The sequence below is a fragment of the Vipera berus genome, assembly GCF_964194415.1.
Source record: "Vipera berus genome assembly, chromosome: 3".
Taxonomy (NCBI): domain Eukaryota; kingdom Metazoa; phylum Chordata; class Lepidosauria; order Squamata; family Viperidae; genus Vipera; species Vipera berus.
In genome coordinates, this window is record NC_138204.1 from 80748276 (window position 1) to 80892454 (window position 144179).

A 144179-nucleotide genomic window follows, 5' to 3' on the forward strand; every position below is an offset into this window, starting at 1 on the left:
TTTGTTTCGCAAGCCTACAACTGTTTTTACAAGTGATGTTCTGCAATCTTATCAGTGGATGATAAGGTTAGTTCCAAAAAATAATTTAAAGCAGGCACAGGGAAACAACTCCCTAGGGGCCATGCTGGTTGTGAATATTAGCAACCAACTTGTCTTGTGTCATAGGCTCCTGTTTCCAATATACTGTGAAGGCTTTTAAATGAAATGTTTATTTTTAGTTACAAACCTTACACACATGGGAAATAAGTATAGCCTAAAATGATTGTGGCTTATATGTAAATCTTAACATTAAGTAGAATAATTCTGTTAAGGATTGCTCCGACATGCTTAAAATAATTAGGGGTGTTTTTTTGGCATATTAAAAAGGGAAGAACAGATAGATCTTCTTGGATTGTGTTTGTCTCCAAGGATTCTAAAAGTTGCCATTTAATTAATTTGTTATTGTTATTCTTATTTTTGTTCAGGAGCTCAAAGCAGAATATGCAGTGCTCCATCCTCCCATTTCCCCCCCCCCCACAACAAAAACTCTTTGAGGTATGTTAAAAAAGAATGAGTAGCTCAAAGTCAGCCACCTAGTTAGCATCCTTGGTGGAATATACACTAGAACAGGGGTAGGCAACCTTGGCTCTTTTCTGGGACTTCAACTCCCAGAATTCCTGAGTCAGCGCTAAAACCTGCATCTTCCTTATGTTAGTTCAGCACCTTGTAATTGTTAATGCGGCAGAATATTTCTTTACATAGAATTTTGGCAAGCTAGCACTGGGAAATGGTAGTAGTTTGGGAAGGAATAGTGAAAATGAAGGAGTTTTGTCAATGGTGGAATTTGAGAATGTTAAATTTAACACCGTGTGCTCTTTTAGTGAAGAGTGGATGAGCTGTTGGGAGGGAAAAGGACGGGGGAAGAACAGAAGGCATGAAATGGAGGAAAAGGTGTATGGGAATGCCAGTAGGAGTCATTGTATTAACAGATTTGCTGGGTTAAAGAACATTGCCTACAAGAGAACGAGCGATTTGGGAAAGCCAGTTAGGAGAGCATTAGATGCTTTGGGCAACGTTGTGCTGCAGTAGGACAGTATAGACAGTGGGACTGGGATCACACATTAGGTTTAGCTTTGCCTCCTGAGTGAGCCTCATGACTGGCATAGCTGCCATTTGATTGCTTGTGACTTTCCAGGGAAAAAAGGGAGAGCAAGAAGATGGCCATTCCGAGGTCTGTTCTGGGAAAAAGAACTCCATCTAATGAAGAACCGATATTGGAAGCATGGTGGAGAACGTTCCAAGGACTGTTCCAAGGGAGTCAAGCTATTCTCCAAAGCACCTGAAAGCAGGACAAGAAGCAACGGATGGAAACTAGTCAAGGAGAGAAGCAGCCTAGAACTAAGGAGAAACTTCCTGACAGTTAGAACAATTAACCAGTGGAACAACCTGCCTCCAGAGGTGGTGAATGCTCCAACACTGGAGGTTTTTAAGAAGAGACTGGACAGCCATTTCCCTGAAATGGTATAAGGTTTCCTGCCTGAGCAGGGGGTTGCACTAGATGACCTCCAAGGTCCCTTCCAACATCATCATCATCATCATCATCATCATCATCATCATTATTATTATTATTATTATTATTATTATTATTATTATTATTATTATTATTATTATTATTATTATTATTATTATTATTATTATTATTATTACTGTTGGTGGGTTCCAAATTGCCTGAAGACAATGGGAAGAAAAGTTGTGTTTTTCTGAGGAAACAGAAGAGTTGAAATGAGGTTTTGAGAAGAATGAACTTGGTAGCGATAAGGAGAAAGAGGGACGTCTTTCTCCAGGTAAAAAAGTGGATCAGCTGAACAGAGTTCCTGGAGGGAGGGACCAGGTAGATACAGATGAGAGTGGGGTTTGGTGGAGCACAGCTGGGGGATTGGGGGAACATGTCAGGTAATCTGGAAGGAGTTTGAGCCTATTGGTCCCGAGAAAGTAGACAGGATTCTTGTTGTTGTTCTCCAATTGACCACATAACACCCACTTCAAAATGGGTCCAATGAAGCTAGGATTTCAATAAACAATCTTAAGCCACAGATGTTCCAAGAATTCTTTTTGGAATGAGAGGAATCAGTCAGTTCTGGAGAAAACGGATGTTGGCTTGCCTTAGTACTTCTTTAAAATATCATTTTGTGTCATTGTGATGTTATATGTTTCTAATTTGTATCCTCTGCCTTGGAATTCTAGTGAAACCAAATTTAGTTGTTGTCTTGACTTCATTTACTTTTGGGATTGTGATCCCATATGCGTCATTCAAAGCTCAAGTGCTGTTTTGTCCTGAGAAAAAATTATATAAGTTCCTTGCCTTAAAGATTAACCCTTGCATAAAATCTAGGGAAGTTATGCTAAGATACCTTTCTCCTTTTAAATCACTGCTAAATCTTGGCTTGCCACTAGATGTCTCTGCAGTTGTGTATATGAAGATTTTTTTTCCCTCCAGGCCCCTTTTCAAGTTATTCCTACAACTGTGAAGATTTTCAGATTAAAATAATGAGCATGGGCACACAAGTGGCAGCTATTTCTCCTGGAAAACCACATTTGGTTTAAGTGGTTGCCAACAGTGCTATTTGCATATTTAATTCTAATAGTAATGTTTTCTTCTAATTCAGGGGTGTCAAACTCGCAACATCATGTGACGTGCTGCAACGTACGGTGACGCCGCCAATGGGGTGTGCACGGTTTCGCTATGATGCATCCGGCCTGCGGGCCAGCAGTTTCACACCCCTGTTCTAATTGTAGTATACCATAGTTTACTACTTTTAGTTACTGAATTTTTAACATAAGGTTAAAGAACTTTTGAGATACAAATAAGGGGAAAAATTTGTGAGAAAGACGAATCACTTAAAGCGCATTTTATAATTTAAAAGATATATTCATCTCGATTCCTGGTACAGTCTTACAGTTTTCTTGGCAGCAGGATGGAAATAATTTCCTATTATCACCTTGTGGGAAGATTATTGACCCACCCAATTGGCTCATAATCCTCTTGATACCAGATATAAGTTATATAATGCTTGAAACAGTAGCTTAAGTTGGAGATGGATAATGTTTTATTTTTGGATAAAAGTAATATATCAGATACATAAAGCTCATATATAAATGGTACAAAGATTGGATATGCATGAAACTCCATTATTATTTGCCACAATATATTCTGTTTATTTAAGCATAGCTGCCTGCATTTTAAGCACTAGACTTTGGCCTTTCTATATAGAAATTGGCACTTCCAGACTGGCAACACTCTGCAACATTTACTTAATGTTCTGTTTCTTGGGCAGCTGAACTGACCTGGTCATTTTCCCACTAAGGTGCTTCTGCTTTTTAGTTTAAAAGAGCAAACTGGTGCTTTTTGCAGCCAAGAAGATTTATTTTTTTTAAACCAATGAGGCATGAATGGGAAAGGGGAACATTGGCCATTTTTCCCTTTTATCATTTTTGCAGACATATCCAGTTCTAAATAATAATAATATTGTAATAATTTAAATCAGCATATTAAATTTAATTATTAAACAACTGCAACACCAATATAGCATTAAGAAGAAAAAGATGAGGAAGAGTTGAAAAAATAACCCAGAAACAGAAAAGTTTAAACAGTTGTTTAAAATGAATATTTTAAACAACTATAGTCAATATTTCTGTGCAAAATAGAACTGTACACAAGAACAATCCATTAGAAAAGATACTGTTAAAATAGCTAATCAGTTGTGATCAAATTTGATGAAATATATTCCCCTTGAATAGCTTTCTGTTAAGTTTTCAGCCCAAACAATTTTTTTTGGTGCTTTTAGATGCTTATTGATCCATGCCTGTTATAGTTCGGTTTTCCACTATTTTGCACTAACAACTGAGTAGCTACCAACACGGCCCAAATCAATTTCTTATGCGGCAACAATTTGTATGCATTGTAAAACAGACCCTATGCCAGTTTCAGGATTCATTGTGAACATTGTCATGGGGTTTTCCCCCTCTCTTGTTTAATAGCTTTTAACCAAAGCTATCAACCAAGTGAATATTGCCAGTAAAGATGGTCCCTGTTCCAGTATGTTTATATTCCTACTAACACAGTCTGCCATTGGTGGAGTGCAGTTTTAGCAGAAGGCTGATTTCTGCGCTCTCTCGAAGTTTTATTGGAAGAAATGCAGTTTGGCTGTGGCCATTCCCACAATGGCTAGGATGAAGACAGAGTGACCACTTACACAGACAGCTCAGAAAGTTTCAGGTCTGGGTGTCTCAAAGATCCCTTTTAAAAGGCAACTGGACTTCCTTTGTTTTTTTCTTTAAAGATGTTTTGCTTCTCATCCAAGAAGCTTCTTCAGTAAATATGCTACATAGTCATCCATGACCTGGATGACTAAGAATCTCCATAGACTTTCAAGTTTGGGAAAATGCCTAATGTATCTGGAGTCACTCCTTTAGGATTTTCACTCCTAGTTCCAATGTATACATGGTCACTTATGCTTGCTAGTATTTGCTATCCAAATGGAAATCCAAACACATGACCAGGTCAGAAATAGGTAGAAAACAGGTCCTGATCTATAATTCGTAGTAGGTTCAATAATAGTGAGAACAAAATTACCTTTTCTATATAAATTAGCCTGGCAAAGTGAAGAAAGTTTATCCTAGGATAGCTACAAATAGACGTGCGTGTGTGAAAACATTGTTTAGGTAAGTTCTGCTTCTGAAAATAAATTTTTAGATTCAGTGATCTCTTACTTCATAATTCCTAGATTAGTGGGCACTTGTGGGGGAAAAAAGATGCAATAGATTTTTCTTCTCCCAATAATGTTAGGAGTTTACAGCCTTGGGAGATTGGGCTACACATTGAGAGTTTTAAGAAGATGCTGGAGGCACTCCGCAGTATCTCAAAAAAGATGCCTTGCGACACACAGCCAGTTACAAAGTATTGATTTAATACAAGGCTACCTACTATCCCCTCCAGTCAGTCACCTCCCTGTCATGTCCCTGGGATCATGCTTCCAAGTAAAGCACTAACTGTAGTCATCTGTTTTTTTGTCTAAGAAAACTTATGGGGTGAGACCCAAAGGCATACTTGGAGGGTAAAAATGAGCCTGAGAGGTGATGCATTACTTTCCAGCATGCCAGTTTTCTATTTTTAAAATCAAAAAGGTTAAGTTTTTAAAGGACGTCAAATGGAGCTGGGTTTTATAAATGAAGCAATAATGATGCTCATTGTGTATTGGTTCCCAAAGGATGCAATTATTTTAATAATAATAGAATTCATTCCTCACTGCCTATGAGATATTCTACTTTTATATCTTTCCCAAAGCTTCATCTATACACTCTCAGACGTGATGCTTTTCAGTAGAAATTGTTAAGATACTTAAGCATAATGAGCCAAACTCTTTTGCAATGAAGAAAATATGTTGGACTCCAAGCATGCAAGATGTTTTAGTATTGTGCCTGGCTATAGTTAGGAGTACAAAATCGGAGTTTCTTATTCATGGGTATAATGGCAATTTTTCTGGTTTACCTTTTAACACACCACCAGAGTCACCTCAGTGAGATGGGTGGCTGCATGATTGGTATATATGTATGTATGTATAAATACATACATACATACATACATAAAACTATGTAGCACTTGAATGAGTCCTGACTCTCCCCCACCCTTGGTCTAAACTTAAGAATGATTTGAATTTTCCACTAATATTAATGCTGAGAGTAATTCCTATACTGAATTGTTCATCATGAGTACTCTATGAGTGTATGTATGAGTGACATATCCATGAACTGCTCTTCACTGTACTTTTCTTCACATTTTCCCTGGAGGTTCAAAGGTTTATTTCCATGGCATTAAAGTAACTTGGCTGCTTCTGGAAAAAGCCATACTTTCAATTCATCTTGTCACTTGGGAATACAGTATAGGCAAGAGACTTAAGGAAAAACTACATCGTGGATGCAAATGTCTGTCTAAAGTTCACATTTTTGACCTTTATCTGTTCTGCCAAAGATATTTTCTTGGAAATGTGGTAATAGCTTTCATCTCTGCGAATGTCATTTCTGCCGCATTAAATTTGACTCTGCATCATAAACGAACCATCTGTTTTTTATTTCCTCTCTGATGCAAAACTCATATTTGTACAATATGACCAACTCAGTAACATACCCTTTTACAGCCATATATCCAAAATGGAAATGCAGAAAGTGAATCCATAAGTGCAACTTTCCTCAGTTGATTTACTGCTTTCATCAGATCCTAGTTAGCTCACCAAATATAGAGCTTCTTGGCATCCCGTTTTACTTTTGAGGTGTTACTGAATATTTAGTGGAGATCTTCCACAAGTTGCAAACTAACTATTGTATTAAACCCAGTTTAAGTGTAGTTCAGAGAAATGAAGTTTAGGGTACTAAGTTTATTATGTGGCAGAATAGATGACGCAGGACAGGAAAGATCCAAGACCACATTTGCTGCGGTGACCGTAGCTTCCTTTTTAACTTTAAATGTTATTATCTTCTTAGAAACTCCTGTATCCAAACTATTTAGAACTTACCTTCTGAAACAAATAACATTATTTTAATATACATTCCATCTTTTGCCAAATAATAAAGGTAAAGGTAGAGGTCCCCCCACACGTGTGCTAGTCGTTTCCAGCTCTAGGGGCCGGTGCTCATCTCCATTTCAAAGCCGAAGAGCCAGCGCTTGTCCGAGGACGTCTCCGTGGTCATGTGGCCGGCATGACTAGACGCCAAAGGCGCACGGAACGCTGTTACCTTCCCACCGTAGTGGTCCCTATTTTTCTACTTGCATTTTTTACGTGCTTTCGAACTGCTAGGTTGGCAGAAGCTGGGACGAGTAACAGGCGCTCACTCTGCTACGCGGCACTCGGGATTCGACCCGCCAAACTGTCAACCTTCTGATCGACAAGCTCAGTGTCCTAACCCACTGAGCCACTTATTATGTTAGGTAATCTACTATAAATCTGACACATCAGAATGTGGAATGCTAGCAAGAGAACAACTAAGAACAGCTATACTTTCTTGGTAGTGAAAGGACATTTAATACGATTGGGAAAACATTACTATGCACACAGGTCTAAAACAGAGCTGGCTTTATGAATGTCTCCTGAATGCAATTTCTGTAATGGTGAACCTGTGGCAAATAAGTATTTATAGTGCCTGCAGATCAAAATTTCATGTATTCTTAGCAGGGGTTCCTGCATAGACCTTAGTCAGACATTTCCTTGGGAGTGTGCATTCACCAGCACAGATGGTGTTTGGTTACAGAGACTAAAGTAAGAAGCAGTACCTTAACACAGTTGCAAGAATACATTGGGAGCCAAAGTAAAGGGGCCAAACTCAATAAAATTCCTAGCCATAAATATGCATCACAAGAAAAACACATTCGGGGTCAGTTAAAGAAGTTCTCGTTAACTTGTCATCCGGATGTCCATTACAGGATGTGGAGAAATTGAGCTGAAGTTTCTTAAGACTTTCCCCCTATAAACAGCCCTTCAAAGTCAGTACCATTTATATGACCCACCATCACCCCTCATCCCCCTACGCCCAAATCAGTACTAGGCAAAAGGCAACCATTAATGTCTCCAGCTTTCCCTTTGGTTTATATGCTGCCGCCCACTCCTATGTATTCAGGACCATATTCAGAACCGGAGTGTAGAGTAAAACTGAATATAAATCTGGATGTCACTGGCAATCTTCAGAAGGATCAATTGAATACTTATCACTTTCCATACAAAGCAAATAATTCAGTCAGAAAAGCCACCCAGAATTTCTTCCCAATGTGATGCAATGTGATGGAAGCCAGCAAAACAAAGCTTTTTGCACATTTACGATCAAAGATAATAAACACTTGGCTTAGGTGAATGCATTCTTTCCGTACCATTGGTGTGTTCTTTCCTTACCATGCCTGTGCGGGAACACAGTATGCCTCTCATACTTCAATATTGCAAATTTTGAAATTTTCAGAAGACAGTTACTTAGAGCGTTGCTTTCCCAGCATAGTTTTGTATTTAAATTTTTCTAGCCAATCACATTTTTATTGGTACAATCTGTTGGAAGCCAATTATTTTTAGCAGCTATATCCAATTATAATTTATTGTGCAATCGTAATTTGGTACTCTTACAAGAATCCTCCCTTCCTTATATTTTTCACCATTATGTAAGTGGTTTTAATTTCTTCATTCTAAACCTTCTAAAAAGCACATGTTTACCTTGGCTACTTGTGTTTTGTTAATTAAAAAAATAAGAGAGTACGGCTAATGTGTATATGCTAATGCTGAGAAAGGAAGTACATACATATCAATCGTGCTGTCTTTCCGGAATAAACAAAGTTCAGATTGTGAGTAGGAAATAGCATGACAAATAAATTAATAAATTAACAGTACGCCAATAATTAATAAGAAAAAGGAAAGGAAAGAAATGAAACAAATTCACGCCAATAGTATTTGTTGTGATTTTCCATAATTTTTTATCCTTGCAAACCATCCTTGCTTTCACTACATCCAGTTAAGAATCTTTTGTTCTTTAAACTTCTTCCTTCTCTTCTTAAGGATCCCATCAGCTCCATCCAACCAGTTTTATCTGCCTTTTTCTTTGTATCAACTCATTCTCTCTTCCTGATAGTTGATCAGTTTTGAAGCTTAATCTTAGCGCATTTTCTCTATATGACTTTAAGTTAATTTCTGTTGAATTAGTGTTGAAATGCACTAAGATTAAGCTCCAAACCTAAAATGTAGATATTTATTATATTATACTGGTCAATTCCATTCTCATTCAGTGAAGTTTGTTTGTTTGTTCGTATCCTGCCTTTATTACGTTTACAAATAACTCAAGGCAGGGAACATAATCCAGCACACCTTCCTCCTCCCATTTTCCCCACAACAATAATCCTGTAAGGTGGGTTGGGGTGAGAAGCAATGATCAGCCCAAAGCCACCCAGCTGGCTTTCATGGTTTAGCTAGGACTTAAACTCATGCGCTTCCTCTTTCTAGCTTGGTGCTTTAACCACTACACCAAACAGACTCTCTAGCAGTAACATGTAACTACCACCAACTCATAGGTTCCTACAACCCAGCTAAACACCAGGACATAGTTTCTGAAGTATATTTAAGCTCTTTCATTCATAATTAAAGGTAATTAAAGTTGAAGTTTGAAGTTTATTCTTATTCCACTGGTTTAGACCATTTTCATTTCGATCGCATTTGACTTTTTTCTTTTAATTTTACAGATACAAAACGTATCTATTTTTTCTTCCTTTTTTATGCATGTTTTTAATTATTCCTTCAACATTAAAAGTCACAGTCTTTCAGAAACCATGTTCACCAGCATACATAACGGTGACCATAGTTATTGACTTCTGCCCGTGACTTTGGTCAACTGAGATTTTATTGGACACTTTTTATTAATTTAGAAAAACTATGGAGCAGGTTACCAACCTCAACAATGTAGAAAAACATAGTTGCTTGATGGTTTAATTGTACTTGCACGTCTTACTTGGATTCCCCATTGAAAAAATAATTAGCCAATTTCTGATTCATGAGGCCCACAGAAGTCAACTTGTTTCCCACTTTTAAAGAAATGGATTTGTACTAATACATGCTTCCAGTATTATCTCACGTTCCCCCTAATTGGTGAGTTTTAGACAGTAGTACAGTGTGTAGTTCCTGGATTAGAGATTCTAGGTTGCCACAAAAGCATGAATATGCTGGAGTAAAGCTAGACCAATTATACTTGTGGATTACTAGCCAAAATGTGCCCAAACTGGTATTGTCCTTGCATAGGGAATAGTGTATATGGCACAAGAAAACACAGCAAAAATGCCAGCCATAATTTATAGTAGCATTGCTTGTAATGATAATATTTACATCAGTGATCACTAGATGGCAACAGATTGTTACCACAAACATATCTTTCAAACATATTGTGTTATTTTTCATATTTTAGCAGTATTGCTCTTTTTGTCCTCCTACCACAAAGTTAAGTACCGTATATACTTGAGTATAAGCCGAATTTTTCAGCCCACTTTTTGGGCTGAAAAATTCCACTTCGGCTTATACTCCAGTCAACAAAAAAACTTACTGAGGACTTGTGCGCGGCCGAGGCTTTGGAGCTTCCGGGATCGCGCTCACCTCTCCCAAGCCACCGCCGTCCGGAGACCTGCCGAAGTTTGGGGAGGTTTGGGGAGGTGCGCGCGCACCTCCCCAAAAGTCCCCAAACGAAGCCGGGTCTCCGTTCCTCCGCCCCCTGCCTCCCTGCTTCTTTCTGCTGTGGAAAGAAGCAGGCAGGCAGGGCACAGAGGAACGGAGACCCGGCGACGTTTGGGGATATTTGGAGAGGCGCCCAAACCTCCCCAAACGTCGCCGGGTCTCCGTTCCTCCGCCCCCTGCCTCCCTGCTTCTTTCTGCTGTGGAAAGAAGCAGGCAGGCAGGGCACAGAGGAACGGAGACCCGGCGACGTTTGGGGATATTTGGAGAGGCGCCCAAACCTCCCCAAACGTCGCCGGGTCTCCGTTCCTCCGCCCCCTGCCTCCCTGCTTCTTTCTGCTGTGGAAAGAAGCAGGCAGGCAGGGCACAGAGGAACGGAGACCCGGCGACGTTTGGGGATATTTGGAGAGGCGCCCAAACCTCCCCAAACGTCGCCGGGTCTCCGTTCCTCCGCCCCCTGCCTCCCTGCTTCTTTCTGCTGTGGAAAGAAGCAGGCAGGCAGGGCACAGAGGAACGGAGACCCGGCGACGTTTGGGGATATTTGGAGAGGCGCCCAAACCTCCCCAAACGTCGCCGGGTCTCCGTTCCTCCGCCCCCTGCCTCCCTGCTTCTTTCTGCTGTGGAAAGAAGCAGGCAGGCAGGGCACAGAGGAACGGAGACCCGGCGACGTTTGGGGATATTTGGAGAGGCGCCCAAACCTCCCCAAACGTCACCGGGTCTCCGTTCCTCCGCCCCCTGCCTCCCTGCTTCTTTCCGCTGTGGAAAGAAGCAGGCAGGCAGGGCACAGAGGAACGGAGACCCGGCGACGTTTGGGGATATTTGGAGAGGCGCCCAAACCTCCCCAAACGTCGCCGGGTCTCCGTTCCTCCGCCCCCTGCCTCCCTGCTTCTTTCTGCTGTGGAAAGAAGCAGGCAGGCAGGGCACAGAGGAACGGAGACCCGGCGACGTTTGGGGATATTTGGAGAGGCGCCCAAACCTCCCCAAACGTCGCCGGGTCTCCGTTCCTCCGCCCCCTGCCTCCCTGCTTCTTTCTGCTGTGGAAAGAAGCAGGCAGGCAGGGCACAGAGGAACGGAGACCCGGCGACGTTTGGGGATATTTGGAGAGGCGCCCAAACCTCCCCAAACGTCGCCGGGTCTCCGTTCCTCCGCCCCCTGCCTGCCTGCTTCTTTCCGCTGTGGAAAGAAGCAGGCAGGCAGGGCACAGAGGAACGGAGACCCGGCGACGTTTGGGGATATTTGGAGAGGCGCCCAAACCTCCCCAAACGTCGCCGGGTCTCCGTTCCTCCGCCCCCTGCCTCCCTGCTTCTTTCTGCTGTGGAAAGAAGCAGGCAGGCAGGGCACAGAGGAACGGAGACCCGGCGACGTTTGGGGATATTTGGAGAGGCGCCCAAACCTCCCCAAACGTCGCCGGGTCTCCGTTCCTCCGCCCCCTGCCTCCCTGCTTCTTTCTGCTGTGGAAAGAAGCAGGCAGGCAGGGCACAGAGGAACGGAGACCCGGCGACGTTTGGGGATATTTGGAGAGGCGCCCAAACCTCCCCAAACGTCGCCGGGTCTCCGTTCCTCCGCCCCCTGCCTGCCTGCTTCTTTCCGCTGTGGAACGAAGCAGCCTGAACGAAGCAGGCTGCTTCTTTCCACTGCGGAACGAAGCAGCCTGCCTGCTTCTTTCCGCTGTGGAACGAAGCAGCCGGCGGCGGAGGCTTGCAGAACGGCGGATCGGCTTATACTCAAGTCACCAACTTTTTCCAGTTTTTGGGGGTGAAATTGGGGGTCTCGGCTTATACTCGAGTCGGCTTATACTCAAGTATATACGGTAAATTTCACTACACTTTGTGAGATTTCACTCCACATACACATATTACTGGACTTGATTTTAAAGCTGCAGGGGCATATATACTTAAGTAAATGAAAATTCTCTCTTCCAAGTATATCAATGCAGAGTTGCACACATAAAAGCAAATGCTCATAAAATGCAATAGTTTGATAAGTTTAAAACATAAATGAAATAAATTCATCTATGTTTCAATTTAGGTACATGTAGTTTTTGACGTATGACTGGTCCAATTAGTAAACATTCCAAGTTATGATGGATTGTCTGAAAGATACTTAGGACTGAGTTCTGAAGTTCTGAGTCTCTCTTGTGGTCAATTATGGTTATTGGCAGTGTCTTGCAGTCAGATGATGGCAATTTATGTTTTTGCCTGAAACCATTGTTTTCTTCTGGTTTCTGGCAATGACACCCCAGTAAGTCCAATGGGTTTAAGAACCCGTGAATTCAATTAACAATTGCGATAATTTACCTGTGTTGCAAAACAAGTCATAAAATGGGCTTAGTCATGTCTACGCAACCATAACAATTTATGATCATAATGGACGGGCTCCATTATGGTCATAAATTGTGATGGTTGTATACACAGGCTCCATTAAAATTGAGGACTACCTGTATATTTTATGAATATGACCATAAACTACCTTGCAAAAACATATTTTTAAAAGGTAACAATAAAGATTCTTATGTAAATAAATACATTATATATATGTAGTATGTCCTTATGTTTCTTTTTATGCATACCCTTAGAATTTTTCTCAACAATCCCAAATAACCATCTTTCTTTCTATTTTAAGTCCCTTTGTTTCTCAAAAGCTCTATTTGCACTGGAAAATGCTTGGTGATGGCTGAGAATATGGGAGCAGATTTACCTTTAAAGAGAAAGCTTCTTTGAATTTAAAGGCAATAGCAGCTCATCATAATCTTATAACTGACTTTAATTTATTATAATTTGTTGTTTTTAAACTTTTTCGGGATCACAAAATATTAGCAACTAAATTGCACTAAATGGGAAGGTCCAGAATGAAACCATAGTGAAGTTGTTCAAATGTGCATCTTTGATAAAGTCCTTTTAATCCAATCTTTCCCTACTGAAATAAGAAGTCTGCAAAGCACCAATAAAGGCTGCAGGCAGTAAGTCTCTGTGTTAGAGATGTTTACTTATAATTTACTGTCGTTGCTATGTTCCAAGGTGATAGTTTAGCCCTCGTCATTTGGAGATGGAGGATCAAATGAAACAATTTCATCATGGTGTTAGTTTTAATCTTGAGTTTGATGAACAATTCATAATACATATAGGTATACTTACAACAATTCGTTTAGTGACCGTTCGAAGTTACAACAACAGCACTGAAAAAAGTGACCGATGACCATTTTTCACACTTACGACTGTTGCAGCCTCTCCACAGTCACGTGTTCGAAAATTAGGCACTTAGTAACTGACTCATATTTATGACGGTTGCAGCGTCCCAAAGTCTTGTGACCATCTTTTGTGACTTGATCGAGCAAAGTCAATGGGGAAGCCAGATTCAATTAACAACTGTGTTATTAACTTAACAACTGCAGTGGCTCACTTAATTATTGTGGCAAGGAAGGTCATACAATGGGGCAAAACTCACTTTAACAACTGCCTTGCTTAGCAACAGCAGTGTTGTGTTCAGATGTGGTTGTAAGTTGAAGACTACCTGTATAAATAAAGCATAAAATTGCAAGAGATATGATTGAAGGTATTTCATAAGTCTTTGAAACAGCAGCCATGGAGCCCGATTAGATTTAAAACCACATATTCCGGAAAGAGTTTAAAACCTTTGCTCTACATGCAGCAGTAGTTTTGTTCTTTGTCCCAATAGGTTTCTACCTGGAGCAGTTATCCAACCTTTGGAGTACCAGGGACTGGTTCTGTGGAGAGAGGTTTTTCTGCGGACCGGAGGGGGTGTGGTTTCATGTACTGCCTGCATCCCACGGATGGGGCTTTGCTTGTTTGCACGGACCGGTTTCTGGCATGCCGCAGCCCGGTGCTAGTCCACGGACTGGGGGTTGGGGACCCCTTATCTGGAGAGTTTCATGTGTCTGGGGAGGGGAGAGGGGCTGAGATCAATTTTTGTTTGATCAATTACGTGAAAAAAAATCCTGCTATTTTGATTCCAGTCCAACTTGTTTCCCACCTGCCGTGTATATGAAGTGCATTCACACTTTTATCACTTATCAGTGGCCCATCGGTACATTTCTGATTTGAAATTCATCTTCAGCATTTATAAAAACGACCTTTGGAAGGTCCGTCACCACCACCCTTATCTCAGACAACGTGGAAAAAATAATGAATTTTATTGTTTTTGCAGGCTGGCCAATGGCTGTAGTAAAATATGTTTGTTGGAGAGAATATTGATTTCCTATTGGAATTCCTATTTCCTATTTGGATAGGAAGTTTGTAAGGAATGCCTTGAGATAATAAATATGAGCCATTATGAAATTTCCACAAGTTGCACACTTAATATGCTACTCATATTAACTTGCATTATTTAAAATAGTTTGGGAGTTGGAACTATTAAGCGACATTGATTCTTTTAATCATGGATTGAGACCAGATGGGCAGAGCAGTCTTACCCTTCCTGAACTGCTATTAGACGGAAGTAAAAACAGAATGAAAGAGTCCTGAGGCCAGAAGACAGAAATCCTCCTACCATGAGAGCAGGATGTCCCCAGTAGATGTATGGAAAATTCTGTGGCACTGAAGAATCACTATCCCAGGGAGGAGATAGGAAAGTGGATCTCAAGTCTAAAAGGATCTAAAGCTGATAAGTGGATTCAGTAAGTAAGAAAATCATAAAGACCGTTATAATTTTTTTTTTACCTGAGATAGCCAGTGGACCTTTGGTAGTAATGGCTTTTTTAGGTGGTTCAGTAAATTAGCAGCTTCTGCTTCCCATCACATAATTGATTTTTTGGGGGGTGGGGGGGTTTCTAAGCGCACCTCGCTAGACAGATAACTATGAGCAGGCAATGCTTTAGCAGTCACACTGAGCAGGCTTGAATGGACAAAACCACAGCCATTTGCCTGAAATGGTATAAGGTTTCCTGCCTGAGCAGGGGGTTGGACTAGATGACCTCCAAGGTCCCTTCCAACTTTATTATTATTATTATTATTATTATTATTATTATTATTATTATTATTATTATTATTATTATTATTATTATTATTATTATTATCAGTCCACCCTATCCTGGCCTGCAGTCACGCTTTCCTGTTTCAGAGTAGTGTTTTCTGACGTATATTGGTTTCTCTGCTGGGCTTCAGTTTGATCCAAATATCTGTGCTCCTGTCGAGGGTTGTACAGAAATGCCAGCACTTCCCTTCCCTTCTGGTCACCGGGTAGACTTTCCACAGCCATTTTGGGGGATATCTACATCAAAGGACAGCAATGTGCCGATTGTAAAACTTGAAATCCTTCCCTGTTTTGAAGCAGGTTTCAGGCATTACGTGGGTTCCTTTCATAACTCTTGATACATAGTGCTCAGAAAAATCAGTTCACTTGTACTCAGTGCTTTTTTTGTGTAAGAAAAAGGTGCCGGAACTCACACGTCATACAACCCGCCTTGCCTACCCTACAAGGTTCCATCCAAAAAAGGTGCTGGAACTCCGTTCTGAGCGTTCTGTGAGAAAAAAAGCCCTGCTTGTACTTATCTGCATGTGCGCCTTGTGAACCAGCACCTGGGCAAGGGACAGCTGGTTAAAGAGAATCATCATCACTTGGTTGTTTAAGGTTAATTAGACAATCAGTGAAATAGTGGTGAGGTGAGGGTATTTCTTTTCCTTTTTTAACAGATGAAATTGACAAGTTTCCCCTAATGAAATACGAGTAAAACTAAGGGTTTTTCCCCCACCAGTCCACTGGTAATTATGCTAGACAGGAAGTCAAATTTGATGGACACTCAACAAAAAGCTACAAAAGGTCTATCAGGGGAAACCATGGTCTCCAAACCTACTCATGGAAAGTGTCTAGTACTTGCTTTCTTAGCAGAGAACATGGTGGAGGATAAGGCTTAGGAAATTCCCCAAAGGCCACAGTAGCCACTATGTGGATAGAACACCTGAGTAACAATATGGTCAAAGCTCACAAATGGATTGAATCTGGATTAAGCCAGCTTAATTTCCAAGCTATTTTACCATGTGAGACAAGTAATTTAGAGTTGCCGTGCAGAAAAGCCTTTGTCTAAATCCATTTCTTTTAAAAGCAGCAGCAGTAGCAATCATGTTTCATTTCTAAAAATATGGTACGGTGAAAAAAATTGATCAATGAAGCAAAATGTATGAGAAATAAGATGCTTGAAGTCTTATTCTAAATATTCATATAGTTTAGCTTCAGCTGACACTTTATTCGATAGTGATGGGTGTACATAATGTTGGAAATGCACAACACAAAATTAAGTAAAATAAACATCACTTTTTCCAGTGTTAACAATTTATGGGATTAGGCAAAAATTCTGACACACAAAGTAGTAGTTGGATATATTAAAGATAACACATTTGAATTCTGTGGTTAGTAGCTGCACGTTGCAAAACAAGGCTAGATACATTTCATATGTGACTTGAAACTACATCCTACATCACACATTTACAAGAAGCCTTTCTGGGAGTTCAAGTGAGGTGCCTCATATTTTGTTCCTAGCCACCTTGCAGATGAAAAATGCTCCTTAAGAACTGCCTCTCATCATTAATGGATATGTACCACCAGCTCCTTAGAAACATTTGATTCAGATTAATTCTGCCCTTAAGTTTCAATAAGCAAGAGTTAACAGGTTTTGTTGTTGTTGTTAAGGGAGAAGAGAGAGGCATTTTGGACAGTTCTGCACCTAGCTGAACATGGTGTTCTACAGGAGTTGTGATCAAATCTCACAGAGACTAAGTATGTTCCATATGTCCTCAAAATCCACACTATACTTCTAAAACACGGCATCTGTGAAAGACTGAACTATGTGTATACTTGGCTGTGTGGGAGGGAGTGGAAGGATGCCAAGTATAGCAATATAAGGTACAGCATGTATAAACACTTCTCATTGGCACATGGAAAAGAACCTTAGCTGACACTGATTACATTTTGTCCAACAAGGAAACCCACATATTGCATCATTTTGTTCACACATACACACCCCGTAAAAAATCAAAACAATCTAAACAGCTAGGGATCAAATAGGGGTATCTACCTCTGGCTTCCAACTTTTAAGCTTCCGGATCAAAAGAACTGTAGATTTGTAGAATACATCAGTGAGAGAGTTTTCCCTAGTGATCTTTAGTTAGATATTTTAAGTTATGGAATTGGAGAACATAAAGGAACATAAGATGTTAGTAAAATCAGGAGCGGTCTATGCAGCCGCAGAAGTGCTATTGTGAATTAATGTTTTTGAACACTTCCTTATTCCCCATTCTCTGCACACTGAAGAACATATTGTATTTTGCAGGAAGGACAAGTTAATCTCACCTGATGATATGCTATTTTTAAATACAGAGTCACTGCACTACTGAGGTAGTATTAGAAAAGGCTTTACAACTTCATTGAACTGATCTTAAAACTTGCCTTTGGTGTCCATGCTAATAAAAATTTAAGCATTATTTAGACAGCGGCTCAGTATCTAAGGCTGAAATATGATTAGATTTGGGGCATTACTCTTAAGCTTCTTTTTTCATGCCCAAACCACACTAAAAACACCTAAGGATACTTAATTTGATGGAATTTCTTTTTAATTTTACGGTCTTCCAGATAAGAGCAGGGCTACTTTAAAATAAGTCTGCATTTTCAGTTGTATAGTTCCAACCCAATACAGAATTTTGCTATGCTGAATCTGAATTGTAAATATTAATTCAGAAGTACAGACTGCATGAGAACATAACAGAAAGGGTCACTTTGAAACTTAATAAAAGATTCACTAACTATATAAATGTATTATGTACATCAGTACAATAACAGTGATTTTTCCAGATCACTGTGACAAACATCAGGAAAACTAGAAACATAATAGGCACTGCAGATATTTTATGCATACATATAAACTATAAACTATCCTAGATATTTAGAATAGTATAGAATCCATTAGCACATAAAATTAACCAAAAGATTGTCTGATACAGCAAGCAGTGTATGCACTAACAGATGACACAATTTACAATATTTCAGGTAGAAATACAGTATGCTTGGTATGGATCTACTGACAATGCAGTTGTCACAGCAGACACAAAAAAAGCAAAATGTAAACCATTTTTACCAAGTATTTTCTGGCTTTGTTTCGTTAAAAGATGGCCAACTGAAATTTGTTTAACGTTACTGATGGCAAGTATTAATGAAGTAAAAACAAAGCAGAACATGTATTCTTTGGGCTGTAACATTAGCTAAAAGAAATGAGCAACTACTGAAGACTTAAGTTCACACAACCATTATTGTTATTTTGCAAGGCTTTTCACAATATCTCTAAAATATTTCTATTATTTTCTGTTATGAATTGAAATTCACATGGAAACAAAAACCTCATTTTCCAGTTAAATCCCTACTGCATTTTTAAATATTTACAAACTATCCATTAAGAATACGCAGCTTTCCTTCCATTATGCAAATTTTGTATAAATTCATTATGCAAATGAATTTATTGACAAGAAAATAAGTAATTTTTCATTCTAGGAGAAAATATTATTATTGAAGGAAAGGAAAGGTCAGAAGAATAATTAGAGTTTTTAAGTATAATTAATTCAGCTAAAATATAATCAAATGCTACATATGCCATTCCCCGTGTTGCATTTCCTGGATTCCATATGTTTCTCTGTTTCTTACATATAAATAATTTCAACCATAGTTTTAATGTAATTGGTTACTTGAACTTTGTGATGTTGTACATTAGCCAGTTACCAGAAGTAGTGTCCCAAAATGAAGCATTAACGGGAAAATGATAAAGGCAATGTTAAGCCTTGACGAAAATTTACTTTTTTAATTTCATCATTGTTAAAATGACTGAGTAGATTTCCCGAGAATTCTACTTTAAATTCTCGTTATATATACAAAGGTTGAAAATTTGACATCTGATTGCTTCAGTATGTTGCAGAATTTGCCAAAATAAACATTTCTTTCAACTGAATTACAGTTTAAATAAAGATATCCATTTCCAGGCACAACTTGAATCCTTAGACATAATAGTAATGGGAGTCTCTTGGAAGACACGGATATATACTACAGGAAAACAACAGGAGCCAAGAATGCTACCAAAGTACATTCTGTCAGTCTATCTTTTCTTAGTTTTTTCCCCTCAGAAATAAAATAAATATACCGTATTTTCCGGCGTATAAGACTGGGCGTATAAGACGACCCCCTACATTTCCTGTTAAATTATAGGGTTTGGGCTATACTCGCCGTATAAGACTACCCCTCTTCCAATGCACACCAAATAAAAATTAAAAAACATTAGATTTGATTTTCATATGGTAATTTTAATCCAAATGCTTATGACATGCAGGTACTTAGTAGGAAAACTGTCACTTATAAACATAAGGCTGTTTGTCATCAAACATGTAAACATAAAACAGTGCAAGTGGATTAAACTTTTCCTAATTCACTCTAAAGCTTTCCCTGCCCAGACCAAATGGGAGATCCGCTCCAGGTTTTCCAGCCAGCCCTGTCCCTAAATTTTTAGCACCCGGCGTATAAGACGATCCCTGACTTTTGAGAAGATTTTCATGGGTTAAAGTCATCTTATACGCCAGAAAATACGGTAATTAGCAGCAGGAATACATAGGAGAATTACAAGTGAAAGACAAAATCATCAGGATCCTTCTGCCTCACACGAAATTTTATATCCAAGACAAGAGTGTTGCACAATAGAATATCTGGAAGAATCTACAACCCCCTGCCATGTCTTGTTTACTATTTATGTTTTTCAGAAAGTTCAGCATTGAAGGAAAAGAACTCTCCTGATCAAATGAATATTTAAAACCATAACAACAAGTACTTGCATGAAAGTACGGTAAGGTATGAGAGGTGTCAGTAAAATAAAGTGTTTTATTCATTTGTTAAAACTTTGTGAATCAAAACTTCAGTAAAAGTTTTAACTTGTGAACCACCTGAATATCTACTGAATTTTTTTTAAAAATGTGCAAATAAATAAACCAGCATTTTGGACACACAATTGCCTTAAACCCTCACAGTAATCCACCTATATTTTGTAATTAATTTCATTCACAGTTTTCTTCCAAGGCACTAAAAGGAAAATAATTTTCTAGGATAATTATAATTTGTTTTTCACTATGGTTGTTACTAAAGGAATACTTACTGAATGTCCTTTTGGTTATTTTTTAACTTGAAACTCTCAGATAGAGCTCTTTGTCCCCTTGTCAAAAAAGCAGAATGCATAACTGAAGAGAAAGGTCACCAAAAGTCAGAGTAGATTAAAACTGGGCCAATTCCAGTATTATTTCTAAAATCCTTCAGTATTCTGTAAGACATTTTTGGATCCGTGTTAAGCTACTTTCAACAACATTTTCCTATGAGGCTGTTCTGTTTAAACACATACCTAATTTTTGTTAAAGAAACATATATAAAATATGGGCATTATTCTGTCCAGTGCATGTTTCCCTCTCATGTTCTGATTACAATAAACTTCCCCAAAGCAAGGTAAAGAAATTACTTGAGCTGACATAAAAATAAGTGTATGAAGATGTGTGTCTCTGAGCCCTTATCTTCCTAATAGCCCATATCTGAAGACTAACTACTGTGGTATTGTACGCACATGTAATTTTCCACTTTTACACCTTTTGCAGTTGGTAAATATTTGATGACTTATCAATGTCAGTCCTGGAACTTAAGCAGAGCAGTGGAAAAGGAGCATAATAAAGTTCCTATGACAAAATCACTAGCAATATAAAAACAAGTGTTTTACTCTTTACATTGGGGTAGAAAGAATTTGATGATGACAAATTCATAAAATGGATTGTGAGGAAGTCCAATATTACATTTTGTATGGCATTTTGCCATATGTCTTCAATGACTTGCTTTCAAACTCAAGTCCTTAAACTAAGTGATAGTAACGTTCAGCATAGTAGATATGCATCGGGTTGTTGTTGTGCCCCAGTCAAAAGTGATGCTAGAAGTGGCCCCTACTTCCACTTTGTCCGCTTCTGAGATCATTTTACATCCACTACATAAACCATTGATTTTCATAACATATTTTTGGGAAATCCAGACAAACATGCTTCAAATCTTTATATGTCAGGAAAAAGCATTATACACGAACCTTAATTACGAGTGAAGGGGCACCATTGTAAACAAAGGTCAGTAGCACAGTGGTACAGTAGATTGTCAAGAAAACCAATACAAGTGAAATACAGATTCATTTGCCTTTCATGTACATTATTGCCATATACAAGGAAGGAAATCTGTAAACTCATAATTGTGAAGATTTATTAATAAGGACCGAACAACAAGTGAGTGCTCCATCTACTTTTTCTAGCTCGGTGTTCGCTATAGGGATCAACATGTGGTCCTTCAGTTTTTCAAATACCTATTAGGAAAGGAAATGAGAAGTTATGAATCTTTTTTTGCTGAATCTTTATCATTGGTTTAGAAATCTTCAGTCAGAATTGTTTATATCTTAGTAGAAAACTCTCAGCAAACAGTGGCATCTGACTGACCTTCGTGCTTGGAAACTAGCAAGACTAGGTCTGAACAGTGTTTGAATGTAATGGCACCAGGGAATCCCAAGGCTGTCAGCCCGACTAAGAAACTATAAAAATATCCTAGAATAAGGCCATGGGAAACCACTTCTATTCTGTTGCTAAGTCGACTATATGAACATATCCATGCAATCAGTAGGAGTCAAAATCAACTTGAAAGGAATCTTTTTTTTTTACCTTAATAAAACAGTTCAGCTTCAAATTGGATACTCTGGATCAAAACTGGAACACTTGGCATTCAAGTTAGCATATTAATACACTTTAGGAGAAGGGGGAGCAAAAGACTGATAAATGTGCTATTGTGTCATATTTTAGTTCATTTGATATGTCATTGATATGTCATATGGCAAGAGTAATGCTGACTTTTATTTCTAAAGTTATGGGGAATTTGTGACAAACCAGTCTCATGATTTAAAGTCTAATAACAGCCCACATAAAGTTTATCCCCTGCTTACTTACTTAAGATATTATTAGTGGAGTTGGGGAACAGAGTGTTTTATGTGGTCACACCCCAACTCTGTACTCTGTGAGTTGCAGCATTGCTTCAGACCCAACATGTTAGACAATAAAAATTGTCAAACATAATGTTGCATTTTCAGTAATATCAAGATTAAATAAGCAATAAAGACCTGTGGATATGCACCTTTGAAGTAAACTGTGAGTTAGCCCAAATTATAAAGCCAAAGTTCAGGTGAGGTGTCACAGATTTATATTTATCATGTTTGTTGGGGAGTGTCAGTAAGGCAGGGGTTCCCAACCCATTACCGGGCCATGGCCTATTTGGAACTGGGCCACACGAGTGGTAGGTCAGTGTGCATGCATGTGCGCACAACTCAACTCATGCTAGTTAAGCTGTATGTACGCATAAGTGCACCGGCCTGCCACTCATGCAGTCCAGTTTCCCCCCTCTCATCTAAGTCTGTACAATTTATTCAGCTATCCAAAAAATCTTCCCTAGAAACTGACATAATATGACATAAGATCAAATGCTTCACTTGGGCCCAAGTCACTTCCAAGCATATTACCAATAACACTCAGTGATAAGAAAAATGGCCATGTACAGCTTAAAATTATGTTCTGATCTATCTGAAATAATATACTTAAAACTCAAAGAATGACCCCCTCTGATTTGCAACAACATCACTGCCACACCAATAGAAGACTGGGGTGCACAGCATTCCTATGCTAAGAATAGCACAAGTGTACACACACATTTCTATATGGCATAATTTGTTGAATGTCTAGGAAAACCTTTTTCATTTCAAGAAACTCAAAACCTAAACAACAAAATGAGAAAATAATATGGGAAGCCAAAGAGTCAGAGGCCAGGTTCTGAACAAAGAATAAAAGGGTTTCCCTGTCAGTCATGTCTGACTCTAGGGCACGGTGCTTATCTCCATTTCTTGGTCGAGGGAGCCAGCATTATCCAAAGACAATTTCTGTGGTCATGAGGCCAGCATGGCTATACGCCAAAAGCACACAGAACACTGTAACCTTTCTGCCAAAGTGGTACCTATTAATCTACTTGCATTTGCATGCTTTCACAATGCTAGGTGAGCAGGAGCTGGGGCAACTAAGGGCAGCTCACCCCATTGGGTGGAGCTCGGGTATCAAACCCAAGCTGTCAGCTCAACTGAGAAGCTCAGCATCTTTCCTAGCAGTACTTCTGGGGGGAACAAAATGGTGAAGGGGCAAAAAAGGCAAGATGGTGGAAGCTTGCCCCATTTTTTAGTGCATTGTAGCACTTCTACCATCTAACCTTTTTTTTTGCCATTGCGATCACCTGCCAGTGCTGGATTCTATTTATTACATTCTGTTTAATACCATATGTCCTCAAACTCCACCAGTATTTTTTTTTGCTATTTTCCTTATTTCAGTGGAAGCAGTGTTGTTGTTGTTGTTTTTGCAGGAGGGAAGGATAGTCCTTGAAGACAGAATTACAGATGCTTCTCTCCCAAGCAATCTGAACTTGCAACTGATCAGCATTTTATAAGAACGGGCCTAGTCTTTTTGCCATTACCTTTGCACTTTCTGGATACTCCTCAGGGGCTCGATGCAACAAAACATCACCTTTGCCAGGAATGTTTAAATAAACACAGTTTGCTGCTGCATCATCAGGAACTGTAAGTTTGTCATAACGATGGTCGCTCATCTGCTGCATAGTCTGTTATAAAAAGATAAGTCAGGATTATATAAAATAGGGCTTTGTTACTCTTCAGAAATTAAGGAGGGAAATTGCTTTATTTTTAAAAAATCGTATCAAAAACTGTTGTAGTGCAATGTGACAGTTCCCAACAAGAAATTCACCTTATACAAGTTATATAGGAATATATACAGAAGGGTTTCTTAACACAAATTCCAAATGTTCAACATTTCTGAAAGGCATGCATGTTACTATCTGGAATATATTAAGCTGTATCCAAACTCGGATTTGCCACAATTAATATAAATTTGTGCATCCTTTACCTAAACAATTAAGGTACATAAGATTAGCCATTGTGAGTAATTCGTACTGTTCTGCTTTATTTAGCCAGACTTGCTATTAGTATCAAATAGTTCTACAAACAAACTCAACTTTTCATTTGTGAAAGGCATCATATTTGTTCCTAGTAAACAATTTTGTTTTTGTCCTATTTTGTTCTTTGGGGAGAAACATTTCAAAGTATCCTACATTTGTCATACTTAAGATTTCAAGAATACATCTCCTAAGGAAAAAGTTGGGCATGGAATAAAGGAATTCATAAAATTTATTCTAGTTTTACTTCCTAATTGAAGTTTTGAAGAATATACAGCACTACTGAAAAAATATTAGCCTGAAATTTTGGCTCAAGTTAGTTTTCATTAAAATTAAATACCAAAGCTACCTAGCCACCTTGATTTTATGTCATCATGAAAGACAGGCATAGATTTAGATTTCAGATGTTATGCCTCATTAGTTCAGCACTAGATTTCACTTGATCTTGAGGCAGCTTGGTTAAAACTAAAGCAACAGGCCCTTGACAATGATATTCAGTATGACTTAAGAACAATCCTACATTTTGAACAAATCAGTCCTATTTGGAAGACCACATCTCTCACAACAAATATTTAGCGGATATTCTTTACCCAATGGACAGGAGAGCTCTTACACACAACCTAAGATTTTTTTTCTACCCTTGCTGTTGGAAGATTTAACAACACTCTCATGCAACAGTAAATTTACACTGCCCATTGCAAGAAACAAAATCAGCTTCCTTCATGCTTGCCCACTGCCTTTTACATATATTTTGGTGAAGGGGAGAATGCTCTTTCTTCTCTCAGCTGGCAGGTTATCTTAGATATCAAGCTCTCTTCTTTTTCCTCAATTTCTATTGCTAGTCAAAATTTAGTAATTCTGTTGATTGTACAAAAGGTGTTGTATTTTTAGTGCATTAGCTTAGAGTACAGTGTTTTGGCTAAGTGTAGGTTTGTTTTTCTTGGTTTATACTTTATTTTTAACCATAAAAAAAGCAAAAACTTCTAAACCTGCAGTGTCTTTCCAAAGGGAAAGACAAACAATACATGTCAAGAATTCAGGCAAAAGGAAAAAAAAATACCAGAAAGACTTGCAGTACCATGGACAGATCCTTAGGTGCAATAGATTTGGTGCAGTTCATACAGTGCCAAAAAACCCTTCCCATTTCATATTCCATTTATAGAGAATGGATGTTTAAGTGCAGAAGATATTTTCAGAGACAATTATTACAACTAATGACAATATTTATTATTTGAGGTAGGTGCCTCACTCTACTAAATGGTAAGACTAAATCTACTTGTATTTCTTTGTATTTCTTCTTCAATATACAAATCTATTTATGTGTATATATTGCACAATAGGCCTTTGGAAATATCTGTACTTGAATGAAAAATGGCACGTAATCTTTTAACAATTGCATGGAATTTCTAAATAGAAGAGTCTTATTAGCCAGATTGGAGATTGAATCATAAATATCCTATGATGAATCTTAAGCAATGTCTTACTTTCTGAGGAAATGTCATCATTGTAATAGAATTTCATGTTTCTTCACTAGCTAAAATGTTTGTGTGGTTTTCCTACCATTGAATTTTGACAATATCTATCTTATATAATGTAAATATGAAAATTATAATTCTTTCTTTTATAATGATTTCCCAAAACTGCATATCCTGGAAACCTCAGATTGTCCATATCTGTTAAGATTAAACATATAAATGACATAGTCAGAAAAATCTTAAAAATCTTAAAAAGAGGAGATAATTTTTCCAGTACAATATGCATGCATTTCTTTACAGTGTATCAATTCTGAAGATAAGTAATTGCTGGTACAATGCTATCATTAAAAAAAGAGCAGGCTTTCAGCTGCAATAGCCCTGTGCTCTTTTTCACATTTAGATAAAACAAACAAGCATCATCTTTTTTCAGATTTTTCTTCTTGCAATTCTACTCTTCAGCTAAAGCTTTAAAGATATTTGATCTTTCAGATGGGGAACAAAGGAAGAAGGCTAGTCAAACAAACAAAAAAATTGCAGACAAGCATTTATCACTCAAATATTGCCTCTAATTCTCTGCATTAGAAAAGCAGTAATTAAGTTTTCCAGTCTTGAGGTTGGTGACAAAGTTGGTTTTCAGTACTGAAGAAGAAAAAAGGCACAACAAAGACAATGTGTATTGCAGCAGTCTTTGCCCTGTTGTGCACTTTGTTTTGTTAGAAATGAAAAGGTAATTGAAATGAAAAATGATCAGTGTGTGATATTATGTACATTGACTGGAATACATTCAACTGAAATCATGGAACTTTGCTTTGGAATATGCTTATATAAGGTAAAAATGCAAGTTCTGATAATACATACCCTTCAAATTTCATGTTTCTATATGTTCTGACATTTAAACTAGCGAAGCAGATAAATCCAATAATCATGCAACTAGGATGATAAATTATGCAAAGTTTGCAAATATATGGAAATTAATTTCTTCACACAATACAGGAACCAATCTGAATCGGTCACTGTGACCACAGGTTTAGTCTTCTGAGCTTTTAGACCAGGGGTGTCAAACTGCCGGCCCAGATGCGTCACGTGGAAGCTGTGCCCACCCCATTGCTGACAATGGCAAAACTGTCCTGATACGTCACATGATGTCATGTGACATCGCAAGTTTGACATGTCTGTTTTAGACTCATGCTGGAGCCCATCTTCAGGGAACTTCTCTCTACTGCAGCCTGGCAGGGTGGGGAAAGGGAATGGTTCCATGTGAATGGCAGACATGCGTGCAAACTCACGCAACTCCATTTACACTCATTTAAATAGAGCTGTGTGCTCGCACACACTTGCCCACCACTTGTGCAGCCTGGTAGTGGACTGCAGCTCAGGAGTTGGGGGCCCTGCTCTACTGGAATGTTCACATTATGTATAAAAATATTCCAAATTTTGATTCCTAAGAGCAAAATGTGAATTGGCTTACTTAAGAATTCATAAAGGACTATATTAGCTCTGTCCATAACTCCATCCATCCTAGCGTAATACTGATAGTAGCGTAATACTGATGTATCAATTCATAAAAAATAAAACTGAATTTGATTTGAACCAATAGGCTGTCTTTATTGCAAATGAAAATAATAATAAATACAATAAATAAATACGTAATCCACAATTGATTTTTTAATGAACATTTTATGAAAACATTTAGGTATGTGTTTTTATTCAGCCAGCTTGGTCATTTAAACAGAAGGCACAAAAAATAAAATACATTTGCCCAGTGCTTTTTTTGTAAAAGGAAAAGGTGCCGGAACTCACACATGTCATACAAACCACCTTGCCTACCCTACAAGGTTCCATCCAAAAAAGGTGCCGGAACTCCGTTCTGAGCGTTGTATGAGAAAAAAAGCCCTGCATTTGCCTTTGTTTTCCATATACAGCCCTTTAGAAAAGTCATCTTCTCTTGACAACAGTTTCTGCGGTTGATACATAAACTTTCTTAAATGCAGCAGCAAATTAAATCAAAATTGGACAATGGAATAGTCATTTACTTATGCAAGTCGATTATGGGATTAGTTGGGTGAAAATGTAGTTCTGCAAACAAGTAAGACTTCTTTTTAGAACTATTATGGTACATGATAGCTTTTGCCATTGTGGGCACAAACTAATTTTCCTAATAATGCTCCCAAAAAATCTCAACAGGAAATGCAAATCCATCTCTTCCCAAATCTTTCTATCAATTAGTAACTAAAGAACAGTTGTAACAGATTGGAATAATGTTACAGAAGTACCTTGGAATGCAAATATCAACAGAAGAAAAATAATGAACATTCATTTTGCCAGGTCATGCTATTTGTAAGCAGAAGTTTGTGGACAATTTCCTTGTTTGTAAAGATTATAAGAATCACAAATTCATTTTATGTGAGTCTGATTTCCTGCCCAGAAAGATTTTTGCATGGTGGGTTATACTAGCATTTCCTGCATTTTGATTCTTTCTGGGAATTTTCTCTCTCTATAAAGAATCATTTTGCTGCATATTCCCTAAACCTGAGTCATGCTTTTCTGATGTCTACCAAATTAATCTGCAAACTTCCCAATCTAATTTTCCCCAATTGTGTTTTGCAAAGTACATTTTGCCATGAAAGGTCTTGATTAACAAGTAAATGCATTAAAATGTGATTAGGTAAGTTCCTAAAATAAGCATCATATTCTTCTATCAGTTTGTCATCCTGGCTTTCATTGTGAGTTGAGACCCATTTCAATAAGATTACTGAACAATATTTTAATTGAGAAATGAAATACAACCACAAAAGATCTTACTTAAGCTATTATTTTCCCCAACAAAAGGAGGAACACATATGAACAATTTGCTATCTGAAAAATATAGGAAAATTTTACAACTTGATAAGGCTCCAAGCTTGGGCAGATAAATTAAATAATCTTTTCATTAATACAAAAGATTAAAATCAAACCTGTATTGCTTTGGACATATCTGTATTACAAAAAAAGTTAAAATGATTTTTTTTAAATCAACCACTAAATGTCAACTAAATGACCGACCTGCACCAAAAATAAAAAAAAATCATCACTGGGTTTTAAAAATTGACAGATATCAGCATAAAATGAACCACATCACAAAATACAAAACAATGAAAAGCTGACATAACAAACCAGGTGCGTTAAAATGCAAATCATATGAAACCAGGAAAAGCCAAAACACTTGTTCTGATGCTCAGAAGGATTTATCTGTTTCCTCTTCTCAATTACTATTCAATCTTGGGCACCAAGCACCAAATACAGGTAGTCCTCAACGTACAACAATTGAGCCCAAAATTCCTGTTGCTGAGACATTTGTTAAATGAATTTTGCCCCATTTTACAACCTTTCTTGCCACACTTGCTTAGTGAATCACTGCAGTTGTTAAATTAGTAACACAGTTGTTAAGTGAATCTGGATTTTCCCATTGATTTTGCTCATCAGGGTAACAAAAGGTGATCGCATGACCCCAGGATACCTCAACCGTCATAAGTATGAATCAGTTGTCAAACGTCTGAATTTTGATCACGTGGCCATGGGGAGGCTGCAACAGTTGTCAATGTGATAAATGGTTGTAAGACACTTTTTTCAATGATGTTGTAACTTTGAATGGTCACTAAATGAACTGTTGTAAGTCGAGGATTGCCTGTACTTTATTGTCTCATTTGTAGGCAAGACTACTTATTAATTTTCCTTTCCTGGAGTAGCCAATTCCAGAATGTGAAGCAGGGAGATTACTACTCAGTCCAGACTACCTTAAATTTGAGTCAGCCAGGATCGAACTCCTGGTTGTGGGTAGAGTTAGCCTGCAATACTTGCATTCTAACCATGCGCCACCACAGCTCAGTGTTCAGTACTGTTCGAGACACTTCTTATACTGGCTCAGTTTCTGCTCATTAAAATAAGTCTCTATTTCTTCATCTCTCCTACCAAAAACCCAGACACAGGACTGATGATAAATGGAAGACAATGTTAGCTAAATCCTGCACAAAGGTCTATAAAGGAGGTAAGAAAAACTCCTGTGGAATATGCCCTATGTAATATATTCTCTGTTATAATAGTTACATTTTTAATGTATTTATTTTGTTGCACACTGCCTAGAGATGTTTGATGAGGTGGCAAAAATATGGAAAGTAAGTAAAGTAATATAGAAGAACAATTCAATAGTGGAAAACGTAATGATCCACACCAGCCAAGCATTTCAGGTGTAAAATGTATCACTATTTCAGTTCTCATAATAGCCGCTGATGAACTAGAAGATGTCTGCTAGAAAGTATTCTAGCAAAGAGGCATGAAAATATTAATTTTATTTGCTGGCATATAAATATATAGAAGTAGTTAAGTACTTTAAATTTGGGGCCTGCATCTTCACTTTCTGAGATTTGCTTGAATGGCAGGAGACAGGAGCAGGCGTGAAGGCAGTTTCACATGATGGTTGGCACCCTGTCCCACATCCAAAGCCAACTGGTGACCACTTAGCTCAGGAGTGTCAACCTCGCAATGTCACGTGACATGTCACGACATATCGTGACTTTTTTTTGCCATTGCCGGCAATGGAGTGAGCGTAGTTTCACTATGATGCATCCAGCCCGTGGGTCGGCAGTTTGACATCCCTGCCTTAGCTCATATTTCCTTCTTTATATTAGACACCTCTGAATAATATTTAAATAATTTTATTAGGCCCTGAATTTAGGAAAAGGTTTCCCCCCCCCAAAACAGACATCAGGCTGTCTGGCTTTAACTTCCACCAGTATAATAGATATTGCTGGTTGTTTTTATGATCTGAAGCTGCAAGTATATATTTCCAAAATGAAGACTTCTCAACACACTTTTGTGCTCTTTGCCTAGATCATCTCTTCAGACAGAGTATTAACAAGTCTACTATATCTTTTTTAAACTTATACGCCTCTCATCTCCTTCCTTGCCTCCTTAGACATTTTTCTGGTGATTCATTAATTCTGCGGTACTCTTAATGTGCCATGAACTGTTTTGCCAAGGTCACAATTCAGCATTAACCACTCCATAAGAAGTCCTGCAAAAAGAAAAGGCCTATCCAGGAAAAGGCTCAAGGAAATGGCTAAAATTGTTGTTGTGCTGACAAATTTTTGAGAATGAACATCCTGTTTCTTGGAACATGCACAAGGGAAGAAATAGGAAACTGATCCTCAGAAAAGCAAAGGAAAATGAACAAGAGAAACAAAGTTCCTATTTACGTAAGCCAAGTTGACAGCTACCTCCGCTTTAGATGCTTAAAGATGCGTAACCTAAGAGGGTTCCTGAATTCCTTACATTCCCACAATACTTTGGAATGGAAGAATGCCTTTATCAAACCAAATCTGTATTACGGTCATAGTTCAGCAGTAGGAAAGTGGGGTACATTCATTAAAAACAAAAAGGATAAGTCAACAATAAAAGAAAAATAAAAAGCTAGAAGATATAAAACATATAAATGAAAAACTGCAAGTATACAAAGTGAGAATCTAAAAGAAGGGATAGGAATATTACACATGTGTAGGGAATTATAAAAAGGTTAGACTGTGGAAGGCTATCAAATTATGAAACATTCTAATATTCTGTAGCATCCTAGGTGCTCATTAAATCTTGTATATAAAGTTGAGTCCCAAGCACAGGTCATAATCCAATGAATAGGATGCCTACATCAATTACCACATTTGGAGTATTGGTTTACAATTCTATAATAAGGCAAGGAAAATGCTTGTTAACTCAATGATTGAATTAAATGTGTTATGTTAACACAGCTACTATTTATCTTACTCATTACTTGAGCCTAAAGTTTATTAGAATTCTAGATGGCTGCTTAAGACCGCAATCCCAATATCTATAAAGATATGTCCAAGAATATAGACATTTTGATTATGCCACATAATATATTTAGCTTTCCTACATTATACCATGAATTGTCTATGCTTCCATAACTTTCACAAAATCAGATATAAGCTTAATTTTTCAGTTGAGATAATTCATGTATGTAGCTGACCAAATGTTTCTCTGGAACATAAACCATGTCCATATTCCTGGAATTTAGCAACTTTGCATCAAAATAATATGAATTGCACTGTTGGATCAAGTTTCACTTACGCATTGTAGACTTACACTTTTCCCACTATTGTCCCTGCACAACTGGGTGTGTGCTGTCCTCAGCTCAGAGGTAACCCTGAGTCATCAAGACCCATATCCCTTGTTCCCCACACACTGTTTACTTTTATCAAGCTTTATTCTATAAAATAATTTGCAAACAAGACTGAGTCCAATTAAAGAACAATGGCTTTAGTACAGAGCAATTAACGTGTTGAATCAAAACAATACTTCTGAAAAAGAATTCAGGAAGAGGAGAAAGAAACAGCAGCTGCATGGAAAACTCCTATTCAAAAGTAATTAGTCACGTCTTTTACACTTTTACCTCATTCTTCATAATTACATATTAGGAGAAGTTAGTAATTTCCTGCACTTTCTGTTTATTTCCTATTTATTGTTCCTTTTACCTCGATAATATAGTAGCTATGTAACACCACCACAAGCTCCATGGCATTTTAAACTACATTTCACAACTTGGGCAAGGTCTGAGAAGAATCTCAATAATTTATTAAGGATTATGAATTCCTATTAGCAATTAGACAAAATTCTATTGTGACAATAAAAAGAGGGAAAAGGACTATCAGATAGATAGATAGATTTGTTGTTGTTAGTTGCGAAGTCGTGTCCGACCCATCGCGACCCTATGGACAATGTTCCTCCAGGCCTTCCTGTCCTCTACCATCTTCTGGAGTCCATTTAAGCTCACGCCTACTGCTTCAGTGACTCCATCCAGCCACCTCATTCTCTGTCGTCCCCTTCTTCTCTTGCCCTCAATCTTTCCCAGCATTAGGCTCTTCTCCAGTGAGTCCTTCCTTCTCATTAGGTGGCCAAAGTACTTGAGTTTTAGCTTCAGAATCTGGCCTTCTAAAGAGCAGTCAGGGTTGATCTCCTCTAGGACTGACCGGTTTGATCGCCTTGCAGTCCAAGGGACTCGCAGGAGTCTTCTCCAGCACCACAGTTCAAAGGCCTCAATTCTTTGGCGCTCAGCCTTTCTTATGGTCCAACTTTCACTGCCATACATTGCAACTGGGAAGACCATAGCCTTGACTATACGCACTTTAGATAGATAGATAGATAGATAGATAGATAGATAGATAGATAGATGATAGATAGATAGAAAATAGATAATTCTCTTGAATGACATTATGTTATGGATAGCTCCATGGTAGCATAATGTACATACACTGTGTACATTTTTTAACAGACACTTGCATATATATTGTGTTTTATAAGGATAAATAATGAGAAGAACAGTTCAGATCCACTTGGAGACGTACATTTCAAAAAAGCAACACATCTTAACTATAGTTCTAAGATTTGCAACTTAAAATTATGCCTCATTAGCAGTTTCACTCTAGTCATGGATGGAATTGTCCATGATACTTTTTGTTTATTTGGTGTTTGCATGTCTTATTTATGTCCATACTTCACATAGCCATCTTATTACCCTACTGTAAATATGCCCTATGAAAAATTATGGTTCCTACAAATTTAGAAATAGTATTACTGAAATTAGCATCTTCGGTAACAGATTGTTTGGGACATACCAAAACAGCAGTAATCAACACCTACCATGCTGAAATATGCTACAAAATTTATATGGCAACATTATGGATAAATATCTTACATACCTCCCTAATAAGCTTGTCAAGCCCTTTTAGCTAATGCCATTTATTATTTTGTATTATATTACTTTAATATCCCATCTTATAAGGAGATTTACCTTTATTCCAATAACAAATCTATCAGGCAGAGCTCAGAGATTGCAACCAGCACTGATTTGTCCATGTGCTAAGAAGGACTTGAACCTGAACTCCATTTTGCCAGGCACAACACCTGGCAACTAGGTTTAAGCAGCTTCAAGGAGGGCTATTGTACAATCTACTCAGATGTTTCCGGATCATGTCATCCATCTTTATCCTATCCTACTTGTACTAGCAATAGCAGTAACACTTAGACTTATACACACACAGCTCTATAATGCTTTACACCACTCTCTGAGCGGTTTGCAAATGGCAGCATATTGCCCCTAACAATCTGGGACCTTATTTTACCAACCTTGGAAGCATGGAAAGCTAAATCAACCTTGAGTCAGTCAGGATCGAACTCCTGGTTGTGGGTAGAGTTAGACTGCAATACTGCATTCTAACCATGCGCCACCACAGCTCAGTGTTCAGTACTGTTCAAGACACTTCTTATACTGGCTTAGTTTCTGCTCATTAAAACAAGTCTCTATTTCTTCATCTCTCCTACCAAATACCCAGACACAGGACTGATGATAAATGGAAGACAATGTTAGCTGAATCCTGCACAAAGGTCTATACAGGAGGTAAGAAAAACTCCTGTGGAATAATATGCTCTATGTAATATATTCTCTATTACAATAGTTTTATTTTTAACTATTTATTTTGTTGCACACTGACTAGAGATGTTTGATGAGGTGGCAAAAATATGGAAAGTAAGTAAAGTAATATAATATAGAAGAATAGTTCAGTAGCAGAAAACCTAATGATCTATACCAGCCAAGCGTTTCAGGTGTAAAATGTATCACTATTTCAGTTCTCACAATAGCAGTTGATGAACTGGAAGATGTCTGCTAGAAAGTATTCTAGCAAAGAGGCATAAAAATATTATTTTTATTTGCTGGCATATAAATATATAGTAGAACTTAAGTCTTACTGGGAATGTAGATTACCATACACACAACCCTAAGTGTTTGAAATGACAGGTGGGTTGCAGCAAAAGGGATTTGTTCATTAGCATCTTTTCAACTATTGCTTCAGCGGCACTCTACAAACTGCTAAAAATGACTCTAGGAACAAAAGACAGGATAGTGTGACCAGGTTACGCAAAGCATAAGGCTGATGCAGAGACGTACTGAGTAGCATGAAATCTATGTTTTGATACGTTAGAGATAGTGAGGATGGTTCACTGTTGGTATGCAAAAAAGAGCAGTATGAAGAGAATTAGTCCCACCATAATGCTAGGTGTTCTGGAGTAAAAAAAAAAGGTTGTTTACTCCTGACCTACTCAAACAAAAGAATGCAAGTTACTTCATTTTTTTCACTATATCAATACAACAGATGCAGTCAGGGCACAATCATTGATCTGGGATTAAAATATCTCCTTATACAGTCTGTATATTGACATCTACTAGATCAGTCATGTCAAATTCGCGATGTCACGTGATGTGCAACGTATCAGGACAGTTTTGCCATTGCCGGCAATGGGGTGGGCGCGGCTTCTTCATGATGCATCCGGCCCGCAGGCTGGCAGTTTGACACCTCTGGACTAGATGATCATCCTTTTTCTCTCTGTGCTCTTTCTTCCTTAACTAAAAATGGTATGCGCAATTGTCTCAGTTCACAACTGGGCAACCATGAAGGCCGAGTATTCAATGATGCTAAGACATTTTTAAGAATTCTTCTACATGCTTCTCCAACCTAGCACTCTCTGTCTGTGGGTGGAGCCACAGCTTCCAAAACAGCCAACTAAGGGCCAACCTGTCTCCTGCAGTCCAAGTTAAATTCTGAACATTTCAACTTTGGGACTGCAGTTATAAGTCATATTTTAAAGTTCTGTGCTACACAGTAATACTGTTCTAGAATACAGGTAGTCCTCAACTTACAACAGTTTGTTTAGTCAGCAGGGGTAGGCAACCTTGGCTCTTTTATGACTCATGGACTTCAACTCCCAGAATGGTTGGCTGGCTCAGGAATTCTGGGAGTTGAAGTCCACGAGTCACAAAAGAGCCAAGGTTGCCTACCCCTGGTTTAGTGACTCGTGACTATTTTTCACATGACCATTGCAGCATCTCCTTGATCACTTGATCAAAATTCAGACCATTGGTAACTGACTCATATTTGCGCCAGTTGCAGTGTCCTGGGATCATGTGATCACCTTCTGTGTCCTTCTGACAAGCAAAGTCAATGGGGAAGCCAGATTCACTTAACAACCGTGTTGCTAACTTAACAACTGCAGTGATTCACTTAACAACCGTCTCGCTTAGCAACAGAAATTTGGGACTCAGTTTTAGTCATAAGTCGAGAACCTTATCTGTACCACATCAAGGAATAAACATATGAAATTATGGAATATTACATTGGTATAAGCTGAAGGGCAAAGCAAATGTTTGTGGGCATCTGTGAAAAAGTCAATAGACAGAAGATCTCCCAATCAGCCCTTCCTGTGTAAGAGCATTTGTTCAACTTAGGAGAAAAACCCTTTCAAAACCAGCTATGGGATACTCCACCCTGGTCAGTCACTAGATGGAGCCATCTATATTTAGTTCTTATTCTTGTGAAATCTGAATGCATCTTTGCATTCTTGGATCTAAATTCTTTTCAGTCAAAGAGGGCATTATTCAGACCTTATGACATTGTTCCTTGCCACACAATTTGTTTCCACATTTTATGGATCATCACTATCATCACCACCACAGGGCAATGTATTTAACTGTATATACCCTTAACAAACAATAAAATGCTGGTGCCAAGCCTGATTTCTTTAGAAAGGTATTTTAAATTGGGATGTTGCTTCAGGGAACAGTCCTCTACTATTTTGTGGACAAAAATATTACTTCTGTTTCATCTGTTACATGGGGAAGGCTTTCATCCCCCATACAGATAAATGCAGGCTGATTGTAGAGGGTGCATTATTTCAAATATTTCAATTCCAAGCCACTTAGAGCTCTAGAAATGAGCATCTTGAAATGGCCTTTTTGCTGAACTGGCAGCCAATGAAATTCTTTCAGAACTGATAAAACAGGACTCCAAAACTATATTAGGCTAGCTAATTTCCTATACTTGATACACTTCTAAAGCCATTTTTAAGACATCTTGCAAAATACACATTACAGTAATCTAATTTAGAGATTTTTCCAGGAAATACTGATGTTGACAACCTAATGGCACTGAGATCATTAGAAATTCTAGTCATAATGCAGAATGAAGGAGTACAACTGTTCCTTCAGAGTGCAATGCCACCCAGAACAGATAGCAGACCAACTTCTTGAAAACAGTTATTGCCAATAACACAATGCTTTCATTGTGACAAAATAATAGGGATGGGAAGGGACCTTGGAGGTCTTCTAGTCCATCCTGTGCTAAGTATGTAATCCTCATATAATTCTGAACTAAGAGCTACCCAGTCTTTTCTTGAACATCTCCAGTGATGGAGCATCCACAACTTCAGGCAGCTTAACAGCTCTCACACTCATGAAATTCCTCCTTAGTTCAGGTTTAGATCTCTTACTATAAAGATTCTACTCACTGGTTTTTGTCTTACCCTTAATTTGAGCGAAAATAAATCCGCTCCCTGTAACATGTGTCAGAAGACTGTCATGTTGTCTCCCATTGGACTTCTTTTCTTGAGCTAAACATATCAAGTTCCTTTCACTGTTCATGACAGGATTCAGCCTTTGTGACCTTTACAATCTTGTTTCACTTCTCTGCACTCTTATAGGTGCAGAGTTCTGGGTACACTCATCCTAGTTCTGAGTACATTAATCCCTCACACCATCAGAATGTGGGGAACAGGCAGATGAACACAGATTCTGCAGTACAAAATGTAATATTTCACTTATCACTTCCGATACTTAATTTCTGCTCCAGTATATCCACAAATAGGATATACAATATTTTGTTGCAATGAGAAGGCAACCATGTCATTCCCTTCTCCTGCTTTTTTTGTTGCATGACTGAGCCTAATAGGGTGGCTTGCACCTCTGAAACAATGCCTTCTGGTGAGACCTAGTAGGTATGGCTTTTCTATGGTGGAGCCTTCAGAAAGGTGTAAAAAACTGACTTTTTTCTTGGGCTTCGGGCCTGGGATGAATGGAAGGATATGAACAGAGTGATGTGAAAGCAATTTTCTGGTTCAGCTATTGATGCTTTGGATTTAACTGAACTCACCCAATTTGCAATGTGTTCAAGTTGGGCAGCTAATACATTTTCTAAGTAAATAAGTAAATCAGCAGTCCATTGATTTTACTCCTAGAGCAATACTGTAATGTCAGAATTTTTCTTCTTCTCATGACTGCAACCAGGGAGATTAATTTTCCATGCTTGCTGCTATTCTAATAATGAACAACTCTCTGCCCCCCCATTTTGTGATTTTATTTATAACTTTAGAAACCTGCATATTAATATAGCATGCATTGAACCACATCAGGCTGAATTTGGCCCTTCGTTTCAAATTTGTGGAGACCAGATTTTTTTTTATATACTTGCAACCTATACGTACTGTTGCTTTTTTAACAGAAAATGCTGTTTAGAAACAATACACAGGCAATGTTCATAATGTTTACCTTGAGGGCTTTCTGTGCAACTTCACTTGAACCAATAGCAATGAGGTTTGGTCCAGCCATGCTGCAAAAACTTTTCAAATGCAAGGAGTCAGCAACAGGGACTGTAGAAACAGCATAATCCTGTATATAAATGAGGTATTTGCAAAAGAATTGTTTAGATTAATTGCATTATAAATTAAGCCAATTACATAGGTAGTCCTTGATTTACAACCATTCAATGGCCATGCAAAATTACAACAACGTTGAAAATAATGACCTAAGACTGATCCTTGCATGACCATCACATCACCCCCATGATCATGTGATCAAAATGGCTTATGGCCATGTGTGTTAATATGTTTAATACACCCCAGTTGATTAAAATAAATTACATGATGGTCTGGTGTTGGAGAGAAACCATCCCAGTCAGGAGGCAGACTCAAGTGAGGAACTGTACAAATTCCCATACCTTGCACCGGTATTTTTATCCCCAGAAAGAACATCTGTAAATCTGCTAACCTTAAAGGTGTCTGCCAGAATTTCTGCACCACGATGATTGGTCCGCTTTGAAAGACCCACAAAAAATTCCCGACCTTAAAAGCAGAAAAATACATTTTTCTTTAAAGCAGCATCCAAAAAGTACCAAAAGTGTGTTATAATGGGGCTATTGCAAACATTTTTTCGTTATCCTTTTATCACTTTCCTAATCAGGCTATGATTTTACTTACACTTTCCTGTTCAGGCTATAAACTTTACACTTTTTAAACATTTTACATTTTATTATTTTGTCTTTTCCCTGCTTGTAATAAACTATATAAGACCATTAAGAGCTAAATGTTACCAATATTGTACAAAGAAAACTATCTGTAATTTACAATATATGTTACAACTAAGGTCAATGTCAGAAGAAATCTTTTTTTTAATCTTTCATAATACATAACACGTATCACATGACATAATGCCAATAATACTTATTATATTTTTTCTCCTTCACTTGCTATTATACAAGGGCGAATTTTATCTTAGAAAAAGATTTGCTGTATCGAAAGTCAATGATAGGAAAGCAAATTTTCTAATTTAATGTTGTGTTTGGAGAATTTTCACATACTGTGATAAGTCAAAATGCTATAATCAACCTGTCTGCGGAATTCAAACATTAAAAAGATTTTTAACCTTACTATACCTGTAAATAAAACATCTCCTCCATCTAAGGTTGCCTGATCATCTGTCATCTCTACAATATTCAGACTAAGACTGTTAAGTGCTGTCTTCATTGCTTCAACCTGTTTGAAAAAATGAAACAAAATTTAGAATCTATTTTAGTGATGCCAACTTAAAATATCTGCACATTTCTGGACTTCTGGGCTTCTAGTCTAACTGAACCACACTTCTTTTAATAAGTCAGCTTTATTAAACTTTAAAATGAGTACAAAAAACATTTTTTTAAAAAAAATCACAATTCACTGTAAAACTTACAATGACTTTGTCTGACTTGGAATGCTATCTTGAAGAATAATGATCATAGCATATTTTGATGAAATAATTTCCCTGCATTTCTGTTATATACAGCTTGGTAATTTAAACCTCTGGAGAAAATGTAAAACATATCCAGTACAATTTCTTTGATGGCCACATTAAAGTACTGCAGGTATTTTGATTCAGTTATATATTTGCCCCAGTTTTGAACTAGAATATTTCTAGGCCAAGTCATCTTTGAACTTGCTGTTAAAAAATGTCAACTATGTTAATGTATGGAGATATAAAAAAAGCAGTGCATGTAATAAGTAACTAAGTATTCCAAGCTGCACACTTATCAATAAATACAGAACTGCTTTGCTATAATTTTTGTATCAAGTCTTGCAAATTATTTCTTGAACTACAATTAGATATTTAATATGGTCAATCTTAGATGCTTTGGTGTTACAACAGTAAAACAATATTTGTTACTTGACAAAGAATAAATGGTTTTCAACTGTGCCATATTCTTCAGTGATCATGGATGTTATTGCAGCTATAATTATGCACTATAGATTTCTACCACGCTCACAGTTTGTATAAACTGAAAGGTAACATACGTGGTTTCCAAATTCTGTGTTTTTGATAGGATTGTATACACACTGGATTGCATTCAGGATACTAAACTCACAATCTTAGAAATAGTCATCAGACTAATATAAGATGGATGAAAGCGTGGGATATAAATGGAATTAAAATAAAAAATAAATAAATAAAAAAATAAAATTAGAGACACATTTTTGGAAATATCAACACTTATGCTGGTACATAGACTGCAATGTCTTCTAATGGAAAGCAATACCAAGAGAACTCTGCAAGGCTGAGAGCATGCTAGTTTGTTCTCTTAATACTGAAAAAAGCAGACAAAAGAAATAAGAAGATAAATGGCATTCTTTTTTTAAAAAAAGGAATTTCCTAATGCTATCAAAATTCAAATATGGAGCCATTTTTAATATTATAAATTAATGCTGTTTGTAAGTATGATACTATATTAGCTAAGTAAATGGGGTAAAAAGGATTAAATTTATATTAAAGACAATGATCAAATTATCAGTCTGAGGTCTATCAACAATATCTTAGATGTTCTATACACATTTCAAGCTTTTGTCTTTTATCTTTTGCTGGGCTAAACTAGATGTAGTATCATACAGACGTGCTACTTAATTTATTTGATGTATTTTTATCTACCTTTTACTTTTATTAATTATAGGTTTATGTATTTTTATTGTGCTGTTCTTTGATCTAAAGGTGTTAATAAAGGCTTTGGTTTGATTTGACATCATCAGATCTAGTAATCTCTTTCCTAAAAGTAGGCAACAATAGTGGGATGCAACATTGGTAAAAAGGATTAAACTTTTCCCCACCAACACTGATCTCTGATCAAAATAATCATTTCCAGTAATGCTTGTTTGCTTCAGTTTAGGTGTTTGCTTAATTCCAAAATGACTCTGGGCAGTTCGCCATATAATAAACCATAAAACCGCAACACAAAGCAAAATAAGATGGGGTTTGGTCACGTCACAACCAGGTCTTGAGGCCTTACAGAATGCCAATACAGTGTCAAATCACACAGCATTCAGATGGGATCTCATTCCAGAAGGCAGGTACTGCAACAAACGAAGGGGCTTTGGAGTATGCCAGATCTGCCAGCTGCTACTAGATGGGTAGAAAATACGGGAGATGGATGGTCCATCAAATAACCTGACCCCATGTCATGTAGGGCATTATAGATGATGACCATTGCCTTAAATTTCTCCAGAAAAATACAGGCAGCTGGTGTAGTTTGTAAAACAGTGGTGTCACATGGGCATACTGAGGCATGCCCACCACTAGCTGCACCAATGCATTCTGGACTAGATGAAAATTCTGAGTGGTTTTCATGGGCAACCCATTATAGAGTGCTTTGCCATAGTTGAGTCTTCAGTGACCAGGGCATGAGTCCATGAAGAGCCAGCCAACCCAGGAAGGGGCATTACTATGGGATTAATTCAATCCTTATTTTTTTCATTAACTCTAGACCACATAAACATATATTGTCCCATCCAGAAGAATAAGAACACAAGGAATAAGTGAGGAAGACTGATATTAAGCACCGAGCAGACATCTTAATACTGAAGCTAAGTCCATGATATGCCTAAGCGCAGCTCCTTCAAGACTGAAATCCACAAGCCTAAGTGCACCCATCCATCCCCAAAACAATGTATTTAGAAATCTATTTAGAAATCACACACAGTGATGATATGCCAGGCCTATAAAATATAAAATGGTTTAATTAAATAATTTAATTTACCGGTAATTTAATTAATAAATAATAAATATCCTGTAGAGATTAGGGAACTTAAACTTTTAGATGTGTTGTAGTTGAAATATCCTGTAGAGATCAGGGAACTTAAACTTTTAGATATGTTGTAGTTGGGGCATGTCTTTATTTCTTGGAATCTCAACAAGTGATTGAGATTGTGTACTGTATTGTGATGTTGGCCTCTACTGGTGGAGTGTACCTTGGCAAAACGATGCAGAAAAGGGGGTGGTAGGATAGGTTGGCTCATCACTTTTACATCCTCAATTCAATTCTGCTTCAGTTTCAGGTATTTTTAAGGAAACCTAATTATTTATCTCCAAATCTAATTTTGAAACTATTCCTTCTCAGATGTTGTTGCACAAAAATGAATTGCCACTCATTGTTTAGGCTTCTAAACAATATTATGAGACATGTAGTTGCCATTTTTGATTAATTTTCATCTATACTGTTTTACATGATAAGAAATGCTGAACAATGAAATGTTAAAACAAATTCCTTTTTTTTAATTTTAACAAAACTTTACATAAGCAAGACAATGGAATGATGCTGTGACAGAAAGCAGTTCTGTGTGATCTGTTATCAATGGAATCGATGGTTACTTTCATAGGATGATCTCTTTATACACTGTAGGTATCCAGGATAAAATGCATTCTTTATGCAGTTTCTTGTGTTTAAAACCTATCCTTTGGTAGTGTAAAATTTGACTTTTGATTTGCAAAATATAAGCTACCAATGTCTATATTTGACTGAAGATAAATTACAGTTTGGATGCAAACTCTGCCATTGATTAAAAGGAATCAGTGAGACTTCAGTTGTGAATAACATGTTCCACTGATTCCAGTAACTTGATTCTATGTTTTATTAAGTATGGATGAGTGTATAACATTGCAGCTTTCAAAAAAAACCCAGATGATTTTCACTTGGTGGATTTTTTCCACTGGAATATCATCAGGTGGAACCCCCACATCTTTTTAAGGTCCTACTTTAGAAATAAAAGGGACATGGTGGCTCAGTGGGTTATGACGCTGAGCTTGTTGATCAGAAGGTCGGCAGTTTGGCGGGTCGAATCCCGAGTGCCGCGTAGCAGAGTGAGCGCCTGTTACTCGTCCCAGCTTCTGCCAACCTAGCAGTTCGAAAGCACGTAAAAATGCAAGTAGGAAAATAGGGACCACTACGGTGGGAAGGTAACAGCGTTCCGTGAGCCTTTGGCATCTAGTCATGCCGGCCACATGACCACGGAGACGTCCTCGGACAAGCGCTGGCTCTTCGGCTTTGAAATGGAGATGAGCACCGGCCCCTAGAGTCGGAAATGACTAGCATGCATGTGCGGGGGAACCTTTACTTTTACCTTTTTACTTTAGAAATAAAAATGCACATTTATAAGAGTAGAGAAACTGTGTCTATCATTCTCTAAACGGTGCATCTGTACGTAGCCTTTATATACATCTGCATATAGTTTCAACTTAAGATAAAATACTAATACTTTATAATAAGAATTTCCCACTGGTATATTAAGCACTTGAATGGTTAAGCCTTCATTGCTTTGTTCCCCATTTTTCCTCCTTCCTAATAAGCACATTCCTGTTGTGAGATGGAATGTATCTAATCCGTAATAAGTCTGGTTGAGAGACTCTGGGTTTAGGCCAACTGAACTTTGTTTGAAGGGAAAGAATATTAAATCTATTTGATGGCATTTGTAAGAATCTGGTTTCCTCAACCCCTGGACCTTAAAATGGAGATCATTACTCAATGCACAGATGCCGTTCATCAGGGTTTTTTTTAACTGCTGCATGTAAAATACCTGTCTCCTCTATATTTGTGCCAACATATTTTAAATGCAAGACATGATTTAGAAATTATTTCCCGGTGCTCAGTTATCACAGCTCTGGCAACTAAACAAATGGTTTTCAACTGAGAGGAAATATGACAGGTTGATAAGCAGAAGAAGGAGAAGAAAATTAATCCTTCATTGCAAGCAATTTACAAAACAGGCTTGTGACTAGTAATGATTATAAATATGTTTATGCAAACATGGATCTACAATCGAGATGCTCTACTTTACTTTGCATGCATTCTTTGAAAGTGCCAGTGCAACAACTCTATTGTAACCTAAACTCATACAAAAATCCAAAATGCCATTTAAAGGCCAATAAATTTTCCAGCGCATAACTGCTTTGTCTGATACTTACTGCTGCACTAGTCAGAATTGGGAAAAGTGAGTGAATATCATCCTCAGTCCCCAAACCATTCTCAAAGAAGTGACAGTACAAGCTAGCCTATTAGCAACAAACAACAGCAATAACCATAACAATAAAAGGCAGGTTTGCTTGGAATAAAGGGCAGCTTTATTTGGAGCAGTTTACTTGATGAGAGGATACATTTGCCTTCCCCAGGTCCTTGGAAAGGACTTGATAGGTAGACCAAACATGCCAGATCCAGTCTGAAGATCCGGCTGACTGTGCGACTAATAATAACAATAACAATAATAGAAAACTGGTAAAGCAAACAGATATATAAGCTTTAAAAGACATTTTTTTATTTTTTTCATCATTAAATTCTAAAATTTTTATCACTATCCCCAAACGTGCTCCTTCCTCTAATTCAAACTGATATCAGAACAGATCTATAGGTTATGCATTTAAACTTTTTGGTGTTCTGAATCTTCTCATTTATAACTAAAAATTATGTTTATGTATTTATGCACATATATTCATGCACAAACATGGATCTGAATATTACCCAGATGTGCTGTCTCGTTTAAATTATCACACAATACACCGTGCAGCACTCTAGATACAAAAAAATTGTTTCAGAGTGTGCCCTTTCTGGAATCAAACCTAAAGTGCTGCATGGGCCTATTACAGACTGTGCATTTTCCAAGAAGCCAATATTTACAAATGAAACTGTGCCACCTGGCTCAGTCAGAAGGCATAACATACATGCCCAATCAGTCTTCCCAGAGCTACATTTCTACATACTAATACATTTTTTTCATCACCTACTGGTTTTAGGAATGTCCTAGTATAGCAGGCTTCAGCGTTGCAGAACAATTAGTCCTTACTTAACTACCCTAATTGGGACCAGGAACTCCATCATTAAGCAAAATGGCCATTAAGCAAAATATCACACGACCATCCTGCTTAGTGATATGCGGTCGTTAAGTGAATCATTCATAGTCATAAACTAGATGGGAAGCTCTCAAATGGCAATCACATGACTGCAAGATGCTGTGACTGTCATAAATGCATGACAGTTGCTAACAGCCCAAACCATGATCCTGTGACTGCTGTAAATGCGAGAACCAATCAGGTCACCTTTTTCAGCACTTGGAACTGTCATTAAAAGGTTGATCTAGACTACCTATATTATCATTCTTACTGCTGTGAATCATTTCAAGGCCTCGCAGTACCAAAAAGTGAAAAAGGAATGTCTCCCTCTCTGTTTGAAGGGATGAAGCAGCATCAAAGAGGAATGCATAATTATTAAGAAGGGGAAAAAATGATAGTGTTTACTTGAAAATTCGCATTCAAAACTGTAATGACATAAAAGAACAAGTAAGTTAGAACTCCAGAGAGTATCTGTGTAAGTTATGGAGATAAATTATGGAAGTATAGAAACACTTAATTAGTTAATTACCATGCTGCAAAAACATCAATTAAAAATTGATTGAATAAAGATGATGGAAATAACCCCTCCAAAATTAAGCCAGAGTCATGTATGCTGACAAAGCAGTATTTTGAATACTTTTCTTTGCACAAAGTAACAATTGGCTATTTTGCAAGACGTCGAACTAAAGAGGCTTAATCTATTCTGCCTGGACATGCACGGCAGGCCAAGAATGCACCTGCATAAGCCAAGCATTCATTATCTTTCAGACACCTAATATCCCATGATACTAGAGTGACTGCTAATTCCAACTGTACCATTGACCACATGCCATGTGCCTCCCCCTTTTGAAGGCAATGAAAAGTATTTAAAATTCATGAAGCTTGCTGAAAGCTCAGCTATCACATTCTACTCATTCCAAAGTGCATGGGAAAGAGATAGCATAATGGACATTTCAACTAGAGCTATTATTGTCCATGAATAACCAATATTCTATTAAATTGCTAATAGACCTGCTGAGAATGTTGATAACAATCAAACCATATAAGAACATTCCTTTTTCCTAACAATGAGATGTTCTCCAATTCTGTGTTTGTTTGTTTGTTCAGAGCTTGACACAAAATATTCAGAATACTTACTCCATTTCAGAGAACACTAGCGATTCTATTTTAACTGCCTGCTATTTCCTGCTCCTAGAAACTCTTCATATTGAGTCCTCCCTTTTAGTTATCATTCTTATTTAGAAAAGAAACTTTATAAAATAAATAATAAATAAGAATTCTTATGTGTAAAACCAAACAGTAAGCATCTAGCATGGCCATTTATTAAGAGGAAAACATTTTCTGAGATTAGCAAAAAAATAAAAAAATAAAATAAAAAAAATCAATGTTTTGCCAGAGTATGGGGTTAAAATTATAGAACGAAGAATATTGGAATCTTAAAGATTTAAAAGTGCTCTATTTCATATCCAAGTTATGATTTATAGGAATGCATAACACTATCCAATACTGAATGAGTTCCCTGTCTAGATTAAGCAGCAATTTACTCTTAACATTGGAGTACTGCCTGAGGTCATGAAAATAATTCACCGTGACTGATCAAGCGATAATTAATAGTCTTCAAAGACCAAAAAGGAAAATCTCCTAATATTAAATAACTCTTCCACTTCAATGACAATTGAACAGAATTTTTGGTAACAAAAACTACCAAGTTGGCAGCTATATATATTTGAACTGGATGTGGAACATACTGTGGTAAATATACTAAGACAGCCTTCCCTAATAAATTATCCTCCAGATGCATATACTGGACTACAGTTCCCAATGACTTCAGAATACATATAAATGGAAGATACGGTTACGTGTTAGGCTTGCTTTTCCAGAATCAGCATACATTTACAGTATAAATATATGGTAAATATAGTATCATGTGGTTGACTCTCTAAATGGGCCTGAAATACCAGAGTACCAAAATATTTTTGTAGCATCATGACGAATGACACTGGTCTGATTAAAAGAAACACATTTCTGATCTTATCCACATTTGCCTTACATTTCTATTTAAAAATCAGCTAGTTGAGACTCTCGAACATGCATAAGACTGATTCAGGAAGGTATTCTAAACGGATATTTATTTATTTATTTTTAATATAGAGCATATAATGAATCCAATGGATTTTTAGAAGGGGAAATAGATGAATGGTAAGTGAGCACCTGTCCAGCCTAGACGAGTTCAAATCACCAGGACCACATGGATTACACCCCAAGGTTCTGAAGGAACTGGCAGATGTGATCTCAGAACCACTGAACTATATCCTTATTTTTTATATAAATTTTTATCGATTTTAATTGTATGTGATGTATTTAACTTTTAATTTTCCCTGTAAACCGCCCTGAGTCCTACGGGAATAGGGCGGTATATAAATGTAAATAAATAAATAAATTTTCTATTTTTTACAAATCATAGGTGCTTAGTACACCTGGGTACATTTTTTACTTAACAATACATAATAAAATTATTTTATGTCTTTTTTTTTATTCTTCAACATTGCTCTATGAGTTTCTAGACATTCTGGTACTTTCTTAATCGTCTCTTCTTCAAATAATGTTTCTTCAATTTTCAAACGCTAAACAAGATGCAATTCCTACTGCTATTAATACATACCACATACAGAAGTATATGGTTCTTCATCATATTTTTCTAATATTATATCTCCTAAAAAAAGTTCCAATTTATAACATCTTTTCTATCCAGCTCATATCTCAATTAGATTTGCAGTTAAGGTCACCTTATTTTGTCAATACCCTGTTTTCCCAACTCTTATTTCAATTTTGTTTTCCCTTCAGTTTTCAAAATATCTTTATGGGTTACGATTTTCTCCAAATTAATTACATTAAGGTGAGTAAAAACTTCCCTTATTAAGAGCCATCCTGTTATGTTTATGTTTCCCATCTCATACAAAAGTGTACCATCCTAAGTATAAATCATATCTTTCTGAGTATGGTAATCTTTTAGTATCTAAGGGTGATCTGTTTCTTTTAACCGTATTCAAATTCTTGTTTGTTAATATAAGGCCCCATTCAATAGATCAAGTCCTCTATTTTCTTTAGTCTAATTCTAGCTTTCTTTCTTTGACAGATAGGTTTCAAAATCTGTGTATTTAAGTTGTCAAAGAATTTTTTCTCTTTTTTTATAGGTTCTCTTTGTAGTAGGGAAGGCCATTTAGGTAAGCTATTTCTGAAGGGGAATTCAACCCATTCACATTCATTGAAAAACTCCAAAATTCCTCCTCCCTCAGCTTCTCTTTTCATTTCTTGTTTCATTTCTTGCCTGCAGCTATTTTTCTCTACTTTGATGCACATACCGTAAGTCATTCAAACTTCATTTTTCTTCTTCTACAGTTTGGTGGATTTGCAACAGCCGTCTACCCTATATTCTTCTTGGCAGGTACAACCGGTCGATGTCACTTCATGGATGTAGAGCGTGGTGCATATTCAAAAGTTTACACGTTTTCCAGTCTAGGTTCTCCAGTTCAGCCAAAGTCCAGTTGATAATTCCAGCTGGGTAGCGTATCACTGGGACTGCCCATGTATTAATGGCTTTAATTATGTTTCCAGCATTCAGCTTTGATTTTAATATTTTGTGGACTCTCCTGGTGTATTCCTTTTGCGTTGACTCTTTGACTTTTCCATTCAAGACGTTATCTGCTTCCAATATGCCTAGGTATTTGTAACCGTCATCCTTTGCTAGTGCTTTCACAATACTTCCATTTCCCAGTCCTATTCCTTCTATTTTTCCCATTTTTCCTCGTTGCATGGATAATATAGCACATTTACCAAATCCAAAGTCCATTCTGATGTTGCTGCTAAACAGTTGAACTGTGTTGAGTATTGACTCAAGTTCAGTGTGGCTTTTCGCATACAGTTTTAAGTCATCCATGTATAGTAGATGGTTTATCTTGCCATGCTGGCTTGAGATGTGGTATCCCAGTTTTGTGTTTCGTAAGATTACTGTCAATGGAATTAATGCGATGTTGAACAGTAGTGGTGAAAGTGAGTCCCCTTGGAAGTTTCCTCGTCTGATGTTGATTTCACCAATGTTCTCCCCATTTGCTGTTAGAACTGTTTTCCATTTTTGCATATTTGCTTTCAAAAATGTACAGATGTTTTTGCTGATTCCAAAGTTTTCCAAACACGCATTAATCCAGCTAAGGGGTAATGAGTCAAATGCCTTCTTGTACTCAATCCACACCATATTTAAGTTCATTTTCTGTCATTTTGCACTTTTAAGTACCATTTTGTCAATGAGCAGATTTATTATTATTATTATTATTATTATTATTATTATTATTATTATTATTATTATTATAGAATCTAGACAAATGAGAAAGAAATATGATATAAAACATACTATGGCTCAGTTAAAGTACTATGCATTCATTCTTAAGTCAGCAGAATACTACACTGGCGTAACATGTTGGGTACCCACTGACAATCCTTATTCTGCCTCCATAGCCTCTTTTCTGGCCTGCCATCAAGTGAAGGAGTCCTCATTTGGGGTATGCATGCAGGGCATGTTATGCAACCATTCATTAAGACCTCTGGTCTTATTATACTTCCCACTTCAGGAATAACCAGCTGGTGGGAAAGAACCCCCTAATCAAAGCAGTACTGTGACTAGAAATGATTTTGAAATATAAGTAGACCTGCAGGTGTAAACATCTGTCAAATTCATTTCTCCTTTGCTCAGAGAAAGGAAAGCAAATGTAGATTTTAAATTTGTGTCCCCTTAGTTTTAAAGCTAAGTCTATGTTACACCAGGAAATGCAAGTATAGCCATCTTGTCTGGCTGGAGGTGTCAGCCTTGTGAGGTAGTCCAGACAAGAAGCACATTCAGAAGTACTAGCTCTACTTTATTGTAAGGTTACATAAACAGAATCTTGCAAGTCTGAAAGTGCATTTCTTGCCTCTCACCTTTTCAACCTGAGAAATTAGGGAGTCTCCTCTGAGACATTTGACACACCCATATTCCTTCTGCAGGCTAAGCTGCCTCTTATCCAGCCATTGCCCTGGCTATGGCTCTTGCCTCATCTTCCAAAGTCATTTACACGTATCATTACAGAGGAAAGAAAATTTGCGCCCCACCCCAGTGGTGGGATTCAGCCATTTTGCACCACTTCGGCAGAACCGGTAGTTAATTTTTTTGTTGCCCAGGCCCAGAATGGACTTCCAGAAGCGGCATCCATATAGAGAACCGGTTGTTTACATATTTGAATCCCACCACTGTTCCCCCTTTGTCCATGGATCCAAAGGGAGATATTGCAAATAACTAAAACTATCTTTCCCCTTTGTCTGAGCAGGCATGGATCTGTCAAATCTTGTCTTCCATTTGTTTGCACAGAACAACACAAGTTGAGTTATCCGAATTTGCTTCTCTTTGCCTGCTCAGTACCTCATCTGTTGGGTGGGTTGTGAGCTGTCAAGAAAACAAACAACCCCTTCTACTTTATTGTGTAGCTCCCCTACCCAATGGAACAGCTGCAGTTTGGGGAAGAAGGGATGACAAAAGAATATTAGAGCTAATTAAGACGCTATGGTGGATTTATTTCTCCCCCCCGCCACACTAAGTACAGTAGTTAAGATTAATATTATTTAATATTTATAAAGACAGTATTTCCACCGAATCTTTTAAATTCACTGAATCATACAAATTAGTGGAATGAAATATTCTGAAGTTTGCTTGGAATGCTGAATCCTTAATTCAGCACAGATCAAAACCAATGCAAAATCCAACATAGTGTATAGCATATATAGAAAAAGACAGAAAGAGAATCATTTGGCGTCCGGTGGCATAAAGTGTAATAAACTATTATGGTGATGGATATATTTCCTAGTAATATATTTCAAAAACTTGTTGAGTTGTAGAATTTGATCACATTAGAAAGTAGATCTTGCTACCATATGTAAATCTCAAAGAAGGGAATTTTTCTCTAGGATTCTGGTGACCCTCCTGATTTTAATTAATGAAAGCCAAGTTCAACTTCAAATAGCTTCTATCTAGTTTAAACATGTTAGAACACCAAGACTGCCCAAATGCAGCTCAGGATAGGAAGGAAGGAGAAACAGCATGGAGTCAAGCATTTTTTCTTTCAGGCGATATAAGTGCAAAGCACCTTATTTCTTTTAACCTTGATTAAAGAAAGTAGGGCACATTATATAGACTATAGAATTTAACTTCTGACTGCAATTCTTTTTTATTGCTTTTAGAAATATTTATGCTTTAATGTTTTACAGCTTTTAATGTTGTAAGTCACCTCAATGCAAATAAATGTGCTTGCCACCTAAATAAATCAAATAAATAATTTGTTTCTGTTAGCAGATAGAAGAGGGGTCTTCAAACTTGGGCCTTTTATGACTTGTGGACTTCAACTCCCAGAATTCCTCAGCCAGCGTGCCTGGCTGAGGAATTCTGGGAGTTGAAGTCCACAAGTCATAACAGGGCCAAGTTTGAAGACCCCTGAGATAGAAGTTTAAATACTGTAGTGCAATTCTACACGTTTATTCTACAGTAAATTTTACTAAATTAAATGAAACATGTCTAGTAGTGTGATTAGGATTATAAATGATTTTTCCATGTGTATGTGTTACTACAAAGGATTTTAATAATTATTATAAAATTATCTAATTAATAAAGTTACACATACTTTCGTCTTATTATTTTCAGAAAGTAATTTTTTTCTTTTTTAAGTAACAAGGTGGAAGAGTTATTTGGAACAGGTTAGGGCAGGGGTAGGCAACCTTGGCTCTTTTATGATTTGTGAACTTCAACTTCAACTGTGGGTTAGGGTAAATATTGTCATGATCCTCACTACAGGCAGTCCTCAATTTCTGTTGCTAAGCAAGACAGCTGTTAAGAGAGTTGCACCCGATTTTATGACCTTTCTTGCCACAATTGTTAAATGAATCGCTGCAGTCATTAAGTGAATCATACAGTCACTCAGCAAATCTGGCTTCCCCCCTTTGACTGCTTGTTGGAAGCTCCCCGGGAAGTCGCAAATGGCGATCACATGAGCCCAGGATGTTACAAACTTTGTAAATATGTGCAAGTTGCCAAACAGTCAAATTTTGATCACGTGACTGTGGGGGATGTTGTGATGGTCATCACCATGAGGACTGGTCATAAGTCACTTTTTAGTGCCATTGTAACTTTGAACTGTTGCTAAATGAATGGTGGTAAGTTGAGGACTATCTGTATACATTTATAGAACACCTGTCTATGGGTACTTCAACTGCACCACTGTTGTTTTCAAATCCTCAAACCCTCCTAAGTATTATAAAGTTGGCTATGGAATCATCTTGACCTCATTCAAAGACTTAGCAATAGATAGTGAAGATTATGAATCAAATCCAACCAAGCAATATTGTTATCAGCTCTTTATAACCTTATGCTGGTTATCTCACCAGAACTGTCAGTAACTTTTATTTAAATTCTTTTAAGCACATGCTTGTGTAACCAGTCACGGTATATCGTCACTTTTTCTTCTGTTCGACACCTTTTTCTTTTTTCTTAACAACTATGTTATTAAATTATTTATTTTCCACAAATACAGATATTAAAAAACCTAATGCAAATGAAACAAAATATAAAAAGAAAAAAAGGAAAGGAAAAAGGGAAAAAAGAAAAGGAAAAGGTTCTGTTTTTATTTCTATGTTTCTATAACATATATAAAATATGACTCCCCCCCATAGACAAGCATACATAATTTATATTCTCTAAAACAGGGGGTTTCCAACCTTTCTGGATTGGTGGCCTGGTGGGAGAGGGAGAGGGGCAGGCATCTTACACGCTCATGCACAAATGTGAATGAGGCCACATATGCACCCGTGTTCACAAACAAGCCATGCGCATGTGCACTGCACTAACAGTGCTGCAAATATGCATGCAAGGCTCTCAGTGATGCGAGCACGTGTCTGAGGCTTGTGGTGCCACTGCCAGGCTCGTGGTGATGCTAGCACTGGCACAAGGATCACACCACCGCCCCACGTGAGGCTCGCACCGTGGCCCGCCTGTTGCCCGCCTTTTCCTGGGCTGCTGCCACCTGCATAAGGTACTTGGCAATGCCGCCACCTGTGTGTGGTGTGCCACTGCCTACCTGCCACTCAGTGCTTCCACTGCCCATGCAAGGTTCATGGCAATGCCGCTGCCACTGCCCGCACAACAACGTTGGCACGAGGGGGTGAGCATGTGCACACATGCGTGTGCACTGCCCAGCTACTTACGCAGCCCGGTGGCCAAGAGGCCACAGCCCAGTAGTGGGCTGTGCAACGCAGCCCATAAGTTGGGGACCTCTGCTCTAAAATTTTAATTAAAAACCCCTCTTCTTTCCATATCTCATCACTTATCAATAAGCAAATTGCAAAAATACATTATTCAGTCCTTGTAAGCAAAAGTCTATTAAGAGCAATTAGAAATATTAGCATACTTATTTTAATCTTAATGAAAACATTCAATTTTCTAATCCCAATGTATCACTTTCTCTAAAAAATAAAGCAAAAAGCATCTTTCCTGCTTATTAAACAAATCTTTAAAGATTGGTCATTCAGTCCTGGTCAAAAGGAAATCCCATTAACAACTGCCATAAACCACAACATACACATTTTAATCCCAATCAAAGAGATTCACTTTACAAGCCTTAAGTTTTATTTTTAAAAAGCTTGATCTTTAGTCCCATCAAGCAGTGTCTCACATGTTGATTTCTTATCATTTATTCTTTGTCTCTTTTCGGGAACAGCTTGGGTAATTCCTCTTTATCTCCTCCCACAAAGAGTTTCCTTGGTTTCACACATTCTTTTTGTAAATCTAAGAAGGCTTTCCAAGTCAGTCTTCTGATTTATTACTTATAGGTAAAGGTAATGTGCTTTAAGATGGCGGACGTGCAGGCGGATCTGTTAGGGTGAGCTCTGCAAGTCTCAGAAAATAGGCGTCCTAGGAGCCCCCCAGGGGTGTTTACACCCTCTGGGTTGGGGGGATAGTGAGGGCAATGATTTGGCAGCTGAAGGGTGAAGGTTGCTGGACTGCTGTTTTGCTGCCGGCTCTGCTGCTTTCTCGGACTGGATGTTTGCGGCGCCTTCCCGCTGCCTCGGGCGTTTTCTGGGCCGTTTTCGCGGTACCTGGCAGTTTCGGCAGCCGGCGGTTTCGGCAGCGGCGTCCTCGGCGGTGGCGGAGCCGGCGTCCTCGGATGGTCCCTGGCTGCTAGCGGTCTCGGCGGAGGCGCTTCGGGCCATTTCGGGCCGCTTCTGTGGTCGGCTTGGTCTCCCTCGGCTGTGGCGGCGGCGGCGTTCTTGGCTCGTTCCGATGGCGACGGTGACGGCGGTGGCGGCGGCGTTGCTCCAGGGCCGCTCTAGGCCTTCCTTTTCATCGACTGTTTGCTGGGTTGTCTGCCTGACCGTTTGCCCGTTCCCGCCTGAGCCTTTTTGGCCCGTTTTCAACCGGCGGCGGGAAGGGCTGGATTATTCTCGGTTCCATCAGCGTCCTGGCGGCGGCAGCAATGGCGGCGGCGTCTGCAGCAGCGCTCCGGTGGTGGCAGCGGCCCTGGCGGCTCAGCGGCGAAGCTGCACTCAACTTGTCTCTTCTTCCGCTTGCTTTACTCTTTCTAGATGGCCTGGTACTTTTACTGCTGTTGGTGGCCTCGAAGGTTCCTGGGCTAGCCGGTTAATTCCGGTGGATCCCAGTGGAGCCCAGTGGTCCCTTGAAAGACCTATGCTTTCCGTGGCACCAGTTGTGACTTTGGTTGGTGCCATTGGATTTGTGGACCTAAAAGAATTAGATAATTTGGAAGACCCCAATGACTGCAGAACTGGCCATGATCAATCTTCTCGAAGGGCAGAGCAGCGGAGGATTTGGCCATTTAGTAGTGCAGACTTTGATGGTGTAATATACTATCTCATCCCTGCCTTCGGACTGTTGTTTATTGCCATTCACATATCGTCCCCAAAGGATTCAGAGTTCCCTGGGTACTGGCCACAGTGAGAGGGTGGCTTGAACTTACATCTGCTGCCCCTAGAGGTGAGAGCTCTAGGGGACATGCTGTACCCAGGATGGATGTTTCGGACCATTCCCCCAGGAATAGGCTCTCCAACTGTCGTGAGAGGACGGTGGTTGGCCTGTCCTGGGGTGGCACCCAGCTGAGTGGCAGTGGCTGGGTGGAGGCTCGGGACACCTATTTGCTCTCTGTTTGGTCCCTCCTTAAATTAATTGACCATGGACTACCTATATCTGGACTGCTCTTATGCCTTGTCTTAGGTACTCCTCTACGGACTTGCTCGCCCTCAGGGGTGCTCCCCCTTCCTGGAGGCGGCCCGCCTTTCCAGCCGAGTACAATCTCGAGGAAGGGCCCATTTATTGGGATCCTGAGAGATGGCTGGGCACGGTTATGGGCCTCCGACGTAAACCTAATAAGAGGTCCTTGGTTTGCTTTTTGTCAAAAAATTTTTGGGGGTTAGGGAGGAGGGAGGGTTCTTTTCTTGGTTGTTTGGACGAGGGGGGCAGTCCAACTACCTCTGTTCAGGCTAGTGCTGAGGCGGATCGCGGGGGGGAGGAGCGGGGGTCGGCTGCTTCTGGGGCTCCAGGGCCAGTCGTGGGACTATCCATCCCCACGACGATAGGGAATGGCAGCAGGTGTAGGAACAGAGGGCCGTATCGGTCTCAGGGAAGGCCTCTCCGCTGCTTACAAGCGGTGAGGCACTCCGACCCTCTGGTTCCGCCCCGAGGTCCCGGGAGTGAGGACGTGCAGCCTCCTGAGCTCCGGCTGGTGTACTTGAATGCCAGGTCGGTCGCTAACAAGGCTCCTCTCGTCCGTGACTTGGTCGAGGGTGAGCAGGCGGACCTGGCTTGCATCACGGAAACTTGGTTGGGCCCAGAGGGCGGCATTCCTCTGGTTGATCTTTGCCCACCAGGTTTCCGGGTGCTGCACCGGCCTCGGGCTCAGGGTAGGGGTGGGGGAGTGGCTGTTGTTATGAGGGAGACCTTGTGTCCACGGGAGGCCACCGTTCCCCAGATAGTCGGGTGTGAGTCTCTCTTTTTGAGATGCGGCCCTGGTGCGCAGTTGGGCTTGCTGCTGGTGTATCTTTCGCCTAGTCACGCAGCAGCAGCCCTGCCTGAGCTGCTCGATGTCCTCTCTGGGCTGGTGGTTGAGTTCCCGAAACTTATAGTTTTGGGGGACTTCAACCTACCATCGCTGGGAGGATCATCTGAGTTGGCTCGGGAGTTCATGGCTTCCATGACGGCCATGGACCTGACGCAAGTAATTTTGGGACCGACTCATGAAGGAGGCCACACCCTTGACCTAGTTTTCTTGTCTGGACGGTGGTTAGATGATCTTGGTGGGGGCTCTCCAATTATTATGCCCCTGTCATGGACCGATCATCATCTCCTGCGGCTGGTCTTCCGTTTTGCCACCCCCCGCCGTGGGTGTTTGGAACCAATTAAATGGTACCGCCCCAGACGCTTAATGGATCCCCAGAGGTTCCAGGCGGCGCTGGGGTCCCCACCTGCCTCCCTTGCTCACAGCTCGGCAGATGCCTTAGTGGAAGCCTGGGAAAGGACGGCCACTGAGGCTCTTGACCGAGTTGTACCCCTGCGGCCCCTGACACGGTGCAGATCCCGTCGAGCTCCATGGTTCTCTGCGGAGCTCCGGGAGATGAAGCGTCGGAGACGGGGCCTAGAGAGCGGTTGGAGGTCCAGCCGATCCGAATCCGACCGATTGCGACTAAGAGCCTACATTAGGTCTTATCTCGCTGCGATAAGGGAGGCGAGGTCTAACCACTTCGCCACCCTTATCGCGTCCGCAGATAATCGCCCGGCCGCCCTGTTTAGGGTGACTCGCTCCCTCCTAAATCAGGAGGTGAGGGAGGATCCCTTGCAGGGTCGTGCCGAGGAGTTTAACCAACATCTGTCGGACAAAATCGCTCGGATTCGGACCGGTCTGGACTCTGACTGGGCAGAGTCTGACGATCAGGACGCGGGCGGTCTTGTCGATATCACCTGGGAGGAGTTTGATTCTGTGACTCCGGAGGAAGTGGACAGGATCATGGGGAGGCTGAGCACCACCACATGTTTATTGGACCCGTGCCCTTCCTGGCTGGTCTATGCAGCCCGGGAGAGGACACGCAGCTGGTTCCAGGCAGTTATATCGGCTTCTCTGAGTGAGGGTATCTTCCCCGCCGTCTTGAAGGAGGCGGTGGTGAGGCCTCTCCTCAAGAAGCCTGCCTTGGACCCAGCTGTATTGAACAACTTTCGTCCTGTCTCCAACCTTCGCTTTCTTGCGAAGGTTGTTGAGAGTGTGGTGGCGCATCAGCTCCCTCTGGTCCTGGATGAAGCGGATTATCTAGACCCGTACCAATCGGGTTTCAGGCCCGGGCACAGCACGGAGACGGCATTGGTCGCGCTGGTGAATGATCTCTGGAGGGCTCGGGACAGGGGGTATTCCTCTGTTCTAGTCCTATTAGACCTCTCGGCGGCTTTCGATACCATCGACCATGGTATCTTGCTGCGGCGTCTCAGGGGACTGGGAGTGGGAGGCACAGTTTTACAGTGGTTCTCCTCCTATCTCCAGGGACGTTCGCAGTCGGTGTTGACAGGGGGTCAGAGGTCGACCGCGAGGTCTCTCATTTGTGGAGTTCCTCAGGGGTCGGTCCTCTCGCCTCTCCTGTTCAACATCTACATGAAACCGCTGGGTGAGATCATTCGTGGCTTTGGAGTTGGGTATCATCAGTACGCTGATGATACCCAACTTTTCTTTTCGACCCCAAACCACCCCAGTGATGCCCTCAACGTGATGTCCCGTTGCCTGGAGGCGGTTCGGGTCTGGATGGGGAGGAACAGACTTCAACTCAACCCCGACAAGACTGAGTGGCTTTGCATACCTTCATCCCGGGTCTATTCGGACATTCCACCTCTGGCTATGGGGGGTGAACTATTACCCCCCGTAGATAGGGCTCGCAACTTGGGAGTCCTCCTAGATTCACGGCTCACCTTGGAAGACCATATAGGAGCTGTGACTAGGGGGGCCTTCGCCCAGGTTCGCCTGGTGCGCCAGTTGCGGCCCTATCTTAGCCGGGATGATTTGTGCACGGTCACTCATGCGCTCGTGTCCTCTCGTCTGGACTACTGCAACGCTCTCTACATGGGGCTGCCCTTGAGGACCACCCGGAAGCCCCAACTGGTACAGAATGCAGCCGCGAGAGTTGTGTTGGGAGTCTCCCGATACTCCCACGTTACACCTCTGCTCCGTGAGCTGCATTGGTTGCCAGTTGTCTTCCGGGTGAGATTCAAGGTACTGGTAACGGTGTTTAAAGCCCTCCATGGCATGGGGCCGGAGTACCTTAGGGAACATCTGCTGCCGGCATCAAGCTCCCTGCGCCCTGTGCGTTCCCAGAGAGGGCCTCCTCAGGGTGCCACCGATCAGAGAATGTCGATTGGTGGCCCCCAGGGGGAGATCCTTCTCTGTGGGCGCTCCGGAGCTGTGGAATCAGCTACCGGTAGAGCTCCGGATGGCGCCCGATCTTCGCTCCTTTCGTCGCGATCTCAAGACGTTTTTGTTTGTACAAGCTGGCCTAGCCTGATGGGGATCGGTGGGGTTGTTTTATCTTTGGTCTCTTAATTTTATCTTGGGGTTTTTAGAATTGTACTTCTATTGTTTTAACTAGGGCAACTGTTTAATCTTTTTTTAATGTTTGTATTTGGTATTTTATTCTGCCCTGTGAACCGCCCTGAGTCCTCAGGGAGAAGGGCGGTATATAAATGTTATTAAATTAAATTAAATTAAAAGGTTCCCCCGCACATGCGTGCTAGTCGTTTCCAACTCTAGGGGCCGGTGCTCATCTCCATTTCAAAGCTGAAGAGCCAGCGCTTGGGTGAGGACGTCTCCGTGGTCATGTGGCCAGCATGACTAGACGCCAAAGGCACACGGAACGCTGTTACCTTCCCACCGTAGTGGTCCCTATTTTTCTACTTGCATTTTTATGTGCTTTCGAACTGCTAGATTGGCAGAAGCTGGGATGAGTAACAGGCGCTCACTCTGTTACGCGGCACTGGGGACTCGACCTGCCAAACTGCCGACCATCTGATCCACAAGCTCAGGGTCCTAACCCACTGAGCCACCGCGTCCCTATATTGCTTATATGTCCCTATTATTACTTATATGTCCCTTTTAATTATTAAGACAAGTGGTTTCTTGGAGTAACAACCATCCCTTATGCTTACTGAAGTTATGACAGTGCTGAAAAAATTACTTACCAGCGCTGCAGCCTCTCCACAGTCACATCAAAATCTGGGAGCTTGGCAACTGGCATGCATTTACAACAGTTGCAGTATCCTAGGGGATCATATGATCACCATTTAGAACCTTCCGGGGGGGGGCTTTAAAATGGAGGAATTTGGATTTGCTTGATGGAGATGGATTTGCTTAATGACCACGTGATTTACATATCACTTAACATCTGTGGCAAAAAAAGTCATAAAATCAAGTCAAATTCACTGAATGACTGGCTCACTTAGTGACAGAAGTTACAGTTCCAATTGCGGTTGTAAGTTGAGGACTACCTATAGTGTGCAGCAGGAAAAGTACACTGATAGTTCCCTTAAGCCTACAGCAGTGATGGTGAACCTTTTAGAATCCAAGTGCCCAAAGTGCAACCCAAAACCCACTTATGTATCATTGGCTGCCGGGTCGGTGTGGCCCATTGCGTGGCTGCGGTAGTAACAGCAGACTGGGTGGGACTAAAAAGTTCAATCAAGCAATTCCAACTTTGCAAGATCTTTTTTCCCCCCGCAAGAAGTTGAAATTGATTGATTGAACCTTTTTTTTTCCCCCACACAGTGGCGGAGGCCTAAAGTGAAAAGGTTTTATAAAAGCCAGCTGAAGGCCCAGGATTGGGGCGACGGCACGCATGCCCACAGAGAGGGCTCTGCATGCCACCTATGGCATGCCATAGGTTCGCCAACATGGGCCTGCAGGCTGGGAGATATGATGTAGCAAGACTCCAAGCATGCTGCTTATATAAACAGAAGAACCAAGTTCAGCTGTTTTTATTTTTAACAGAGATTGTGACATTTGTGAAAGACTGACTAGAAGAATTAGGATTGGCTTCAAAGCAAGATTGCCTGTGGCAGGGGTAGGCAACCTCGGCTCTTTTATGACTTATGGACTTCAACTCCCAGAATTCCTGAGTCAGCATAGCTGACTCAGAAATTCTGGGAATTGAAGTCCATGAGTCATAAAAGAGCCGAGGTTGCCTACCCCTGGCCTGTGGCATCTCCAAGTTCAGATGGCAGAAGATGCAATGAGGTAAGAGCCTTAATGAAAGGGGAAAGTCCCTACTCCCAAGTCCTATGGACCTCCAGCATTCCAGACTGAAACATCAAACTGATGGGAGAGGAGATGAATTGCTTTAAAATGTGATTAGGCTTATCTTCTGATGGTAAATGACATCCTGGGGACAGAGCCTGTTGGCTTTAAGGAGGTAATCTTTTCAAGATGTTTTTTAGTAGCACATTAAAGAAACTTTTAAAAATTCCACATTTTCCTATTTCTTTTCTTCTGGAATAAATGGAATACCCAAATGTTTTCCTGTAGAACAGCAGTATCGGGCCATCTTTCTACGGAAAATCTAACTCAGGTGCAGATTTTCAGAACCAAAGTGCAATTTCTTCCCAGTATCTTCCCAATTTCGTCCCTTGCTCTTTATCTCAAAAGTCTGTCTCCTTCTTGCTGGGTAGAAAAACTCTCATATAAGGAACTGGGTTAAAGCCATACCCCTTTTACTTACTTTAAGAAAAGGTCTTGGAGACATTTTTTATATTAAAAAAAAATGCTAGCAGCTGGTTTTTATATGCCATATGTCAGCTTCATTATTTATATTTATATATTTATATTTATATAAATATATACTGTGTTTATATAAATTTATATAAATATAGATATATATTCAATTCAGGTTGATGGTATCACTGGAAATACCCATAGGCATCCTTACCTATTCCAATAAAACTCCCCTTTTACAACCCTGTAATCCCTATTCAGGGACGCGGTGGCTCAGTGGGTTAGGACACTGAGCTTGTCGATCTGAAGGTCGGCAGTTCGGCGGGTCGAATCCCGAGTGCCGCATAACAGAGTGAGCGCCTGTTACTCGTCCCAGCTTCTGCCAACCTAGCAGTTCGAAAGCACGTAAAAATGCAAGTAGAAAAATAGGGACTACTGCGGTGGGAAGGTAACAGCGTTCCGTGCGCCTTTGGTGTCTAGTCATGCCGGCCACATGACCACGGAGACGTCCTCGGACAAGCGCTGGCTCTTTGGCTTTGAAACGGAGATGAGCACCGGCCCCTAGAGTTGGAAACGACTAGCACGCATGTGCGGGGGAACCTTTACCTTTTAATCCCTATTCACAGTAGAGTTGGGGCGACTGGATGGAGCTGAGCATTTACTGGCCAGATGCCCTTCCTAATGCCTATGTGGAGTTTGCAGCAGATATTTTTTAATTACACCCTAGAAGAGAAACATTTTCTACCTAGGATTGTACAGTACTCCCAACCTTCAGAGTAGAAGGCAAGTGTCTTCACCACTAGGCTATTACGCTGCTCGGTCTTACCTATTTCAATAGGAAACTGGAGGGAAAAGTGCTGTCCTAAATGGAGTAATTGTTTTTAGTTGTATTTCTTTATAATATGATTTGTGGTGATTTGTCCCTACTGGTGGTCAAGGTCAGCTCCAGGCTGTTTGCATGCAACTAAAATATTGCTGAATTTGTTTTCTCCATAAGAAATTAACACCATAAAATGACACATCAATCCCGTTTGTCTATTTAATCATTAATTCCTTTCTCGGAAGTTTATCTTGCAACCAAAAGGTCATTCTTTGTATAAAAAAAAAACACATGACATGTTTCAAATTAATTTTTTTCTTCTCAAGCAGGGCAGAATTAAGACTTCTTTGAATATTTTACAATGTCTTAGCAATTAGAATGGAGCCAAGTGACAATGCATGATTTATAATTTTGCTTAAAATGCACAGAATCCTCTGCCAAATGAGCTTGATGAACCCAGATTGCTACACATTACAGTAATATGTACCCTTGGTTCCTTTAAACACTTATGTAAGAGGGGGGGAAACCCCATCAATTATAAATACTTTAACAACTCAGTCAATGCCAGAAAATACGATTCATCATGAAATTCTGACTTTATGCATTTCTATTATTTTGAATAACTGCACCTCTATCTCAGAATATCTCGGAACTACTCTGCAAATTCTGAAGAAAGGAGAAATTTTGAAAATAGATTACAAGTAAATTGATTCAATAGAGGCAGTTTTACATAGCTCTAAATCATAACTCTAAATCATGAGGAAGACAAAGCCACAGTAAACATAAAATGAGATTGCCAAGATTGCCGAGACCAAATGTAAACTCAACACTCTTCTCTTTTGCAAGCCATTGTAAGCATGTGTGAAAGTAGATCTCGAAGCAACATTGAGAAAGCAGAACCTTGCCTTCCCAACACAACCTCTGTGCTTGGGATCTGCATCTATAAGGACACAAAATGGGTTGGTACACTTTAAGAAGGCTGTCCCAAAGATGCTTTTTCACGAGGCAACTGGACTTTCTTTTTTCTCTTTGAAGACGTTTCGATTCTCATCCAAGAAGCTTCTTGCATGAGAAGTGAAACATCTTCAAAGAGAAAAAAGAAAGTCCAGTTGCCTTGTGAAAAAGCACCTTTGGGACAACTATGACCTGGATGACTGAGAATCTCCATAGACATTTAAGAAGACTGTAAATCCAAAACAAATGTCACAAATGGGCTATCACATCAGATCTCAAGATGTATCCTCCCTAAATACGTATGATCTTGTTGGAATTCATGGAGATGCATATTTTCAAATCAGCAATAAGTCATTATTGTTCATGTATAACAAAACAGAGACAGGGAATTTACGGTCTACTAGATATTGTTGAACTCTACGTCAGACTGCACCTTATACCATTTATGCAAAATGCAGTAATCTTTTCTAAAAATTAATAGAGGAAATGTAAGCAGGGGGAGTAAATCTTGTGGTACTTTTATAGATTTGTGTTCGCCATATTTAGCAGTCAAACAGGAAACTAAAGCACCTTGTAACAACATGATAAAAGATCTAAAATCAGTTAAACTATTTGACCACCTGTTTTGATTGGGGACAATATTAACAGAATAAGAGAGTTAGAAGGTACCTGGGAGGTCTTCTAGTCCAAACCACCGCTTAAGCAGGAGATCCTACACCTTTTCAGACTGGTGGTTGTTCAATATCTTTTTGAAAACCTCCAGTGATGGAGCACCCACAACCTCTGAAGGCAAATCCTTGACTAACTACTTTTTTTCCTTGTTTACCCAAGTCTCCTTTGGGTAGACTTTCCTTTCTATGAATGTTTCTACCTAGCCATGAGCCTTGCCCTCAAACTCTTTGCAGTATTTTCAGCTGCTGTGTCACTGTCTACGTTGCTGTACTTCGTTTTCCCATGGAATTCAATGGCTCCTCCAACTGGCCAATGAGAAGGCAGCAAAGTCAGTCAATGCTCCTCCCTAATACCTTTCTCACTGTGTCTCATTATGGACAGATGGGAGGGGGGATCCTATGAAGTGGCTCTGGAGTTATTCAGGTAGATAGCAGTAATGATGATAAAAAAATCATGACGCTTCTGGTAGAGAGGGAATTCCAGGACATGGAAGACAAGATGAAGCAGAAGTTCTTGCAAAAAGAAAGCTACCTGCCCCACAGGAGAAAAAGTAACTAAGGCTCTTTCCCAGTGACTATATGCTAACAGGATATGGATAGAGAGAAACAGACTAATCTTTGCAATGCCAAACAGCTAGTAGATACGAAAGGCAACCAATACTAGTAGAGTTCCATCTTTGCTTCTAGAGGGGACCACATTTCTTAAGCACAGAAGAAAGATGGAAAAAAGAAAAGAAAAAAGAATAGAGATCAGAGAAAGAAAATGAGAAAATCTACAAAAGTCTGCATATTTGTATGTAATGTAGTTCACACATAGTTTTTTGAACCATATTTTATTGAACAACTCACAAATTTGCTGGGATTACTCAAATTACTACATCAGAGTTTGACAACAGTGGCCTGGTAACAATAAATCTAAAACTCAATGCTATAGTTTAGCTACAGCCAAAATTATTGTTTTCTTTTTAAAAAAGTATCCATTTTAAAAAGAACTCTGGTTCTCTGCATCTATATCAACATATAGAAGACAGTGATAGAAGACATAAACTGTGTGCATTATTTGTTTCTGACTTCATAAATCATGATAAATAACATTACATCTAAACTGCACTTTGACTCAAACTCAACTTTCACAGATCTACAATGTGAACAATTAGCATACTTAGAAGAGAAAGAAAGAAGTTTAAATATTCTTTATTAACAATTACAATGTTCGTGCTGCTGATACACTGATCTTTTCATCTATTCTATGCCATCAAAATGGGCCACATAAAAGCAGAAATTAGGCCTAGCCCTTTCTTCCTTCCTTCCTTCCTGCACTGGAAGGTAATTTTATGAACCAGTCGCTTCCTATTTTTTTCTGCAACAATAGAAATTACTTCATAACTAAACTCTTGAATATGAAATGCAACATATTGTGATGATCAGCTGGGGTTTGGATAAGCCTTCAAGAAATTCAAAATAGTTTGGCATTTGTAACAAAGCTGCTGGAAAAAAAACCCAAGTTTAAACATCTGGAATTAACATATTTCATGGAAGCTGAAGCTTGAAAAGCACAGAACATTTTCTCCTGCAGTAACTGCTAGTTTAATTAATATAATTAATCTTAAAGGATAAAACCAGGGCTGTAGACATACAGATGTTGAAATCTTTCAATTAGAATAAATTATGCAACTTGGGAATTCAAGTCCTGTTTAATAATCTGAATCGTGGTCACCAATGGAAGGCCTATTTTCTGCATGCTTAGTTCAATCTCATTTCTTCACATAGTTCTTTTATACAAATGATTCACTAGTTATAGAGCTGTTTTGATGAGCCTTTTAGGCCAGTAAAACTAGTGTCAGCTAGAATTCATTGCTTCAAGCACAATACAAGATAGATTATTTCCTTACAAAGCATTCATTATATTGCCCCAGCAAATAGGGCTTCAATATAAGCTGATTTAAAGAAACAAACAGTAGAGAAATTCTCTTGGATCAATACAGTTAATTTTGATTAATGAGTCTCATTAATTTCAGTGGCATTTACATAGCTCTCCTGGTTCCGATAAAATTGAATCAGATCAATTCAACCTGCTATTCATCTGAATTCAATACACCAAGTTAATATGTACACTGAAGAAATACGGAGAAATAAATACAAGATACATTTTTGAAAGCTGAGACTAGATAAATGCTTAATTTACACAACCTATTGTCATGTAGTTTCTTATTTGCACAAAACCTCCATTTGATAATTGAAAGTGCAAATATATAGGATATGTATAAATCCACGTTCACGTTTTATTGATTTAATGACGAGAGAGGTGAAGAGTGTGATTTAATCAGGAGTGTGCATACAATAACAATGTGTGGTTTGCATAATAGGATGCAAATGTTAAAAATATCAGAATTCTCTATCTCTATAGAAGAAATTGCATACATAATCTCACTCTTTCATATAGCCCAGCTGCAAGGCATTAAGTATTATTTTCCTTTAGTGCCAAAGCAGGAGGCTATCAACAAATGCTGATCCACAGTAGCGTAACTTCCATATATTCCTGCAAAAATTATGACACTGCCTGAGTTCCGCTACCATTTTCAAAACATAATTGAAGGGGGAGAGGTGTTACAAATCATAAACTCTCTTTTCTTGGTGGAAAGCCAAGGAAGTTTTCCTTTCCTTCCTTGTACCAATGATACTATATTTTCTCTTCTTGGACAGTACTATCACAGTGTTATATATCTCAATATAACCTGTTGACAACAATAATTTAATTTTTCTGAACTTAGAAATAAGATTTTAAGCACCACTGCTTTCTAGTGGAACTTTATCGCCCAGCCCACCCAGATTAGGGTGTGCTAAAAGAGAGCAGAGTAGGAAGAGTTGTAAAGCAAGAGGAATAAACAACTTAAGTTTGGGCTAAATGTAGTAAAGCAAAGTAGGTAACTCAATATTAGCAAGCTGTGCCACATGTTATATGGCAAAACAAAAGCATGGGGGCCATTTCTTTAAAAATGCAAAAATAGCATAATTTTTACCCTTTTACCCGCTGCTTTTTACATTTCCAGAAATACTGCATCCAGATACATTCTTTGCTCTCTAATAACCAATAACAGGCAAGCCTCAGAGCTAGCTGGCAATCTCAGAAACACAGGATCTCACAAGAATTTCCTGCTTCTGGTTGGGCCAGAAAACAACAGACACTTTTGTGGTATTCTGGCACTTTTGTTCTGCCCTTATTTGTTCAGGCCAAAGCTCAGTTTCAGTGGAAATTTTAATGTTAATTTATGATATTAGAATTTCCTTTTTGACTTATTTATTGGTTTACAATTTTATTAAAAGCTACTGTGTTGTGAAATTTATGGTTTCTGTTTATTATTAAAGACTAAGGGGAGGGGTGTCATCTAGAAAGCAGTTCAACAGTGTGTTTCATAACCATATTCACAATGAAACTATTCTAGCACTATGATCTTTAAATGTTAGATTCCTTAGCATGCAGTTCAGGTTGAACTTTTATCCTATTTATTTATATCCAGTTATTGAACCATTACATAATTAACTTTCATTGTCTTCAATAGAATAATGACTTTTCATTAGACTTAATATATTAATGTAATACAAAGAATGAATAGTGAAACTGTTTCATTGTCTTTAAGCTTGTAAGCCGCCCTGAGTCTTCGGAGAAGGGCGGGATATAAATGGAATTAAAATAAAATAAATAAATAAATATAAATATATTTTACCTCATTTACTTAGCTAATAAGAGCCTTGGTGGAGCAGTGGGCTAATGCCTCCTTAAGTAACACCAGCTGCCTGCATTTAGTGCAGGTTCGCATCCCACCAGGCTCAAGGTTGACTCAGCCTTCCATCCTTCCGAGGTAGGTAAAATGAGGACCCAGATTGTTGGGGGCAATTAAGCTGACTTTGTAATAATGCCGCTTGGTGTGTGTGTGTGAAAGCCCTAATAAGCAGGCATATACATAGAATAAAGGCTACTGCTAAGCTTGTAAGCCGCCCTGAGTCTTCGGAGAAGGGCGGGATATAAATGGAATTTAAAAAAAAACCTACCCTTTAGTTTAATAATTTAATAATTAGGGTTAAATGTGAAAAAAGAAGGGGAGAAAGAGACTGCCTAGGAGTATTGGTAATGACGTCTCTCCTTTTTGGAAGCAAAATGGTAAGAAGTCTTTTTCTTGGCCCTGTGCTGCCCATTTATAATTGCTTTACAGAAACTATGTCCAAGAGCCTTACAATACAGGAATCAATAAATCACCAAGAAAAGGAAAAAAAAAAGTAAATAGACATCAATTCAAGTATTTTTCCATAGGGTTTTCGTAGGTTTCAGAAGTGGGCTTTGCTTGAAAAAATTTAGGAATAAAATTAAGGGAGCCTTCCACCCTCGTGTAAACCGCTTTATTCTAAATGTAAAAAAAAAGGTAGGACATAATTGCGATAAATAAAGACATCATAATTCCTCTAGACTGATTGGGTAGCTCTGAAAATCGTTGCTGGCTGGCTACAGGGTGTTGAAGCTGTACTGTAGTCCATTTTAATTTTTCTCATGTCTCTAAATTAGTTATTGCTGAGAACTGCAGAATATCACAGTGGCAGATGGATGTGATTCGAAGAGATTAGAGTATAAGATATTGGTAGAGATGGGCAATTGTCAAGAGTCACGCCATACTTGATGGCATCTATGAATCTAATTAACCTGGTAATGGTGCTACAGACACTCCTGCCAAATAATCCTGAGGATTTGATCTTCCAATTTAATTGTGAAATATGGCCAGCAAGTACCCTGAAATCAAACTACTGTATTTTGTGATAATGACAATGCAAATATTCACAGCTCATCCTAATCAAAAGCGTAAGACTCAACCTGTTATGCCATCTTGTTTGGAAAAAGAGATATAAAAACTGAATTTTGTCTCTGCTAAATAGGGTTCGTCTTTTATTTACTATTGAATTTCTAGTTCTTGCAATAAGCATACTTAATAAAGAATTATGTCCTTGAATTAGTGCCAGGGAGGCTTCTAATTCTAAAATCAGCTGGACAAAAATGGTGGGAAAGAATCAGAAATCCTTTGTTCATGTCTCCCTCCAACCCTGTTTGTAAGTTCATATCTATTGGTTCAAGTAATTCTTATAACCTGGCTTTAGGATTCCCCTTGTTTAAGGACAGGAATTGATCTGGCTTCTGCATAGACCAGGGGTCAGCAACCTGAAACAGTGAAAGAGCCACTCGGAACCGGTTCCCTCACAAAAGGAAAAACTGGGAGCTGCAAAAAATGTGTGCACATGCGCGTACATGAGCGCATGCGCAGAACAGGGTTTGACTGAAGAGTGGAGCCAAGGTGAGATATGCACCTACCCTGCATATTTAAATTGATTGGTTGAACTTTTTTAGTCCCACTTTTTTTTTGACTGCGCATGGCAGAGGACTGGGAGCCGCAGGAGCCGGCTGAAAGAGCCGCATGGGGCTCCGGAGCCGCGGGTTGCAGACCTGTGGCATAGACTAAGAGACAGGGCCATAGGGCTTCAGAGAACTCATCTTAAGTTAACATCCGGATCGTGCTTTATAATAGCGCTTGTACAATTTACAGGTCTTTAGGCTGTGGCAGAATTCTGCAAAATATGTAGCTTCTCAGTCCTTTCTTTTGATTTTTGTCTTTATACAATGCCAGAGAACATTTATTTATGTTTTCATTTGCAGGCACTGAAGCAGGTTAGGGGAAGGGAGACTTGTCAACAGAAAAGTAACATTATGTTCCATTCCTTCCAGAGGCTGGGCTTCTGCTCAAGCCACAGACTCAGCAATCTGATATTTTACGGTCTGTAATATTTGAAAACACACTGCCAACATCAAGCCATAAAAACTGTTGCCCGTTTCAAATGTGATAGTAAAGTTATCGTCACTTGCATTACTATATTTGAGCAGGAAATAATATGAAGTGGATAAAAACTAATATCGTTTAAATTACTGTTTATGTTCATAAGGCCATCATTTCTTTTTCAGTTGTTTCCCCTATTTAATTTATATTCCACTATTTAATTTGAGCAGTAAAAGCGGCTAACAATTAACAACGTATTTTTTCCAATAATTACTATTATATTCAAAATACATTTTTAATGTAGCACAGGTAGTCCTTGACTTACAACCACAACTGAGCCCAAAATTTCTGTTGTTAAGCGAGACATTTGTTAAGTGAGTCTTGCCCTATTTTATGACCTTTCTTGCCACAGTTGTTAAGTGAATCACTGCAGTTGTTAAGTTAGTAACAAGGCTGTTACGTGAATCTGGCTTCCCTATTGACTTTGCTTCTCAGAAGATCGCAAAATGGGGTCACGTGATCCTGGGAGGTTGCAACGGTCATAAATATGTGTCAGTTGCCAAGTGTCTGAATTCTGATCACGTGACCACTGGGATGACTCAACAATTGCAAGTGTGAAAATGGTCCGTCACTTTTCCCAGTGCCATTATTATTATTATTATTTATTTTAATTCCATTTATATCCCGCCCTTCTCCGAAGACTCAGGGCGGCTTACAAGCTTAGCAGTAGCCTTCATTCTATGTATATGCCTGCTTATTAGGGCTTTCGGTGGGGCCCCAAGTGGCATTATTACAAAGTCAGCTTAATTGCCCCCAACAATCTGGGTCCTCATTTTACCTACCTCGGAAGGATGGAAGGCTGAGTCAACCTTGAGCCTGGTGGGATGCGAACCTGCACTAAATGCAGGCAGCTGGTGTTACTTAAGGAGGCATTAGCCCACTGCTCCACCAAGGCTCTTATAACTTTGAACGGTCACTAAACAAACTGTGGTAAGTCAAGGACTATCTGTCATCAGTTTTTTCTCTGGCCCATTTATGTAGCAGTTTTTTCTATAACAAATTTTGTAGATAACTATGTGCTACTTAAAACAATATCACTTCCTTAAAACATTGCTGCAAAGCCATATGAGCCAATGTAGCTTGAAATCTCACAATCAATGATTTATCCATAGAGAAATCCATACATATCCATTAATCATTATGATAGAACATAAGCAGAGCCTGCAGATGTAGACAGTTAGAAATGCTCATAATTTTGGATGCAATATAATCAGAGGCTTCGTCTTTTTTTTATTCCAAGTAAGAAGGCGATTCCTTATATGTTCTCTTTAATTGGTTTTGCCATTTCAGGAAGAGGAAAAGAACTGTCCTAGTAATTAAGAACTTACCCAAATTAATAATAATATTAATACTATTCAGTATCATGTCATCAGTATCCATAATGCTGGCACTAAGGGATTAAGTCTTCCTGAATGTAGCTACTACAGCAGTTTATAGAACAGAGATTGGAGCTAGGATGACAATACCATGTGCAACCTCCAAATCCGTTTTTCTAAATTCTCCTTGCTGTGATGTTGATTTTTGATTATGTAATTACAAAAAGTGGTGCTTTGACATCTTAAGTTTAACAGTCAGCAGTTTTAAGAATCCCTGACACTCCATTCCTGAAAATGTCCATCCATCCATCCATCCATCCATCCATCCATCCATCTTTCTCAATAGAAAATCATACTTCAGACTCCAAACACTAAATAATAAATGTAGTTCTTGCATCACAAAAAACTGAGCACACTTTCTATTTAGCAATGTTTTAGTCTCTTTTGGTTTAAGAGTGAAACTTTTAACAAGGAAGTGTTGGTAGAGTTAGAACAGAAATTTGAAGCAAAAACATTTAACTTAGATTTTAAAAAACATTTTTTCTTGTTAAAAATATGTACATGGAATTGTGATAATTTAAAAATAAAAAACTAAATATATTGTAATGTTGAAAAAATTAAATATAACAAAACAATGGAAAAATCCATAAATAAGTATAAATATCTATAATGAAATTAATTTGTTAAACATATTAAATCTGTATCACATAACTTTCTAATGTCATATTCTCATTTTTAGAGTACAGAAACTTTTCAAAAATAGGTAATGAATTAATATCCTGGATCCATTACTTAAAATGAGAACAGTGAGTCCAGTTATATAAAACTATCTTCTTTGCTATACCTCATAAAATTATCTTCTTTTCTATATACCTCAAGCTCAATCTCCTTATTCCTTATTTTAGGAATAGAATTCAACATCACATTTAGACCTTTAAATAATATATTCGATTTGTATCCCAGCTTTAAGTTCTACAACTCAAGATGGTGTACATAGCTTTTCTTCTACTATTTGCAAAATAACCCCACAAGTTGGGTAGGGCTGAGAGACAGACGGATACCAAGTCACCCAGCCAAAATTTCATTAGAAGAACAAAAGAATTTTAGTGAAAAAATCAAAGGCATTTTTAGGATTTGTTCCATGACCTTTTATTTTTCCTTTCAGCATTATTTCCAGCTGTATAGCATTATTTATTAAGGTGTAGTGTTCAGAAGCCTTCCAAATATGGTTGCATCATGGATTTGTACTAATTATAAGAGATAAGAGTTTTATTTGGGTAGGGTTCTACTTTACTTGTTATTTATACGTTTAGAAATTTTGATCTAATTATAATGAATTATTTTCTTATGTGTATTATTCTTTTTGTTGACTACAGTATATAGCTTGAAAGACACCACCTGCACTAGTGTTGCCATAGAACGTAATAATAGTAATTATACAAACTGGATTGTTTCATTGCTTAATGGTGCGTGTTTTTTATTTTTATTGCAAACATGAAATCACTGCCTTGCATATCTTCATCTTGCAAACTTCTGTTAATGATGTGGGATCTCAGAAGTTTGATTTTGTAAATCCTTGCAATTAACAAAGATCTAAATAGCTACTTGTTTGAACTTTGACACTACTTTCAAGATGCATAGTTTTCAAAATTGTTTTTTTTCTTTGTACCAATGGTGGATCTATTCGGTAAGTTAACCACGTGTCCAGAACATTTTCATATGAAGAAACAGCTACAATTAAATACTCCTCAAAACCAAGGAGTGAGTAGGAAGATGATGATCCAGAAAGGATCTAGAAGGCTTTTATGAACACATTTTTAATGGACAACCCGGTCACACTCTAATTAAACGTATTCATCATCACATATATTAATGAGCAGGAGACTCAGTTTGTCCATGGGCATGTGACAGATGCTACGGTCATACAGTGAACATGTGCTGATGATACTTAGCTCTGTATGGTCACCTCTAGGTCAGGGGTGTCAAACTCAATTTCATTGAGGGCCACATCAGCATTATGGTTGCCCTCGGGAGGGCCAGGGGGCGGGGGGCGTGGCCGGGTGGGCATGACAAAGTGGGCGTGGCCGGGTGGGTGTGACCGAGTGGGCATGGCCGAGTGGGCATGGCCAGCTCAATGCTGCTCACTCAGCGCAGCTTACTCGAAATGCCTGGGTCAGGAGAGAACAAGTTGCACCAGCTAATTTGATGTGGGGACATCTCATTGCCCCACAAGCTCTTCAACTCCCCAAACATCTGCAGCCAAGCATGTGCAGAGGATGGAAAGGGCCTTCTTCCCAAGCCCAGGCATGATTGGTAGTTTGTTAGCTCAGATATAGATAGCCTCCTAGTCTCCAAGCTTGGAAAGAGAGAGAGAGAAAGAGTGTGTGTGTGTGTGTGTGTGTGTGTGTGTGTGTTCCTTCTTCTGCCTTGACAGATCTCTGGAGAGCAAGAGGAGGCAGGGAGCAGCACTTCCAAGTCCTGCATGAGGGAGGCTGGCCCTTCTTGAAAGGGAATCCCCATTTCTAATTATGCATGGTAAGGATGCTGGCTTGTTGGAGCAGCCTTCCCTCATGCAGCTTCCCTGCCACCTTCTGCTCCTCTCCAGAGATCTTTCAAGGCAGAAGTTGGAGGAAACTGCTTCCTGGACATTTTCACCACATCAGCATCATGGTTGCCTTCAAAGGGCCAGTTGCACGTAGGACTATTGTATCATATTAGTTCAGAAGTGTATTATGTCTAAGAGTGGGGCAAAAAGGAGTAAAACCACTTGCTCCATTTTTTGCCAACAACTCTCCTGTGTCCATGAAGCCCAGAAATAGAGTTCAAAATCCCTGAAATATCCATCCAAAATTTAGCTTTTGCAAGCAATGCTGGTTAGTTCTCTCAAGGTCTGTCAGTCTGTCCTTTGGGGGAGACCCAAAGCATCCCTCCATTGATTTCAACATATTTTCCACCAAGAATCAGACTGAGCATAATGTGGTTTGGGGACCCAGGGGGCAAGGGGATGGGGCTCATGTGGGCACTGGCAGGGATGGCCCCTGGAAAAGGAGGCCAGCGGCATGTGATCCAGGCTGGGAACATGCGGGGGGGGAGCAACTCCAGGACAGAGTGATGGAGCCAGTCTGGGTACTGCCCAAAATTGCAGGAGGGTGGATGCTGCCTCACTCTTGTGGTCCCAAAAGGCTGCCCAGCATTCTGCCTCACCCCCTCCCAACTCTCCGCAGCCCCAGGCCCGCTTGCACTGAAGGGCACAAGACTTTGAAATTGACAGCACGTTTTCTCCTCCACACAAATCTGGAGACATTCCCAGGCCACCAAGGCCCAGGGCTGTGGTGTTCACAGAGCCAAGGGTGGCACCTACTCTGGAACAGTTAGGGCACAAAGGAGCATCTGGGGATGCCCCAGTATGACTCCTGCTGAAAGAAAGTTGGCAGCAGTGTCCCTGAGGGGCAGGCAGGGTGGCAAAAACATTTTTTAGCGCTCAGCTCTACTATACCACCCAGACCCCAGCCTGTAAAAAATCAGACTCTGCCTCCGGCTGCAGCTTTTCCTCCAATTGGTCCCGCTTTCCCTGCACAGACCAAATGGGAGATCCACTCCAGGTTTTCCAGCCAGCCCGCCCAGTTCCTGAGTCCAAGGCTTCCTTAGAGCTAAGCAGCTGCTCTCCGCCTGCCTTTCAAGTTGGGATAGACTGCAGCTGCTCTTCAACTTTAGAAGGAAAAACATCCAGACCCCAACCTGTAAAAAATCACAGACTCTGCCTCTGGCTGCAGCTTCTCCTCCAATTGGTCCCGCTTTCCCTGCACAGACCAAATGGGAGATCCACTCCAGCTTTTCCAGCCAGCCCAGCAGAGGAGCCATCTGCGGCTCTTTTTCTGGCTGCCTCAAGTCTGCCTTCCTGCCTGGGCACCTCTCCCCTCACCGGCTGGGTGTTGCTCCCCCCCCACCGGTGTCCTACCTCACTCCCTCCTACCTACCTCCTCCATCTGGTTGGCAGGAGACTAATGAGCTGCAAATGGTCCTGGGCTCCACCAGCCCACTGCACCTGCCTCCTACTGAGCAAGTGCTCAGCCAGGCCGGCGCCAAGGTGGTGGGGGCCGGACCTTTGTAATTTCTGGGAGAGTTGTGAGGGCCAGATTCAATCATGTGGCGGGCCGTTTGTGGCCCGCGGGCCTTGTGTTTGACATGTCTGCTCTAGGTCAATTGGAGATGCTGTCACAGTCTTGCCCTGCAGTTTGGAAACTATTAAAGTCTGGATGAGTATAAATAAACTGAAACCGAAGCCTAGCAAGACAGTTTGTTTGTTCATTGCAGTTTAGTTGCCATATTGCTTTTCAATGGAGTGGGACTGCCCCTGTGGGAACAGCTCTGTGAAGGCCATTACCACAACAGTCTTTAACCAATGTCATCTGTTATCTCAGTTACAGCTTTTTCTTAAGAAAGAGGACATGGGTAGTTACTCATCCTATATCATCACCAATTTCTGCAATGTATGCACTCTACCTGAAGATGTCTTTGAAGACCACCTGGAAATTACAGTTGGTCCAAAATAAAATGGTCCATGGTTTTACCTGGTGCTAGTTACTGAGGTCATATTATAGATTTTCTACAAGGCCTGCTCTGGTTACCAGTAAGTTTCTGGGTTGCAATTCAAAGTGCTAGTTTTGAATTATAAAGCTTTACATGGCTTGGTACTCGCGTAACTTCATGACTGGAACTGTGATCAGAATTGAATGTGGTATGTCCAAGGGTACCAGTGACTGAAATAACTACTACTAGTTATGTGTCTACTTCAGGAGCAGATTTTGTTGTTTATTCAACCATGTGAGTTGTAAGCTCTGTACCTGTTTTCCTCTGTACATCTTGTTAATATATCAACTTTAGATATGGTGCCTGCAGTATACATACGGCTCTTTCTTTGTTCTTTCACTTTCTTTGTTCTTTCAGTCAGGCACGCTGGCTGAAGAATTCTGGGAGTTGAAGTCCACAAGTCATAAAAGGGCCAGGATTGAAGACCCCTGCCCTAAATATTTGGGCTGGGAGGTTAAGCCAGCTTTGCTGGTTCACTGTTTTTCTGTTATTAAGTTGAAGGAAGAAGGCCCTGTATATATCGTGGATTGATTTGTTATTGTCTAATTCCTGTAGACTCCCCAAAATCTTTGAACTGGGTAGATAAATAAATTGTTTAAATAAATAGAGGGGCAAAAAACCCCACATCCCTACACAGAAGTACAGATAGCAGGCACTTTTCATGTTCTATAAAGGTGTAAACCTAATAAAACAATTATCTGATGTAACTCAAGAATTATTCCTCATTACTGATTTATTTTAAATATTTATGTACAGCCTTTTGATCAACTAAGATGTCAACAAGTGCAAAGAAATACGTTTAATATAAAACAGAATTTTAAATATATGATCCAACCCTTTAATTTACATTGCCCAGAAGCAGATTATCACATGTAAAGTCTAAATAGTATACCCTTTTTGTTTCCATTACTTGAAGTAATATTTTTCCCCTAAGGCTAATTTAATTTTCATTTCCATTGCTCAAGTGAATTATATCCCTAGTTTCTTCAAATATAATCAGAGAATATAAGCATAGTTGGATACTTATTTTTTACAGCTGAGTGATCAATTACTGTCATTGTTATGCTAATATTAAACTAAAAAAGCTGGTTTATTTCAGCTTCAGATAAATAGATATTTATCATACAATTTCATGCATGCTTACACATCTTGGCATCCAAAAGGCTTAACAGATAAATGGTCTGACTTATTCAGTTTCTAACTTTCCTAGAACTTTTACAGAGATTAAATTTTCTCTGAAAAGATAAGGGGCCTAAAAATTAAAAATGAGACCTTTAAATTGTGGGTTTTCCTGACGATCTGGTTTTGATCTTATAGGACCCTTTGAAAGGTATTGAGTTTTTCAGGAAAAAATTAAAAGATTTTGGTGTGTTGTGGATTTAAGGTTAATAAACAGTAAACAAAGATGTTGGTTAACAATATAAGTACACAAGATTAAGATAACTGATAAAGAAATCTGGTTTTAAACCTAAACAAAGATTAAATATTTGGGTGTTATTTGACTAATATGAACTGCATGTTATTTCTTTTTCATATATATATTTATTACCCTATAATATAAAATACAAAACACAAAAATAAATAATAGGAAAAATAGGAGAGAAAAGGGAAGGGAAAAGTGTAGGGAAAAAGGGGAAAAAGAAAGAAAAGGCAGTGACTTCTGATGCCCTTTGGTGCAGTAAAATAAGATAGTAACATCAGACCTCAACTTGTTACTTTTACATAATAGTATAAACTAAGCCATTTCTATAATGACAAATCTGTATATTCGGTAAAACCCAAAATCAAAGTTTCATTTTTCCCCACTTCAAGCACAAAGTCCAGAAGTGGTTTCCAAGTAGAAACAAAAGTAATTGTGTTTTTTTTTTATTCTTTTATCAAGGCAGTCAATTTAGCCATCTCTGCAACTCCATCTACTTTTGCAGCCATTCATCCATTGTGGGGATCGAAGTGTCCTTCCATTTTTGTGCATAGTTATCTTGCTGCTGTCAAAATATATAACATCAAAGTTCCATTTTTTCCCATGTCTTTTTCCATTAAACCCATAGGAGGAGTTTCTGGTTTCATCTTTATATTCATTTTAAGAATCTTTTTATTAGAATATGAATCCTACTCCAATATTTCTTTGCTTTATCACATGTCCATCATAAATGATAAAAAGTCCCTTCTTTACATTTGCATTTCCAATACCTTTATACATTCTTGATAACTTATCTGGTCTTAAATACCAATGATACATCATCTTATAAAATTTTTCTTTTAAATTGTAATTTAGTGTAAATTTTAAACCTTTTGTCCACATATTCTCCCATTGTTCAAGCTTTACATTATATCCAAAGTTCCTTGCCCACTAAATCATACAAGGCTCACATATTCACTTTCCAAATTCAAATTCAATAATGTTTTATAGACCTCAGCAATAATATTGTCCAACATGTTCCATCTCTTTTGATGGGGGGAGAGCTCTTGCCCCCCTCAGAAAGGGCCTGCAACTTGGGTGTCCTCCTGGATTCACGGCTTAACCTGTAAGACCATCTAACCGCCCTGACCAGGGGGGCCTTTACACAGGTTCGCCTGGTGCGCCAGTTGTGCCCCTTTTTGGACCGAGATGCCCTATGCACGGTCACCCACGCCCTTGTCACTTCTCGCCTGGATTACTGCAATGCTCTCTACATGGGGCTGCCCTTGAAGTGCACCCGGAGGCTTCAGCTGGTGCAAAATGCGGCGGCGTGGGTGCTTATGGGAGTATCTCGATACACCCATGTTACACCTCTCCTGCGCGAGCTGCATTGGCTTCCGGTTGCCCTCCGGGTGCGATTCAAGGTGCTGGTAATTACCTTTAAAGCCCTACATGGCTTAGGCCCGGGGTACTTGTGGGACCACCAGCTGCCAATGTCAACCTCCCATCGCCCAGTTCGCTCCCACAGAGTCGGCCTCCTCAGGGTTCCGTCAGCCAGGCAATGCTGGCTGGCGACCCCCAGGGGGAGAGCCTTCTCTGTGGGCATGCCGACCCTCTGGAATGAACTGCCTCCAGAGCTGTGGACAGCCCCTGACCTTCAATCCTTCCACCGTGACCTGAAGACATGGTTGTTCCAACAAGCGGGCCTGGACTGACCATGGTTTTTTAATTTGGTTTTTATTGTGTAAATTGTCCCGTATTTCTTATATTCATTGTTTAATTCTTTTTTAATTTTGGTATTTTATGTCTCTTAATTTTTATTGTTGTGAGCCGCCCTGAGTCCTCAGGGAGAAGGGCGGCATATAAATTTAATAAATCCTAAATCCTAATATGGATTTCCAATTCATAATTCTTTTTGTCTAATTTAAATCTTTCTTTCAATTGTAAATATGTAAACCAATGGCATACGTGTCCTTCTGATTCTAGCTCTTTCTTGGACTCGAGGATAGGATCAGCAAAATTAAGAGACATTATTTTACAAAAAGTCCTTCAGTCTGACTTCACCACCATTTCTTTTCAGAAAAAAGCTTCCTGAGGGCACACCCAAAGAGGCATCTTCATATAAAACCTTGTTTTATATATTATTCCAAACTCTTAGAATGACATGTCTAACAAAGTGGTTGTTAAAATCAATATTTATGTTATCTTGTCATACCATAAATAACTATGCCATCCAAATCTTAATTCATGACCTTCTAAATCACAGGTGTCAAACTCACCACATCACCTGACGTGTCATGACGTATCACAACTCTGAGAAGAGGAACTAAAAGGTAATAATTCTAGGTGGGAGTGCTCGGAGAATTGAGTCTCCCATCTTTTTCTTTCCACTGTCTGCTTTTTAAGAACTCTGGAGTATGAACTACACTTTTTGATTTTATTTTTTTTGGTTTTCACTTTCAAACCTTAATCTACTGGTTGAATGCTGACTTAATTTAACCTCCTGCTAGATCTTAGTGTCTTGTTTTTATGCTTTTGTTTTATTAGCTGCCGTAAACTAACTCTGTCTTTTCTGTATGGAAGCCACAGGAACTCTATGCAGTGAAAGGAATCTGTTTTGATTTGCATTACTATCATACTTTCACTACAGAGATTTTGTATTTTATAAATTTATTAAGAAAACTCTGGTCTTAATTTTTCTTAATTTCTGATAAAAAATCTCTCTTTTTCTCTTGAAAGCTTTTCTCATTTTTTTACCTTAATTTGTTATGGTGCTTTTCCTGTCTTTGAGAGGAGTTGGTTACAACAGGCTGTAAAAGCTCTAACTCTTAAGATTTACTACAGACGTATTTTGGGTTATAATTAAAATATAGTCAAAATGCAAACAACATACCAAGACAAAGTTTATTGGGAAAGCTGTGCAGAAAGAATATTTTCCAATTTACAAGTTCAGCTTGAAAATTTGGATAAAAAGCTTGATAAAGTAACAATGATCCTAGAAATAACAAGTAACAGCACTGCAACAAAATTTACAACCAGATGGATTGGAATGCAACTCACTGCTGAAAGATGAGGCTGACTGGAAAAATACAAGTTGATAGTTAAACAAAATACAAGGTATGGATTCTAAAGATTAAGAATTGACAGAACTGACCAGTGATGAACTTGACTTTTCTTAGAAGATTAAAGATGATTGGGGAATGGAACTATTATGCCCAATCAGAAAACGAATGTTAAGAAATGATATCTTACAATTCATAGACTTCTTTGTGCAACAAATGCTGTGGAAATATACACAACAAAGACTTAAAACTTTAAGGAATACAATCCAGTTGTTAGAAAAGATCCTGTTTAATATCTTAAGGAAAAGCTTATTAAGAATCAATTGAGGATATTTGATCCTGGATGGAGCAAGACAATGATTGCTGTGACCTATGGTAGATCAGAAGCTATTGTGGACTTTCTGTGAATGAAATACAATAAATTAAGATTGTTAACAGAGTTTAGAAGTTTAATTTCTTGGTTTTACTTGTTCTATCTTTTCATATATTTGACAGATGTCAAACTATGTAGTTTGGGTAAATAGCATTGTAGTAGTTTATAAATTGTGTGCCTGCTTTGCAAGGGGTGAGGAGTTATTATCTTTGAAATACATTTATCAGTATTCACCTGGGGGGACAACTTACAGTATGTATATGTCTGCTTTGTTTTGTCTATGCACTTTTTTGGTGTAATTTTGTTTAGCTTTGTTTTGGGGGTTTTTCTTTTTGGAGTTTGTATTTTTATGTTTTGAACAAAATAAAAAATTGAGATAGAAAATATATGGTTATTGGAATTAGGCAGGGTTCAAAATTTGGTTGGCCGAGTTATTTGTGGTACAGTTAAAGTTAACGTACATTTTAAAACCATTTTATTAGACATAAATACTGATAATTTAGAATAAGCAAAAATAACTCCTAAAGTCCTTTTATATTTGGCACCCCAAGAAGTGTTTTTTAGAAAGGAAATGATAGTTAAACAAAAATGGTTAGCCTGTGCTGATTTTCTGAATTTTTTCCAAGGAAAATTGGGAATTATAAAAAGTTATAAACAAGAGGAAACTTGGAATTGGAAAGTTTTATATGCTACTGAATTTCTAATATTCAGCTAATGGAAAGATTCAGGTTGAATAAGAAGAATTATGAATTTGAAAATGTGAAACCCCATACAAATATATATGATTGCTAAGATGTATAAACTCTTATTAAAGATGGAAATAGATGAACAAATTACAGATTGTATAGAACTATTTATTGGCCAAGTGTGATTGCACACACAAGGAATGTCTCTGGTGAATAAGCTCTGAATGTACATACAAGCAACGAGTGATAAATCATGAGCACATAATCATATATATAATCATATATAATAAAATGAGCAAATAATTTTAGGATACAGACTTGGACCGATGAGACATTATGTGGGGGGAAAGGGTTGAAGTTTACAATGAATTATAATCTTAAAGTCAATTTTTATAAAATAATGTACTCCTGGTACACGACACTGGACAAATGGTCAAAGATATATAAAGCAATTTCAAATATGTGTTAGAAATCTAATCAAACTGAGGGTACTTTTTTCATCTTTGGTGGACTTGCAGATTTTAAAATGAATGTACACTTGAAATCAGAGACTTTAATTTGGGGTCTAACAGATAAGCAAATGGAATCTTGTGGAACTTTGTTTTCATACATGACAGCAGCAGCAAGGTACCATTTCAGCAGGAAGGTAACAGAGTTCTGTGTGCCTCGGCGTATACTCATGCTTGTCACATGACCATGGAAGTGTCTTTGGACAACACTGGCTCTTTCGGTCAAGAAATGGAGATGAGCACCGCCCCCTAGAGTTGGATGCAACTGGACAGGAGAAGCCTTTACCTTTACCTTTTTTACAAGGAAAGAAGATGGTGAAGCTGATGGAATTGGTAGAAAAATTGACAGTCTTGATAAAAGAAAAAACTTTTGTCTAATTTTATTTTTATTTGGAAACCATTATGGGATTTTTTGTAAGAAACTGAAAGAAATAAAAAGTTGATTTTGGGATTTAATGATAGAATTATATAATGTAGATAATGTAAATTTCAGATGTATTTTCTTTATTCATATCTGTACCAAAAAAAGTCTGAAGTCATCTTTTTCTCTTTCATATTTGTTTCTTTTCTACACTTCTACCTTTTTTCTTTCTTGAACATTTTTCTAAATATTTTCCCTGTTGATTTATCTTTTAAACTTGTATTTTTATGAAAATCAATATAAATATAAATATATATCAGATTAATGTTTCTGGTGGATTCAGAATCCCTTCAATTCATGATATTCAAGTATTTTACTTATAATGTTTATATTCCACTCTTCCTCTTAAAAGTATTCACTCTTAATACTAGGATTACATTTTATCTTTCTAACGATGGAGTGGAGCTACTTCTCCACCCAAATGAACTTCTGAGCTGAATGAGGAAAAAAAAAATCAAATTACCAATCCTATATTCTCTATACATATTATTCTAAACCTTTCCAAAGTAGGTTTCACTTGTTAACTAGATGCAATCTGGTTACATCTGAATCACTACGCATAATACCACGTTACAATAAATTGCTTGAATAGCCTTAGCAAAATAAGTTGGTATTTTTCTTTTTTCCCCCAATATATGACAAAGTTGTCTGTATTGCACTACATGTATCTTCTTAGCTTCTGACTAAGTTCCATTGTGGTACAAGCACCAATTGAAAACCAACATACCCTCCATAGAGAGAGCAAATTATTACTACTGCATTCTACAGACAAGAAAGCAAAATGGAGACAATGATTTTGCCAAGTTTCCTTGGTTTAAAACAAATCTTAACAGGAATTGGAGTAAAGGCCTTTTAGATCCAAGTCCATCTCTTTCTTTCAATGAACACTTAGTCAACACTACTATTCCATTAATGCATTACCAAAAGTTAGTCTTTAAAAAAACCCACTCCAATAGGTCTGTCTTGCACACTTTAACTATGTAATTTATGTTAATTACTGACCATCTGTTTCTCCGCCTCACTATCCAGAAGGGCAAATTGAAAATTTCAAGTAACAGATGAAAAATCAGGGATAAGTTAGTGCCCAGCAGATTTAGTGAAAGATCTTTAGTTTCAGCAAAATCCAGCATGATCTGAACATGTAGATTACTAGAAATAAATTACAGTAGTCACTTATACCTGTTTATTAACTGTTTATCTACATTCCTTAAGCATTTGAAAAAATCTTGATATATTCAATTATGCAACAAGTATAAATGTTTACTAGTTATTAGACTTATGCTTGAAATTTATAGAATGACATTTGTATGTCCTGATTAATAGAATTATGTTATTTCAGTACATAAGTGAACACAAATAGAAACCAAAACATTAGCTAATTCAACTATGTTCTGCAACATATACAAAAGGCAGATAACTATATCACTCATTTAATTTCTTCCAGTTCACGTTGGTTTTCATTTTTCTTCTTCTCTGCTTAGGGCAATATTAAGTGAGAAGACAAAACCATGATAAGACAAAGCCACATTTGCCATTTATAACATTATGCAGAGATCTTGCTTTGAAAATATGATTTAGAGTTTGCATAGGTATAAATGTAAGCACTTGCTGAGAAAAATATAGCTTTTTTGCAGAACTAGAAAAAGATGAAGCTGGTTTAAGTGATTCCAACAGGTGCTTTATGTGCTGCGCAGAAAAACGGTAAATCACATTTTAAACTTCAAAGCAGGATTGCCACTAAACTCTTTTTAAATACGAGTACCGGTATTGATTATTCTTTTAAAGAAAGAATAATCAAGAGAGCTGAAGAAGCTTCTTGGATGAGAAACGAAACGTCTTCAAAAAAACCCAAGAAAGTTCAGTTGCCTCTTTGGGACAACCATGGCCTGGATGACTGAGAACATCCATACACATCAAGAATAATACTTTCTTCTTTTTATTTCAATAAAATGGAATTCAGTGCTCACTCTGGAAGATCTCTGAGGGCTACACATTTCCCGTGATCTCAGACTGGACTCTTCCACTTTTAGAAATTAGATATGATCTAGAGGTATGATAAGTATCTACGCCAAACTAAGATATAGTTGTGTTTTATATCTAGTCTGGACTAAAAATAGATGTATTTAATTCATCACTGAAGCTGAAACTGTTCACTTTCAGCATCTTTGTAAGTAAACAATTTCCCACCTATCCCCATTGACTGGAAATCAAACCAGAACATTAACTCTCATTGACACACAGCCCTAACTCTATATCTAAAGTGACTGAATCAATAAATTACAGCTGTTGCTATAGTTGCCAAAGTTATGATCAAAAATTATCCCAATTTTTATAAAAAAATATATGACAATATTATCGTCATAGATATTGATTACAGTTCTTGAAGCTAATTGCATGTGTAAGTGAATAAAATAAGTTAGTGTGTATGTATATACATATGAGCATGCTTTGGACTCAAGAGTCTTTAATATGTTTCTTTTAGCATCTAAGGTTCTTGTAACACACTATCACATCCAAACCATAGAGCAGGGATGTCAAACTGCCAGCCCATGAGCCGGATGCATCATAGCAAAACTGCGCCCACCCCCATTGCCGGCAATGGCAAAAAAGTCACAATATGTCGCTACACATCACGTGACATTGAGAGTTTGACACCCTTGCTATAGAGCATGCAACCAACAGAAGCAACATACCATAAAAAAAACCTCCAAGTAATTTTGCTAATATTTGAAATCAAGTTAACTCGGTGAAACTTAAGTCCATTTAACTTTCTAGGTTGAATTATAAACTTGTTTTTCTTTTCCAATGTCCAATTGTATTTCACTTATTTTACTGTTGAATTATTAGACAGCTTATTTTTAGTTAGCTATTAATCTGTTTTGGCTATGACCCAAAGTGCTGACTGCTTTTATTTCGTTTTCCAGTTCACTGAACTTATCTCTGTATAGCTCAACCAATTACAGAATGGGTTCTGACATGACCATTTCTGTCTTAAAAGCCATTATATAGTCCATTGACTGAAATGATTTAATATTAACAAAACTGATTGCAAAAGTAGACTTTGGAACATGTATTGAAACATACATAAAGACTGAATATTCAGGTTATTGCCCACTTCATTGTATCACAAACAGAAATAAAGGAAAATACACATGAAAATACTGGAGAATTCACACCATGTATGTTTTTGCTTACAAAAATAAATAGAAGTCTGAATTTATGTTAGATAATCAATGGAATAAGAAATAAAAGAACCTCCTGTATATATAGTAGAGCAAGGATATCCACTATGCATAGCTAATTATAATTCAATTAAATAATTCAACCATTATTAGTATTCACATTTGGCATATATACTTGATCATGATGGGTAAAATCTATTTCTGTTATAATAAAAAGATATACAAAAGATTTCAAAACTGTGCAAGGTTTACATGTTAAGTTTGCAATTTGACAAATACTTACCTTAGAATTACTCTTTGAGCATAACTTATGAGCTTTGTGCGTTAATTTGACCAATGTCTCTTTATTTGCAGTAATATTAAAACAGCTTAATATGCTACAAATTGATTAACAAAATCCTAATTTGTTCCTTCATTAAGACTATACCTGTGTAATATCCATCATTATTCTTTCAAAGGCACAGAGAGTTGTATTTTAAAGGACATACTCAGAATCTGAAATATGATCTCAGCAACATCCACGCCTAGCTTTCTCATTGTGTTTGTTAAGCGTATTTACTTACTACCCCTGCAAAGATTCCTAGCGTTTATAATAATGTATAATCTGTCTTCTTTTTTTCTTTCTTTTTTTTTTAAAAAATAATTTACTGGCTTTCAATCACGTTTCTCCTAAAAGCATAACTGAGCCTGCAAAATAATAAAGCTAATAGGGAGGGAGGGAGATTGTAAACAAGAGTGGACCGACTAGATTAAACATTTCTAAAACAAGACACAGTTCATTCTAGGCTCAGCATTCTCTTCAGGGTTGAAACCTGGTTCAGGTAAGGAAAAGGCTAATGCAAGACAGACTTTTTCTTTCTTTCTGAGCATCCCAATTTGCCCAGAGCACCGCTAACTTGATGGAAGGCTGGTTTTAACGGGGCGGCTGGGCTGGTTCAAGGCATTTTCTCTGAGCATCTTCGCTTCCCATCACGAATAGAATTTTTTTAAATTCGTTTTTAACTTTTGTATTCTTGTTTTTAATCGCCCTGTAAACCGCCCTGAGTCCTTCGGGAAAGGGCGGTATATAAATGTAATAAAAAAAATAAAAAAAAATAAAAAAGTCACCTCCTCCGCCCTCTCTCTCCTCGCGCATCCTTCCACCGCCTTCTAGCACAGCGGCCACGCCTTACAGTACCGCACTCCATAGCCAAACGGCGGCGGCGGCGGCGAGGGAAAGCGAAGACGGGCTTTCCACAGAGAGCGGGCCTCCACGGTTTCCTCCCCACCCCTTCTAACGCGGGGCGAGCCGCCTTTTCAGGCCCCTACCTTCGCCTGCGTTGTTTGTTTGTTTGTTTTCCCCCCTCTCGGGTTCCTCAACCTTCCCGCCAAACCGTCCCTGTCAGTGGAAGAAACGGAGCTGGCGGGAGCCCCGCTCGCTCCGCCAGCTCCCCGGCCCATCCCGTAGAGCAGGGGTCTTCAAACCTGGCCCTTTTATGACTTGTGGACTTCAACTTCCAGAATTCCTCAGCCAGCATGCCTGGCTGAGGAATTCTGGGAGTTGAAGTCCACAAGTCATAAAAGGGCCAAGTTTGAAGACCCCTGCCGTAGAGGAAGCTGGAGGTGGTGCTGCTAAACGCGGCGCATTCCCACCCAACCTCCAACACCCCCCCCACACACACACACACCACCACCACCACCCTCCGTGCGCGCCCGCCCGCACGCATTCCCGTCTATTCGGCGGGAAGTTGCTCGGAACAACCTTCCCGAACTGTGGGAGGGAGGGAGGGAGGGAGACAGAAGGGAGGACCCCCCCTCATTCCTCCTGCCGCCAACCAACCTCTGAGGCGCCCACCCCGCTCCGTTTCCACCACCACCACCGGCTCCCCGCCGCCTGTCCAGCGCTACCTCTTTCCTCCTGCTGGGCGCCCCCGGGCGGGTGAGAAGAGCGGTCTCTTCGCACACCACGACCACATCTTCCACAAAGACACAGTCGGGCAAGCTCTCGTCGCCGGGCAGCTCCAACACCTGCAGCCCCAGCTTGTTCTTCAGCACCCCGACGTAGAGCTGGTGCTCCCGCTCGGCGCGCGCCAAGTCCACCTCTTTCGCTTTCTCCCGCCTCAGCGCCTGCTGGCACAGCGACTCCGGCAGCGCCCTCACCACGGCGTGGCTGCACCGCCCGAAGCCGGAGGGGCCGCCGCTCAGCCCTGCCATGGTCACGCCGGGGATTCAAGCCGGGAAGGGAAAACCGAAGGCGAACCGGGAGCAAAAAACCACAAAGCCCCACCCCAAAGCCCCGCCTGCGCGCCTGACTCCGCGCGCTGCCCCGGCACCACCGTAAGGAAGCGCAGCTGCTGCCAAGCGTCCCCCCCCCTCCTCCCCGAGCCAGCTGAAATGGCCTCCTTCCCTCCCCGGCAAGAGGAGGTGGTCGCGAACGCGCTTAAGGAAGCCGGAGCTGCGGTGGATTGGCCCCGCCTTGCTATAGTACCTACATCATGCTCCGTGTTCGTAGAAGCCTCCATTGGCCGGTTGTTTGGGTTGGGATACCTGATTGGTTCAAACCGGTCAAAATTACCTCGCGCCGATTTATAGCTTTGGAGGAACCTTGGAGAAACAGGCTTGGTGTTTCATTGCGTTCCTGTTCACTGGCCCATCTGCACATCGGGCAGATGCCATGCGATGCGATGCGGTGCTGGCTCACCAACCAAGATGGATGTACAAGAAGTACAGCTGTCAAAAAGATGTTAAGTTCTTCATCAGAATAACAGTTTAGGCTAAAAAGAGATTGCGTACTCTCCTCCCCCTCCCTACTACTGAAGATAGTTTGAAGGAGAGCGGGTGTGTACAAACACCACACTTGTCCTTCTGGTAATCACACTTTACAGATTGTGCTTTGTGGGGCTTTTTAATTGGAGGGGGCGGGGGAAATACTCTTCTGAAAGTGAACCGGAATGTGTTCAAATTGTCTTAATAACTTGTGAAGAATAAAAATAATTTAACATCTGCTGCATTTGGATATACATACATATAGTATAGGGACGCGGTGGCTCAGTGGATTAGGACGCTGAGCTTGTCAATCAGAAGGTCGGTGTTATGTATGTAAATAGTTAGCAATAGGCCTTGGAAGAGATTGCAAACATAGTGCAGCTTTGCAAGGTTTAAAGCGGGAAAATAAGGTGCAATCATTGGACGCCACAACCAAGGAGCGGGAAAAGAGACTGGTTGTATTGGTTACAGTTCAAACGCTTTCCCTATAAAAGGGTTGCAACATTTGACAGTTGGCAGTTGACTTTGTGTATTCAATAAACTCATTCCTTGTTAAACCACTCTGAGTCCTCGTCTATCAGAACTAAACAACTGGCGACGAGGGTGGGATAGACAGAAGACCAGAGAATCGGCAGAATTGTCGCGCAAAGGCGGCGGAATTCGAATACGTGTCAAGTCAACCGAGCGGCCGCGGCAGAATAAAAAAATTCTCCGAATGGCGCAGATTGGGTCACTGAAGGAATTTGACCCTAACTTCCCCGAGGATTGGGAAGAATACATCAGGCAGGTCGAAGGATTCCTGTTAGTGAACGGAATCACCGACGACCGGAAAAAAGCGGCGGCACTCTTGACAATCTGCGGCACACCGGTCTACAGAGTTGCTGTCGGGCTGTGCCAGCCTCAACCAGTCTCCAGCGTGCCCTATGCCGACCTCCTCGCAAAATTAAAAGTTCACTTTACTCCCCGAAGGTCCGAACTCTATTGGCGGCGCATCTTCGAGAAGAGGAATCAGAGACCGGGGGAGTCCATACAGAAATTCGTCGCTGCCGTCCGGGAAGCAGCAGTTCGTTGCAAATACGACAATTTAGAGATTAGAATTAGGGACAGAGTCGTGCTGGGTTTACGCGATGAACAATTACAGAATAGAATAATCGCCAAACCTACCGGCGATTTACAGGAAGTGTTAGACGAACTCCTCACGTATGAGTCAACCGGGTATCGCGACCCCCCCCGCAGTAGCATGGCGACAGCACCCGAAATTAACCAAGAGGGCTATGTGGACTGCGGGGAGGTGGATCAGCAGTGGGAGGAAGAGATCGCCGAAGTCTCCAGGCGATTCGGAAAGATGGCACCAAAACAACTCAGAAGCGAGGGGCCTGACCCAGGCCGCCGGCAACAAACCGCAACACCGCAAAGACCACCGACCGGGGCACAACGACCATGGCGGGACACCGCAACCAGACCACGCGACAACGAAACCCAGAACAGATGCGGCAGCTGCGGCGGCAACCATTCCCGCGCTTCCTGCCGATTTCGTACCGCCAAGTGCAGGGCTTGCGGCAAGACTGGCCACATCCAGGCCATCTGCAGAAGTCGCGGTCGGGACACCCGTCTGAACGAAGTCGATGTGTGGCCAGAGGGTAAGGTAACCCCTAATGCTAGTGGCAAGGAGACCCCTGAACCCCGGGTGGAAAGTCCAACTCTAAGGGAGGTGGCCCGCGTCAATCGGAGACGGCGGGGAAGGGGGCACAATTTTCCGGACGGAAAATTAAAAATCACAGTCCTTCTGCAAGGGGTCCCTTGCAGAATGGAAATCGACTCAGGGGCTTCAGTGTCGATAATTTCCACTGAAACCCTTGAGAAAATCGAACAACTAAGTGGAAAAAGAATTCCACTTAAACCAACAACTATCCAATTAATGGACTTCCAAAAAAGTCCAATAATCGTAAAAGGGAAGACCAGCCTTAAAGTAAATTTTAAGGGGTTTAAGGGGGTCTTAGATTTGGTAGTTACGGAGGGGAACAGGACCAGCTTAATAGGGCTTAATTGGTTTCCAGCCCTAGGAATTTGGATAGGGGGAATAAATTCTGTGATTAGAAATAAGACCCTCGAATCCGTCTGCAAAGAATTTGCAGACGTATTCGATGGATCTCTAGGCAAGTACAAAGGGCCCCCCATTAACTTTAACCTAGACCCCTCAGTAAACCCGATCAGGCTAAAGGCCCGGAGAGTACCTTTTGCCTTAAAAGAAAAAATCGAGGCCGAGCTCGACCGGCTTGTAGGCCTCGGAGTTTTAGAACCTGTTGAGGGCGGTTTATGGGAGACGCCGATTGTCACACCCCTCAAACCCAATGGGGATGTGAGAATCTGCGCCGACTATAAAGCCACCCTCAACATTGGGATGAAAAAACATGCTTACCCGGTCCCGACGGTGAAGCAGGTCCTCGCCACGATCCAGGACGCCGCCATCTTCGCCAAGCTCGACTTGGCGCATGCGTACTTACAGTTAACTGTTTCCAAGGAGGCTGCAGAGGCACAAACAATTGTTACCCACAAGGGGGCGTTCCGAGTCCACAGGCTGCAATTTGGAATTGCAGCAGCTCCAGGCATCTTCCAAGAAGTGATGGAGAGGACCTTAAAGGGCATACCTGGAGTATGCCCTTACTTTGATGATGTCCTAATAGCTGGAAAAGATGAAGGAATGTTAGTAGAGCGGCTGGAACAGGTACTGGGCAGATTTAGAAAGGCTGGGTTAAAATTAAAAAAGGAAAAATGTAGCATAGGGGTTAAATCCACTGATTTTTTGGGGTTCAGGATTGACAAAAGTGGAGTCCATCCTACCCCTGAAAAAATCAAAGCAATAAAAGGGGCTCCTGAACCAAGGAACAAGGCAGAACTACAGGCCTTCCTAGGCTTGGTAAATTTTTATCACACTTTTGTGCCACATAAGGCTGCCATTGCAGAACCTCTGCACAGACTCCTAGATAAGAAGACCCCTTGGCAATGGCAGAACAAGCACAAAGAGAGTTTCCAAACTCTAAAAGACATCCTTTCCAGTAATTCAACTGTGACTCACTTTATTGAAAACAAACCAATCTTCCTGGCATGCGATGCTTCGCCTTATGGCGTAGGGGCGGTAATCAGCCACTTAGACAACCAAGGAATACAAAGACCCATTGCATACTACTCCCGCACACTAACCAAGGCAGAGCGGAACTATGCGCAAATAGACAGGGAGGCATTAGCTATTGTGGCAGGAGTTAAGAAGTTCCACGATTACCTGTATGGTAGGAACTTTACTATACTGACTGACCACAAACCCTTGCTGGGACTGTTTACCACAGATAAACAGACTCCTCAGATTATGTCACCCAGGATGCTGAGGTGGTCCATTTTCCTCTCAGCATACTCATTTTCCCTCCAATACAGGCCAGGTAAGGACATGGGTCATGCAGACGCTCTTAGCAGATTGCCCCTAAGCACAACAGAGGAGGACCCTGCCCCAGTGGGACAAATAATGTCCCTACAGGATATTCCTGATTTGCCATTAACGGCAAAAGACATTGCTGAGGCAACCAATAAGGACCTCATCTTAAGAAGAGTAATGGCTTGGGCCATGAGTGGTTGGCCCAACGCCAACCCGGACGTAAAATACAGTCCATTTTTCAGAAGGAAAGATGAACTATCAGTTCATATGGGGTGTTTACTCTGGGGAACTCGTGTAGTAATTCCGGAAATCCACAAATCAGCTATCCTAGTTGAATTGCATGAGGGACACCCTGGAATAGTAAGGATGAAGGCCCTGGCTAGGAGTCACTTGTGGTGGCCAGGTTTGGACCACGACATTGAGGAATGCGTTGCCAATTGCCATCTGTGCCAACGCTCCAGGCCTGAACAACAACACATCCGCACACATAAATGGGAGCTAGCTAGGAATCCTTGGTCCAGGATTCATATTGATTTCGCGGGACCTTTCCAGGGGTTAACGTTCCTTGTAGTGGTCGACAGTTACTCTAGATGGCTAGAAGTAATACCGGTCAGTTCAGTAACGGCAGGCAGAACAATACAGGCATTAAGGGGCCTCTTTGCCACTCATGGGTTGCCAGATTTAATAGTGTCTGATAATGGGCCACAATTCACATCTATTGAATTTCAGGATTTCCTCAAGGCCAACTCGATTAAGCACAAGACTTCTGCACCCTTCCACCCCTCCACCAACGGATTGGCTGAAAGGAATGTGAGGACCACGAAGGACGCGCTTAAAAGAATCATTCGAGGTGACTGGCATCAGAGACTAGCTGAGTTCTTGTTGGCTCAACACACAACCCCCTGTTCGGCTACAGGGAAAAGCCCAGCTGAAATGAGGTGGGGCAGGAAAATATTGACCAAGTTGGACAGATTACATCCTGACAGACTCCAACCAAACATTGAATTGGACATTCCTAACAGAACATTTGAAGTGGGGGACTTGATTTGGGCCAGGAACTACGCCCAAGGGGACAAATGGATTCCAGGGGTGGTAACTGAAATCTTGGGTCCCCTATCTTACATCATTGAGGGGGAAGGGAATAGGATTTGTAAAAGACACATAGACCAACTGAGGAAAAGATCTAGTGGGTGTGTGCCTGCTGAGGGGGACCAAGGATTAGTAAGGGGAAACAGTACAGACAACATTAGGCCTGAAAGCGTTGTGGGGGTTGGGCACGATAACTCATTCCCTGATGCCCAACAACAACAATTCAGTCCAATTGATTGGGAAATACCCCTGCGAAGTAGGCCAGTGACCACTGAATCCCAAACACATCCTATTATTCAAGACAGTACATCTGTAGACAGTAACCCGGAGCCCAGGTCCAGTAGTAACCTGCAGCCTAGCAGTCAACCAGAAAGAAGGGTCCCTAATAGCCAAAGCAACAGATACCCGTCCAGAATACATAGGCCACCAAAATACCTAAGGGACTTTGTAAGAAAATGACATCAACTGGGGGGTAAGGGGTGTTATGTATGTAAATAGTTAGCAATAGGCCTTGGAAGAGATTGCAAACATAGTGCAGCTTTGCAAGGTTTAAAGCGGGAAAATAAGGTGCAATCATTGGACGCCACAACCAAGGAGCGGGAAAAGAGACTGGTTGTATTGGTTACAGTTCAAACGCTTTCCCTATAAAAGGGTTGCAACATTTGACAGTTGGCAGTTGACTTTGTGTATTCAATAAACTCATTCCTTGTTAAACCACTCTGAGTCCTCGTCTATCAGAACTAAACAGTCGGCAGTTTGGCGGGTCGAATCCCGAGTGCTGTGTAGCAGAGTGAGTGCCTGTTACTCGTCCCAGCTTCTGCCAACCTAGCAGTTCGAAAGCACGTAAAAATGCAAGTAGAAAAATAGGGACCACTACGGTGGGAAGGTAACAGCGTTCCGTGCGCCTTTGGCGTCTAGTCATGCTGGCCACATGACCACGGAGACGTCCTCGGACAAGCGCTGGCTCTTCAGCTTTGAAATGGAGATGAGCACTGGCCCCTAGAGTTGGAAACGACTAGCACGCATGTGCGGGGGAACCTTTACCTTTACCTTTACATATAGTATATTCACATATACAACCTGTTAAGTTCCATAGTTCAATTTCCAAATTATTACATGTAAAATTTCAACCTTAATCTGGGTTTGGAAATTCTGGATGTTTTATTAAATTTTGAAAGTGGAAAATTGCCATTACAGAGAAGGCTTTTTATTCTATAGTTTTCTGGAAGTGAATATAGAATATGTTGTCTTCTAGAGCAATATGTTTTGGAGAAAACTAGACTAGAATTTTGCACTTTCCTTCTTCCATTCACTGGAAAACGAAGTGGCTAGGCTTAACCCATTCGCAGTCGGTGTTGACGGGAGGGCAGAGGTACACCCCGAGGCCTCTCGTTTGTGGAGTTCCTCAAGGGTCGGTCCTCTCTCCCCTCCTGTTCAACATCTATATGAAGCCGCTGGGCGAGATCATTCGTGGTTTCGGGGTGGGGTATCATCAGTACACTGATGATACCCAACTTTTTCTTTCCACCCCGAACCAACTCAGTGATGCCCTCGACGTGATGTCCCGTTGCCTGGAGGCGGTTCGTGTTTGGATGGGGAGAAACAGGCTCCGACTCAATCCTGCCAAGACTGAGTGGCTGTGCGTACCGGCATCTCGAGTGAATCATTCTTCTTCATCTTTAATGATGGGGGGGGGGTGAGGTGTTACTCCCCCCCCCGTCGATAGGGCTCGTAACTTGGGCGTCCTCCTGGATTCACAGCTCAGTTTGGAAGATCATATAGGAGCCGTGACCAGGGGGGCTTTTGCCCAGGTTCGCCTGGTGCGCCAGTTGCAGCCCTATCTGGACCAGGATGCCCTACGTACAGTCACTCATGCACTCGTGACCTCCCAGTTAGACTACTGCAATGCTCTCTACATGGGGCTGCCCTTGAGGGCCACTCAGAGGCTTCAGCTGGTGCAGAATGCAGCTGCGTGAGTAGTAATGGGAGTGTCCCGATACTCTCATGTAACACCTCTTCTCCGCGAGCTGCATTGGCTTCCAGTTGCCCTCTGGGTGAGATTCAAGGTGCTGGTGATTACCTATAAAGCCCTAAATGGCTTGGTTCCGGATTACCTTAGGGAGCACCTGCTGCCAGCATCAGCTTCCCATCGTCCTGTGTGCGCCCACAGGGAGGGCCTCCTTAGGGTTCCGCCGGTTAGAGATTGCCAGTGGGTGGTTCCCAGGGGGAGGGCGTTCTCTGTGAGTGCGCCCGCCCTTTGGAACAAACTGCCGATGGAGCTTCAGACTGCACCCGACCTTCGCTCGTTTCGCCAGGACTTAAAAACCTGGTTGTTTGAATTGTCTGGCCTGGACTGAGGGATTTTAAATTTTAAATTATATTAATTAAATCAAATCAAATTAAATTAAATTAATTTTATTTTTTTTATTTTTATTGTTATTATTAATTGTGGGCTTGTACTAATTTAATTTCATTTTATTCTCTTTTTTGTACTGTTTTAAATGCCCTGTGAACCGCCCTGAGTCCTTCGGGAATAGGGTGGTATATAAATTCAACTAATAAATAAATAAATAAATAAATAAATAAATAAATAAATAGATAAACCCCAACCCTAAAATTTCAGTATTCAAGTTAAATTGCCGTGTTGGCACTTAGCGATAAATAAGTGGGTTTTGGGTTGCAGTTTGGGCACTCGGTTTCTAAAAGGTTCGCCATCACTGGGCTAGGTTATATTTTACTGCCCATCTTTTATGGGGACATTTGGACATATTTCAAAAAAACACCTAAGTTTAACTTATAAGAAATATTTTCATATAGTACATTCCTCAACAATGGCAGGATACACATAAAAAGTGATGTGCAACCTAAAATAAAATTTTAAAACTGGTTTAAATAACCCTGTCACAAGAAAGAATGGGAGTAAATTCAGGTCTCACCCCTTAAGAGGCAGCTCTGCAGACTTTTTGCTACCCCTTGAACCATGAACTTCAACCCTTCCCCCCATGTTAATTCTCCCCTCAAAAGATTGGCCATTCCTTGTTTATGAGAAATGTAAAGTGAATGAAAAGCCAAAGACTAAGGAGGAACATGCATTGCAAGATGAGATCTAATTAGACATCCTGTGACCCACTGACTCATCCTTTCAGAGGTCTTTCCCCTATCTAAACAGAGAAACTGAATGACCACAGGCATATTGCTATAGTTTTCATTTAAAACCAAAGCAATAGCAAGTTGCCTATGGTCATTCTGTTTATTTAAGGAAATAGCTTTGAAAGGATGACCCAGTGGATCACGGGTTGTCTTGTTAGATCTATTTAGTAGCCCTTTGTTTATGAGTTCTCTCTCACTCATCCTGGCATGGTGTTCTGTCTTGACCATGACGTCCCCCTCTCTTTCCACATGGCACAATTATGCTGACAATATTTTAATTTTTTTTAAAACACAGTGCTGTACATTGCCGTTCTCAATGCACAAATGTTTAGAATCCCTGCCAATTTCTCCTATTGTAGGAAACTGTCAAAGAAAGATTAAAAATAGGATCACATAACTTTCTGAGGGCTAAGGCAAGTCCAATCTACCTGTCTCTGGTGGTCAAAGGAAGGGGCAGACTACACTCAATTTTGGAGTAAGAAGCAGCTGGAAACTGAAGCAGGATGGGCAAAAACTAAGGTATACTGGCTGATATATTTGATTGACACTGCCCAGTTTCTACTCGAATTGCATCCACAGCTGTTCACTTTTTGACTTTCAGCCCAACCTACCTCACAGGGTTGTTTTGAAGATATATAGGAGGATGGAACATTAAGTATGTGCCTTGAGTTCATGAACAAGGTGGGATATAAATACATGTACTGTACATGTTTGTGTGCCAGAGAAGGGGCACATAAAGCAATTTAAAAATATCCAGGCCTTTCTTCACGCACCTTAAAATTGTGGCTTCTTTAAGAGCCGCACGATGAGTTAATTCCTTCCAGCTGGGTGAGAGAAGGAAGAAGGGAGGGATTGCAAGACTGGCTGGGAAACTTCACACTGAACATTGCAAATGAAAGATCAGGTGACTGCAGCAGTAGGCAGTAGGACTAAAGCAACCACAACATTCCCAAAGAACGGGAACGTTCCTCAGGAATAACGGGTCCTAGATTTTAGACGCATTCTGTACATTAGCCCATCTGAGTTACATTGGTTCAAAAACTGCTGCCCTATGATGTACTGTTTCGCCCAGTTAAAGGTCATGAAAACAACAGTTTTATACATGTTATATGCTTGGACCCAAGTTACAGGACTAGGATTGTCATCTGACCTAAGTCAAAAGCAGAACCAAAAAGGAATGTTCATTTCCTTCTTTATGGACGAGTTCTGAGGTACAACAGCATGGTCAATAATGTTCAGCTTCATTGACTGCAAAGACGCATGTCTGCTAAATTTATTTTGGCTCCACAAAGAGAAATTGAGAAGGTTTTGTGTTATGCTGAGAAGCAGAGGCAAGGGTCTATAAAGGAGCACATCACATCTATGTTAGGTAATACATATCCATTTGAAATGATAGTAAAAATGCTTATTGGTGCATTCTTGTTTCTGAAATAGTGTCATTATTAGCTTTCCTTTTAAATGTATTAAATTTTAAAAGAAATCATTCTGCCAGAGCATGTATCTAAACATGTATAATAAAAATTGTATGGGCCTGACTGGATGCTGCCTGACCTTCCCCCCACCCGTCCATCCTCAACTGCCTGGCCTTAAAAGCCACTTTAACCACAGAGACTCTATATGGGGTACACTCCAACCATAACAATCATTTAACAATATATACACAAGGCACCAACAAACTGCTGGGGCCCACATCTACTTTACTTTCTGAAGACCTTTTGAATCAACTAGGTCTTAGTAGCCTTCCTGGACTGTAAAAGGTTGGGAGTTGTCCTAATCCTAGAAGTGTTCCAGAAGAACGGAGTTGTTACAAAAAGTCCCATTTTCTTTAGGAGTAGGAAGTGTTACCAATGTGTCATTTTAAATGTATGTTTTCAGTAACTAAGGCATTTTTTAATTTGAATAACCCATTGTTGGATGCTATTTGAATATCCAAGAGGACTGTCTTGCTACCACACCGCTCTAGAATTAAACCTTTTCCACGCAAACACTTTGGTATCTTCATGAAATTATGGAGTTGTCACCACAGTTGGCAAGCTGATCCAATTAACATTTAGCTCAACTGTTGATTTAGAAGAGATCTCCAATATCAGTCTTACAGTGTTTCTTTTGAAACTATCAAATGGGCAATTTCCTATTGACAGAATGCTGAATCACCTTGCTGCCACCACTCACCAAAAATTCAGGTCAACAGTGTGACTTTTGTCACATGGTCACCAAGTTTGATTCATTTTTTCTGCAGAAATAGAAATAAATTACAATTGCCATATCAGCACCTTAAAGAACATTAAATTATATTTTACAATTGAGATCCATACTTCATTTAATAATTTCACTAATTTTAACAAGATTAGATAGAACAAAAATATTATTTCAACCTTTATTGTAAGAAATCTTTAACACACTTTTTATTAGTTGTGAGAGTTTGCCATTTTATACTGCTACAAACAAGTTTTTAAAATTAAAATAATACAATACAAAAAACAACATCTCAAAAATATAGAGCTTATACAATGAAGAATGAAAACCTAATTAATTATATGACAGTGATTAAGATAACTTGACTATGACAAAAAAAACAGGAAAAAAAGTTCCATAAAAATTAATTGAATTCTTAAGCTTATCTGCACCATATAGAAGCATATTGTATTATTTTATTTTTAGAATACAAAGTTTTTTCAAAAATAGATTACAAGCTCCATTTCTGCATCTGTTCTTTAAAAACAAAAGATTAAGTTTCTTTCAATTACATCTTTGCTGTGCCCCAGGCTTAATTAAAAAGAAAACTTTTCATGTAATGACAAACTGCACATCTCAGACAAATACCTCAGTATTGTATTAAGAGAACCAGTCTGCTCTACTTAAGAAAATTTCCTAAGCGGTCAAATCATCCTGTACAAAACAGCAAGATACTTATGTCATATAACCACTGCCAAATTCCAAAGAATATTAACTTTAACACACTTCAATGCTCTCCCCAGAGTAGTTTTGGACAAGCCCATATAAAAAAGTCCTTTATCAGCTAAAACCGTGCTCCTGTGGATGAGGGGTATTGAAACTACAGGTCACATTCTGCTGTACTCTATTTTCCATAAGGATCCTACGACCCTCTATCTCCTTATCTGGTAAAATAACTGGGAAATTCTAATCTTTTTAATGTACAGCTTTCCTTATCAATATGATTCAGTCTCCTTGAACACAGAGAAATTTTGTTATGCTGCTTGTAAAATCAGACTTTGCCCAAATTGTAATATATTTTTATCCTGCTTTTATTTTTATTTTAATGTAATTAAAATGTAATTTTATATGTAATTAGAGTCTTTGACCTTAATACGACTAAATCCTTCCCCTCTTCTGCCTCCTCCATAATATTTCTTCAAAAAATGTATTGATATATTAGTGATTTGAAACCAAAACTGACTATAGTTGGCAAGATGAGATTATGTGAATTAAAAAAAACCTATTTATTTTTATGCCATTAAAAAAAGTAATGCCCATCCTTTTTAAAACATTCCTGGAGGATCCAATTAACAAGTAGTATTTTCTGACAAATGAATTTTATTTTTAAAACAGAAGTATATTTCACATTTGTTAAAATTTGTACCTACTGAATCTCTAAAACTGGATATTCTAATTCTTTATTCCAGAATTGAAATATATAGCTTATTGTACATTCCCTTTTCCTTTTTAATTCCTTATAACATTTAATTGTCGCTTTTCAGTATATATAATTCTACTGCCCTTCGTGTTTTTGAAAAAAACAAAACAGTTTTTGAAGCACTCCTATCTAACTGAAAAGCTTGAATTAAGTTAAAATCTTCCAGTCAGATTATATGTTGATAGTTTGCAGAATATAGCTTAGAGAAACAGGCATGTGACGTTTCAGAAATATTCTTAATGGGGCAATAAAAGTTAATTAGCACTATAATTAGTTATTATCCAAAAAATAATATATTCTTTCTCATTGCAATATTCATATTACTCTGAGATACGGACTGTAATAGACTGTAGGAATAACCTTGAGGAGGAGAAAGAACAGCAACCAAGACAAAAGTCAGATAAAAGAAATCTGAGTCTGAGGTAGGAATGTAATTTGAAAAAATGTCTCAGGTTTAACTATCCCAAGTTAATTCTAAAGGGAATGAGGGGAGAGGTACATCCAAACTTGCAAGATTTTGTTACTGTAACTTTATAATAAAAGTAGTATTAGTACTTACAACCACAATTGGCATCAGAATTCCAGTCGTAAGTCATTGTGGTTCTAAGTCAAGGCACCTGACCTGATTTTTCAACCATTTTTATGGCAGTTGCTAATAAATCTTGTCAGTCCAAATCCACTCTCCTGAATGGGCATTGTTTGCCATTAAATCAGGAGTCTCCAAACCCTGACCCATGGACCAATAAATTAGATAACCTTTGTTGTCATTTTTTCCTATGGGCACAATGGCACACATTAAAAATGAAATTTAGTTGCTTCCTCTCAAAGTGTACACATACATAACACACATTTAAAACATACTGTTCTACAACGTATGTATAGATCTACACCCTTACATATAAGTAATATATAAATATTAATCACTGTCCATCTTGAGTACATAATGGAAAGAGGAAGCTTTAGAGTTCACAAAGTTAATACTGTATGGAACAAAAGTGTGACTGAATCTGGATGTTCTGCTTCAGATACCACAGAGCCTCTTCCCAGAAGATAACAAGGGAAACAGGTCATGAAAAGGATGTGTAGTGTCCCAGATAATCTTGCAGACCCTGCTCAAGCAACGCTTATGTGATATGGCCTGGATGGAAGGGAGGGAACTGCCAATTATCTTTTCAGCCATCCTCACCACTCTCTGCACCGCCTTCCTGTCTGAAGCAGTGATGCTTCTAAACCAGACTGTGATGCTGTATGACAGGATGCTCTCAATCGTCCCTCTGTAGAAAGTGGTAAGGACAGGGGAAGGAAGATGTGCTTTTCCCATGTGACACAGAAAATGCAGGCACTGCTGTGCCCGCTTCACCAGTGTCTCACTGTTGAGCGACCACGCCAGCCTACATGTTAACTGCACACCCAGAAATTTGATGCTGGTAACCAGCATCAAATTTAGTAATCCAGGTTACCAATACAGGTCCATGGCCTGTTAGGAACCAGGCTGCACAGCTGTAGGTGAGCGGCAGGCGAGCGAGTGAAGCCTCATCTGTATTTCACCCCAAACCACGTCTTAGGAAGAAAAAATTCTTGGAGTCAAATCTATTCCAAAAAGAATCTTTACTATGACATGCTTGGTTGTAGGAAATGAGACAGGACTTAATATTATTCCACGAACTAAACCCTTATATAGAGTTCCCGGTTTAACCCCCCTTAGCCCCATTTGGTCAGTCCCCCATCCTTTATCTCGTATCATCCCTCTCGTGGGAAGAAGGAACTTAGGACCTTTCATGTTTATTGCTCTCTTCCGTGACACAAGCCAGATGCTAGCCCTCCCTTTTGTTTCCCCAGTTCAAACGGCTTCTCCTTTCCTTTGAAATGCCTAATACCGGTTCAATACACATCCATTCTCTTCTCTTCGGGAGATGGCAGAATCTATGGAATAATGTTTTAAACATACATTTATGAATATGATATAAATGGATTCTGACAGCATCACTTGCTCAGTGCCACTTCAAATTATCAGGCATTAGATTCTCATAGGAGTGTGAATTGTAAATTGTAAATTGTCCATGCGAGGGATCTAGATGGCACACTTCTCGCCCCACCCCAGTCCATAGAAAAATGGTCTTCCATGAAACTGTCCCTGGTGCCAAAAAGGTTGGTGTCAAAGACTACCTGTATTCATAATTTTGGATTCCCAGACTTGTCTACCTCAAAGTACTGAAAATTCCATACCAATTTTAAAACAAATACCCTATGCTGTATTTGAGTAGTCACTATTATAGATTCCCCTATTCTAGGCTCCAAACATAGAATATATCTTGTTTGACACTTAATGCTATCTGTAATTTTTCCAACTTGTTGCCAATTAGTCCCTTAATTTATTTTTATTTGAATCGATTTACATCACAACTGACTATCTGAAGAATCAGATTTTCATGCAGATAAAATATTTCAAGGTTAGTTCTCTTTCAGCAATACAGCCATTTTGTATTGTACTAAGCATATTAAATTGTTGATAAAAATAGCATAAAATGTAAGATGGGAAAAGTACCTATCCCAACTTTTTGGCTTAGGCAACTGTATACCCACCTCTCACTTCTCAAACCCTGGGAAGAAAGCATGAAAGTAGCTTGGAAACTCATAGTTATTACTCATTAGAAAAGCACAAAGTAAGAAAAAAATCCATAGCAGCAAAGGGGTTTGTAAATCTTCTGATTTTATCTTCAGGAGTGAAACAGAACATATATTTAAGTGTCTAATTTCTTTCAAGTATCAGTACCAAATACAAATCTTTCTATGAATATTAAGAAAGATACAAATAGATCATAATTTTATGTTCATACAGTTTTAAAGAGGCAGCTTGTCTTGAAGGTTGTAAAGGATGATCTCCAATACTAGACATCTGAAATTTAACAATTACAGGTACAAATATCTGTGGGAGATTGTCTCTTGCTTTTAATCTGTAAGTGTCCATTTTTCTTGTTTCAAATCACCTTACAATGAGATTTCTTTCATGTACAGTTCAGCAGACCAGGTATATTAATTATTTTTGAGTTCCCCCATACAACAAGTAATTCAGTTTGTAAATGTATAATTAATTTTATCAAAACACTGATCTTTTACTTCTAAGAGCTTAATTACAATTTAATGTAAAATTACTGTCTGTCTGTCTGTCTGTCTCTGTGTGTGTGTGCGTGTGCGCGCGTGCATGTATGTATACCAAGCTTTGAAATCTTTCTCAAATGTCAGAACCTGTACTTCTGTGCTTTCAAAAGATCTCCCTGGAGTCCATATATGACAGTTTTTATAGTTGTAATTTATTATCCATCCACTTAGAAATGGACTGAAGTTTGACCATTAACGCAATACTAGTCATTTGGTCTTCTTGCCGAGGAGGCAGCAATACCTCAGAGGTTAATAGTACTCTGTTTAATCCATTGCTCCATACTCTTTATGCAGGATTTCAATAGAGTAAGTTCATCCAGCCTTTTTTCTTTGGCTCAGGATGTCAGAAGAGGAACCATCTTCTTCATTCTATGAGGCATATTGTAAAAGTAGCATTATCTCCAAGTTATTTAGAGCAAGCTGAGAAAGTTTGGGCATAAATCACTCACTATTCAATTAACTGTATAAGCAATTACATCTGCAGTGTTAGAGTAGGACAAAGAGAGGCAACTTCCTGAAATCATTATGAAATCAATCAGTAACCGGATCTAATATTGTTTACCTAACATATTTTACAATAGACGTATTCTTTTTCTTTGAAGGATAAAAAACATGAGTACTTTTTAAGCAACCAGGTGTCAATTTCTTTTTTCTTAATGTCAGCATATACTGTGCCCATAATTCTTTCTTATGAAGGTAGAGGTTCTCATTTTATGTTGCTGATTTCTCTGAAAGCTGAACTACTTGAGACTTGGGGAAGCGTCTACATGTTTTGTGCTTGCCAATTACACACACAAGGTATTTATTGCAGTCATAAATCTGTAACACCAAGACATTGCAAAGTGCAAAAATTCTGCTTAGGAAATGAAAAAAAAAAGAGGCAAGCATACTTTTTGATAGGCCAGAGTGACAAAACACAGCTCCAGAAATGATCCAAGAATTAGATGGATTTTTGTCTAAAATTCAGCCAAGTAATTGAAGAATTTGAAAGCAGCATAGAAATAGGGTCACAGCACAGTAAGCTTACGTCTGAAAGGCTGATTACCACAAAGTTCTAGTCAAGCTGTAGTTTCTTTTATATAATCTAAAACAGACATGTCAAACACAACGCAAAGTGGTTTCATGTGGCCCACGAAGCCATCCTGGAAACAGTGAAGGAACGGCCTCCACTGCCTAGGCCCTGGCCCAGAGACCCTCCTTCGGCCAGAGACCCTCAGACCTGTCCCACTCCTGCCCAGGCCCCCATAGGCACCCTTGATGTGAACGATGTAGAGCTGGCCACGCCCACCCAGTAGGCCATATGCACTCTAGCCACGCCCACCCAGTAGGCCATGCCCACCCTGGCCATATCCACCCGGCCCCCTGAGGGCAACCGCAATGCTGATGCGGCCCTCAATGAAATTGAGTTTGACACCCCTGATCTAAAACTATAATTTATAAATAGCGAAAACATTGCAAAAAACCCTGTTTGTTATTGTTGTTATTAATATTCACAAAGTAATCAGAAAGCCATTCAGTTTCATTGAACATCTAGAATCTACTGGGGTTTTTTTTTAAAAAAAAGAAAATAATTGATATTTATTTGGTCTTTCTCCATTCTTCATAATAGTTTAAAAAAACTTTAATTCAATCTCCCAATGACCTTTTCACATCTCTTTAACTGCTTCCTTTTTACTTTCAAAATCTGCCTTCAGAAAATAATTCCTTTATTTTTTGTAATTTTGTTTTCAGTACTGCTTCTAACATTTCCAAATGTTGTGAATGTAATTTTGGCAATTATTTTGTAAATATTTCCAGACTTTTTTTAAATGGCACAATAATTTGCTTCTTGTCCCTAGAAAAGTTATTGATAGCACCCTACTTCATGGAAGTGGAGGAAAAGTAGTTGTTTTTTTGACAACTTTCTCTAGCAGCATTAGTCTTGATTAAAATCAAGCTGGCACCTCAATATGCTGAATTCAGAAAATGGAAAACAAAATTTTGGTGGATTCAGTCAGCTCTTTTATTTTTGTATTGTGTTAAATTTGGGGTTGGTTTGGGAAATTCTTATTTGTTGATTGGCATTTGCTTTATATTTATCAAGGGCATTTTTTGTGATGTACATTGGTTTGTCGGCCAGCAGGTGTGCTAGCAAATTACAACAGTTACAAGATGAATACATGCATACATAAAATCTTCTATTTTCAGCCTCTAAGAATTTGCCATTTGACTTGCCTGACGTGGTGCTATTGGTGGGTTTTCTGCCATGACTCTTAAAATGGTTCAACTGATCCTGAAGGAAAAAGTAACATTTACTTATTTAAAATGTTCAGTATGGGAAAAGTTGATTTCCTGAACTTTGTTAATGCCTACTCCCACCAAAATATTCTGTTCAGTAAAGGTAAGCTTTTCTTCAAGGGATATTATTGGGATAGATCTAATTAACTGGACTATGACAGCCAGTTGTAAACACTACTTTGTCTTTGCTTGTTATGACATATAGAGATGTCTAATGATTAATATAAGCAGGCCTGATTACCTGGTAAGATGTTGCTATCTCCTACTTTATTCTAGAGCAGACATGTCAAACTCACGACGTCACATGACGTCGCACAACGTATTGGAGCTTTTTCGCCATTGCCGGCAATGGGGTGGGCGTGGTTTCCCGATGATGCATCCAGCCCGTGGGCCGGCAGTTTGACACCCCTGTTCTAGAGTTTGATCACTAAAATCATAGCATCTACTAATAATACATACAAGCAGAGATGTCTGCAGAATGCAGTCAAAAAAAGTCAAGATGGTGCTTGCAATCTGGTAAAGAAATATCTGCCTGAAATTTGCTGAAATGTGTGTACTCTGTGCTTAAAATCAGTTGTGATTACTTCAAATATGCTATTTCAGTTTGAGAGTTCTGAGAGTCACTGTACCTGTTAGCCATGACTTAAAGGTATGGATGAGATGCAAGCACACAAGGTATCTTGGGTTATGCTTAGCTGTTTGGGATTATTGGGATTCCTCTATGCCATTTCCTTGGCAATATTATTTATTATTAGATTTTTTCCAATCCTTCCTTTATTACATTATAAAAAACTCAAGACAGCAAACAAAAGAGTCTTGGTGGAGCAGTGAGCTAATGCCTCCTTAAGTAACACCAGCTGCCTGCAATTAGTGCAGGTTCGAGTCCCACCAGGCTCAAGGTTGACTCAGCCTTCCATCCTTCTGAGGTAGGTAAAATGAGGACCCAGATTGTTGGGGGCAATAAGCTGACTTTGTAAAAATGCCGCTTGGCGGGGGGAAAGCCCTAATAAGCAGGCATATACATAGAATGAAGGCTATTGCTAAGCACATTTATTTATTTATTTATTTATTTATTTATTTATTTATTTATTTATTTATTTATTTATTTATTAATTATTGGGACTTATATGCCGCCCTATCTCCCGAAGGACTCTGGGCGGCTAACAACATTGATTTGTGCTTCTTAGATTGTAAGCAGCCCTGAGTCTTTGGAGAAGGGCGGGATATAAATGGGATTTAAAAAAAACACTTAATGCTCCTTCCTCCTCCTATTTTTCCCATCACAATAACCTGTGAGGTGGGTTGGGCTGATAGAATGATTAATCAAAATTGGGTCATAAATCATAAGTCATCCAGCCATCTTTCGTGTCTAAGGTGGGACTAGACCTCGCAGTCTCCTGGTTTCTAGGCTGGGACCTTAACCACTTTTACTTAATCATTACTTAATGAAGTGATTTGCCATTGTCTTCTTTTGAATTGTTTTTTTTCTCTTTTTAGCCTAGGCAGCATTCCTGGAATTCTCAATTGATTCCCCCATCCAAGTATTAACTAGGTTTGACATTCCTTAACTTTTTCAAGATCATGTTCTTATCCATTGAAGGCAATTCATTGCTATTAACTAGAAGCAGAAGTCAAAATGTTCAAACCTATCCTTGTCCAACACACAAGAAGTCAGAGGGAAACACAAAATTTGAGATCAATTCACTAATTTTGTAAAATGACTTTGTAGGTCCTATATATTCGTCTAGAAAAATAATGTTTCATCAAAAAATGCATAGTATATTTTAATCAAAGCCTTGAATTATATTTTACATATATCATGTGGTTAAACATGAATAAATACAGATAATTCTGAAAGTTCTGGAGTGAAAATAGCTGTTCCCCTTTATCTGTATGAACAAAAGGAGAAAAATGTCTTATTAAATGTAACTAATGACTTGTGAGATAATTACAGATAACAGTAACAGTAGCTTTCTTCTTTAATTGCACTGTGAAACATCTGACATATTAGCATATTTTTCTGTTACTATGAAACTTTGTCACATTTCTGACATACTTGAGTTAACGTAGCTTTTTTTTTGTTTGGTTCCATATTCCTACAGGATAAATTTTTTAAAAGATAAAAACCATCTGCTTTATTAGCAAAATGATTTTAGGTGATTTTTAAAAAGTCTAGCTTCTATTTATTGGACCAATTAATCTATTACAACTAAATCTCTTCTGTGAAAACTCCAACACTGGAGGTTTTCCAGAAGAGACTGGACAGCCATTTGCCTGAAATGGTATAAGGTTTCCTGCCTGAGCAGGGGGTTGGACTAGATGACCTCCAAGGTCCCTTCCAACTTTATTATTATTATTATTATTATTATTATTATTATTATTATTATTATTATTATTATTATTATTATTATTATTATATGACATGATGTTTTTCCTCAAGTAAACAAACTTTATTATGGGCAAAGACCAGCATTAAGTAATGCAACATAAAATGGGTATAGAAATATAAGTCTACAATATAAAAAGCAAAGGATGATAAAACATGGGGAAAATAAGCACACAAGACCCATCATAGGGAATTCAGGCCCTATTAAAAAAAGATTAAAATATAGTTAAAATGTATATCTTTACAAAAACAATTATATACAGTGAGGGGGAAAATTATTTGATCCCCTGCTGATTTTGTATATTTGTCCACTGACAAAGAAATGATCAGTCTATAATTTTAATGGTAGGTTTATTTTAACAGTAATAGAGAGAATAACAACAAAAAATCCAGAAAAACACGTCATAAAAGTTATAAATTGATTTTAATGAGTGAAATAAGTATTTGAACCCTTCACCAAACACGACTTAGTACTTGGTGGCAAAACCCTTGTTGACAATCATAGAGGTCAAATGTTTCTTGTAGTTGGCAACCAAGTTTGCACACATCTCAGGAGGGATTTTTTCCCAGTCCTCTTTGCTGATTTTCTCCAAGTCATTAAGGTTTCGATGCTGACATTTGGCAGCTTGAACCTTCAGCTCCTTGCACAGATTTTCTATGGGATTAAGCTCTGGAGACTGGCTAGGCCACTCCAGGACCTTAATGTGCTTCTTCTTGAGCTACTTCTCTGTTGCCTTGGCTGTGTGATTTGGGTCATTGTCATGCTGGAATACCCATTCATGACCCATTTTCAATGCCCTGGCTGAGGGAAGGAGGTTCTCATCCAAGATTTGATGGTACAGGGCCCCATCCATCATCCCTTTAATGTGATGAAGTTGTCCTGTCCCCTTAGCAGAAAACACCCCCAAAGAATAATGTTTCCACCTCCATGTTTGACAGTGGGGATAGTGTTCTTGGGGTCATAGGCAGCATTCCTCCAAACACAGCAAGTTGAACTGATGCCAAAGAGCTCGATTTTGGTCTCATCTGACCACAATACTTTCACCCAGTTCTCCTCTGAATCATTCAGATGTTCATTGGCAATCTTCAGATGTGCCTGTACATGTGCTTTCTTGAGCAGGGGGGCCTTGCTGGTGCTTCAGGATTTCAGTCCTTCACAACATAGTCTGTCACCAATTGTTTTCTTGGTGACTATGGTCCCAGGTGTCTTGAGATCATTGAAAAGATCCTCCCGTGTAGTTCTGAGCTGATTCCTCACAATTCTCATGATCATTGCAACTCCACAAAGTGACATCTTGCATGGAGCCCCAGAATGAGGGAGATTGACAGTTATTTTGTGTTTATTCCATTTGTGAATAATCACACCCACTGTTGTTACCTTCTCACCAAGCTGCTTGGCGATAGTCTTGTAGCCATTCCAGCCTTGTGTAGCTCTACAATCTCGTCCCTGACATCCTTGGACAGCTCTTTGGTCTTGGCCATGGTGGAGAGTTTGGAATCTGATTGATTGATTGCTTCTGTGGACAGGTGTCTTTTATACAGGTAACAAGCTGAGATTAGAAGCACTCCCTTTAATCATGATTTCTGCTCGTTATCTGTATAAAAGACCCCTGGGAGCCAGAAATCTGGCTGATTGACAGGGAATCAAATACTTATTTCATATATTAAAATGCAAACCAATTTATAACTTTTTGAAATGCATTTTTCTGGACATTTTATTATTCTGTCTCTCACTGTTCAAATAAACCTACCATTAAAATTATAAACTGACCATATAGAACTAGTACAGAAAACAAGCAAATATAAATATAAATAAAACAATGCAATGTTAATATATATATATATTTACAAAAATATGTATTTATAAAATGTGTATGTATTTGAAAAGTATGAATGTGAAGAGACACTCAAAGATGGAAAAACGAAGTCAAACTGGATGTCAGAATTGTGGAAACTGCCATGAAATGAATAGAAGTCAATGCAAAAAAAAGATAAAAATTTTAGGAAGGAATTTAAGAAAGACTTTCAGAGAACTCATAGAAGAGACAAGAAGTAGTATAAAAATAACATCTGTAAAGACATTCGAAGATGTGAACAGAGATGGAAAAGAAGAAAAGTCTTCCAAACTCTCAACTCAGAAGGAGATTCTAACCTCAAATTGGTATGATCAAGAGCAACGTGGACAATTCGAATTACAATACCAATGGTGTACTATTAAAAAGACTTCAAGGACCAGGTTAGAGGCAGATCATCACGTAGAAAAATGCATCTGCTAAGAGTTGATACTGACTTGATAGCATGCATGCAATCAATCAATCAATCAATCAATCAATCACAAATCAAGTTAAAAAGCTGCACAAAATCATAACCCATTAAATTTGGATCAATGCCTTTAAGTAAGTGGGGGGCATTCTTGTGTTAAGCAAGTAAGTTTGGCTCTTATGTTAAAAATGACTTCAGAATGTCCTTATAATAAATTATGCCAGTTGTTGGGAGTTTTGCAAAACTTCCCTAGGTGGACAACTTGATCAAGGTCCAAGTACTCAATATGAAGTTATTATTTATTTAACTAAAATAAAATTGTTCTGAATAAAAATGAAAAAGATAGATTATACATTTTCCTTGTTACATCCTATTTATTAATATTTATTTTCCATCATATGAGATGAGATTTTTAGATTTTGGATTGACAAGCAACTTATGAATAAATCGGAGCCATCTTTCTGTGTTTATGAGCTGTTAGTTCTTCTCGCTATCTTATCTTCATGTCAAGTTATTCCAGAACTAGAAGTTTTTATTGCACCTTACCAGTACTATACAATCTCTGGTTATCTTCAAAAAGCAGGTAACCCAAAAGGTGCTTTTTTACAAGGAAACTGGACTTTCTTGTTTTTCTTTGAAGACATTTCACTTCTCATCCAAGAAACTTGTTCAGCTCTGACTGGATGGTGGGGAATGGAAAGATGTATACTCCTTGCAGATAGCTGGTCATTTGCATTCTTTTAGACAGTTGTTGAGGCTACCTGCAGGTTTATCTGTGTCTTCAGGGTCACCTGAGTAGTGCAAATGGATGTGGAGCCTTCTTGGAACTGCTGAAAGGACTGTGTGGTAGACTAGAAATAGATGATGTTGTATCCCTTCCCCTCTGTTGAGACGGCTGTTCAATTTTGACATAGATGGCCTCCTTAACCCCTCTTTCAAACCAGAGGTCCTCTCTGTCCAAAATGTGGATTTTGCTGTCTTCAAAAAGTGTCCTTTGTCTATTACGACCTATAAAGCCCTAAATGGCATGGGTCCGGGTTACTTACGGGAGCATCTGCTGCCGGCATCAACTTCCCTTCGTCCAGTGTGCTCCCACAGAGAGGGCCTCCTTAGGGTGCCGTCGGTCAAAGAGTGTCAACTGGCGGCCCCCAGGGGGAGGGCGTTATCTGTGGGCGCGCCAGACCTTTGGAACCATTTACCGGTGGAGCTCCGGACGGCTCCCGACCTTCGCTCCTTCCGACGTGACCTTAAAACATATTTATTTGAACAAGCCGGCCTGGTCTGATGGGTTTAGGGGTATTTTAACATTTTGTATTAATTTATTTAATTGGGCTATTGTATTTAATATTTCTTTTAATTTTTATATATTGTATTTTATTGTATTGCCCTGTACACCGCCCTGAGTCCTTCGGGAGAAGGGCGGTATAAAAATTAAATAATAATAATAATAATAATAATAATAATAATAATAATAATAATAATAATAATAATAATTTTATATTATTATTATTATTATTATTATTATTATTATTATTATTATTATTATTATTATTATTAATTAAATGCAGATGGACTGCTGACTCTTGTCCTGATTCTATGACCTGGATGAGCAAGAATCTCCATAGATATTCAAAAAGCAGGATTTTTTTTTACCATAGTTGACATTCTAATAATTTAACTCAGATTTGGAAGTAGCAACCAGTTAACTCACTAGTTTTCTACCACAAGATTTTGTAGAATTCACTTTCTTTTTCCACAGTTTCTTAATTTTTTATTGTCCAAGCAGAATTCCTAAACTCTTCAGTCATTATGTTTAATAAAGTTTTCCAGATCTTTGCAAGACTTTAAGAACCAAGCAGAGAAGAATGCTCAGTTATGACCACATTCATTTTTTTCATACTGCACCACATCACAATAATTTTAAAGCATCTGTTAATATTTTGATCATATTTTTTACTGATTAGTTTTATTACTTTGAATTACAGGAAGTCAAAAGTTGTGGCAATCGTTAAGCAGGTAACGTGGCCACACCCAATCTTTTGGCAATGGATGTTATGTAAATGGGGCAGTCATTAAACTAATACAGTGATCATTAAAAAAACCCATTTTCCCCAACAGGCATTTTTTGCTGAAAACAAACGAGCACTGAAAACCATCAAAACCAGCAAAAAAATGCCAAAATATTTATGGGATGCTGTGGTGCAGCTATTGGAACTTCAAAATTGAGTCATAAGTAGTTCTGGGGAAGTCTGTCATAACTTTGAATGATGGATAAGCAACCGGTTTGTGAAGCAAGAACTACCTGTAAAAGTACCAGTCTGACCACTTATTGTAAATAATGCCCCATCCTCTATGGACAGAAGTTGACCTTATTATCTCTCCTCAGCAAAGACCCTGATTAGACAACAAAATATTTTTTTAAAAAAAATGACATAGGATAGGAAAACAAAGTTTGGACATCTGCCTTTTTATACTCATAAGAAAGATGTTGGTTTCCTTCATCTAGCTCAGAGACCCCCAACCTTTAGGGTACCAGGGACTAATTCCATGGAGAGAGGTTTTTCCACGAACCGGAGACGGCATGGGTTTTTGTGCTGCCTGGGCAGGAGTGGGACAGATCTGAGGGTCTCTGGCAGAAGGAGATGGGACTGGGGCAAATGCCAAGGCATGGTCCAGTGGAGGAGCCTCAGTGTTCCTCTCAGGCCATGCAGAGGTGGGGAGGTGGGCTGGATGGTGGCATGGAGGTCAAATGCCCAGCCCAGTTCTCAAGCACCCATGGCACCAAGCCCAGCCCCACTTTCCCAAGGGGGCGCCCAGCTGCACTTACCTCAAGGCTGCTCTTGCTGTGCTTGCTCTCCTTAGCCAAGTTGCTCACGATGGGCACGAGGGCAAAGTCAAGAGGGAGGCCCACTCCCTCTCCATGTGAGGAGACCTGACTTTGTATCCAAAGCTTCCTTAGCAATAGGCCCCCCCAGGATAGGCTAGGATGGTGAAAGGACTAAGGCAGGACTTCCCTCAGACCCTCCCTCTCCTCTCCTCTCCTTCCTTCCTTCCTTCCTTCCTTCCTTCCTTCCTTCACCATTGTCTGGAAGTGTCCAGCACATGGCCCTCACCTACTTCACATATCCTGCTTGGTGGGCTCTGGGGGAGGGGATGCCATGAGCAGTGTGAGAGTTAATGTTACCTGTGCAATGCTGCTGAGCCCCCAGCCTGCCCAGTTTTGGCAGGCAGCGGGGTGCTCTCCTCACAATGCCGAGAGGCTGAGCCAGGTGGCACGAATCTGAAGAGAAGCACAATGCTGCCCAGCCCCTAGCCTGCCCGAAGTAGGCAGGGCCGTGTGCTGGCCACTTCCAGGCAATGGTGCATTTCTTCATTCCTCACAAAGGGTGATACCTCCCCAGCATGCGCCCAGGGGGCAGTGCCAATGCAACAGGGGCTAGTCCCTCACTGTTTCCAGATGGCCTTGTGGAGCTAAGACTGAATGTATTTCAGCATAGATGACCACCACAAAATTGTACATTGGCTCCTGGCTGGCTTGGGCTGGGGCCAAGGCAGTGGGGGCCATTCCCTCACTGTTTCCAGGATGGCTTCACAGGCCACATGAAACCACTTCGCAGGCCAGATACAGATCCCCTGGGCCTTGTGTTTGACATGTCTGCTATAATGCCTATGGGTAGTAGGGAGGGTTATTGCTATATACAACGCTGGATTTTGTATTAATCAATGAACTTTATATGTTATCAATGTACTTCCTCATATCCAATCCATCCTAAGCTGAAACCTAAGAAATCAATGTAGTTAACATGTCTGTTTTATTTCTATTTTTTCTATAATTTGTATAGTTTTACAAATAAAGTAAAAAAATAAGCCAAGGTTGGCAGACATTTTATATTTTATATTCCTATTTGTACAGCCAAATAGAATGGCTTATTCTAAGGCGTTTTGCAGTTAGAAAAAGCAGCTTTATTATCTATATGTTTTTTCCCTCACTGTCCTTGTTTCTGATCATTCTGTTCCTATTATATTCATATTCCCTGATGCATAGCACAACTTCTGCCTGAAAAAAAAATCAGACAATTCACGAAAAATGAAATGAAGTATCAAATGTGCATGGCGCTATGGTTTAAATTATTCATCAATAAATGTGCTGTATATTGTTTTGCAGACTTATTTTATAGTCTGAATCTGGACCTCTTGTACACAAACTATTACTTATTCCATTATGCAAGCTTTTATTCTGGCAATATTCCCTGAAAGAGATTGAGTGCTGTGCCTCTAAATACAATACAGCTAAAAGCATATTATCCTAGCAAAACTTACAAAACAGAAAATACATTATTTCAGGAACATGAAAAATTAAGATACATCCCAGGTGTACAAGGTTATTCATGAAGATATGAGGCTAAATGAACTGCTTCATCTACTAACATGGCAATGGGCTATTTAACTGGCTTAAATAAACAAATAATTATTCTGTGTCCTCTTGAAGAAAAACCAGGCTACAGGGGAAGGGTTGGCAGCAGTGGTGGGATTCAGCCAGTTCACACCAGTTTGGCAGAACTGGTAGCTAATTTTTTGTTGCCCAGGTCCAGAATGAACTTCCGGAAGCCACATCCACACAGAGAACCAGTTCTTCACATATTTGAATCCCACCACTAGTTGGCAGCATGCACTATTATTCAATTGGTATATTATATATATCAGATTGTATGGATATATCTGTGCATACTTAGGAAAAAATATGAACAGTGAAATTCAAAAGTCATGAAATGCAAACAGCAGCAATAAATTTATGATATTTCTGTGGAATCTGTACGTATAAAGGGCCTAGATCAATAATTAAAATCCCCAATTCTGCAAATTCCACTGTAATATCCTTAAAATCTATATTTTAGAAATGCATATATCAGAAATTGTTTGAACAGAATACCACACATTTTCAGCTGAGTAGTATGTGAATTTTTTTAAAGATATGTACATTGTATCTGGCAAGCAGTTGATATTAATTACAAGAAATCTAAGATTTTTCTGAAATCTATATCTAAGCATCTCTTTTTCTTTGTACATAGTAATTTGTTACAATGATTCTAATTTCCATGACAAATATTTTTGATTGTTCAGTAGTCTTCATCTTCAAAGATTGTTCAGTAGTCTTCATCTTCAAAGATGCCATATCCCCAACATCGTCACAAAGATATCAGCCCAGTATGAGCCCTGTTAAATCAGCCAGAAACAAATGGTCAAAAATCCCTAAATAAATTTAGAGAAAGTTTATCTTTTAATGCAGTTACAAAACAATATTATTTAATTCAATGTTCAGTAATATTTAATTTAGTTGTCTAGCAGCTATATTGTGCTACATAATTATATAGGTAGAATCCCAGTAATTCTAACTGTGTGGCATAAATCTCCCAGGATCAGAAAAGTTTCCCACTGTTTAAAAGGATAAACACTGCAAATAAAAAACTAAATATCATAAAAAGCAAGTTAAGGCAAAATTTATTTTCCTTTGTGTCTAGAGATTACAAATCTTGTCACTTAATTTTGTTGCATTGTAGCTGAAGATAAAGATATCATTTTCTTACTTTGCCTTGTCTGAGCTGTTGCAACAAGCAGTATAAACTGAATTATCTAAATCCAAGATGTCAGTCTTAATAATGCTGAGGAAACTTCTAGAAATTTAAATATATCACTGAAGGGGAAAAGAAATAGGTAAAAAATGTATGTAACAGAAAATAATAGATTTATAGAATTCCTCATATGGTAAAGTTTCTTACAATTTCAAATCTGTTACAATCCTCATCTTATTCTTTGGGGATAGAATCTAAATTGCAAAATATATTATCAATGCAGAAGATGTCAATATACATATTTTGGTATTAAAATATAGATCAACTCATAGAAAACAACTTACAGCAGTAGGAAAGCCTAGCTAATGTGAAACGACGATTGAGCTCTCTGTAAAAACATGGACTGATCGATCAATTGATTGATTACGTGCCATCAAGTCAATCTCGACATTTAGTGACTGCAAAGATAGATTGATAGATGACAACTGACCCTAACCAAGTCCTTCAGGTCTTCCAATCTTTCTTCCACCTTTTCTAGCTTTAGCACCTTCTCCAGAAAACTAGCTCTTCACATAATGTGCCCAAAGTAGGATAATTTGAGCCTGGTCATTTTTTTCTTGAGAGATAATTCTTAGCTGATTGATTGATTGATTGATTGATTGATTGATTGATTGATTATTTATTTATTTATTTTTGGGACTTATATACCGCCCTATCTCCCGAAGGACTCAGGGCGGCTAACAACAATAAAAATACAGCAATGCAAAAGTTAAAAAGAATTAAACAAACAGCCCCAATAAAATAATTAAAACTAAAAATTAAAAATTAAAAACATTTTAAAAATCCCTATCGTCAGTCCAGGTCAGCCTGATGGAAAAGAAATGTTTTAAGGCTGCGGCGAAAGGACTGGAGATCCGGGGCCGTCCGAAGCTCAAGGGGAAGTTGGTTTCACAGGGCTGGCGCTCCCACAGAGAAGGCCCTCCCCCTGGGGGGTCGCCAGCCGACATTGTCTGGCCAACGGCACCCTGAGGAGGTTTTTTTCCTCTTTGGCAGTCTCTTTTCACATTCATCCTTAACGACTTCTTTAAGTTCATTACATATTTGCTCCAGCTCTCTATCAATAAGGTTAAGAGCTTCAAAGCAATTCCTGATGTTCTCTTTGAAAATATGTATATCTTGAAGATTATATCATGGAAACTGATTGCCTTTCTTCTTCTTTAGTTTAATGTAGAACGTGCTTAAATGTAGAAACTGTTAAGTAATTCTCTTGCTTCATTTTGGTGTCCTAAGACCTAAGCCATGCAATCCAACTAGGTTTTCCTTTTTAATACTTCCAATGTTGGCCTTCCAGCCTCTAATCACAAGCAACATATTGTATTTGCATGTTTTGTCAATTTCAAATTGAACTTGATGATAAAACTCATTAACCTTTTCTTCTGCAACAATGGTTGGACAAAAAACTTGAACGATCATTATATTAAAGGATATCCACAAAGTCTAATTGATGTAGTTCAGTCATTGATTGCGTTATAGTCAGATACTGTTCTTGCTGTACCCATCCTAACTATAAAAGCAGGATTGTTCCTTCCTTCTTTGGTTTTCAGGTCCTGAATAGTAAATAGGGTAAATTCTGATTTAACATGTGTAGTATCAGTCCATTTCAATTCACTGGTGCCTAAAATGTCAAATTACAGATTAATTAATTCACTTTTCACTGTGTTGAGATTTCCCATACTCATGCCTCCTATGTTCCATGTTCCCACTGTAAACCTGTCTTTGCACCTCCAGGTTTTCTTCTCGTATATGGCAAAATCAGCCACTAGATGTCCTGAAGGCTTTAATCTAACTATGTCATAAAAACTATTAGTACTCTGAAAGATCTTAGCTCTTCCTCAGAACTACTGTATATTGAGTGCCATCTGACTTGTCTATTTTGATCTTCAAAATGGAATGAAATCAGCCTGCTTGCTCTATTTAGCATTAAGAGTTTCCCATAAAACTTCACCCTAGAAGAAACGATTATTGCAGTGAAAAAAATAACATACTAATATTTTAAACCCATAGGATTGTAGGAGGTAAATTAAAATCCTAATAAGATGTAATAATATGTCCTTTCCCCTTAAATTCTAACAGCAACCTGAGAAATGAGAGCACTCTCTATTGTGGTGCACCAAGCTAACCATGTATGTAATATTTTAGCAGTCTTACAGAAATTTAGATTTAAATGTTTTAAATAGAGCAATCAGGAGGAACTATCTTGGAGAATTTACAAACTGTTTGAAAGTTACTCTGAATACCATGTACCTTGAGCAAACCTTTCTAGCTTGCTATATAGTTCTCTGGCAGCTTTAAGATTGATTGCAGTTTTGATAGTGGTAATCTCTCAGTAGTTTTAAATCTTTTTTCTTGTTGTCTTGGGAGCTACTTGTGAAAAATCCATTCCAGTTCACTCTAAGAACAGATATTAGGTCCTCCTATTGTAAAATGGTGAAAAAAATATTTTTTTTCTTATACAGACTGGGAATTCCAATTGCATTTCACAGTTTAGAACATCCATTATTGCAAACCCGCCAAATAAGTGGACTGCAAGTTGCACTACAAGTTGCCCTTTTATAATTCAAAACTCTGATTTCACCATGAATGCATTAAATCTTCCCCCCATCAGAATGCCACACAAAATAAAAAGCAGTATAAACAACTGATAGTAACAACACAGAAAATGGATTTAATAAAGCAAGGAAGCAATGAGTTTCAGCTGCCAAATCCAACTATTCCACCATCTTTTTTCTCCTTTTGGCACTGAATCACCTTATTAGAAAGCCATGTGCCAGCAGTAATGTGGGAGAGGAACATATAATTTCTATGTTCATAGGAAAAACTTTGCTTCCCCAATAAAGAGTCTTTGGCTCCAACTGGTTTCAGGGGAGGTTTAACTGGTCAGCCTGCTAAAACTTATTAAGTTATCCAGAACAAAATTGACCCTCTTGTGGATTAAAAAAGGTATATTGTGAGGTGGGCTACAATTCTGGCTTTATGTGAACAAGTTCAGCCTGAATTTCAAAATACTGGGTGCTAATAATAATTTCTATTAGACCATCCTATGATATACAATCAATTAGGCTACTAAACACAATCGATATTATCTATGGTAGACATCTCTATTTAAAACTGTGAGACTGGTGGACTTAGTAAACGTACTGGCAGAGGAACAAGTCAACTTTATAGCCTGTTTCATTATAATTAACCAGTTCCCAGTATGTTTAACTAATGTAATGAAGAAATGGATGAAAAAGCTAAACAAAGATATAAAATATGGAATAAACCTAACAATTGATTGCCACTTATTCACTCTTATTCACACACAGGTCATTTGCCCTTAAACATGCCCTACATAAAATGGGTTAAACAAGGATGTATCCTTAGTCTCCCTCTATATAACTTTTATATTAACTTGATAGTTGAATGTTTAACCAAAAATGAAACTTCACCTAAAATTGCACATTGGGCACACAATTTTACAGGTACTGATGTTGATGATGCAATAACTCTTTCTTAGCTAACGGCAGGGGTAAGAAGGCATAACATACAGGTTGTCTTTGACTTAGGACCACAGTTGAGCCCAAAATTTCTGTTGTTAAGCAAGAGACTTGTTTTATAACCTTTTTTTGCCACAGTTGTTAACTGTGACTCACTGCAGCTGTTAAGTTAGTAACACAGTTGTTAAGTGAATCTGGCTTCCCCATTGACTTTGCTGGTCAGAAGATTGCAAAAGGTGATAACATGATCCTGGGACACTGTCACCGTCATAAATACATACCAGTTGCCAAGCCTCTGAATTTTGATCAGGTGACCATGGTTGAGGACTACCTGTACTCTTAATTTTTTACAGAGAGAATAATAAGCGGAGCTTTTAATGTTCTCTAAAAGATTAAGAAAAATTAAGTTTTAAATAATCAGTAATTTTCTTCACTAGATATGTGTAAAGCTTTATCACCTATGATGATCTGATGTCCCAAATAGTTATAGTTTTATGTTATTAAAGCAGAAACTGGTACAGATTAACAGTCTGGCAGTTTTGGTTGCAGATTATGCACCATTAGTAACCACATATTAAAACTTCATACATACAGGGCCTTTTAATGACGTTTTACTGTAAATTATGAGCGCAAGTCAGTTCTTTTTTCATATTTTAACTTGTTGCAAATTTTTAACTATCTAGATATACTTATCAAGGCCACAAATGGAACTTAATTGGCAGCTGTGTCTGCATATAGTTAAGAAAATATTGGACCAGTTTTGTTCCTGCTTAGACTGTAATTGGTTGAAAATACAATATTTTGCTATTTTCATACATAAAGTTCCTGCATTAGTATTATCGATTGGATTATTTTATAGTGCTTTGCGAAAAGTATTTTTAAAGAACCTGAAGATTTCTTTTTCCTGATTCAATTCTCCTATTTGTTCTAAAAAACTTGGATACAATTTAACACACTTTTTACAAAACTAACCTCAGTAGCTCTTTCCACCAAAGGGTGTCTGTAAAAGTAGCGGGGGCGGGGGGGGAATCCACCATGCAAACTCCCTAGGCTTCTGTTTTGGTAATGCAGTTTTCCAAAAGGAAATAATTTGGTGCCCACTATGATGGTGATTTGTGCTTCTTGGATATTTTCCACTTAGAACACCAGACAAAAAAAGCAGCAATAAATCTATTATAAGTTACTGAAAAGCTAGACTGGTCCAGCCAACAAACAGAAAGCAAGAAAGAGGCTTTGGTTTCTAGATCCTTAAGATGTTGTGCCAACTGCCGTGCCCTTCCACAGAAAGGATAGGATTTTCTCCGGGTTGCCTTTTCTCAGATGGCGCAAATTTGCTGTGCAAGAAGAGGAAAGTGAGCTAGCAGATGGCTTGTTTACTAACAACCAATGCAGCTGTAGAGGTAATATCACCATCTGCATTGCTCGGTGAGACCACTGAGAGTTTGCTTGTGGTTGACCACTTCACTTTATTCTGCTCCTGCCACAAAATGTTAGTACAGAGTGATTGTCACAATAGCATTACAATATCAACTATGCAGTATAACCAGCCCTAATTTCACCTCTGACCTGAAATTATATTACTTCTCAGCTCATCAGACTGATCTAGCCATTATTCCAAAATTCCACTTTTCAGACAGCCTTCCTGACCCGGAGACGTGCAGCTGTGTGAGATTTTAACTCTTCGGCAAGACAGACGTATTTGACGGAGGTCAGGTGGAAAAAGAGCAAAGTGTTATCTTCCTTATTTGTGTTTGTCTCCTTTTGTTGTTTTTAAAAGTAACCGTATTCCTTTTAAAAATGTTTATGAACCTGGAAAAGAAATTATAGTTTTTCTGAGGTTTAATATTATTGGCTGCTAGTAGACATGCTATGATATGCCATTTTAACTTCATGAGTCACATCCCCTCTCCCAAAGCCTTATTGAGTATGTGTGAATCATTACCATAATTATGGGACTCCAAAGAAAATAAATGACAATAAACCTTTTAAGTGTTTGAAGATTTGCACTGCATTCTTTTTATTATGCCAGATGGGAGGAAATGGAGTTAATTCTATCCTTTTGTTTTATATTCATGAGAGTCACAGAGCAAAACTCATCAAGGTTGGTTATAATGGGCTCTTGAAACCTCTTCTGTTTATGGCATGAATGACTTACATATTCCAGTTGTAATTTGAGTCATTTTGAGAAAACTAAATTCAGATTTCATTTTCTGGTTTATATTTATATCTGAAAAGCAGTATAATATATGTTACCTCACATACAGATTTGCCTTTCTTTATGGAAGAAATAAAACCAAGGATATAGCATTTTGTTCTTTTTCTGAACAATACAAATGTTAGCAGTGAGACCCAAACTGGATTCTGGGGGGTCCTGAGCAAGAAATCAGGACAAGATGGATTGTTTTATAATTCCAAGAATTCCCAATGAAAGATATTAGATTTTTTTAAAAAAAAAATTGTAGAACAAGTGAAAGATTTCCCTCCAATCTATCTCACTTGTATAACTTCATACTATATTACAAAGAATATACTGTAACATACAAAATACCCTCTCCCTTGGAAAAAAAAATCAAATGTCAAAAAATCTTTTTTTTCTTCCAGGGAGAAAACCCCAAAACTGAGGGCTGAAATAATAGAAAAGTTACTGAAATCAGATACTTACAGTTAATTCTGAGGATGGGTATCATTTTCCTGGAAAAGGTCCTGAATTTGGTGTTCTGTACTGTGGTAAACCAAAATATTAAGGGTCATTACTAGTTACCAGAACATCCCACCACTTACTCTGTCATGCAGACAACTTACTCAACAAAAGCCACACATAAGATGAAATGTTGACGTTTAAGTAGTTTAAAATGTATTTTTCCAACCAGCAAATCATCATGACTTCTTTTTCCACAAACTACCTTCAAGGCCAACACCTCAAAAATAAATTTTGTCTTAAAAGAAATTTAGAATGGGTAAGGAAAGATCTGTCTATTTCGACTACCAACCTCTGCTGAATACATTTTTTCAAATGAGGCATTTCCTTCAGCCTGCAACTTCCTGATTTAAAGTTATATCCTGTAGTCTACTTTTTACAGAGTTTATTTTTTCTGGCTCTTCAAACATCTTATTGGACAAGATAGAAGACTCAAACTAAAGCAAGACAAGAGCTGCCAGATAGATTCTTTCTACCTCTTCCAGCAAAAATATAAGGCATTTCTCTCTTCTTAGATCAGGGGTGTCAAACTCAATTTCATTGAGGGCCGCATCAGCATTGCGGTTGCCCTCAGGGGGCTGGGTGGGTATGGCCAGGGTGGGCGTGGCCTACTGGGTGGGCGTGGCTAGAGTGCGTATGGCTTACTGGGTGGGCGTGGCCAGCTCTACATTCTTCGCATCAAGGGTGCCTATGGGGGCCTGGGCAGGAGTGGGACAGATCTGAGGGTCTCTGGCAGAAGGAGGGTCTCTGGGCCAAGGCAGCGGGGGCCGTTCCCTCACTGTTTCCAGGATGGCTTCGCAGGCCACATGAAACCACTTCACGGGCCGCATCCGGCCCCCGGGCCTTGTGTTTGACATGTCTGTCTTAGATGATTATTATAGGTATGTAAAAAATTATAGAAGTAAAGATGATAAAGTACGAAAGACTGACAAATATATTATCTAGAATGAGATAGGATGGTACGCAATGAAAGTTTCATCTAGAAGCACCCAATGTTGGCTGAGTACTCAACCAATAATTAGTTACAGAATATAGTGCTAGAATTTGGCAACATAAATGACAAATAACTCCTGGCTGACCAGCTGTGTGGTATAACATCTGTACATCAGAAGGACTTTCAAGCATCAAAGCTCTGACTTTCACATACTTGGACATTCGTTTTATAGTATATAGTAACTTCGGTGATGCACAGTGCACATACACATACACAAAAGCTTGTTAAGAAAACCATAGATGCTTGTTTTGTTATGGCCCCTAGCTGTAATAAAAATTAAAATGAGACCCTTGAAAATAAAGTACACATTGAAAATGGGCTGGGGGGCAGGAACAATAATTTATATATTATTCTAGAGTTACAAAGCCAACTGCCTAAATTTGAAAATCTCTTTTGACTCTGAAGTCCAGGCCAAATGGCCCTCCTACTTGCAGATGAATACATCTGTATACAATTGTGATTAATTCCTTTGGTACCTCAGTACAGGAATGAAACAATCAGAAGAATTAGGCGAATTTGTACAAAGCTGTATCTGCTTTACCACATGCTATGTAGTACATGTAAGCAAGCACTGTGTCAAATGTCTCAGTATCTTCAGAAAGTCTAATTCAGTATCACTGTGAACTATCCCAATTAAGCTCTGCTACACAGATTTTTATTCTATCAAACTGTGTATAGCTCCTTTGCAGAGAATTTGTTGGATTTTTTATGTAGAGAAGCACAGTATATGAGCACTTTGGTTATGTGTGTGGCAGGCCATCGGAATGTTTGGACTGACATCGTCTCCTCCATTGCATAGCACTGTGTGTATAAACAGTGAAATGAATCAGCTTTTTATTGAGACAGAACATTGGTCCAGCCAATGTTTTTACACTGACTGGTAGTGGTTCTTCAAAGTTGGAAGCAGCCTCCATTGCTGGAGATCCTGTTTAACTGGAGATCTAGAGGACATCTGCAGTTCTACAGTCTTGATTATAGAGGAGAGAGCTAATGTATGGACCACACATTGTTTCCAGTATCACTATGTGCACCTGTACAATGAGCATATATTACATAATTCTTATATTCCCAGGTCGTAGGATCTACATGGAAAAAGAGCATGAATTTACAGACACATCCCATATGTCGAGATATTAGGTTGTTGCAGATACATCCTATATGTCGAGGCCATATATTTGCAAAACTGTTAGTTAGAATGCAATTTACACAATCCCTACTTAGCTGTAGTCATTTTTCCCTGGGAATTACAGTTCACTTTAAACAGACAGTAGCAGATTAAGCAAACTTGAGATAGTGCTGTAAGTAATAGAGCCATAGAAACACAGTGAAACAAAAGGATGCTTCTGGGCCATGAATGAAATCTATTAATTAAATTCTGAAATCTAAATATGAATTTCACTGATGTGCCATCTCAACAACACCTCTTTGTAGCTTAGGAGGCAAATGAAAAAGAGCATCTTTTCACATTTACTCCTCTAATATTATTTTTGTCAATATTACCAATATCAGAGGCAGCACAATATGTTTGAGACACCGAAGTGTTTGCTACTGAATTGAAGAGCTATTTTTAAATGATTGTGACAAAATACATAAAAATCAGATTGTAAATATTTGTTTCGGGTTTTGTGAAATGATAGATCAAGGTGCTCCCAATGGGCACTATTCTTGAGTGTATCTTCTCTTTGCCATTGCCCATTTGCTTGGCCCTCTCTGAAATCAATGGACACCATGTACAGAAAGAGAAAATATCTGTAGACTGTCACTCCTTTCCTACAGCTCTCTTGTTTAAAGAGGGCAGGTGATCAGACAATAGCATGAAGAGGAACAGGGCCACGAGTCTCCAAAAACTGCTGGCACTCCTCTTCTGAACAACAGGTTTCAGTCTATCTGCCTTGATTCCGAGACTATATATCGGATATCATCCTAAGCTCTGATCAGATATTTGATCTGTGAAGAGGCCTATAAAAAATCCCTTCTCACCCTTATGGGTGATTAGTGTCTTTCTTAGTTTGCTTCCTCTACCAGAGGCCTGGAAATTTGAGGGTTCTGTGCAGTATATTAACTGTTCTAGCACTGCACTCTTCTGGACAGAAAGTGTTCTGTACCAGCCTTCTACCGGCCCTGCAGAAAAGGCAGGGACAACCCCTTTTACAAGAAGGCAAGAGGCTGGAACTAAGCCTACCAAATTTATGGATACAAAAGCAAACAAGACACGAACCATGAAACAGGAGCTAATCAAGCGGTTGCCTTCAGCAAACCAGCCCTCCCACGCATTCCCCTTTTATACAGTTCAGGGTGTGGCTTCTCTCTACCTCCTTCCGAGGTGCCCCATTGCCTTCCTCTGTTTACTCCTGATTGACTGCCTCCTGCGTCGGGCGTCCTTGAACAGGGCCAGCTGTGGGTCATCTTCATCCACGCTGTCAGGCTCACACAGCTGGGTCTCCGTCGTGACCAGGTGGGAGGGGCCTGGCTGAGGGCTCTCATCAGCAAGCTCTCCAACCCCCTCAGCAAGCTCTTCAACACCCCCCTCCTCCTCCGAGTCGTCCGACCCAACTGCCGAACCCACAGGCTGACCCTGAATCACAACAGAAAGCTGTTGTTGGGATTTGTTTGAGCTATTCTCCCAACTTAGGTGTCATAGCTCTAAGTGTTCCTATCACCAGTGACTACTTTCGCCTTTATTTTCCACACCCTCTCTACTTGCACTGGTTTTATGTGACTTCTCTTTGTCCCAGATGTTCTTCCAATATTGTTCAGTTTCAAGTGTTTGTGGCTGTGTGTTACTGTGTTGTTGCACTGCAGTTGGGAGCGCATCTTGGATGGTTCTTTGGAAAATAGAGCATTTATCTTCTTGCCCTGTATTTCTCTAGTACATCTCCTTAGACTGGTAGTCAGTGCTGTCAACCTTTGTTTAGCAGGCTCCAGGTCTTCAGATGGATATACAGGCCCTTGTATTTTCTCAATAGCTGAGTCCTCTAATCTTCACACCCAGCTCCAGGTGTTGGCTGCACATCATTGCTCTATCTCAAAGCAGCTTCCTCTTCATTACGCTAAAGCATTATGTGAAAGCATTGGGTAACTAGCTGTTTTTCAGTTAGTGTAGACATCAGTCTTCTGTCCATCTCATAGTTCCCTCATATGTTTCATATATCCTCTCTCATTAAGTCTGCTGTAGTAGTAGCAGTAGTAGTAGTAGTAGCATTCCACTGACTCCGGTTTCTCTTATCTCAGATATTTATGGCTTCTTCCATATCTATCCAGCCTCTCAGAGATTTCAGCCTATATTCCTTGCTTCTGAAACTACAGATCAGATATCAGTCTAGGCCTAGGGCTAGCCTCTATTCATATATTTGATCTGTGAAGACATACACACACACACAAATACACACAGACACACACACACACAGAGAGAGTGTGTGTGTGAGAGAGAGAGATGTGTGTGTGTGTTTGTGTATTTCATATGCATTTGAGGTCCATTCTCTATCATATGCACACAAAATTGTAATTCTATTGGAACATTTTTTATTTTCCACTTTTGTAGAACACTTTTGCATATATATTCAAATGTGGCTATTGTCAAAGAGTGGGGCCAGTGGGAATTTATCCTGATCTCTCCCACCATGTTTACAGTCTCCATATGTCTGTATATTCCTCAGTAATTTTTCATCAGTTGTTAGGATGGCATCTCTCTGGAAGTCAATAATTAACACCAAAGGTGACAAACAGGAAATAACCGATGAAAAATGACTGTTCCATCCTGGGAGACAGCATCTAAAAGTGCAGTAGTGATTAAAATATGAATAAAATAAGCTAATAAAAATATGTGCTGAAATAATCTGCGTAGAAAAGCATAATGTGTACCAAAGTAGCAAAAAATGTACAAGTACTTGCATGTACTTTATAAAAGAACAGATTGTCTTAATCATGAAATGGCAGACAAATTGTGAAACAGTAAAAACTAAATTATAGCAAAACGAACTATTTCCAGGGATGTAACATCAATGAATTCTTTGCATAGTTCAACCCCAAAAAAATCAAAATTGAATCTAGACATACATAAAAAGGTACATAGCTTGAAAATCTATATCTATATCTGTTTACTGTAAACAAGATGTCTAATCTAAACTAAGAGCGTATAAATATGTTTGCTTATACACTTACTTGTATATCTTTGGATCATGACCAGTAGTGGGATTCAAATATGTGAACAACCAGTTCTCTGTGTGGATGCTGCTTCCGGAAGTCCATTCTGGGCCTGAGCAACCAAAAATTAGCTACCAGTTCTGCCGAAGTGGTGCAAACCGGCTGAATCCCACCCCTGATCATGACTAATGTATCTGTATTCCTAATCTTATCATTATCTAAAAAATTGGTGTGCAGTTACCTGAACTCTTTTTGTTCTAATAGGCAATCTGATACCTGTGAATCCCAGGGAATATCAGCCCTTTGAGATAGTCCAGATAGGAAATCAAAAAATGAGTAGTAATACTACCTCTATTGTAAAGTTACAGTAACAGGACCTTGCAAATCTGAAAGCAGTGCTCCCCTACCCTGTCTTTACTTTTCAGACAACTAGGAAGGGTCCCTTCTGAGATCTTTCTGCATCCCTATCCCTACTTTGGACTTAGGTTTCTCTTACCAGACCATTGTTTAGGCCAGGGGTAGGCAACCTTGGCTCTTTTATGGCTCGTGGACTTCAACTCCCTGGGAGTTGAAGTCCACGAGCCATAAAAGAGCCAAGGTTGCCTACCCCTGGTCTAGGCTATGGCCCTTCCTTCTTTCTCCCAAGGCTATTCTCACAGCCCATTATACAACGCCTTTCTCTCAGCCTGCCAGCACACTACATAATTTTAATTACATAATAGATATTAGCATTCTGGAGAGCCTTAATTCACAACAATATTTTCTGAGTTCCACATAGACATTCAAATAAATGAAAATGGTAGATGGCTGTAGTTCGATGCCTGGTTTGGAAATGGTATCCAAGACATGCATTTCTATTCTTCACTTGCCTGATATCATAGTTATATGGCATTAAGGGGTGGCCAGAAAATGTTGAAACTACACAGTATTTTTCCTGAGAACATAAAAAAAAGCTGAGCTGGACCAGGCCAAATGATTATTTATAGCAACCATTCAGTTGCTATAATGGTAAACCAAATGTTTATGAGAAAAAAGAGCTGTATCAGTATCACATATATTTAACTTTTATCAAAATTCTTTATTCTGCTTTTTAAAAATATATATATGAATTTTTAGAATTTCCTAAATATATGAATTTCTTTCAGCGTTTCCCAAGTATCCACATTTTAAACACAATATTCGAGCTAAAAAATATGTCAGGTTGATACCAGTGATTTCCATAACCTATGGACATTATGTGCTCTGAAAATGTCAGAGTGAATTGTTTCAGCAGATCCCGTTATTTCTGCAGGGGAGAAAAATCAAGGAGATATTTCTGTACATCCTTATAATGACGTCCTGAGGAAGATATCAAGGCAACATCACTTTCTATTTCACCAAGAGGCATATCATTTCAGATTCTCTAACAATGCTTTCTTGTTAAACTGCTGTTTAGAAGCATCTCTCATTATACCATCCTCTGCACTGGAGTCCCCTGGAGGCAAAGAAGCCAGAATAACAAAAGTGTCTTCCAATCGTGATGCAAAACCTACCCTTTTTGTATTGCAGCAAGACATTTCATGCTTGCATGAAAGGGACAGAACTTAAAATAATTAGCAATATCGATGATCCTCTATTCCTTTAACCAGGGCTTTTTTTCTCATAGAACGCTCAGAACGGAGTTCCGGAACCTTTTTTGGATGGAACCTTGTAGGGTAAGCAAGGCAGGTTGTATGACATGTGTGAGTTCCGGCACCTTTTTCTTTTACAAAAAAAGCACTGCCTTTAATCTAACTACCCCTGATATTTAGAACTAGCACCCATAACTCCTAAATTTCATCTCCTTTCCTCTATATTCCTTCTCAAACCCAATATTCAAGAGCATGAACGGTGCTTTGAATTTTTGGTTCAAGTGAAATGAAGTGCAAGTAACTTTAGGCCAGAAAATATCCTAATGCTAAAGTACTTAAAAAAAAAACAATTTCTGAAACAATTATGCCTATTTTTGGAAACATTAATGCACGGTGCTTTTGCTTGCTGAGATGATTACTATTTTAAGAACACAAGTAACAGAGAGAAGATTAAAATATTGCATCATGCATCTTGACTTAGCGACTGGTAATGTTGTTAAACTGCTATTTGCCATCTGTGGTATCTTTGCAAGTACAGTCTGTTTCTGATCCTCAACTTCTCACCACGATGGAACCCCAAATCTCTATTACTAAGCAAGACAGTTTTTAAGTGGATTGTTAAGTGAGTCATCAGGTTTCCCCCATTGACTTCACTTGTTGGAAGCCAGCTGGGTTCCATGACCCCAGGACTGCACAATTGTCATAAATACATGCCACTTGTCATTTTCATCATATGATCATGGGGATGCTGCAAAGGTCATAAGTATATAAAATGGTCATAAGTCACTCTTTTCAGTGTTGTTGTAACTTCAAATGGTTGTAAATCAAGGACTACCTGTAATCAGGGAGTTGCCATGCCATGTTACCTGAGTTTTTCTTATATCACAACATTAAATCCCAGTTGCGTTTTATTTCAAAAGTATCTGTCATATTATTTTTCTATACATCTCATATGTTCCGTATCGAAGTATTTTTCAGATGTTACAATAAAACAATGCCACCGTTAAATAACAACGTTCTGATACTGAAATAATGTAATTTCTTCAAAACCCCACATGATGCAAACCTGAAAACAATGTCTAATTGACATACGAACACCTGATCTAAATCTTTCTTGGACTGAGAATTTAGCTAAGAGTTCTCCCTTCCACACCCCTGCCCTGTTATTTCCTCTTTGGGTGATTTCTGATGTTGAAACTCTGCAACCTCAGAAAGCATTAATCATGGCAGAGGATGCAAAGTCTCTTTAAAAGAGTGGGACTTAAACCATGATTAATATAAATTCTATTGATTTAGATGAATAAAATGGGTATTTATGACAAAAAAGAAATTAATTTGCTCGAGGAGAAGAAAGGGTGTTGCAAAAATAGCCACATTCTTACACAACATTGCAACCATGGGGGGTGAACCAATAAAAGTTAAATGACTGCTCAATAAAATATACATGGCTTGTACTAACCAGCATATGTCAGGTTGATACCAAAGGATTTCATAAATTATGGACATTATCATCCCTGTAAATGTCACAATTGGTTGTTTTAGTAGATTATGGTATTTGTGTTGCACAGAAAAATCAAAGAAAGATTTCTCTTCATTCTTATCAGGAAGCCCCAAGAAAGACATCAAGGAAACAGCCCTCTTCCTTTTACTACTTAATTAACCTCTGTTCTCTGGGCGTGATGCTGGTATGAATAGTGAATTTTATTTTTTTAACAGTAAAAAATGTTATTCATTAAGAGTCAGTATTCCAGGGTTTTGGTTTTGGTTTTTTTTTTAAAAATCAAACAGTATTTGCAATTTAGCAAAATATGAGATGAGATTATTTCTAACCTCCCCCAAATTCTAATAAAAGGAATAAGAATTTTTTTTAAAGGCTTGTTAAACATTCCTAAGAATGTTACTCTCTCTATATAAATATTTCTTTCTCCAATTAACTTTCTGAGTTGTCACAAAAAGACATTAATTGGGAAGAATTTGTCTGATGAAGATCCAGGAAGATTCTTTTGAAAGAAACAGGCTGTTGTTTTAATTTTGTCTTATTTATTCATTAAAATACCATTAGCTTGTTGAAATGAATAACTGGGAGAAATTATCTCTGATCACTCATAGAAAAAAATTAACTGTCTGAAGTTCAAGAAGTATTTAAAATAACATTTACAATCTACAGATAGCATGAACTTCTCACTAAGATTCAAAATAAATCACAAATGCTGTCATCTCCAAGTTTCCTACTTAGTTCCCCTGCATTGTTTGATACTCCCAAAAAATTCAAGTTAGCATGTAGCATATTTGATATTAATGAAATACCTTATTGTGTCCACAAGCTATTTTCAAAATTACAGGTACACAGAAAAGTAAACAAATATTTAATCAAACGTATGAACATTAATTACTTAAGTGAAGATGAGGAAAAAAAGACAGAGTAAAAAATGCAGAGGGAAGGAGAGGAAATTTATATTAAATGTGGTGGTATCTACAGAGGTGAGCGTGTGCACGACAACCCAATCACCCGGCTTGGATTGTGATGCAACATCCACCATCTTTCCTGTTTTGACTTTTCTCCATAGATGCTACCCATCAAATGTACTGTGAGAATGAAATCCAATATGCCTTGTTCTGCTCTTGCTCTACAGGATCATGGGCAATGATCTGTGCAGAGATCAATGTAGATCACTACCAATTTGAAAACAGTTTTTCAACTTAAGTAATACAGGTAGTCTTCAACTTAGACCACAGTTGAGCCCCAAATTTCTGTTGTAAAGGGAAACTTTGGCTAAGTGAATTTTGCCCCATTTTACGACCTTTCCTGCCACAATGGTTAAGTGAGCCGCTGTAGTTGTTAAGTTAGCAACATGGTTGTTCAGTGAGTCAGGCTTCTCCATTGACTTTGCTTGTCAGAAGTTTGCAAAAGGTGATCACAGGACCACCCCCCCCAAGACACTGCAACCGTCATAAATATGAATCAATTGCCAAGCATTGATCATGCGGCCATGGGGATTCTGGAAAGGTCATAAGTGTGAAAAATGTTCATAACTTTTTTCATTGCCCTTGTAACTTTGAATGATCGCTAAGTGAACTGTTGTAAGTCGAGGACTACCTGTGCTTTCTGTAGATGATGCAAAAATCATAGGAAAGCTTTTTTTCCCTATAATATCGAGAACATTTATATAAGAGGTCATCAATCCAGAGGCTTTCTATTACCAGCCTATCATAAGGATAAATGTTGCATCCTGTATGCCATTCTTCACTCAAGAGATCTTAGGGGCCTAAGGGCTCAGGGCCCAGTCCAGTGGTGGGATTCAGCTGGTTTACACCACTTGAGCAGAACCAATAGCTAATTTTTTGTTGCCCAGTCCCAGAATGGACTTCCAGAAGCGGCATCCAAACAGAGAACCGGTTGTTCACATATTTGAATCCGTCCCCAAAAGATTACCAGAGGCAAACTATGAGGTGTACGGTCTCAACTGGTAGCACCACAATTTAACTGGAGTATTCCATCATCTTCCTCAGCAGAAGCCCTGAATAAGCATTCAGAAAATTGCAGTCAGTTATGTTCTATTAATAGTCTCTCTCTCTCTCACACACACACAGGACTAATAAAGCCTCACTTCATCTTTCCTGTATTTTAAGCAGTTTAAAAATTTATGGTGACAGCAGCAACTGCAGGTCAGGGTAACCATTCTTAACCAAGTTTTATTATTACAGCTTGCAGTACTTGACCCAAGGCCTTCGCCAAGAGATACACCCGATATAGTGAGAATTCCTTTCAAGACCTTGAGTCAAGTTCTTGTGTTACTTGAGAAGATGCTGTTCTTGGCTGATTTCATCAGACGGGAGGTGAAGGTGTAGAGGGGAAAGATCGCAGACATGTTAGCTGTCAGCTCTTCTGCTCTAGCCATGAAATGCTCAGTATGTGAAAAGCTTCAATGTCCATGAAAGGGGTTTTATTTCCTGTTCCACAGGAAGAAGTGGTGTCGGTATGTGACAGGACCATTTCCTTTCGTTTAACGTGCCTCAGTTCATGGTGACAACTTTCTTCTCTAATTAACATAACATTATCAATTCTGGGTTGTTATTTTTTGTCATATTTTATGCATAATTAAAGAAAGAGCAAGTTTTCTTTTAACTGCCATAAAAAAGGTAAAGGTTCCCCTGAGGACGTTTCCGTGGTCATGTGGCTGGCATGACTAGACGCCAAAGGCACACAGAATGCTGTTACCTTCCCACCGTAGTGGTCCCTATTTTTGTACTTGCATTTTTTTATGTGCTTTCGAACTGCTAGGTTGGCAGAAGCTGGGACGAGTAACAGGCGCTCACTCTGTTATGTGGCACTCGGGATTCGACCCGCCAAACTGCCGACCTTCTGATCAACAAGCTCAGCGTCCTAACCCACTGAGCCACCGCGTCCCTTGGTTAACTGCCATATAATCTGCTAAAAGATGAAAAAATAAGTTATCTATATTATCAACGTGGGCTGACAAGCATAGTTCCTAGACTTCAGGATTAATTGGGGAGTAAAAGGTGTGTAGAACTTCATACTAATATACGGTAGTATTTCTAAGGAATAGTCTTATATGAACTTGAATATTAGATAGGAACAATCTGAATGTCCTTAGTGCATTGTGAGAACCTCAATGGACATTCGACGTTTAAGAAATTTCTCTTTTTTCTTTTGGTTCTCTTCCAGTTTATTTGAAATTGAAGCAAATCATTTATTTATCAATACGGGAACCCTGCAAAGCTTGTGGGTAGTGCCTGGTCAAAAATATATGATGCTTCCTTACAGCAACACAAATATTTATATTTTTAAAATGATTCAGGAGGAAGTGGTGGTGTTGTCACTCTCTAAGCTTTGCACACTAAACCAGTAGCTACTCAGCCTTACCTTAAAGCTGACTCTGTATTTCAGGAACTCTAATCTTACTCCACCTCCTAGCCCTGAACTTCATTTTCCCAATACCAGCACCAGTGTTTACACATTGTTTAGAATGTTTTTCCCTAACTCCAGCTACCATAACAGCATGAAGTCATGGTTAGAGTTACTGGGAAAAGTCTCTGGTTGCAAATATGAAACCATGCTATCATTTCATGACCACAGTTTGCAACAAGCTTTTAAGTGCAAGAAGAAATTAACTTTGGCGGCTATACAGCTCTTTCTTATAGAACATGCTCAAACTGTATGCAAGGCCAAGAGAAATACACACAGTGCTACTGAAAATGCAGAAGTGAGTCAAAATAAAGAGAGTCCAGAGACTGTAGTAGTTCAGGGAGCAGGATGCTGGTTGGATCATGTTTTTTGCACTCTCATATTGGTTAACTAGAGGCAAATACCAATTCATTTCTGGCATTCCCTGCATATTCAAGGGTAGTGGAAATGTAATAAAATGATTTGCTCAACTGTGGGATTCCATACCATACAAGGCATATACAAAAAGAAGGCCAAAGAACATGAGGCAGATCCAGAAGAAGACGGAGAAATAACATCAAAGACACATTACATCAGTTAACAATAGTTGAGGCCACCAGAAGAGCAAGAACCAGAACTTTGTATTTCCTTTGACAGTGGAAGGGGTAAAAGAGGAGGAGGAGGAGGAGGAGGAGGAGGAGGAGGAAAAGGAAGAGGAAGAGGAGGAAAAGCCCATCTCTTCTCTTATATTAGGGGTGTCAAACTTGCAACATCACATGATGTGTCGCAACATATTGTGACTTTTTTTCCATTGCTGGCAATGGAGTGGGTGCGGTTTTGCCATGACACACCCGGCCAGCAGGGCCGGCAGTTTGACACCCTGTCTTATATTGTTAGTCTAACTATCCTGTAGGGTCAGGATAGACATATGAATTATTCAGTCAAACCCAAACCAAAGTTACTCTTTTAACGCTGGCCACCGAAATTACTCTTTTTTTTGGAGGGGGGGGGAAGAGTCTTAGTGTCATTTATAATTGATAATTTTAATTGTTGTTGTTAAAATAAAAAGTCTTAACACGCTTCTGAATGTTGAAATTTGAACAGTCCTGGAGTATTATTTCAAAAGCCTATTCTGCTTGTCACTGCTATGAACTATGGAGTTCTTAGTGTTCTCTGAACTTGGTTGTTCATTTGCTGATATTTCATTACTCAACTGGGTAACATAACCTATGCTAGTGTGTGTGGGTTTTGCTCCTTTTTTTATTTATACACAGTAGCTTGCCCTGCCAGTGTTGGTGAAAGTGATTTTCTCCTTCATAATTCCCAGCAATGCCCTTTATAAATTGGGAACAAACCTCACCGCTCCGATGATTTAATCTAGTTGGGTAATGAGACGTTAGCAAACAAATAACCAAGGACTCCACAATTCAATCCTGAACTATGGTACATATATTCTCTTCCATTGGAACTGCTATGAATATGTATGAAATCTATACATGACAAATGTCTTAAGATTTTCCTCAAAGGTATGAGAAATATTTCCTTTAAGAAATAAAAATACCTCTCTGTTACCGGTTTTTTCCTGTCAGATATCAGTGCTTGACCCAAAATGCTCTAGAAATCTCAGATTTGTTTACAGCTTTGTCCTTGACAAGCATTTTTAGAAGCCTGCAATCAGCACAACAAGCTATTTGATCTGTCCTTTGGCACCCTCCAGCTGCTACTTGGAATTTCAACACTGTTTTATTGCACTTCTTGTCCTCTCAAAACTGCAATTTCATATGGGTTTCTTTTATCTCAGAAGAGATCACATGAATGGAGAAGCACCGAGGCTGACCAGCGATATTTCCCAGAAACATTTCAGGCATAATGTCTTAAGATGGATGACTAGGAACTTTTACATAGAACAGGAAGAGTCTTAAACTCTGCCTTTCAATGGGAAGATGTGGAATTAACCCTTTTCTCTCAGCTGCAACTCAGGTGACAAAGAATAATTTGTTCTGCGTGGTCAATATGGAAATTTAAAAAACACAAATAAAATCACGTCACATATCACTTCATTATATCTACTTTACTTTGAAGAGGCCACCACTCAGATTTCACCAACGTTTTGTTCACCTAAAGCCTACTTGGTATCAGGAAGTTTTCTGAGTATATACATATATGTATAAAAAAGTGGGATTACAGACGACATACAGCAATGAATTTACGCACTTTTTATACTTGTGTGTATATGTGCTTCAGGCAGAAATAATGCTGAATGGAAAATTAGTTCATAAAAGGAAATGTTCAACATTTCTTTTTCCATCATTTTTCTGTTCAAAATAATTTCTTGTTGGTTTTAGGACTAAGCACACTTCAAACACACAACGTGTATGGAATGGGGGAAGGGATTTAGAGGCAGAAATGCCAACTAAAGAATTAAATCTTCTCTTTAAACAATTGTAAATTGTTTACTGCTGTTTTTATTATGGTTGGTTGCATAGTCAGACAGATGTTTAGACTGAATTTGACATTTATATCCACCTATCAAGTCCTTCCCAAGGACCTCAGATAGGCAGATATTGTTTTCATAGTGTGAGAGGTATCATTGCACGATGTAAGCTATATTATTGTTGTTGTTGTTGTTGTTATTACTATTGCTATTATTGTTGTGTCCTGGTGCCGCGACAGATGACTCGGAGACAGGGTTAAGGTTACTCTACTTTATTTTGCTCCATGTGGCCGAACTGGCCGTGCTTGCCCAGGTTACCCTTATATGCCCCAGTCTCTACCTGGCGCTAGCCAACCCGCTGGCTGCATTCTCCCACCGTGCAGGTGTCACCCAACCCGGTGTCCAAGAATTCCCGCCAGCCAGGTGGACCAATCAGGCGGCTGGACAGGTGCCTACAGTACAATTATTATAATTATTACTACTATGGTTCATTGCACAGTCAGCTAGGTATTTAGACTGGATTTGGTATTTTCATCCACCTATCAAGTCCTTCCTAAGGTCCTGGGACAGGCAGATGCGAATGTTTGATGGTTTTAAAAGTATAGGCACAGGATGTAAACTGTTCCAAGGAAGGCTGCCTTTTGCAATTGACTGATGATAATTTTGCCAATGCCAATGGTGTTCAAGTAGTATTTCAGTTGTTTTGGGATTGTAGCAAGGTCCCTGTTACTACTGGTACTACCTACAGAAAGACAGTTGCGGGGGAGGGCAGGTTGGAAAGGCTGAGAGCCACACATTGGTTACAAGTAAGCTGGTAGAGAAGGGTTTGTAAAAAGAATTTTGAACTTTTCCTTGCTTTTCTAACTACAGTTTGCCTATCTGAGGGCTTTCACTACAATTCGTCACATTTTCCCTTTTCCTGCCCTTTCTGTGTCTTTTTAAAATTGAATAATAAAAAGACCAAAGGCCAAAACTATAGCTACAGAGCTAGAAAGGAAAATAAATTAGTGACATAAAGCATTTTTTATAACATCACACAGCCACCACAGAAATGTTATAAAGCCTGACCTCATTACTGTTATTTTGGTACAACAATTGTTGGATTATTCTACAAACCATAATTCACTTGGGGAAAAATGATGCAAGAACAAAAAGAGAAGCAAGAAAGTAAATAAGCAAAAACATTTGGGTAATATTTGAGTATAATATTTATATTCAATATTTCTATATAGAAAATTGCTTTATTAAGAAAAAATGATCTAACTAAAAAAATTATAACCAGTTAGATGACTGTATCCTTGATTTTACAATTTTTCAAAGCTTTTTGTCCTGTTTAATTTTTTACTGCAGCAATTTCCCATTCTTTTAAATACCACCATCTCAAAGTTGTAGGAATCTGTGAGACCTAGAAAAGAGAGCTTAAGGAGCAGAGTATAAAGTTTAGGTAAAAGTAAAGGTAACGGTAAAGGTTCCCCCGCACATGCGTGCTAGTCGTTTCTGACTCTAGGGGCCGGTGCTCATCTACGTTTCAAAGCCAAAGAGCCAGCGTTTTGTCCGAGGACGTCTCCGTGGTCATATGGTCGGCATGACTAGACGCCAAAGGTGCACGGAACACTGTTACCTTCCCACCGTAGTGGTCCCTATTTTTCTACTTGCATTTTTACATGCTTTTGAACTGCTAGGTTGGCAGAAGCTGAGACGAGTAACAGGCGCTCACTCTGTTACGTGGCACTCAGGATTCGACCCGCCAAACTGCCAACCTTCTGATTGACAATCTCAGCGTCCTAACCCACTGAGCCACCATGTCCCTAAAGTATAGGTAATCCCCCCCAAATGTTATCATATACAGGAGACATTTGCCTCCTCACTAGCTCACATTCAGCACTAAGTTATCTCCAGCCATCCTTAAATGGCTCTAATATGATTCCAACATCAGATGTAGTTTAGAGGTGAACCAAATCAAATTTCTTTTTGGAAACATTTTTTTATGACAGGAATAAAAATACATTGATGTAGTAACTGAAAGTCAGCACTGTTCTGTCCATGACCTATATTCCGGTCAAGCTTCACTAATCCTACTTCATCAATTCTTTGCATGGAATTCCAGAGTTTGGTTGGAGTCCAATATTTTCTCTTTGTGAGGTCTGTCATTACTACCATCCATGAATAGGGTTTGCCAATTCTATAATTCTTCCACAAAATCGGAGCATTTGAGCAATATTTCTTCTTGTTTTATTTCTAATGGCAAATTCTAATGACTATTTAAAGCATGGGCACGATTACTGTGGAGAAGATTTAGTAGGAATCCAAGATGCTCAATATAGGGCAAATTCATGAACTTTTTTTTGTGGGGGGGGGAGTTAAATTTTATTGAAGATGAGGATAGGAATGCAGACACAGCAAGAGACAGACAAGTTCATACAGGAGAAGATGGCCTAAAGGTATTCCCAGCTGGTATTGATTTGGTTACATTCTTTACATCTTGAGAAACATGTTTAATTGCCATTGTTTACTTACTGCTTAGCCTATATAGGCCACAAGTATGTTGCAGTTGAAATAACTATGGGGAAAAAAATCATTGCTTTACCTGAATTTGGCCAAATTCCAGTTACTGAGATTTCACATTCCTGTTTTTCTCCTTTTCAGTTCTTTTCCCTTTCTGTTTGCCTTTTATTTTCCTCTCCAATTGTTAATTCAGTGTATTTCTTATTTATGATATTCATGTATCTGTCAAAATAATTCAAAGTTCCTAAGCTTCAAACAAGATGAATTTCACTCCATTACAGAGATATGAAAACTGATTTTGAAAATGGTTTGGTTATGAAAGATCCTTTTCACTAAATATGCTTTCAGACCCATTGAAATAGATTTCAAAATTTTTGATTTTTTTGGGGGGGGGGAAATGATTTCAAAAGTTCTGTTTTAAATAAGACTACATTATAGTGGCCCTCTATCGAATCAAGGGTGAAACTTAATTCTACTGATGCTCCTTAACATTTAACAGATGGTTGGAATCCGTTTGAACACAACTGTCTGAAGAAACTCAAGAATGATTCAAGTTAAAAGTATCCTGCCTGTAACATTAGGGAGTTGTCAAATTCCTTCTTATGATTGCTGCAGTGAATAACATAAATCAAGCCTCACTAATGTTTATTACTTATGTAATTGCATTATTTGGAAATGTGCATATTGTGATCCCTTTTGTATGCATTGTAAGATGACACACAAATGCAGAAAAAGTTCAGGATTTAATGCAAAGCATCAGCGTTACAATCCTAGGAAGCTTTGCTTATATTCTTGCTTTTTTAAAACTAAACTTGTAAACAAGTTTGCATTACTAGCTCAGATCTCTGAAACTGGAAATGTTTGCATATATATCTGAAATTCTATACCGTATAACAAAGAAATTGGAAATAAATGCAAACACTGGGAAAATGTATACATTTGCGTTAACTATACTTGAATGTGAACACAATATATGTGACATAAAATTGCTTCCCTATGCTTCTAACTTTCCTGGCCCAAGCAGCTGACGTTTTTAAAAATATATTGTAAGAGACACCCCTGCAACCACCAGGGACTAGCCCTATCATTAGGAAAAGTGAGAATATTGCTACTGACAGCAGATTCTGGAAGGGAACAGCACTGTACTGGGGGAAAAAAAAGAACTGAGTACTACACACGGCCTATCCTACATTTCTAAAATGGTTCATTGCCTTCAAAGTGCAATGGAAGAAGTCTCCATCGATGAAGGCAACATTACTGTGAATCCCATCTTTTATTAGAATGGGAGATGATACCATCTTGCTCTTCATCTCAAGCACAAAATATTTTGAGTCAATCTTACTCACCCCCAACCAGCAGGGAAAACAGGTGTTCTGGAGGTGGAGATGGAAGTAATGATCTAAACCAGAAGCCAGTTTGGGGGCACCAGGGGCTGGTTCTGTGGAGAGAGGTTTTTCCACGGACCGGAGGGGGCGTGGTTTCATGTGCTGCCTGCATCCCACGGATGGGGCTTTGCTTGTTTGTGTGGACCGGTTTCTGGCATGCTGTGGACTAGTGCCAGTCTATAGGGGTTGGGGACCCCTGATCTAAACTATCCAGGAGGGCAATTGTGGAATAGAAAGACTGTAGAATACAAAGCTACTATATAGGATATTATATAAGAAGCAGCTAAACATCAGGAAATAACTAATTGTGATGAAAAATATTAAACGTTTCCATGTTTTTTGAATAATTAAGTGCTTAGGCCTTTGTATCAGCTGCTGAAAGATATAGAATTTCAGCTGTCCTCAGCTCTCGGGGTTCATGGCTGCCCTGGCATGTGACAGCCTACAGCATTTAAGCTGCCAGTCAACTGAGAAACTCGTTAGGCAGAAGGAAGGAATACCAGAAGCTAATAGCAGTTGTTAAAATTAAATTGGCAGTCTGCAAGGTGCTTGTTTCGTCATTTTTTTTATTATTACATTTATATCCCGCCCTTCTCCGAAGACTCAGGGCGGCTTACAAACTTAGCAGTAGCCTTCATTTGAAAGTTTCAGTTTAGATTTTAAAAGAAATGATCCCTATTCCATGTCTCAAACTTCTAAAATCTAACCGGAGATTATTTACTAGTTAAAATGAAGCAGATTAATGTTAGAATTGGTATTAATTGTCAAAATATTTCTGCAGACATGAATAGGTATTTCATGCTAGTTTTATTCAGTCTTAGTGTGTTGTTTACAACTTGATGTCATATTCTTCATCAGCAGGTTATGTAGCACTATGGCTTGTATTTAAAGGCCAGTACAGACAAGCACAATTCAAAGTGCACTGAAGATGTCCCCCTCCCTGAATGGAGATGAAATGTTTGCAGCCAAATTACCAAGCTCGGAGATCAAAATGATCTCCAATACACACACACACACACACACACACGCATACACACACAGTGCAAAATCACTATTGCCCTAAATTGCAAGTGATTGACTGGGCACTGCTTATTTCAGTATTGCTGGTGTTGTTTTATTTTCAACTATAATTCTGGGAACATATAAAATTGCATTTCCCTTATACTGATATGAGTTTGGGCATAATGTTGGCCATTTTAAACAGCTATAAGATCAGCTGGTAGTTTAATGAGAGTTGTAATAGGTATTTTTATATAACCTTCTTCCAGATATTATCGCTTTCCATTTTCATCTTACCAAGCCATAATTACTCATTAGATTGGGAAAGGCTACAAGATTATGCATTTTACCCTTCAGTACTCTTTGTGAATTTTTAATTAATACCCTGCCTTTATTATTTTTACAAAACTCAAGAAAGTGACCATATCCAACACATCTTCCTTCTCCTATTTCCCTATAACAACATTCCTATGAGGTGAATTTGTGATTGGACCAAAGCCACCCAACTGACTTTCATGGCCAAGATGAGACTTGAACTCACGGTCTTTGGCTTTTAGCTCAGTGCCTTAACCACTAGTCCAAACTGGCTCTCCAGTCTCCAACACAGTCTCTTTCACTATTTGTCGCTCTTCACTATTACCACTGAGGCCATTTTGACAGGGGTCTCCAACCCCCAGGGCGCGGCCCATTACTGGCCCTGGGCCCTTCAGAACCAGGCTGCAGAAGTAGTGGGTGAGCGCTTGCCTGTGCACGCATCCCCATTTGCACGAGCAGCAGGCAAGCACGTGAGTGCACACTTCATTTGTGCAAGCGGCGGGCGCACATGCCCACTGATCAAGCAAATGGAGCATGTGCACGTGCCCACTGCTTGCACAAAACCATCCCTTCCCCCACCCTGCCGGTCCACAAAACCAGAAAGGTTGGGAAACTCTGCATTTTGATATTGAATGCAGATATTTTTTAATTATTGTTTCCATAATTTGATGCCTTTTGATACAGCAGGATTATATATTATAAGTCCCTACCTGGAAAAGACTGTATAGAATGATTTCATCTCTACCTAATCTATCAGCAATTTACAGGGCTCTTAAACATGGGATACGGGTGACAGGAGCAGAAAGTGGAATTGTTTGGAGACATGGTTGCAATGAGCACAAGACCTGACATCTACTTAAATATCTAACCCGCCATTAAAGTTGGCGGAACAAGAGCAGAATTTGCTAGTACAATTGAACAGATTAAGATCTCCATTCAGGATGCACCATTGTTCTTTCTGTCAATTAATCTCAACAAGACCACCTGGCATTTGTTTTCTGGGTACCATTTGAAATTATCTATTAATTTCAATTACTTAACAATGCATAAAATTGCAAACATGTTCAATGGCACTGTATCCCCATTGCATAACCCACTCCACTTGGGCAGATGCATAATGAAAACCCTGTTGAGTCCATAATAAAATCCAGAGATTTTTCAAGTCTCAGAACTGAATGTTCAAATGTTGTTGCTTGCTTCCTTTTCTAACCAGACAGCAGAAGCTGCCAAGAAACTTTCTGGGCGCACAGCCCCTTTCCATATTAATACAGGAGTGTGTGTATTTATAGCATTTTACCGGAGTAGCTGAAAATTAGATCAGATACTGATTGTTTTACCCTCATTAAATTATATTCTTAAGTATATGTACCGGTAATTTTCTTTTCTCATACGCACAAAATTTATGAGAAGATTAAAGCTCTAAAGAGAGGAAGGAAAAATGGAAAGCAGCACTTTCTCCACAATAATTAAATCTTCAGGTTTCATTTATACATATACATATACATGTATGTATGTATGTATGTATAAATCTTACAGGGGCCATCTTGTATATCTTCTAAGAAAGTCTTCCTAAAAGTTTTCCAATATCAGAATCCATGCATGTTATTCCCACTCCTTGGTGGAGCAGTGGGCTAATGCCTCCTTAAGTAACACCAGCTGCCTGCAATTAGTGCAGGTTCGAGTCCCACCAGGCTCAAGGTTGACTCATCCTTCCATCCTTCCGAGGTAGGTAAAATGAGGACCCAGATTGTTGGGGGCAATTAAGCTGACTTTGTAATAATGCTGCTTGGGGGGGTGAAAGCCCTAACAAGCAGGCATATACATAGAATGAAGGCTACTGCTAAGCTTGTAAGCCGCCCTGAGTCTTCGGAGAAGGGCGGGATATAAATGGAATTAAAATAAAAAATAAAAATAAAAATAAAAGTTGGATGAACTTAGAAAGCTAGGAGAACGCTCGCCTATTGATTTGATTTCAATGTTAAAAGTATTTATGACTTTTGCATTAGTGATTAGTAATGTTTCCAAGAAATTAATACCAAAGGTAATTGAACTGTCTCTCTATTTTACCCACCTGGCTGTCCATGTAGATAATAATAATAATAATAATAATAATAATAATAATAATAATAATAATAATAATAATAATAATAATAATAATAATAATAATAATAATAATAATGCAAATCTGCTTAATTTTAGAAGACAAGGACAAGGAATAAGTTGGCAATGGATCCAAACTAGCAGAGGGGTAGGCAACCTTGGCTCTTTTATGACTCATGGACTTCAACTCCCAGAATTCCTGAGTCAGCCATGCTGGCTCAGGAATTCTGGGAGTTGAAGTCCATGAGTCATAAAAGACCCAAGGTTGCCTACCCCTGGACTAACATTTATGCCATGGCAGGGTAGACAATACATGAGTCCCATTATACACCAAGTCTATGTATTGAAGCATGGGTCTCATCAGTTATGCTTTATCTAGTCCAGTACAATTTGCAAAAGTAGTCAAATAAATTACTCTGGAAATGTACAATTGCATTTTGCATTATTTTTCTGTACCATTTGATGCTTACAAAGGAAGAGAGATGTTTCTTTGCCTGCATGTTTATGGTGTGTGTATGTAGTTAGATGTGCTGTGTTAGTGAGCATATGAGAAACAGATAATTATATGTGTGTTGTCTTCTTTTGAGGTTTGTGGCATATTCCCTTGCTCAAAATGTACAAATATTTCCTACAAGATTTTCTTGGTGCTTAATTTCTTGCTTATGTAAGACATTCTTTATGTGGTTTGGTTCTTCTGTATGTAAATTATTATTTATGCTCTAATTCTGAAATAGAGCCAATAGTACTAAAACTTGGTAGCAAGAGCCTTATAAGTACACATGACAGCTTTATACGTCAGTTGGTAAAGTGATGCCCTCTAGATGTTTACATGTTTTTTAATTCCTAGATAGTATCACTGATGGTTGGGATTTATTGTACTTAGAATTCAAAATATTTGGAGGGCACTCCTACAGCTTCGGGTGTAGCCTCCAGAGTCTTTTTAAAAGTTGGTACTAATATATAAATATGCAATGTTTAATGTGATAGAATATAATTAAATAGAGAGAGAGTAATTATATTAACTCTATTTTTTAAAATCTATGTTCTGCTCTTGCCTCTAGAACAGAGGTGTCAAACTGCCAGATGGCGGTCCGGTTGTATCATGCGGAGTCTGCGCCCACCCCAGCTCCGGCAATGCAAAAAAAGTTGCGATATGTCACGACACGTCACATGAGCGCGGCAAGTTTGACACCCATGCTCTAGAATGTCTCTCCCAGGACTTTAACTATAAACATTATGTGCAATTCAGTTCTGTTGATAACATTACAATATTCCTAAAGACTGACTAAAATATTTGCTTTTTGTAATTTGATTTTCAAGATAACAATGACTTGCAGGGAATGGGGAGAGGAGGAAGCAAAACACTTTCCTCACGTAAGCAAAAATTGTAAAGGCTTTTGGAAACAGACAGCTGAGCCTGAAACATAGATCCTCTGACTTCGAAACCATGTTTGTTTCCACTGTGCTAGTTAGGCACCACAAGGACCCGAACACAAATATTAATTCATCCTCAGAAGAAAACGTGGCCTTGTAAATGCTATTTAATTTATTAAAAATCACAATAGTTTATTTGTGCTCACCCTTTTGAACTAAAGCCCTAAATCTCTACAGTTTCTTTAAACTGAAATAAATAAATTATGGAGTCTGACACTTAATGTTCTCTGTTCTGTCTGCCATTTAATTCTAAACAAACTGTTACTTTAATGAAATAGATTTGAAACATGCTAGAGCAAAAAATCATATCCCTGTTGAATATACAGTAGAGGTGACAAATAGATTTAAGGAATTAGATCTGATAGACAGAGTGCCTGAAGAACTATGGACAGAGGTTCGCAACATTGTACAACAGGTAGCAACCAAAACCATCCCAAAGAAAAAGAAAAGCAAGAAAGCAAAATGGCTGTCTGAGGAAGCTTTGCAAATAGCTGAGGAAAGGAGGGAAGCGAAAGGCAAGGGAGAAAAAGAAAGATACGCCCAATTGAATGCAGAATTCCAGAGAATAGCTAGAAGAGATAAGAATGCCTTCTTAAATGAACAATGCAAAGAAATAGAAGAAAACAATAGAATAGGGAGGACCAGAGATCTTTTCAAGAAAATT

The 144179-nt window shown here is 39.1% G+C and overlaps 1 protein-coding gene and 2 long non-coding RNA genes across 3 annotated transcripts; 1 reads left to right on the top strand and 2 right to left on the bottom strand.

The window, feature by feature from the left end:
• The first annotated feature begins 16906 nt into the window (after positions 1-16906).
• LOC308664858 lies at positions 16907-23761 on the top strand. The gene is made up of 3 exons (XR_014025767.1): positions 16907-16946; positions 19961-20043; positions 23658-23761. It is a non-coding gene; the product is annotated as an uncharacterized lncRNA (long non-coding RNA).
• DDAH1 (dimethylarginine dimethylaminohydrolase 1) lies at positions 21351-86929 on the bottom strand (the record flags this gene model as incomplete). Its single annotated transcript, XM_081322404.1, has 6 exons — positions 21351-21576; positions 23769-23912; positions 38160-38279; positions 38658-38731; positions 39322-39421; positions 86624-86929. The coding sequence occupies 6 exons, from the start codon at positions 86927-86929 to the stop codon at positions 21460-21462; spliced, it is 861 nt and encodes a 286-aa protein (XP_081178530.1). The 3' UTR covers positions 21351-21459.
• A 29859-nt stretch (positions 86930-116788) lies between these two features.
• Positions 116789-120688, bottom strand: LOC308666885. The gene is made up of 3 exons (XR_014026184.1): positions 120655-120688; positions 119559-119801; positions 116789-116930 (listed from the first exon to the last, which is right to left on the bottom strand). It is a non-coding gene; the product is annotated as an uncharacterized lncRNA (long non-coding RNA).
• Positions 120689-144179: the final 23491 nt, after the last annotated feature.